Below are 144179 nucleotides of genomic sequence, written 5' to 3' on the forward strand. Positions count from 1 at the left end.
CATCAGAGAATGCATAGTGGACATAATAAAAATTATGAATGTCACCTTAACAAATGACATTTACCATTAGATTCAAAGTAGTATAATTATATGCAATTATTGTTATTATTATATATGACCATATGACACGGGAGTCAGGAAAGCAACTTGTTACTAAGTCCGTTTCTGATAGTCTCAGATACTTCAAATATAGTTCAGAGAATATTCATGTGTGACATTTATCAGTATGAGGCACCTGATGACAGGCTGAGGGAGACGGCTGGCATTAAGAGGTCATTTAAGCTACACAGAAACCTGTAGTAGAAGAGGTGGGAAAATCAGTTCTGAGAATCCAGTGATTTTATCTAGTGAATAGACATACATTAGAGGATTCTAATTTCCTTTTTAAAATTCCTTGCTGTATACAAGAAATGGACAAGAATGTGAATTCATGTTATCATGTGTACTATAGATGTAATTTTGGGGTTTGACTGAGTTTTTGCACTAGCTTAGGTGTCTAAGGAACACAGGTAAAGCGTTGTAATCAGCTACTTGATAATCATCGCTAGCAAGTCTTCATCTTGCTTAGCTGGTAATTCTGCATAATGAATCATATTTGGAGGTTCTTTTAATTTTTTGAAGGAGAGGCTTTTTTCTTTCACATTTTATAAGTAAAGACTATTTTAAGACATGATTTCAAGAACAGCACTGAATAAAGCTGGCACCTATTTTTTTTAACTGTGAAATTTAAATAAGGGTTCTTTTAAAAGAGTATTTAAGAGAGCAACACAGCTGGCTATCCCTATCAATACACTTATCATGCCAATCAAATCTTTTCATGGTCTAGGTCTCCCTCAAGACCAATCAACATAACTAACAGAATGCACATGTTTGTGTAGATAAGGTTCTTATTAATATTAGCATTAAAATCATCTAGGATGAGTTTGATAGATCTTCCTTGTCTTAGTTCCAGCGTCTGCCATGTTTAATAGTGTGTGAGAGGACGGAATTTAAATTTGTGGGGAAATATGAAAGATGGCCAGTGAGAACTTTTTTCCTGAACCTTTCCAGATTCAAAGTAACTAGAATACTGTGCAGGGTGCTATATGAAAATAAGTAAGTACACATGGCTTGATATGGGAGGTGGTACATTTGCACCTCCAAGCAGTCCTGGGCTTGGTCCTAATCAGAGAAGCTTGGAAGGCCACTGACACTGTGTGTCACAGTCACACGCTGTGTGACTCTGGGTGTCAGCCTAGCGCCTAGCGTGCTGTGGACTGCTGCTGCCACTCTCCACACACATGAGCCCCACTGGGCTGCTACTTCTGAGACCCACTGGTACATGTGGAAAATCTTGTGAGGTTTGTCTGGAACATGTGAAATAGAGATGGTTTTGCCTACAGCGGAGCGGGAAGCAAGTATGCTGAATGCTTTTGTACTCTGTGGCCCAGTCGGAAAGCCTGCTGGGAAGGCTCCTGAAAGCACTCTGTTGTGAGTAAACCTATGGACCTACTAGTTAAACTGGAGGACTAACACAAGGCCTCTACATTTTCATGCATTTCATTCAAAATCATTGGCACTCTAAAATCAGATTATTCACCTTCAGCAGCTTTAGAGTCTTATAATGACTGAAAACCGAGCTTACAAATAAATTGAAATTTATCTCTGCCAAAAAAGAGAAAATCAATGTACTCTATGAAAAGAGCATAAACTTTATACAAAAAACTAATTTTGAAATGTATAATTGTACTTTGGGATACTTGAACTTGTGGGGAGAATCTTTTGATGGAACTGCTGCTTCTAATAGGAAAAAACTATATTTGGGGCTAGGGATGAATGCTAGCACACAGGAGGCCACAGCTTCCATCCCTAGTACCACAACAACAATAACAAACTATATTTTGTACACAAATGTGCTAAAATTGAGATGTCAATCTGTGCAGTCTACAAATTTTCTTAAGTTCATCAAAGCAAACAAATTTAAAATATATGTTGAGCTTCCTCTTGTAAAAATATATGTTGACATGTGTAGCTGTAAGTGGATTTTAAAAAGACAATTTCTAGGGAAAGATTTATCTGAACATTTTGTTCTTCTTAGTATAAAGAAACCAGAATGGAGAATATATTAAGCAGAGTTTGCTTTGAACGTAGTAGATACCTTCCTACAAACAGAGAAAATTTTTAATTTAAGATTCTATAGAGAAGCAGTAATTGAAGGTGTCAGTAACTTCAAATTTTTGCAGTTGTGAAGATAATTTCAGGAAATCTTATAAAGAAAAATAAGGAAAGCCATATGAAAAAAAAGGCCTTTTTCAGAAAATGCCAGTACCTACTATTGGAGAAAATGATGGCTAAGAAACTGATTAAACAATGTGAATAGTAGCAGGAGTAAGAACTCTGCTCATGCTATTTGTAGCATGCAGGTAATTAACAAAAAGAAGTATTATGAAATTGTTATTATTAAAGCTTTTCTATTGAGGAAAGCAAAAAGCAATAAAAAATGAAATAAACTATTTGTATGTGAAATAAACTTTATTTATTTATTTTTATTTTTTTTTTAAATATTTACTTTTTAGGTATAGATGGACACAACACAATGCCTTTATTTTTATGTGATGCTGAGGAACAAACCCAGGTTCTGCCCGTGCTAGGCAGCACTCTATTCCTGAGCCACAATCCCAGCCCCTATTTTTTGATATATACATTTTTTTTAGCTGTAGATGGACAGGATACCTTTATTTATTTATTTATTTTTATGTGGTGCTGAGGATTGAACCCAGGGCTTTACACATGAGAGGTGAGTGCTCTACCACTGAGCCACAATCCCAGCCCTGAAATAAAATTTACTTAAAGTAAAAAATTAAAATTCTAGATGGGCTGAAGATTATTAACAGCTTAGATGTAGTTGATGTTACTATAAACTGTATTCCATGCTGGGGGATAGTTATTAGAAAGGCCAACCAAACCAAGTTTCTGGAATTTCCCCATCAGGTAGAAACTATTTTAATTATCACACTAGCAAGTGGCTTAATGGAAATGAAATGTGATATACATGTTTCTCATTTAAAATTTTCAGTAAACATATAAAGTGACAACTGTGAAACTGGAGTCAATCAGTGTTGCATGGCAAACTAAGTCATGATTAAAACTGCTCCATTTATGTATGAGGTGCCAAAATGCATCCTGCTATCATGTATAACTAATTAGAACTAATAATATATTTTTCAAAACTGCCTAAGCAAGCAAAACTACACTGAAATTTTACTTTACTCCAGTTAGAACAACAGCCATTAAGAGTAAAAACAATAATAAATGGTGGACAAGATGTGGAGAAAAAGGAACACTTTTATACTGTTGATGGGATTGTAAATTAGTACAACCAGTATGGAAAATTAGTATGGAGGTTCCTCAAAAGATTTGGCATGGAACCACCATATGACCCAGCTAAACCACTGCAGAGTATTTATCCTTAAGAATTAGTCATACTACAGCTACAGATGCATACCCATTTTATAACTGCTAAATTCACAATTGCCAAACTATGGAACCAGCCAAGGCGTCCATCAGTGAATGAATGAATAAAGAAAATGTGGTATGTATACACAAAGGAGTTATTTTCAACCAGGAAGAAAAATGAAATCATGGCATGTATAAGAAAATGAATAGAACTTGAGAACTTAGGTTAAGTGAAATAAGCCAAACTCAGAAGGTCAAAGGTGGTATGTTTTCTCAGATATGTGAAAGCTAGAGAGGAAAAAGGAAAATAAAGGTGTGTGTGTGTGTGTGGAATCTCATGTAAATCTATAAATCGAGAGAAGGTATCTGTTGAGGGGAGGGAAGGGGGCTAGCGAGCAAGCGATAAAAAGGACAAATACTGGTTAATGCTCCTGGCCAAATTGTTACATTGTGTTCATGTACGAATATGTGACAACAAATCCCCCATTATGTACAACTATAATGTGCCAGTAAAACTATTAAAACAAATAAGCTGTTTAAATCATAATTTATAGTTTCATAAAATCAACTTTCATCTAATTATGGAAAAATTAAACTTGACTTTCATTTTGGTTGTGTTCTGGAAAAAGAACCACCAAATTAAGGGTACATAAGTTAAAGCTAAAAATCAAGCCTCATGCCATGAATAAGCAATATGGGAGAGTAAGCACAAGCAGGTCTATTGGGTTGTGTTTCTACTTATGTATGCTTGTTATACTTTGAAATTCCTAAAACCAGGGAGACTGGCTTGGTATTTTGGGAAATATACTGGAAAATAGGAGAACTTTTCATTTTAGCAAAAACAATAAAAATAATAAATGCACCACGCTTCCCGCTCAGTCGGTTGACACACACCTATTCTCCCAGCAGAAACCCGGGATCTAGACCTCGGGAGGGCGCAGGGCGAGCCAACAACGGGCGCGTCCTGCACGCTGCGAGCTCAGTGGCCAGAGCGGGGCTGCGAGCTCAGTGGCCTCGGAGGAGAGCAGCGAGGGAGGGACTCGGCCCGCAGGACAAAGGCAGGCTCACAGCCGAGGGAGGCCGCGACTACCAAGAGCTCAGGTCGCCAGAACGCACCAACGCTTCCCTTGGAAAGGCGGAGCCCCGACGCCCGCCCCGAAAGGCGTCCCCGCCCAGCGGCAGCGGGTCCCTAGCGGCCACGCATGCGCCTGCACGGGCCGCCAGGGAAGCGGGGAAAGGCCTCACGGGCGGGGCCTGTGCAGCCCAAGGGGACCTGCCCGGGCGAGCGAAGCTAGTAGGGCCACGGGGGCGGGGCGCTCGCCAGCGAGTTAGGAAGGGCCGACGCCGGGGGTGTGGCCTGTCCGGCGGGTGAGGCCGGTCGGACGGCGGAGGCGGGACCTCGAGGGCGGGCGGGGCCTGGGCGGGCGAAGAAAGGGCGGGGCGGGGCCTAGGGGCGGAGCTTCCGCGGCGCAGCGGAGCAGGAGGGTACCGGCTGCCCGAGACAGTCACTGCCCTGGTGGCGGCGGTGGCGGCCGCTGGTAGGTCGCGGTGAGGAGCTGCACGGCCCGGGCTGCTGGGGCAGCGGAGCTGGCCATTGCCGGGAGCCAACAGGCGGATTTGCAGCTGGGAGCGCACCCCAGGCCGGCAGAGGAGGCGGCTGCAGCCGGATCCCGGAAAGCTGCTTGGCGGTGAGTCGCGCAGCCAGTGCCTGAGGCGGAGGCGGCGGGGCCCCAGGTACCCAGGGGCGGCGGTGGCGGCGGGAGCGAGGCCCTCCCTTGGTCGGCAGCGCGGGGCTGCGGCAGGGCTGGCGGTGACCCGCCTCCCTTCAGCGCCACCTCCGCTCTGGCGCACCCTGAGCCGCGGGCCAAGAGGGTTGGGGGCGCCGCGCTGGACGCCGGCCGCGGCCCTCACTGGGGCTGTAAGGACCTTGCACTCTCCGGCGGACACACCCCTGGGGCGGGGCGGGCGGCGGCGGGCGTGCCGGACAGGGGGACCGCGGTGCAGGGCGCGGTCTCTGCCAGGCGGCCAGGCGGCCAGCCGCGGCGGCCCGCGCGTCAGACCCGGACCCTTTGGTCTCCTGGCTGAGCCTGACTTGGGCTGCCCCGCTGGTGCCGCTGCCCCACCCCCGTGCTCGGGAGGAGTTCCCCGCTGCGCAGAGCGGGAGGTGGCGTCCGACCCCGTCCTGCGCTTCGCCCTTGGTGCAGCGTGGGGAAGGAGTCACTCTGTAGTGTGTTTGATTCATCATTCATGAAAGGGATCCTCGTTTTCCCTTTTCTGTTAACCAGTTCCCATCCAGCCGCAACCCTGGTGTTCTTTTCCTATATTTTTTTCCCAACAAAGAAGTGCGGGAGCCCAGTCGACAGCCCCTGACTGCCGTGCAGGGCCGGCTGAGAGCGCTTCCTTGGAGGCGCTGTTCCACGAAGCTAGCCTCAGAGCCTTCTGGCCAAAATGAAGGGTGTCACTCCATCAAGTGCGTCAAGTCTCTTTCTCTCCCTTTCTAGGGTGAAAAGGTTTCAAGAATCGATATTAAATTATTAAAATCTGGCTGCTTAGGAATTACAGCCATAGAAGAAAATAATGCAAAAGGGAAATAGAACGAGTATCTTTGAGGGGTAAGTGTCCCAACTTCTTGAAAGTGCCAGAGATGAGGTGTATGGATTTTTGAGATTGATGGGTGAACTGTAAATAAGCTTTTACTATATGGCATTTTGCACTAAGATATTTTTGTTTGTTTCGTTTTAGTTACTTATGGAAATTGTGGATTACCTGGACATCTTAACACCCAGGAACCCGTTTATTAAGAATCTGCTGTCTTGAAAAATGCATTTTATGAATGCTTTGGATTAAGAAGGTGTAAACAGTGGTTTGTCATGTCTGCCACATAAGAGATAATCTGAATCAGTTCCCTTGCAGTTACCCAGATGCCTAAAACTGGCAAGAACTAGTACTTGGAGTGGTCATCCTTCAACAGGAAATACAGAGCTACCTATGTACTATATAAATGCTATCTCTTTGATGACGTTTAAGATAGTGGACAGCTTTTCTACATCTGATTTTCATACACACAATTAACACTGGAATTTGGAGAAGCATTGGTTATATATTGAAAGACTGAGTTTTCTCTTTTTGAGTTTTCCATATTTATTATTTCATCTGTATGCTTTAAATCTCCACAGTCACATAAACTCCAGACATAACAATGGAACTATATGACCCATCAAGATATACAAAAACTATTGGCAAGCTTTGGAACCAGTTGTTTTTTGCATCTGTTCACAATTAATATATTCTCTGCTAATCAAGAATATGGAAGCAACTACAGTCATGCACATTGTATTGATAAATTGTGACTGTTGAATTTTTCTGTAACTGGTTGCTTTTGTCATTCAAATGCAAGTTATGTCCAAATGGATATAAAGACTATGTTGGTGTACCTAGCTCCTAGCCAGTGTGGAAGATAGAAAACCTATTATGACTAATCCTTGGGAAGAAAAAGTCTGCAAAATGGCCCAAACGAGTTTACTGCTCAGGAAGCAGTTTTACTGTAGGGAGTGGGTTTTCCACAAGCTTCAGCATTGCCTCCAGGAGAAATCCAGCTGCAGTAGTGCTGTCAACACACCTTCGCTTGTGATGAATTCTGGGAATAACCCTGGTGCTGTCTCAGGAAAGGCAGCTGCCTGGGGTGTGTTGTTGGTAGGAGGGCCTGGTAGTGGCAAGACAGCCCTGTGTACTGAACTCTTATGGCCAAGTTCACCTACAAGCTTGCAGAGAGGTTTACATCACCAGGCTTTGGCCTTTCATTTCTGCAAAGCCCAGGACTCTGATACTTTGTGTGTTGGAGGGTTCGTTAGAGGTCTGGTTTCCCAGATATGCTACAGTGGACTACTCCAAGGATATGAGGACAAGCTACGAGATCCAGACATTCAAAGCCGCGTACAGCCTGGGGAATGTGAGAGGAACCCAGCAGAAGCATCCAAAAGGTAACAGCAAAGAATGTCATAGTGTTTTGGTTTCTGTGCAAAATTAGTGATTTTTAGCTAGTTTTTTTTTTTTTTGAGGTACTTTTACTAGTGCTGTGCAGTTGGGCTTAATCTGTGGTTGTGAGTACAACTGTTTATTTTAGTATGGGAAGAAACAGAACTTTGTAATGCACAGTATATAGATTAAAAGTAAGTCTTAACTATTGTAGTTTAATAACAGAATGTTCCGTTTCTAACAGTAACTGTCAGTGGTAAGGGGAGTCTGTTCTTATGATAAAGAAGAACAGTTAGCTGCCTGGAAACCAGGCCTTATTTTCAGGGAGGATGAACTATCTATACTATGAGCTGAAGTAGAAGAACTCTCAGTGTAGAAGCCAGTAACTTTTGTTTATAGTATATTATTTTTTACATGAAAATTTCTCCTTAAAAGGCATTATAGGCATTGAGAATCTGAAGAAAATTTGCTACTGTGTTTTTGGGATTATTTCCATATTAACTTATTGAAAAGTTGAATTATAAGTTTATGTGATATTTATAACGTAGTGAAAATTTTGGGATTATTTTAGTGCTTTTAGTGAGTGGTGCAGAGAACATTTTTCCCCCCTAATTTTAGTTAAGCATTTGTTCATGGTGAGTGGACTGATCTAAGCAATTTGCTTTTTGAAGTGACTGCAGATTCAAAATCTGCTCAAGAAAACATAATTTCTTGAGAATATGATTTTTGCCTGTCACTTCCTTAGTCATTGTGAAAGTGGCAATTGGTTATTGTGTGCTGGCTGTTGATTCCCTTCTACTTGAATGACTCATTTTGCCACACACCTTTTTTTCCCATATTAACTAAGCTTTAGCAGGTCAAAGTTTGTGCCCCAAGGCTTATGGAACACTGTGCACTGGAGGTTTGTATGAGTGTGTCTCCTGGACGATTGGAACAGTTTTAAGTAGCTCTGAAAAGGGGGATGCTTGTTTTTATGGTCTCCTCAAATCTGGTGTCATGAAATCTATAAAGTTTGAAGGCATATTGATAATATTTAGTAATTATAGCAAACAGTATGTTGGTCATTGTTCTAAGAGTTTTATAAATATTAAACCATTTCATCTTCATAATGTTCTGTGAGGTCATTCCCATTTTACGTATGAGGAAACTGAGGGGTAGAAAGTGAAGTAAACTGTCCAAGCTAGTTAAGTGGCATTTGAAGTATCTCTCTCCATATTTGTAATAATAGGTTTCTTTTAAGGACTTGATGAAAAGAGGAGTGATGTAGAAGTTGGTGTGTAGTGAAGTTGGAGAGTGAGGGCTGGTTCACAGTGTGGCTAAGAATGAGGAATGATAGCGTAGAACTGAACGTTGTGAGGGGTTATTAAACTCACAGATTTTAGGGTCTGTAAACAAGTCAGAATGGCGCCTGGCATTTTGCAGAGGGAATGGTTTGTGAAGTAATGCCAGAGAACCATTAAGTGTGGAGATTCCTTATTGGTTGACTGCTGTATCTAGTTTAAGTTAATTAAGATATGCTGTGTGGAATGTATATATACCCCTCCTGTCCTACAATAAATGGCTTCTGCTCCTGCTGTATCAATGTACACAAGTTGTTCATCACCCCCCGGTTATTTTACTGCAGCCGAACTGCGGCACACAGAGTCTTGCTTTTGAGAAGTATAGGACTCTTGGGGCTTTTTAATCTGTCAGTGCAGTCCAGTGGAAGTCAGGGTGCATCTTTTGGTCATCAGAATCAGGCTTAAAACTGTTAGAACATTCACCAGTCTATGAGGATGTCTGAGTTAATGCTTGTGGCACGGACGGGAGATGGCAGGTGTGATGGAGCAGGTCCATTCTGCAGTCACTGTGATTGAGCCAGTGAGGGAGTCTTGAAAATGAAACTTTCCCTTTTAGGAGACAATGATCTCTACACAAAAACATCTTTTATTACTTTTTCTCAAGATAACCATCAATAGTGAAGACCTGAGTTTTAATCACTTTGTCATCAGTAAGTTCATGAACTATTTGGATGACACCTAAAACAATTACTTTCAAAGAATTCAAGAATACCCTAATTAATTAAAATTATATAATTTTGTAATTTATTGGAATGCATATATAAATTTATAACACCTAAATGTTTAAAATCCTGATAACTATATATTTTTGATGTTGTAATACTTAAGCATACCTCTCACTATAGAATCATTGATTTTTCTAAAAGAAATTTTTCTCTTACTCAGTTGTTCCTCATATTTTCTTTTTCTTGTGTAATTTACAGTTATTATCTAATCGAAGGAAGAAAGAAGCATTTAGAGCTATGTGTGAAAACCGCACTAGCACTGCTTTTCTGATTGACAGTAGGTGCTATTTTTGATAGTGGGTGCTAATCATTTTGTCTTTCCATTCTATATTTCCTGTATCTACACTTGCTTGCCCTTTTACTACATTAACCAGTAAGAATTTCCTCACTGGATGCTGCCCCTCCATCCTGGATTTCTCACCCTCCAGAATGGAGAACTGAATAAACCTCTCTTGTTTATAAATTCCACATTCTCTGATATTTTGTTGCAGAAGCAGAAAATTGACTAAGTCAACTGACTTCTTCAATAGGTCCTTCAAGGAATTTTAATAGGAACATATTCTATCAGGGCATGTATAATTGTAATTTAATAGCCAGACAGTGGGACAGAGGACCATTGTTTTCAAGGAGTTGTGGTATTTTGATGGAGATAGAAGTAGCTATGTGATGAGATGAAATATAAGCAAAGATACGCAAAATCTTTTTTTCACTTTAAACAAAAACAAAATCCAAAACCAGCTTTTATATTGTTATTTTCTTAACATTTAAAATCTGATAATGTTGATAGTTCCACATAGTCATGTGAAACAATTTATTAGTAGTGAGAAATTGATAAAGAAAAAACCCTTATTCTCAGATATACTAAGCTGGGGGAACTTTCAAAGAAGTGATTTAGTAATAGATGCTTTTTTGGCCACTTACTTTTTTTTCAGGTTTTCTTTCTATTTTTCCCTGTATTTTACTCTTAATATTAGGTGAAACACATAATATTGTATGCTGACTTCTTACATGCAATGATATGACTGTGTATTAACATTAAGTACCAACTTGCAGAGTTCCATTTTCCTGAACAACAAAGAGAGGTAAAAGGAATTTCATATTAATCTAGTTCCATACTGTCATGTTCCCTTCTGACTTGGCACAGTATGTCATTTCTTAGATTTAGTTGTCATGAATTTTTTTTTAATATCAATTATTATTTTTTAAAATATTTTTTAGTTGTAGATGGACATAATTTTATTTTATTTATTTACCTTTTTGTGGTGCTGTGGATCAAACCCAGTCCCTCATATGTGCTAGGTGAGTGCTCTACCACTGAGCCCCAGCCCAAATATTCTTTTAGTTGTTGATGGACCTTTATTTGTTTATATGCAATGCTGAGAATCGAACCCAGGGCCTCACACATGCTAGGCACGTGCTCTACCACTGAGCCACAACTCTAACCCTAATATCATTAATTCTTAACCGAAAATATTGAGAGCAAATGCTGTGTGTTTTTAAGAACAGTTCATAAAAAAATTCATACAATATTATGTGTTTCACCTAGTATTAAGAGTAAAATATAGGGAAAAATAGAAAGAAAAACTGAAGAAAAAGTAAATGGCTAAAAAAGCATCTTGTACTAAATCAGGTGAGCTGTGTTAGGTTGATTTCTGTGGGAGATCCAGCAGTGAGCAGAGTAGGCAGAGTCCTACCTTCATGGAGCTTGAATTCGTATTTCTGTAGAGCGAAAATAGCTAAGGTAAATAAGACACATTAATTTCTGTTGTTGCTTTTTCATTGTATTTTTAACTAATTTTGGAGTTTGATGATTTTTCCAGTTCTGTTGTTAGTGGAACACGATCACGTTCTTGGACTGGCTTCTTCCATTCCTGCCCCTTCTGCTTCTGTTAGGGCCTTGTGTGTCTTGTTGGACGGCCCTTGTCTAGAATTGGCTTAGAGGGGAGCCCCCTGGTGACCTGGGACTGCAAGACGCCTTCCAGTATCGAGGACCTGGGGAGGGGCTGGAGGGTGCCTGAAGGCTGGGTCTGGTTGGAGCTCCGGGTGAACCTACTCTTGGGCCTTGAACCCTGGGGTCTTCGTGGGAGGTGTCTGGCACAGAGCTGGAACTCCCGACCCTCACTCTGGTCATGTCAGAGCCTGTGTTCATTTCAGGCCAACATCTGCAGGACCAGGAGTGAGTCTTCTGTGTGTGGCATGGCTTCCTGGGTCGCCCTGTGGAGTAGGAAGAAAGAGTGTCTCCAGGGCACACCATATGAAGCATAGACAGAATGAAACTGTGATGACAATTTAAGATCAGTTGTCTAGGTTTTGAGAGTTCAGCAGGAAACTCGAGTCCATGGTGGAAGGCAGCGTGGCTTGGTAGGACAAGATGGCAAACTGGGAGACCACCCTGACACTTGTTGTTGTGTCAAATAAGAGTCCCTCAATGATGGACTGTTCTTTCCCAGCTTTTTGTCTGTTTCTGTAGCATTGATGGTTCTTCACTTTTCTCTCTCTCGACTTCTACCTTGAGTTTTCCTCGCACCCCTTCTGTTAGGCATATGTTGTATCTCGTACCCCTTCTGTTAGGCATATGCTTCTTTATGACATCATTTCTGATGAATTTTTTATATGGACCCTCGTGCTTTGTGCGGCACTTTACATACCATAATGCCAGCTGTCCTCTGAGGGAGAGCAGCACACAATGCTGCTGCCCACCTAGACTGTCGCAGCCTAGCTGAAAGAATGCTCAAACTCTTCATGTGCACAGCTGTCTTACTTCATGAAGCAGTGCTGTGCTGCTGAGAACATTCTCAAGAATCCTTTTAAACCTGTACTAGGAGTAAAGGAGGGAGAGGTGCTGCAGCCCACTTGCTGGGGGCCAGGTTGCTGGATCATGGGGTGTGCATTTTCATCTTCCACTCTGCGACATGCCTCCAACTGCCCTTGGAACGTCTGTCCATTTATGGGCTTGTAGAAGTGCGTATTGAATTTTCATTTTTCCACTAGGCCACCAGCTTTTGCTTTGTTGTCAGGTTCTGTGTGTTGTGAATTTCTGTTCTGTTTGTGTTGTAATCAGGATAGTAGTGAATGCATCCAGAATCCCTAATGCCTAATAATTATGTTCTTTAGTTCTCTTATGGAATTTTCATTGCTGATTTTTGTAGCTTCCATTTGTTGTTGGAATTCTCCATCTTTCACCCTTTTATATACATCTATTTTCTCCAATATTTTAATCACAGTTATTTTAACCTCTGGGTATTTTCTCAGCCTATATTAATTATCTTTTTTCTCTAGATTACTAATCTCCTATTCTTTGCCTTTTCCTATCTAACAATTTTTTAATTGTATGTCAGATGGTGATAGATGATCATGGTGGCAGAGAAGGCTTTCCTCCTCCCTGCTTGACCAGGCTGGTGAGGAACTGGTGCAGGTGAGAGCAAGCTGGACTGGGGTCCTTGCTGACCTTGGAAAGGCCTCTGCTTCCTGTCTGTGCTTGGCGTGGTTTGGCTGGTCAGCTCTGCTCAGCTCTGAGGACTTGCTAATTCACTTCCCTGGGAGATGTTAATGTGTGGTGCTTTTGGCCTTGATTCCTTACACATCCTGGAGTTTTGTGTTTAAAGCAAGCATTCTGGCTTAGCAGAATTCTTCTCTCACATGCCGCCAGTGGAGCCCTCAAGGTGGCTTTAGACACACCTGGCCTGGTCTCTCAGGCTTCTAAGCACAGCCCACAGTTTAGCAAAGTCCCTTAGGGAAAATGAACCTTGTATTCAGGACCCATCACACAAGCACTCTGCTCCTTAAAAGGGACACACTGACTCCTACAAACCTTGCTGTCTTTGCTCCCTTGTTAGAATCCCTTAAGGCAGCCCAGTCACAATTCTTAGTCTGCACCTGTAGAATTACATGTGTCCCCAAATCAACAAATGACCCCTGAGAAGAAACCAGCAGTCACTTTGTTCCTCACTTTGAAAGAGCTCCTGCTCTGGAGTTCCAGTTCATCTCATTTTCTTGCTTTAGCAACCCCCTCATGTTGGTAAAAATACAGTTGTCATTTTTCTCTCTCAGTTGCCAGTTGCTACAGGGAGGTTGGTGCTGGGGCCTACTGTGCTTCACCCTGCAGAAGGCCCTTGACTTTCCTTGTTTTACTGGATTTATGCCTCTGCTCATTAAGTTATTTCCTTTTAAAAAAGTCAATTTTGCCCCTGCCCTTATTTCTCTGAACAATACAATTGCATGTTTTAAGCCCTTAGGAATTTTCTGAGTTACTTTAGCTTAGACGCGAGTACACGCTTCTGGGTTTGCTGCCTTCTCGCTGAGTGCTGAGTTTCATTCCCCCTCTTGGAACTCTGTTATTCTTACTCCAGGGGTTATTGATCACCTTACCATTCTGTCCCCAGGGTGACCGACTATGAGGGCTGCAAATGGGAAGGTCAAGTTCCTCCTGCAAGCTGCTGACTTCTAGATTCAATATTGACTTGAAGTGGTCACTTGCTGTCTCCACTGCGGCTAGCTCTGTGTGCTCCACTGAGCATACTCCCCACATTTTTAATTTCATCTTTTTTTATTGTTGTATTGGCCCAGCCCCTGTCCCAGCTCTGGTTTCAGCCAGTGAGTCCTAGTCTGGAGGCTGGGGACTCCTAGTCCCTTCACTCCCACCAGCAAGCACCCAGGTGCCACCGCAGGCTTTGGGGCAAGCAAGGCTTAAAGAATGTGGTTTTTCTGTTTCTGACTCTTCTTCTCTTTGGTTATATCTTTCTTTATGTTTTCATGTTCCATATCTCTGGGCTATGTTTTAGCAAGGACTACACAGTTCAAAAAATGTGAAAGTTGGGCTGGGGATGTGGCTCAAGTGATAGCACGCTCGCCTGGCATGCGTGCGGCCCGGGTTCGATCCTCAGCACTACATACAAACAAAGACGTTGTGTCCACCGATAACTAAAAAATAAATATTAAAATTCTCTCTCTCTCTCTCTCTCTCTCTCTCTCTCTCTCTTAAAAAATGTGAAAGTATTGTTGTCACTAGGCAGAAATTCAGGGACACATATTATCCCACATTTTGGGCAAACTTTTTCCTGATTTTAATTTTCAAGTACATTTACTAGGTTTTTTTGGTTTTTCTTTTAAACTAATAGGTAATATTCCATCCCAAACTGGTTGAAAGTACTAATGATACTTCTTTTTCTTCTTCTTTTTCCACATGCTTTAGATATTGATTGGGGTAACTTTGTTTCTAAGAAAAGAAGATAGAATCTAAGTTTGTTTTCCAAGAGAATACATGATATATTGACTGAAAATTACTAGTACTTTAATTTTTCTGCTTTACTCTCATCTTCTGTAGGAACTTAATTTTTAAAGTCTGGGTTTTTTAGACAATTTAACAATTTGTTAATGAAGAGATGGTCAATGATTTCAGAAAGTACTCAGTGCTCAGAACTGCTTTTTAGAGCAAGCAGACCTCATGCTCTGGGCAAGTACTCTGCCACTGAGCCCCCTGCACAGCCCCTAGATTTATACTGTTTTGATGCTAAATTTCACCAGATGATAATGGCATTTCAGCTCCAATATTCAAAATAGATAATATGCTAATGCTACTTGGTGTCAGTAAACTTTTACTATAACAAATGTCTGAGCTAATCAACTTTGAAAAGATTTACTTTAGCTCACAGTTTTAGAGGCTCCAGTCCCTGATGAGGTGAACCCATTGCCTTTAGGCCTCGGGTGGCACTGGTGGCAAAGTAGAAGGAATCTTCTCATGGCCTGGTGGTGAAAGAGGACGAGGAAAGGGCAAGGGTCCCACTGTCTCATTCAAAGCCCCCCTTCGTGACCTGAAGACCAAGTAGGTCCCACCTTTTAAGGTTCTGTGACTTCCCAGTAACAACAAGTTGGGGACCTGATGTTTATCACATAGGCCTTTATGGGACATTTATCCAAAACATAGCCTAAGTGTAATCTGATTTTTAAAACTTCTTAAAATCAAGGTAATTGATGATGAATGTAGAAAAAAGTATTGATACTTTAAACAGTGTCTTATCTGAGGGTACTTTGGGTGGGTGCACCTTGGTGACTTTGCAGTAGCTAGCATGCAGCAACAAGATGAAACCTGCAACAGCAATCTTTGTGTATTGAAGGCACATTCTGATAAATCACAGAAGATCATTGCTGACACCTTCTTGCTCTGTCCTCATAAAGTAGCAAAAGGATGAGCCAGCTTCTGAGATCTTCTTTACAGGGGCACTAATATCCCATTCCTGAGGGCTGTGCCCCTCTACCCACTCACTGCCTAGAGACCACCCCTGACACGTTGGAGGCTAGGATTAAATCTGTGAATCTTGGGAGGAATGCAGAAATTTGGACCATAGCTAGATGGTTGTTTATGTTCAAGTTTTAGGTGTGTTTGAAGGAGAAAATGAATTAGCATATACACCAAATATATTTGATTTATGAGACAAATACCTTTCATCCCTGTAACCATCACATCCAAGGAGAAAGCCACTGATTAAAAACAGCTGCCAGTTGTATCACTCCTTAGACATACTTTTCAGGGTTTGAATATGATTCCCTGTGTTTATTACTTGAGAATTTTGGTTCTTTATCCACTTTTGGAAGTAGAGCAGCTTGAAATAATACACTGCTTTCAAGTAGATCAATAATTTTGGTTTGCTGTTATTGTATTCAAAATTTTCTCTTCTGTCCCCATTTTATTTCATCAGATGCACACAGTTTTTCAGATAAAATCTATTTTTCCTTCTTACTGCACTATTTAGGAGACTTAGGAAGGGGTAAACAATCGCATGACAAATCAAAATCTTTGTATATTTAGAGCAGAATGAGAAATCACTCCTAAAAACTGTGTTTCAGTAACATTCCATGATTATTGCATCAATATTGCTTTGCTCATAGGCCAGGGAAATAACTGGAATTTTAGCATTCAGGGAGTTAAAGATTGGAGTATTCTTCTCACTTTTAGAATCACTGGAAGGCACAGTGTGTGTGTGTGCATGCAGGAAACTTGAGGAGTTCTGAGTCCCAAGTGCAGTGCAGTGGGAGAGTTACCTTCCTGTTCAGAGTGTGAGTCCCAGAACCTTTCTCTACTCCTTTCCATCTGGCTTGTTCTCCTGTCTGAGTCCTGTCTGGTTGCTCCTCCTCGCATTCCTACACCGTGTTCTCCCAAGTCCATAACAAAGAAATGCCTTGTGTTGAGTCAGTGCATTTTGGTGCTATTTAATAACAAACATGATTGAAGAGTTTATCTCAGAAAACATGCTGGAGACACACATTTGCTTAGGGTGTGTGGTCTTCAGTGAATTCTTTCTATCTGTATTTCTTTATTGCTTTCACATTCTCTCTCAAAGATCAATGAATTTAATGAAATATAACTTTGCCTCTGATTGAAAATGAGTTCTCTGGTACTATTATTTGAACAAAAATAGTGGACCTAACAGCATTCGAGGATTGGGGAAATGTTGGGAGCCTATGGCAGTTAGTTAGAGTAAACTGTGACCTTCAATTGAAAAAGTGTTTAAAGAAGTAATGCTGTTTATTTCAAATAGCTGCAAATATTTTTAGTTTTTTTGTATTGTCCAACTTTTTTAGAATTTTTAAATCATTTACTTTGTGTTTTTAGAGGACAAACCCAGGGCCTCACATGGTAGGCCAGGGCTGTACTGAGCCACATTTTGTTCAAGTTTTAGTTATCAATATCTATTATTTTTAACTTTTTAGTTGGAAATACATGGTTTGGGGAAATGCTCTTGCTGACATGAAATAGAACTATTATTGATATTAAAAAATCAGACTTTTCTCAGAAGGTGCACTTCCCTCGATATTACAGTGGGCCAGAGCCAGTGACGGTGAGGTGGTGTGTGGAGGGAGCTTTGCCTTTGAGATTTTTATGGTGACATGCTGACGTACTCACCAGGAGCATGACAGCTAAGGAACTGTGTGACCCCTGCACTCGGAATTGGAATACCGGGTCAGTACAGGATTGTTTCTTTAGAGCACCTCTGAAGTCTCAAGAAAATATTGAGTCCCCAGTATTCCTCTGAAGTGACCACACTAGGTTTTTCCATATTTGAAAAGTACCCTTTTCCTAATGATGACACATTTTTTATTTTGTTTGTTTTTGTGTAGGTTTAGCAGATCTCTGGAGAGCAGTTTAGTTTGTTTCTTCCTAGAACCCAAACCAAAAAGTCACACAGTGGGCCATATTCAGTCCTTGGACACAGTGAAGTGGGGGCAGCACTGCAAAGATGGTAGGAAGCAAAATGGATGCGTTGTGGGTACAAGATACAGAGTGTGCCTAAAAAAGTCCAAGTATGTCAGGAATTTAAGAAAGTAACTAATGTAAGGGAAAAATTTTATAGGAGGTCCTATTTTAGAGTTCTCCTGAGAAACCACTAACAAATAGATTTATTATAAGGAATTAGCTGACAGTTATGGAAGGTTAGAAGTTCCAGCTTCTGTCATTAGCAGGCTACAGACCTGGAAAACCAACAGATAGTTCCAATCTGAATTCAGAGGCCTGAGAATCCACAGAGCTGGTAGTTGAAGTGTTAGTCTGAAAGTCAGCATTCTCTAAACCCAAGAAGGACTGAGTTTTTTGAGTCTGAAGACAGGAAAGGCTGGTATCCCATCTCAGGCATCAGGTGGCCACATCAGCTCTCTCTTCTAGGCAGGGCTTCAACTCCCCCCACAAGAGGGGAGCAGTCTGCTCACTGGTCCACTGATTCAGAAACACCCTCATTGACATGCCCAGAGCAATGTTTGACAAGTGCCTGAGCACCCCCCGGCCCAGCCAGATTAACACATGAAATTAACTAAAACAGCTCCCTTGGAGCTGAGTGTGAGCCAGCAATGAACTGTTGAATTTACTTTTAAAAATGTGACACTGGAATGAATGAGCACTGTTCTGGATATCAACACTAAAATAAACCTACTTGTTCATTAATTCAGTCTATAAGCATTTATCGATCCTCACTTTTTGCAGGGTCCTTTCCTAACTGCTAAAAATCTAATGGTCAGTGATATGTAGGTGGCTCCTTCTTCCCCAGTTCCTTGGTTCCTTAGTTAATTACAGTCGTGATGGACCTTGATGCCTGTTCTAGCAGTACAGATGTTGAGATTCTTACCTGGTAGCTTTAGAGCAGTGTGTCGCAAAGACCTGCATGGTAAGTGACACCTGGGCTGAGCTCCAGGGAGTGGAGAAGAGGGGTGAACACTGTAGCAGGGAGCAGACAGCTGGGCAGGTCCTACATGTTAAGGGCTCTGTCCCCAGAGCCAGGAGCTCTCCAAGGAGGTGAGTGTGCTCACCAAGAGCTGATGGCTGGTCCTGTCCTAGAAGACAGAGACACAGGGTTTTGACTCAGTGTGCTACTAGGAGCAGATGGCACCTTCCATGGAAATGAGCTGGTCTAAGAGCATTGGAACCTCCAGATACCAACTGAGAAGAAGACATCCCATTAACAAGTTTCTTTTCTAAATGAATTGCTCAGTGGTATACAAATTAAGGATAACGTCAGCCTCTGAGTTCTGACTCGGCTGACTTCTTGCTGCTCCGCAGGGAGCTGCAGGTTTTGTTTTTTCAGAGACAGATTAACAGTAGTAAATTATCAGTTTTATTTGCATTCAGTGAAATTGACTCTCTGTGGAATACACTTCTGTAAGTTTGACAGATACACAGTCATGAATCCTCCCCAGTGATGATACAGAGCAGCTGTCACCCCCACATTCCCATTTGTTTGTCTTTTGTAGAACCCTGCCCTCATGCCAACCTTTGGAACCACTGACCTATCCTTATAATTTTGTTTGTCTATGTGTCATATACATGTAGTCTTACATGCAGTCTTCTGAATGTGGGTCCTTTCATTTACAGAATGCATTTAAGATTCATCCACGTTGTATGAAGTATTGGGTTTTTTCCTTTAATGACAGAGTGGCCTTCTCTTGTATGGATACTTAGTTTGTTTACCCATTCACCAGCAGAAGAAAATCTGGGTTGTTCCAAGTTTGGAGGATTATAAATAAAGCTACTATTAACACTTATGTACATTTGTATGTGTGAGTGTGTGTGGCTGCAAGTTTCAGTTAGTAATACCAGGAAGGGGCATTGCTGAGCCCTGATAGGTGCATGTTAGGAAGCTCTAACCTCACAAGTGATTGTGCAGGTGCAGGTGGCTGTGTGCACGCTCTATAGTGGCCCAGATCCTTGATGTTTTCAGGATTCATTCAGTTCAGAGAGTCTATGGTATCTCCTGGTAGTTTTGATTTGAATTTCCCTAATTATAAATTTCCCTAATTAATTAATAATGTTGAACATTTTTATGTTTAAAGATGTAACACTGGAATGAATGATCACTGTTCTGGATATCAAGTATAAAGTAAACCTAATCTGCCTCTGAAAAACCAAACCTTCAGCTTACTGTGTAGCAAGGAGTCAGCCTCCTCAGAACTCAGGGGAGTGACACTGTCCTTAATTTGTGTAGCACTGAGCATTCTATGACACCCCTGTATCTTTTCTGAAGTGTCTGTTTCAGTCTTCTTCCTATTTAAAAAAAAGTAGTTTTTTTTTAATTATTGTTTGAGGGTTCTTCATGTATTCTGAATATAAGTCTTCAATCTGAAATATATTCTGTCAGTCTTTTGTTTAACTTTTTATTCTATCAGTGTCGGAAAGTTAATTTTGATACAGATAAAAGTTTTCAATTTATTTTTCTTTTGTGGATCCTACTTTTGGGGTAGGGTCTAAAAACTGTTTACCTAACTCAAAATCACAAAATGATTTTCCTAGATGCTTTAGAGTTCAACACTGAAGGCTTTGATCCATTTTGAGCTGATTTTTGTATGAAGGGTGAGATATGGATCCAGGTTCATCTTTTTTTTTTTTTTTTTTTTTGCATCTGGACATCCAGTTCTTATCATTTGTGGAAAAAACTTCTCCTTATTCAATTGACTACCTTTGCAGCTTTGTATAACATGAGCTTCCTGTGTTAATGCTGACCTATCTCTACAGTCTCTGTGTGTATCTATAGCAAATACCAGGCTGTCTTGATCACACTAGATTTATCATACACCTCAAAAATGGGTAGTATACATTCGTCAACTTTGGTCCTCTTTTGCAATAATTTTTATCATTTTAGATTTTTATGATTGCTTGTTGAAAGCAGAATGTGTTATGGAAACAATTGAGGTAGAAGTAAGTCATTCTTGTACCTGCAGGTGAGCCCCTCGTGTTTTCCGGTGGGGCCTTCAGTGTGGGGAGGAAGGGGGAGGTAGGCAATTTGAGCGTTGGTATGGTTGCCGGCTGCCCCTCAGATGATACCTTGTGCGTGGCGTGGGGTGGATTTCCAGGGGGTTTTACTCCTTCTCTGTCTCCTAGCTGCTCTCAAACACTTCTTTCCTCACACCTCCCCTTAGTGCGGTGGTGGAGGGGGGGCTTCTCTCCCAGCAAGCCAACATTGTACGTTTGCTCTTGGGGGTGGGTGGTCTTGGGGTTCTGCCCACTCCCTTGCTGTGGGCTGCCCCCTATTTGATGGTTCCCTGGGGCAGTAGTGTTTTCTTCCCCCTTCCCCCTAAGGCTTTTCCCTGGGGTGTGGGTGGGGAAGAGTCTGAGGAGGAATCTCCTTCCCAGTGCTTCCCAGCCAGGACTGTTGCTGTTTAACCAATGAAGACACAGATGAAGCCCGCGGGGTCCCTGGAGAAGGTCAGATAGAGGATGCGAACCCTGCGCCTCCCGTTTATCCGAGGCCCCCGGGGCTCCACTCTGCTCTTCCTCCTCCAGTCTGTACCTCCCCTGATTGCTGTGGTTTCTGCCCCAAGGACAAGTGCTGGCTTCTCTGCAGTTGGGTTTTTTTCTGGATTTTGGGCTTCAGGGTGGCCCTGTGACCACAGCGCTCTGATAGATTCAAAAAAGTCTTGAACTTGTGACTTGTCTAGCTTGCTTTGCTGTGAAGCCAGGAGGAACGTCTTTCTAGTTCCCCATACCTGAGGAGGTGACCCAGAGTGTGTGTGGAAACCTGCAGTTCCACAGTGACAGTTTGAACTCCGAGAAGATCATTGTCCTGTCCATCTGAATATGTATCATCTATTTGTATATTCCTTATAATTTATTTCCAGCAGCTTTTGAAAAGCGAATCAGCCGCTTTTTAAAAGGCAGTAAGTAAATTCATCATATCAAGAAAAAAAGAGCAATGAATGTATTTCCTTTCAGAATCTCCTTCTGTGCTTTCGGCTGCCTCGGTCTGGAGAAGCAAGGCACCTATGGGCTGGTCAGCACTCAGACTCAAGGCAGGGAACATCTAACTCAAGCACTTGAAATTGAATGAAAGAAAATATTAAGAATGTAAGGCTGAATATTAATGAAACTAAGAAATGAAAGATACTTAATAAGATATATTCAAAGTAATGAGCTGCTTAATAAGATATTTAATAAGATATATACAAATTTATAAGCACCATTAAAAGATATTGGATGATATATATATATTAAGTCAGACCCATTAACATATTGCTGCTGTTAAATATGTTGATTGATATTTTTGTCTCAGTTTGATAACCTACACTGTTGCATTATTTCAAATGGAATATTATATGTATCACACAAACACATATCAACATGTAAAAATCTGTTCTAGACTTTCTAAATTATTCATTATTCATGAATGTGTACTTTGGAGGAGTTTTCTTTTTATAGATTATAAAATATAATTGAATAGAAATGTGGATCTTGTGTTACTTGGTCTAAGTTTTCCCAAATAGATGGGAATTCTGAGTTTACTAAAGTTTTCATCGAAGGCTTTTTTTTATTTTTGGGTACCTGGGATTGAACTCAGGGGCACTGGACCACCGAGCCACACCCCCTGCCCTATGTTGTATTTTTTTAGAGAGAGGTCTCACCAAGTTGAGAAGCATTTGGCTGTTCCTGAGGCTGGCTCTGAACTCATGATCCTCCTGCCTCAGCCTTCTAAGCCTCTGGAATCATAGGTGTGTGCCCCTGCACCTGGCACTTACCTAATGCTTTAAAATATTAAAGTAGCATCTCCTCTACTCAGTGCCTTTCATACATGATGCAGATCTACGGTGTCAGTGATTTGTGAAGACCGTTTTGAGTGCTGGGAACCTGCCAGTGTACAGCATTGGTTCTCTAGAACCCTCAGGGTCAGGTCCACACTTCATTGAAAAGCTCACAAAGCCCAGCATTTACTCTTTTCCACAGTTCTTTCTTTCACACTTTGATCAAGGGTATTTCTCCAAGCCCATGCAACTGCTGTTGCCTTAACTAGGTTTTCTTCTCCCTTCCTGTGGGCCCTGACCCTTGACCCTTGCTCTTCCTCCTCACCCCCCTCCTGACTTTGACCTCAACAGCCTCAACCTCCACACCCAGTTCCCCTGACCTCGTCCCACACCTATTAGATTTGTAACTTGAAACTTACTTTATGTCATTTTTTTTCTTTAAACTATATGCATCAAAAGAGCACGTCTGCAACTCCAGCTACCTGGGGAGCCAAGGTAGGAAGGTCATGAGATCAGGTTAGAGCTCAGTGGAGAGCACTCTCCTAGCATGTGCAAAGCCCTGGATTCCATCCCCAGTACCACAAAAAATTTACAAGAGCTCATCAGGACTGAGGCAGTTTTGGTCTTCAGCACACACCCAGAGCTTGGCATGGTGCTCACAGTAGGTCCTAAGTCATGTTTTGGCAATTTGGGGTGGGAGACACATAACTTCAATACCCTGTGCTCATTGATATCATAAACAGTGATAGAATTGCTAACATAGAAAATTAGAGTTGATCATTTCTTATTGACACATTAGTAAGTGCAATGGAAGAAGACTCACTAATGCCATGACAGCATTTAATAAAGATTTGACCATAGAAAGAGACTCAACCTTGAAGACCAAGGAGAAGCCAGGTACATGAGAGAAGGGGTGTGCAGACCAGGCACAGGAGGCTGGGGCAGCTGTCTGGTAAGGATTACCAGGGGAAAGCCACGCATGGCTGGAGTCCCTGGGGAAGGGTGAGTGGCACAATAGAAACTCCCTGTAGGGGCCATGGAGGCAGGTGGGCCACCCTGGTAGCTCGGGGCAGAGAGAGTAGGAGTCTGGAATTGAGTGATGCTATCTGAATGGGGTGATATGGAGTTGGCAGCTCAAACTGTTTTCCCTCTGCTAATCATTAGATTCAATCTAATGGGAGCAAAGATGTGCTTTGTGGAAAGGAATATATACATATATTCATTCATCCTGTCTTTCTCTCTGCCTATCTGTCTGTCTATCCATCCATCCATCCATGTATGCATGTCAGCATTGGTGATCCAGGGGTTTTTAGGGGCTCCCCTTGCTTAGGGACAATGGAGATCTGTGATCACTGATAAGTGAAGCACAGGTCCTAGTGACAAGCCTGTGGAGTCATCGGATGCCCCCCATCACAGCTGCAGGCCTTTATTGGCAGCATCCCGCAGTGTGGGCTCTGTTTTGTTTTCTATCAGCAGTGTATCACAAGTATTTTCCTCAGTGGGCTGAACATACCCTGAGTGGGAGGCTGATAAAAGCAGCCCCTTCTTCATGCATCACCCTGAACGATTTCAAAGGTAAGAGGAGCAGCTGTGACAGTGTTCACACGAGCCACTGGGGTGGTCTCTTCTTTGTAGTCTAACAATAATAGTGCACCCTGGCTTGCATTCCTCAGCTGGAGAAGAGCAGAGATGCCTAAGCAAGACATGCTTCCTCCTTGACAAGTCTTAAAACCGCATCTGCCATCAAGGAAATGACATCCTTGCCCTGCTGGGGAAAATCTCTTCAAAGTAAGCACGGAGAAGTCATCTTCATAGATTTATTACATGTCTGAATCAATATTTATCTCATACAGTTACTTGAACTAATGTTTAACAGCTTGGTATTTACTTAAACAATCTAAAGGGTTTTTATTTCCCTCCTATTTGCAGGAATATACAAAGAAGTCTTGTACACATGCAGAAGACCATCGTAGTAAGAATACTCTGCTCCACAAATAGGTCTAAGTATTGTTGTTCCTGTTTTGTGATTTGTGGGTCAAGAGCCATCTTTGTGTATTTCTGAGTGTCCTATGAAAAAGTTATCTTACAAAGGGACTTTGTAATACATGTGACGTGACCAAATATATTAGCAAGATGTATTGAGTTACAGGATATAATCGAGTCTAATACAATGAATATCTGATGAATGTTATATAGATAAGCATGTCAATAGATATTATATCCATATCAATGTATAACATATATAATATATACCATAGTATTATAATAATAGATATAGATGTCAATATATCAATAAGTATATACTATAAAATAGATCATGGACCATGGTACTAAAACTCTAGTAGTTTAATGTTGAGCACTGATGAGTTTAAAAATGTGAAAAATGACATTCCTTGACAGTGTGACTATCTGCTGTTCTATTTTATAATATCACCATAGCTCCTTCAACAGCTCAAATTACCTCTTTTCATACAAAACATATAGCAATTATAAATGCACAAAATAAAAGTGAATGTGCCATATAACATTATGCACAGTACAATATAGAGCAAGTTCTGCATGAATGAAATCAATCACCGTGTGCTTGGATCTAATTAAGTCTGTGTTTCTGAGAACCTTAAACAAAAGGAAGCATTAAGACCATCTCAGGGGTCACAGGAGATCAGTGTCAAATGCCAAATTTGTTTCTAGAGAACAGATGAGTCTGAAAAAGCTATTATAGATGGTAAATATAAGCAGATGTACATTTTCTTGATCCATAAGAAAATTGTCATTTGTTCACTTAAGTTGACACAGATTTCTACAGAGCAAAGAGTCTTATGAAATAAGAGCTGGTACAGATTGGTATCTTAATCCAGACATTACATAGACAGCTTTGACCCTTTAAATAATAATGACAAAATGAAGGGGTAGATGAAATTTTAATAATAATTATTTTACTAGTATGTCCACTAGCATCTATCTAAATGAGATACATGTACCATTTCAGCTGTATTTGCAAACATGAGGCTTTCACACACACACACAAGATGTTATTTTAACTGCTCATTTTACAGATTTTATTCCTTTCACCAAAGAGAAACAAAATATTTCATCTCCTTATTGCAGCAAAGATTAAGTGTAACAAGTGAAGTGTAAGCCAGGCACCCTGCAGCTGGGTTGAATCAGGGGTTTTCACACAGGGCTCAGACTGCCTCCTAGGGGATTCTTGCTTGCCTGCGATGCTCTTGTGCCCTGCCGTGAGTGACACATCCAAGCAGTTCCCCTTGGGCTCCTGAGGTGCCCGTGCCTTCCCCTCCCTGAGGAAGGGCTTGCTGGCTGCTGCAGGGAGCTGCAGGTGGCTTCCTCTGTCCTTTTAATATTAGTGTCTTTGTACTCACTTAACCTCTAAATACTAAATGCAACTGAAATTCATTTAAGTCACTAGCAGGAGGGATAAAGCCTACTATTACGAATGTGTATTTAGGGGAAAAAAAGAAATGAAACTTCAATTGACTAATACTAGCCAATTTTTAAAGAAAATTATGCTTAATTTTAACTGTATTTTTGAACAGTTGAGACTTGTTATTATAGACAAATTGCCTGTTGAACAGTGAGATTGGTGAGTTTGTATTACCATCTATGTTCACATTTTCTGTCCTTGGTGAGGATTGGGTGTGGGGTCATGGGCTTGAGGAGTCATGATTCACAAGAAGAAGGAGGGCAAAGAGAGATGGGTGGAAAGGTCCTGTGCAGTCACTTTCTCCAGAACTTACTTTCCCACACTGCAAACCAAAGAAACATCTTTGGTAATAAAAATTGCTGAAGCACTCTGTCGTGTTTTGTGTGGCAGAAGCAGCTGTGCATCAGTCTTATCATGAGTGCTAATTTGTCCATAGGAAATTTGTGACCAGGGTTAGTAGCCAAATGTTCCACGGATAATAGAAGCAGCAGCACAAGATCCACTTGGCACCTCCTCGGTTCTGCTCTTGGAAGCAGAGGAACATACTTACTGCCCCACACAGTCCTAGAAGCAAACTCTTTATTCTCCCCATTTCTGAATGAGGAAAGTGAGTCACAAGTCAAGATTATTTGCCCAAAGACATTAAGCCCAAGTATGAAAAATCTTCCTCTACTGTTATTTATTAAATAGCGTTGACTCTGTAGACAGTGTTATTTTCCCAGCAAGTGAGTTACCTAGAACAGAAGCCTAAGCTAGCAATGTCGGTTAAAGACCAATTTGGCCCTGCAAAATACCAGGGTCTTGCATCCCTGCTAAATGGAATCTTTTTTTATAGGATCTGCTGCTTATGTATTCAAATGCAAATGATCTACTTCTCTGTTACATTCTGCTACTCCACAGATGGACTGATGGGCAGTGTACGATTTATCAGTCCTAACAATGAAGCTGTTTCTTACAATTCTATTGTTTTCTAATTTTCCTTCTATATGGAAAACAAGAACTTTCATGTTGGTATGAATATGGTTTTTCATAAAAGAAGACCGAGTCTTAAACTAGAACACGGAAACAGGGAAAAGTAACTGTCAGAGGAAAATCAAAGTTGATTAAGATTCACACTGAAACATAACTATGTGACACAAGCCCTCAGGGAATGAATGGGGTGTGTGTGTGTGTGTGTGTGTGTGTGTGTCTGTGTGTGTGTGTCTGTGTGTGTGTTTTGTGCACATGCATGTACACACACATATGAATGCACGCTGCTTCTTGTTGTTTTTATGTTCATGTCTGTTTATCTTTCCTTTGCTCATAGGCCCCAGCATGGATCTCTGAGAAGTAGTTCCAAAGTTCACACTCCTGAAGTCTTCCTCTGCAGATTCTCGTTCTGCCTCTCACACTGGGTTGCACACACTCAAATTCCATAGATGGATTTTCCCTTGGAACTTAGAACCCCAAATTCCTAAAGTCGCCCCTCTCTCCCTCCTGCCAGACCTTTCCTTTGGTTCCTCTCTGTTAACCTGTTCTATTACTCAGGTCTGACCTTCTGAAACCTCTCGCTCCTCCCTGGTCCTCCCTTTGTAGCCTCAGCTCCAGCCCCAGGAATTACCCTGGGCCCCAGGAATCGCTGCCTCCCTCCCTCTTCCCTCAGTGCTTCAAATGTTTGAGTCTCAGCTGGGTTCACGTGGCACGTTCACAGTTACTGACTCTGTGACCTCAGCTGGCCAGTTCACTTCATCTCCCCAATAGGGATGATGATGTCCCACTCACAGGCTCCTAAGAGGAACAGAATTATGTGGTGACTATAAAATTCTGAGCAGGGAACTTGGCACCTAGGCTGTATGTTAGCTATTCTTTATTATGACCACCTCATTGTGACCCCATGGTGAAGTCATTGTTTCTCACATATTTAGAAGATTCATGAACTGCTTCATCAACCTATTACATCCAAGGACCCCAGTGAACAGGTACTGTCCTCATGGAGCCCACGGCCTGGGAGGACAGGTCAGTCTGCCAAGGGAGAGTCCAGGTGCATTTAACTCTAGTTCCTCCCACTGAAGTCACAAACCTCAAAGTGCCTTGCAGGGTGAGGTGTGGGCTGCAGTTTAATGGGTAAATGCCATAGTCTGGCTGCAGCAAAATAACCTGGGGGTGACGAGGAACTTGTATAGATTGATACAGCAGGAGTGGGAGCCGTTTATTGTAGGACAGGAGGGGTATTTATACATTCCACACAGCTTATCTAATTAACATAAACTAGATATAGCAGTCAACCAATAAGGAATCTCCACACTTAATGGCTCACTGGCATTACTTTACAAACCACTCCCTCTGGCAAAATGCAAGGCACCATCCAGACTTGTTTACAGACTCTAACAGGTAAATATACCCATATTCACTGCATACAAATTTTAATTTACTACAGTCGAGAATGTAAACAAGTAATTTTGCAAATCCTGGGACAAATATTTAGGGATGTGAATTCACTCCAGTGTGTTGTTTCAAGCCCTTTTCACTATATTCAGCATCCAGCTGGTAACTGGCTGCATGCTGCTTTTTCCCCACCTGTGGTGAAGTTCAAGTCAATCAGCCACAATGAATATGGCTCAGATCTCCACTCTCAGCACTGTGACAGGTGCTGCAGGGAGTCCAAAGGTGTCTCTGTTCTTTGGGATTTGAGCACATGGAGTGGTCACAAGCATGAAGCAGTGAAAGCAATAAAACACAGGACAGGGGAAGGAAAGGGAGGAGGGCCATCAAAACATGTCAATCTGGGCAGGGTCATCAGAGAAAGGGCCTGGTCAGTCAACAAGGTGGTCAGTCAAGGCCTGTGTGCCCTTGAGAGGCTCTGGAATGTTGGTCTTAGGGATTGATTTCAGGGATGGAGAGCGGGCAGTAATGCTGAGGAGTCACTGGAGAAATACTCAAAACCTGCAGGCTCACGGGGGACAGTGACCAATACTGCACAGTGATAGGAACACTGTCTTGGCCAACAGGACTGGCGAGGACACAGGGAATCTTAAAATCATGATATTTACAAACTGTGGGTTATTAAAAGCCTCAAAGCCACAAGAGAAAAGGTCCTCCCCTGTGTTGGTGGCATGGATTCTGACTCATGGCCCTGTCTGGCGCCCTTGCGAGGCACCTAGGCATGAGTTGGCTTCAGCAGGAAAGTCAGGACTCCTCTGGGGAGGAAGATAGGCCTCAGGCAAAGCGCCCATTTTCTCACCTGCCGTTGATGCTCTGATCCTCTGTTCCTCTGGGGTTCTGTTCACTGATGTGCAATCCCAGGCCCACGAGGATGAGGTGCAGAGACCCCATGGACAGCAGGGTCTGGGGCAGGACTTGGGCTCAGGTCAGGACTCCACCGTTTAGGTAGACTGTCAACCTGTGCATCCTGAGTGTGACTTTCTGTCCCTGCCCTGACTGACCACAGGCAGATCTGGATCAAGCCTTCTCACTGAGGGACCTTCGCAGCTTTCCTTTCACCCCGCAGTGCTGGGCTGTCCTCTCTCACAGGCCCCTTCTGGACACTTTGCTGCTCTCTAGATTCATGACCCTGGCAGGACCACGGAGGTTTCTTCTCACTGTGATTCCATCGCATCCATCAGCTGTCACCATGTTCACTGATCAGCATTCACAGGCACATGGGCACACACACCTGTCATCCCAGGTTCTTGGGAGCCTGAGGCAGGAGGATTTCAAGCTGGAGTCCAGCCTGGGCAACTCAGTGAGACCCTGTGTCAAAGTGAAACTTAAAAAAAGGGAAAGAAATTTGATGAAATAATAAATGGGCACATTATTGTGCCAAGTTTTTGGGGGATTTGGGTGGTTTGATTTTGAGAGGAGAAAAGAACCCTTTTTTACTAAGAGGGATAAAAAGGTCAAGTTTTCCAAAATGTGTAAGTGGAGAAGCCTTTGGCTCAGGAGCTATGCTGGAGACACACAAGCTTACTGTCCAACCTTTATTACCTGATGGAATATGACTTGCCAAGAATCGATTGACCTGCATCACTTCTTCTTTGAATGAAGAGCTTGTCAAGTGAAGGAACTTCCATTAACAGAGTTCTAGGCTCCAGAGGAGGATCCAGCTGTTGGGATCAGGTGAAAAGGAAAATAGTCATTTGTAATGCAAAGAAAAAACAATGTACTTATCTATGTGTGCCCTTGGGTAGATGGGAACAAGTGACTTCAGAGGTGTCAGTGAATGTTTTTTCAGCCATATTCTCAGTTGCAATGGAGCAATACATTAACAAAATTGAGTCCCTCTGTATATTTATGTTATTTCTTAATTTGAGAGAAAGTAGAAGTGTATTCATATTCAGCTGTAAATCTTGTTTTGCAGTGAAACACTGGGAGTGGGATACAAAAACTTCAGTTTTAGAATAAACACATCATTTTACCTAGTTCAATTGTTTTCCTTTTCATTTTTCCACCTGCATAGCAACATAGCTTATTAAAAAGGAAAATGTTTACCTGACATGCTGGCACATGCCTGTGATCCCAGTGGCTCAGGAGGCTGAGGCAGGAGGATCCCAAGTTCAAAGCCAGCCTCAGCATTTAGTAAGATTCTGTCTCAAAATAAAAATAAACAAAAAAGCAAATAAATAAATAAATAAATAAATGTATGTCAGAGAGATGTTGCTCAGGGGTGGAGCCCTCTTGCCACTCTCCAACCTTCAGCCCCCCAGTTCAATTCCCAGGACCAATGGGAAAAAAAAGAAAGAAAAAGCACTGTTTGTTTTTACAATGTAGAGAGCTGGGCTATATTCACTTATATTCACTAGCTATAGTTAGTAAGCAGGAAGGTGTCACATTGGATTTATACATTTCCTGTTGGTAGTTTCCAGAAGACTTTAACCCTTTCTCTTAATTTGATGAATATTCATTTAGGATCTGCTCTGTGTTAGGCTTCTTTCGGGAGATCGGGGATATAATAGTGAGCACAAACCATTGTTATTTCCAGCCTCTCTTAAAACTTGCTTCTTCTTTGGTTACTTTTCTGAATCTTCTTGTTCATTCTCCCCCCACCCCCTACCTTCCCTGTCTTCCCTCCTGGGCTAGATATGATGCAGGATTTCTCAAAGCCCTCTCCCTGAACTCCCTCTGCCTCGCCCTCCCCCTTCCACCACCTCATGGCCCTGCAACATTGCACGTTTACATCAGTCCCTCTTCAGTCCTCTCCTCTCCTAGGCCTTGTGGTCTGCCATGAACTGGAAATTCAACTTGGAAATTTAGCTCTCAAAACAAACACACTGTCTACTGACATATCCAATTAGTAAAAAGCATTTCAATAAATTATGATGAACGTATGATAAGAAAAAGAAAGAGAATACTTTAAGAAAACATGGGATGGAACCTAAACTGGACTGTGTAAAGGAGTCACTATGGAAGGGATGTGAAGTTGTGACATGAAGGTTCACTTAACATTAGTTAGACACAGTTCAGTGGTCTGAAGGCCATGTTCCAAGAAGAAATAAAAGTACATGCAAATGCCCTGGGGTGGGGAATGTGCACTCTGAGTCATAGAAGAAAGAGCAGGAGGAAAAGATTAATATTAAACAGAGACATGAGGTGGGAGGAAAAGGGAGAGAAAAGGGAAATTTCATGGAAATTGAAGGAGACCCTCATTGTTACACAAAATTACATATAAGAGGTTGTGAGGGGAATAGGAAAAGAAAACAAGGAGAGAAATGAATTACAGTAGATGGGGTAGAGAGAGAAGATGGGAGGGGAGGGAGGGGGGATAGTAGAGGATAGGAAAGGTAGCACAATTCAACAGTTACTAATATGGCATTATGTAAAAATGTGGATGTGTAACTGATGTGATTCTGCAATCTGTATTTGGGGTAAAAATGGGAGTTCATAACCCACTTGAATCTAATGTATGAAATATGATATGTCAAGAGCTTTGTAATGTTTTGAACAACCAATAAAATAAAAAAAAATTAAAAATAAAAATTAAAAAAAGAGCAGTGTGTGGGCTCTGGGAGGAGAGAAGTGAGACAAGACCCTGGAGAATCCACTTGGGTGTGAGCAGGGAGCTTCGGAAGTCAGTCAGAAGTGTCGCTTCTTATGCTGAGAAGCCATTTTCAGCAAGCTGTTCACTTCACTGCGTCTGTGTCCTCAGCAGCCTTCTACCTAAACAGAGCCAAGGCCAGGTAGAGGCTGGGGCATCGTGGCCTTGGCAGTTCAGCACTGAGCTATGGTTCTGGGCAGATGGTTGGCAGCGAGGTTGGAGTTGCACGCGTGGCCTTGGGCTGATAGCAGTGGTACTTCTCAGTTGGACAGAGGTGGGGAGGAGGACGGAGGGGACAAAGATGGTGTCCAGGTTTCTGCCTTAATCAGTCAAGTGAGTGGCCAGTCAGGGCATTAGAAGAGTGGCCATTCCAGGAGACAAGGATGGCTTGGGTCTGTTGAGTGCATATTGCTGTGAGGCTCTCAGTGGAAACGCCCAGCAGGCAGATGGTTATGAGCTCTGGAGCCAAGAGAGCAGTCTTGCTTTGTGGCTCTGAGTGTAGTATTCATCAAGTAGCCTTGAGTGTAGACATGTCATTCACAGATTAAACAGGGTCACCGTAAGCTCAGAACCTCGATTCTGTCCTTGGACCCCTCCCTCTTTCTTCCTGTTTTCATGTCAATCAATTATCTAGTCTTGTCAGTTTTCTCTCTGTGTTCTTTCTTTCTTTTATTTATTTTTTTGGGGTACTGGGTTGAACTCAGAGGCCCTCCACCACTGAGCCACACCCTGCACTATTTCATATTTTATTTAGAGACAGGGTCTCACTGAGTTCCTTAGTGCCTCGCCATTGCTGAGACTGGCTTTGAACTCATCATCCTCTAGTCTCAGCCTCCCAAGTTGCGAGGATTAGGATCATAGGCATGTGCCACTGCTCCTGGATCTGTGTTCTTTCTTATTCACGTCACCGTTCCTAGTTCCAGTAGTTTTACTGGGTTCTTGTTACTTTTCACCAGAACTATTTCATACTCGAGGGTGGTGGGACTGGTGCAGGGAGCCAGAAGGGCTATGCCCGTTAGCACTGTCATTTGTCTGAGAGTCTTGGCCTTGGGGAAAGAAGGAAGGGAGACACCCCTGGGATTTTAGACACAGAACAGGGAGGTGGAAAATCAATATTTGATTAAACTGCTCAGGGAGACATCAGGATTGCCCTTGCATACAGGCAGACTAGGACATTTTCCTTTTCCTCTTAGCTGCTATTATTCACCAAATGACATTTTTTTCTACCACTCTGCTCTCCATACCTTCAGCTGGCCATAATAATTCTTTCAAATGAAAATTAAACAACTTAGATAGAACTAGGGATGTGTATTTGACAGACATTTTTCTAAATAGTTCACATGTATAAAACCATTTGATACCTATAAATATTCTGTGAGGTCCCTCTATTATCCCATTTTACAGATGAGTAAATGAGGAACATGGATGGTATGGAGTGTCTTTCCCAACATCACACAATTTATAACCGCTCTGGCTCCACAGTCTGGACCATCCTCCAGGAAAGTGAGGCCCTGGGCATGTTCTGAGCACCTCTTAGTTGTGCTAAGAACAAGGACTCCAGGAGAAATGCATCCAAGCAAATATTTAAACGTGCAGAGTGCCAATGTCTGGCAGGGGACAAGAGCACACTAGGCAACTTGTTTTAAAACCAGGCCACCTACATAGCTAAGAAGTCATTTCTTTCTTCAGAGTGGGTTGAGTTCCAGGAGAGATGGCTGGCATGGAAGGCATTTTCTCGAGGGAAACTCCAGGGTGACCTCTGCCATGGTGAGCCTCGTGCCCCTCTACAGTCCCTAAGCTGCACATGAGGAGTGGCTGCAAAGGCAGTGTCCACAAGTTAGGTTGGGTGGTCATCACCAAGGTCACCATCGTTTCCAATCAGGGGAAACAGCGGGTGCGTGGCAGCCCGCCTGTCTCATGTAGGTAGAGGGGGCCTTGGCGGAGATGGCATTTTCCTACCTGATGGCCTGCAACCCTGAATCTGCCAGTCCAGACTCTCCCCGTTCTGTTTCAGATTTTATGGGACTTTCTAAATAGGCCATTTAGTATTTGTTACTCCTTTGGAAATGAGTTTTCTGGAGCCAGTATGAGGTGCTAAGCTTTATAGACAGACGCTTTGGCCAAGAGCATAGAGGGTCTTGAATTGGCCTTTCACTGTACAGAAGAACTTGAACAGACTCAGGTGCAAATCCAGATTTGTAGGGGTTTGTGCAAGTGAAGTGTATGATGGAGCAAGTCATTTTTTCCAGTATCACTTAGTGAATATTAAGGCTGCTTTTTAATCTGACTCACTCAGAGGGGAGTGCCAAAGCATCAGTAGTAAACAATCAGTGTAGTTAAAATGTGAAAAAGACAAAGAAAAGCAAACTGGAGAGATGTTTGAGTAGAATGGGAATTGAGCCAATAAGCCTGACTGGTAGAGTCTTTGGAGGGAAGCCATGAAGTCTGTGATGTTTCTCTAGTTGGAATGAAAAAAAATTAATATATGTATTTTATATATACATGGTATTGGGTAAAAAAAGATGAACTCTTTCCTTTAGATTTGAGATTTTACTGATTCTGAGACTCCAAATGGAATAATATTAAACAGAGACATGAGGTGGGAGGAAAAGGGTATTTTTAAAAGGTATGATTAAAAATACCACATGCAAACATGGCATTTGGTCAATAAACATTTTAAACTAACCTTGTCTTTTCCATGACTCTGAGTCTTACTTCATGTTTTGCATAAGCACAAAGGTGTTGTTTCTGATTCTGCACCATTTTTTATTTCTATCAGGAGAGTACACTTTTTTAGCCATCGAAAGATTTCTTCAACGTGAAATATTTTTTTAAAATGTATATGATTTTTGTCATACAGTTTTTCCACTAAAAACTTTAGTTCAGAGGCTTCAGCAATAAGAATTAGGTTAAAAAATAGCATCCCATGTGGAAACATCTTTTTAAAAAAATAATAATTTTTTTATTGTTTGTTTCTTTACTTTTGACATTTAGATTTTTTTCCTCCTGCTAGTTTTCTCTTCACCCAGGGTTTATTCTTAGGATTTTCATTACTTGAGATGGTTTTACCAGTTGGCGGTTTACTCCAGCTCTTCTCTGCTGCTCTTTATTTGTGTGTGAATAACAATAAAATGTACTAGTGCAGTGGGCTTTTAAATCCTCCAGGAGGCATACAGCAAGTGCTGACTCTGTGGTAGGCATTACACAAGAAGAAAATCTAAATTTTCCTTGTTTGAAACTTCAAAGAGAATCCTTCTAAGTTTGCTGAAATAGAATTTCTGAAGGTAATTAATGCACAGAGCACTTTAAAAAGTTTTTATTCTGTCACATGAGTTAAAGATTTTCTCAGAAGACATTTTACCTTTTAGATCCTATAAAAGTGGTATTCATTAATTTTTATGGATGAACACGTATATATGCATTTTCACGTAAATGAAATCTGTTATAGTTTGAGATTTAAAAAAGACCAAAAACTCTACAATGAGATTTTAAAGTTTGACATAGCAGTTTAAAAGCATAAGGGAATAGAAGCGATTTATTAGTCATGTTTTAGTTGCTGTGACCAAAACACCTGACATAAACAACTTAAGGGAGGAAGGTTTCTATTCTGGCTCATGGTTTCAGAGCTCTCAGTTCTGGGGACGGGACTTCCCCACCTCTTCATCATTTTCTACTCTTTAGAAAGACACTTAACACAGCCTTTGATTGGTTCTTCTTGGGTCAGATATTCCCACTGGCTGCTAATCTTCGCACTGTGTGGGTCGGGCTCCACGTGCCCTGTTTTGAGTTGGACAGAAAGGAGAGGTGACGTGGGAAGTGGGAAGTGGGAAGGGGAGGTTCAGGGCCAGGGAACTTAACTCACAGGTACACCACCGAGGATGTAGATAAACTGTCCCCCCTTGTTGTGACTTTTACTTTAGAGCAGTAATTCATTATCCAAAACACAAAAATCACATAAGATGTTCAGTTAATGAATGCATCACTGTGGCCTGTGTACATGTTAGCTATTGCCTTGATAATATTGTGTAATAAGGAGCCACAATGTCTCAAAGTCCCTCAAGGGAACACATGCATTGAGGTATCACCATCAGGAAGCTCTAGGCTCAGGTGTAACTGGGAAGCTCTGATTTGGGCTGCCCATCTTTCAGCTGGGATTCCTGAACTAAAAATCCATGGTCCTCTTTCTGGAACTAGTGGGCTAGCAGGGCCATATTGTTTTAATGATCATGACAGAGGTACACAGCAAACACATTTCAGGCCTCTACTTTGTCATATTTCTATATCCAAAGCATGTGTCTTGGGTGAATTCCAAGTCAAGAGACAGGGAGGACCCTCCACCTTTAGTGGGAGGCACCCTGCAGGTGCTCCAAGGGAGGGGGCAGACTACGGCCAATAATCCAATCTATCTCAGCCTGTAGCTCCAGTACAAGTCAAGCAACTCTTCTGTTTTCAGCAGTCTTAATAGATCTTTCTCTATTTCATCATCTCCAGTATCTATTAAGCGAGGAAAAAAAAGTGAAGAAAACGTTGATGAACTGAAACTACATAGTCAATAACCTCTATCCTTTCCCACTGTCCATCTCACAGATTCTAACAGATTGAAAGACTGCTTTCATGGCCTTTTGGATTGGGCTATAGAAAGAACAAAGCAGGAAGTAAAGCAAAGCATGTGGGAAAAAACTCACTTTCAAGTTTTATTTTTAACCCTCCTTTTCTTACTTTTTTCAATTTTATAATTTTAATAGCTTTTTAAATTATTTCCGTTTTATTTTTTTTTGGTAAGTTTCCCAGTATTTAACTAAATTAAATATATTTTAAATTTTCCTCTGATTTTATCAGTGTGGATACTATTACCCCCCTCCCTCCTTTTTTTTTAACTATGGGAAGGCAAATTAATCTCATTTGCAAATTTTCTGTCATGCTGCTCTGATCATATTATTTCCTTGCTCATAGACTTTCATTGGTTCTTTATTGTTTAAAGACTACCTAGCTTGTTAGGAATCTTGTATAAATTAATGGTAATATGAGATATGATCTATTTTGTGGTTCAAGAGGGACCATCAGGTCTAGCAGCAATTATGATTTTATTGAGACTTGAATATAAAATTTTCTTTTATGAGACATAATTATATAATTCTAAGATTTATAATCAGGAGAAATGGTTAATACAGACAACAAATACTTTTTTGGTATTCAGCCAAAAAGTAATTTTGATCAACTTTGAAAAAAATTCAGTAATTTGTCATTGCTAAAAACATGGATCTAACTTTTCAGATCCATGTTATATAAGGATAAGGATCTTTTCTTATAATTAATTGTTCTCTACTATTAATTTTGAAGTTATAAAACACTGGTCATATACTTTTGAATAATGATTTCTCCTGTCTTCTGTGTCAAAGCAAGACATTTGCTGAGTTTTGAAATTTTTCTTCTCTTTTTATATTTGCTTGCTTGGCGTTGGTGCTGTTTATCTCCACAGCTTTTGTTGTTGTTGTTGTTGTAGAGCTGGGTTATTTAAGGTTTTGATTTTGTTTCTGTTTTGATTGGGAATGGAAGGTGATTGTGTTCAATCACTTAAGTGCCTGAGCAACAGGGAAGGGAACCCCCAATTTATTTTGTATTACTCTGCTAGAGAGAACTCCATCAACCTTGGTTGTGAGGGTGTGGGTGGCATTTGTGTTCATAAACTCAGGTCACACTCGAGGTTGATGTCACACTGCTTTCATTTGCTTGTCTCTCAAGGGTTTTTTCTTAGTATAGAGTCAACTGATTATTTCTCTGAGAATATGTATATATGGTACTTAGGGCAAATGGAGTTGGATTAATATTACATGTGTTCAGGTTGCAGTTTTATCTGGATATTTGTATATTGTATGAATGACTTACTATTGCTACCTTTCTGCATAAAATCTGAGAATGTCTTTATTTCATCTTCATTCCTGAAGGACTTTTTTTTCTGGAAACAGGTTTGTGAGTTGTCAGACTTTTCTTTCAGGCCTTGATAAATGCACTGCCACTGTTTTTGAGCCTTAATAGTTTCTAAGGAGAAACCCACCCCATTAGAGTTGTTGTTCTTTCATGTGAAAAATGTTGTTTCTGTTGGGCTGATTTTAAGATCCTTTCTTTGTCATCAGTTTCTGGAAGTTTATGTATGATGTGCCTTATTATAGATTTCTTTGTGCTTACCTTGTTTGGTGTTTCCTCAGCTTCTGGAATCTGTTGATTTTATCAGATTTTTTTTGTGAATTTTTCTTTTGTCAGATTTGGGAAAGGTTGAGCCTTTATTTCTTGAATCCATCACCCTCTCTTCTTTCCTTACTGAACTCATTGACTAGACTATTAGATCTTTTAATGTTGTCCTACAGGATCGAGAGATTTCTTTTTTTCTCTGTTGTTCAGTTTGAATAATTTCTATTGCTCTCTTTTTTATTTTTCTATATTTTCTTGGTGGGGTTAATTTTTTTGTCTTTTGGAATTGGGGGTCAAACTCAGGGCTAAGCAAATGTGATGCAGATGCTTTGCCACTGAGCTACATTCAGCCCTCTATTAATCTCTTTTTTAGTTCATTGTTTCTTCTATTACCTACATTTTCCTCTTGAGCACCTCTAATGAGTTTTTAATTTAGGTTATTGAACTTTTCAACTCTAAACTTCTATTTTTTTAATATTTGTGTTTCTTTGATAAGACATTTTATTTTCTCATTTGTTTCAAGGGTATTTGAAGGATCCTTGAAGACTTTTTATACCTTTTGACTTTGTACTTTGAAAGTCTTGTCATATTTTTCCAAAATCTTTGTCTCTCATATTGTCTCTCTACTTTGTGTTTCTTCTGAGTTGAGATTTTCCTGATTCTTGGTAAACATATTATTTTAAGTTAATTGTGGGATCTTTTCAGTATTAGTTTTATTATCGAGGTCTAGTTTCTATTTAAATCTTGTTACTTGTTACTACCTAGGTGAGACAGTGGTTAGGACTCTGTACCTATTCCTACCCTATTCTGCCAGTATCTGCACAATGTTGGGGAAGGACCACTGTTTTCTTTTATGGTTTTTGGCTCTTGTCACAAAGATTGTGTTCATTGGGTTTGTCCTCTCTTTGCCTTTGTATACAGAGAGCAGCCTCATCTTGTTGTTGTTTTTCTATATTTTTTGTTTTGTTTCAGGAGTGAGTACCACTTCATTTAAATTCTGAACTGTAAGCTGCTTTGCCAGTCTGGGTTATATAGGCAGCAAAGAAAGCAAAGCCAGCTACTCACTGCCAGTTCTTTTCTTGAGTCCTGAGGTCTTCATATAGTCCTACTTCATTTCCACTTTTTAGAGCTTTCTGATGTCCATTTCATCCATTTTCTCTAGAGTTTTTAGATGTAATAAGCAATAATAAGATGAAATGTGCCAACTCCATCTGCTCTTGCCATACAGACTAATTGTAAGGTAGTCAAATTTGTCAGCTCCTTTATGGTTTGTACCTTTTTTGTTTTACTATGTTTTCTTGGAATTCCTAGTTTATACCAAGTTTATGAACTCCTATATTTTTCTTCTGATAGATTTAAAGTTTGTTTTCTACATTTCAATCTTAAATCTTTCCCAAATTTTTTTGTTGAGACCAGGAAGCAAAATTCTGTAAAGTTTTGGGAAACTAGTAGGTAAAACAATAAGGATGGCAAAATAAACATAGAACCCCAACATTTTAATATATTTCAAAATAAAAACTGGGAATTAAAATATTTATCAATTTGATGTTTTATAATTTGTTGTTATAAAGTTAATTTTAATGTTTTTTTAATCAAGTGACCTGTATTTGCATACATAGCAGATTAGAAACCAGCTTGTCCTCCAGTCCAAGTCTCTTTATGTTACATGTTTTGTCACTAAAGTTGCCATATTTCTGTATTGATTATACTTTGCTCTGGAATATATTGCATTGTTTTATAGCTTACTTACATCTTTAACCCCTTTACCTCTTATCCAGTATTCTTTTTTGTTTTGAAGAATAATAAATAAAAGAAATTTAAATTGCTTGTGAAAGTGTGGAATAAAAAAACTAAGACATGAGAAAAGTGATTTGTAGTGTATCTTTCTATCAGTACAGAAAAATACATTTTAACTTATAGATTTTGTGAAAGTCTCAGCCTGTTCCATTATAACGTAAGTTCATCCAGGATAAAACCATTATCTTGCTCAGTATAATATTATATACCTCTTTCATGAATCAGTTATGGATGATGTTTTTTTGAAAGTTTATAGATCACCAAGGTGCTTAAGGGTAAATATAATTGTTAGGGATGAATCTCTTTTTTTTTTGCCATGCTGGGGATTGAACCCAGGTTCTCACACACACTAGGCAAGTGTTCTGCCACTTAACTCCATCCCCAGTCTAGTGGAGATAGAGTTTTTAAAATCCAGTTGAAAAACCCAAAGTCTTAATGATGAAATATCTAAGTATTCTGAGGTATAAGTTTAGTTTAGTAAGTGCCTCATTAACATAATTGTCAGGCATTAGGATTTGTTTTTAATAGTACAAATTTCAGAATCATAATAAAAGATGGTAAGAATATTCTTTTGTATCTCAGTGGTGTGTCTTGACTTTAATTTTTTAAGTAACTGCATAAATATGAATTACTTCTGATATCAGTCATGATTTTCAGTTCTTTATTAATCTAAACATTTTGCATTCTTTACTTTTTTTCTTTTTACATTTCCAATTTTATGTAAGTAAATAAGTAAAAACTAATGTGAAAGTTTTAAACATTATTTTAATTGAGAGTTATCTAAAATTTTGGAATGGAAACTGTGTATAGTTTTATCTCCAAGAAGAATGAATCATTTAGAACAGGTCTACTAGGGATTTGTAAATAATGAGTGAAAATCTACCACTTTTAATATTCCCTGATAAAATGTAGATATTACTTGCAAGAACAACTGTTTCCTGCCTTGAAGACATGCTGTTAAGAAATAGTGAGAGTTCTATTTTTGAAGAATATCTCATTATTTTTATTAATAAATAAGTTGCAAATTATCTGAAACCATCCCCAAATTCTTAGTGTTAGTTATTGACTAATTTTAGTTTTGCAAGATATAATAGCTACTTATATATTAAAATACTTTCAATAAAGAAATAAAGTCCTGTGTATAAATTATTTTTAACCCTTTGTTGTTCTTTGGCTTGGAGGGGGAAGAAAGAACTACTTACTATTTTTTATGTGTAAAAAAGCTGTCAAGTGATCAAATAAAAATCCCAGTGGCTTACCTCATAGAAATAGAAAAAGCAATAATGAAATTTGTTTGGAAAAATAAGAGACCCAGACTAGCTAAAGTAATCCTTACCAGAAAGAATGAAGTAGGTTGCATCACTATACCAGACCTTAAATTATACTACAGAAGAATAGTAACAAAACATAATGGTATTTGAACCAAAACAGACTGGTAGACCAATGGTACAGAATAGAGGCCACAGATACTAACCCACAAAATTACAGTTATCTTATATTAGACAAAGGTGCCAAAAACATGCACTGGAAAAAAGATTGCCTCTTCAACAAATGGTGCTGGGAACACTGAAATCCACGTGCAACAAAATGAAATTAAACCCTTATTTCTCACCATGCACAAAACTCAACTCAAAGTAGATCAGAGACCTAGGAATTAAATCAGGGACCCTGCATCTAATAGAAGAAAAAGTAGGCCCTAATCTTCATCATGTTGCATTAGGCCCCAACATCCTTAATAAAAGATTCCTATAGTGCAAGAATTAAAGTCAGGAATCAATGAATGGGATGAATTCAAACTAAAATGTTTCTTTTCAGCAAAAGAAACAATCAGTGAAGTGAATAGACAGCCTCCATCTTGGGAACAAATTTTTATCCCTCACACATCAGATGGAGTATTAATCTCTACGATATATAAAGAACTCAAAAAGCTAAACACCAAAAGAACAAATAACTTAATAAATGGGCCAAGGACCTGAACAGACACTTGTCAGAAGAGGATATACAATCAATAAACATATATGAAAAAATGTTCATCATCTCTAGCAATTAGAAAAATGTAGATCAAAACTACTTTAAGATTTCATTTCACTCTAGTCAGAATGTCAGCTATTATGAAGATAAAGAACAATAAGTGATGGCAAGGATGTGGGGGAAAAGGTACACTCATACATTGCTGGTGGGAGTGCAAATTGGTGCAGCCGATATGGAAATCAATATGGAGATTTCTTGGAAAATTGGGAATGGAACCACCATTTGACACAGCTATCCCTCTCCTCGGCGTATACCAAAGGACTTAAAAAACAGCATACTACACGGACAAAGCCACATCATGTTTATAGCAGCACAATTCACAATAGCTAAACTGTGGAGCCAACCTAGATGTCCTTCAGTAGATGAATGGATAAAAAAAGTGACATATATATACACAATGGAATATTACTCAGCAATTAAAAAATAAAATCATGGCATTTGCAGGTAAATGGATGGCATTGGAGAAGATAATACTAAGTGAAATTAGCCAATCCTAAAAAAAAAAAAACAACAAAAAACAAATGCTGAATGTTTTCTCTGATTTCAGGAGGCTGATTCATAGTGGGGTAGGGAGAGGGAGCATGGGAGGAATAGATGAACTCTAGATAGAGTAGAGGGGTGGGAGGGGAAGGGAGTGGGCAGGGGGATAGAAAGGATGGTGGAATGTGATGGACATCATTATCCAAAGTACATGTATGAAGACAAGAATTGGTGTGAACATACTTTGTATACATCCAGAGATTGTGCTCTATGTGTGTAATATAAATTGTAATGCATTCTGCTGTCATATGTAAAAAAATAAATTTAAAAAGAAATCAGATCACAAAAATGCTTTTCAGTGAATCCAAATTATGTATTGTGTTAGTCACCAAAGTTGACATGTTTCTTAGAGTATACTTTAAAGTTATTCAAGAATCTTAATTATTTTGATTTCTTTAAAAAATAAAAAGAATTATTGCTTATTCTGTGAGTATACCTTTGTAGGAAAATATTTTACTTCATAATATTGGAGGATTGGTAATAACCTATTAATGGTTTCTTTTTTATTTTGTTTCATTTAACATGAACATTTAGTTTTTTATCATATGATTGTTTCATATTCTTATGAACTTTAAGAAAAAGTAGAAAAGTAATTAGATAATTTATTTTAAACAAGTTCAAGAATATTGCTTACAGTGTTTATGGTGCTAACTTAATAAAAGCTAAGAGCCAACGGAAAGCTTGTTACTTTTTTTCTGAGTAATTATATATCTTTTATGATAGGACTGTTATACAATACACAGAGTTCTTAAGATTTATGCAGTTTTCCTGTAAAAAATGAAGTAAAAATAAAAGTAAATGTCAAATATCTAGTAGTTCCATTTGAAGTCTCCTAGTTATTAAGTTTCAGGAAAACCTTACCACTAGTATATTATAAGACAGAAACTCACTAACCACACATAGTATAGTTTGATTTTGAAAGATTGCTTGTCTGTCTTAGAACTATAACATGTATTCAAAAGTAATAAGTAGGTTATTATCTCTATGGTCTTTTATAATTATAGAATCTGTAAAATATGTAGTTTTTTTGCATCTGTTAAATCCTCACAAATATTTTAAATTTTTGAAAAGCTAATGATTGTTGCTGGGTAGTGTATCTCAGCTTTAAGCATTTCTTTTATCTGTTTTTGGTTGTTTAATGTTATCCTATAGCTTTCAGTGTTGAACCAATAAAAAGAAGTTTGGTATATAAGTAAGTGAATTGGCAGTGAATTACCTAGAATAGATGATGAAGCTAACCAATTTTAATTTTCTCTAGTTCCATTAACAAGTCTAGTTAGAAAACTGGTCCAAGGGTAATTTGTAATGCTTATTTCTTAATGTTTCCTTTGTGATGTATCATTCTGATGCAGTTTTCCTGTAAAAAATGAAGTAAAAATAAAAGTAAATGTCAAATATCTAGTAGTTCCATTTGAAGTCTCCTAGTTATTTATCAAGTTTCAGGAAAACCTTACCACTAGTATATTATAAGACAGAATAACATTTTCCTTCTCTTTACTAACCTCCCAAAGAGAAGGAAAATGTCTACCATGTTTCAGGATAAGAAATGTTTTGGGGATTTATTTTAGTATGAAGAGTGAGGAAGGGATCCAACTGCTATTTTCCCAACTGAGTAGCCCTAGAACAGATTTTTCTTTTTTTAAATTAAGTTGTTTATTAATATACTAATATAATGTGGTGTTTTGATACAGGTATATGTTGTGGAATGGTTAAATCAGGCTAATTAGCATATCTCACTTCAAATACTTATAATTTATTTGTGATTAAAAATAACGTCCTACGTTTTAGCTATGTTGAGAGAATGGATTATTTCTCAGATGGTTTGAGCCTATTTCGTAACCCCCGTGGCTGCTGAAAGCATGGGCCCCTAATGATAGCATCTCATTCTTTTTTGCAGAGGAATTTTTCACAGTTAGGCTAAGGGCAGGTGTAGCACAGTTTCTCTTTGAGTTTTAATCCTATATCAAGGAAGACTGTCAGAAAAGAGTGTGGAAGGAAGATATTGTTCAGAACTGTGGAGAATTGCTCTTCTCAAGTTGCATTGTAGGATTATGCCTTCTATTTCTTCTATAGATGCTACCAAAACAGCCTTAGACAACCAGTCCACTGGGTGCATTACCTGAAGGGCTACTTGTAGGGCATTGTTTAACTCAGTAGTCCTTTTTGTTTTTCTTTTACCCCAATCCTTTTCTTCATTCTCTTTTATGTAATCCAGTGAACTTCTGCCCCCCCCCAACACCACCTTATTGTGTGTTAGCATCCACATATTAAAGAGAACCTTCAGCCTTTATTTTTTGGGGGATTGGCTTTTTTCACTTAGCATGATATCTACATATCCATCCATTTAAAAGCAAATGCCATAATTTTATTCATTTTATCACTGAATGATATTTTATTGTGTATTTATACCACATTTTATTTATCCATTTATTGGTTGTAGGGCACATAGGTTAGTTCTATAACTGAGCTATTGTTAATTGAGCTGCTGTAAACATTGATGTGACTGTGTCAATATAGTATGCTGATTTTAAGTCCTTTGAGTTTGTACTGACAGTGGGATAAGTGGGTGATAGGGTGATTCCATTCCAAGTTTTCTGAGAAATCTCCATACTGCTTTTCAGAATAATTGCACCAATTTGCATTCCCACCAGAAATGTATGAATGTACCTTTTTTTCCCCACATGCTCTCTAATATTTATCATTAGTTATATTCTTGATAATTGCATTCTAACTGGAGTGAGATGCAATCTCAATGTAGTTTTAATTTGCATTTCTGTAATTAGTAGAGATGTTGAAATTTTTTTCACATATTGGTTGGCCATTTATTTTTCTTCTTCTGTGATGTGCCCATTCAATTCTTTTGCCCTTTTACTGATTGGGTTATTTGGTTTCTTTGCTATTAAGTTCTGGAGTTTTTTATATATACTGGAGATTAATGCTTCAGCAGAAGTACAGGTGTCTTTGAGAGTTTCTCCCATTCTGTAGGCTTCCTCTTCACGTTTTTTTATTGCCTCTTTTGCTAAAGAAGCTTTTTAGTTTGATATTTTCCTATTTATTGATTCTCGATTTTGCTTATTATGCTTCTGGAATCTTGTTGAGGAATTTGGTTCCTTAGCCAATACCATGGAGAGTTGGGCTTACAGTTTCTTATAGTAGGCACAGGGTCTCTGGTCGTGTGCCAGTGCTGTGCCATTTTTGTTACTTTGGCTCTGTAAAGTAGTGTAAGGTCCGGTATTGTGATGCCTCCTGCTTCACTCTTCTTGCTAAGAATTGCTTTGGCTATTCTGGGTCTCTTATTCTACCAAGTGAATTTCATGATTTCTTTTTCTGTTTCTATGAAGAATGTCATAGGGAATTTAATAGGAATTGTATTTTGGTCGTATGGCTGTTTTGACAATATTAATTCTGTCTGTACAAGATCATGGGAGATTTTTACATCTTCTAACATTTTCTTTAATTTCTTTCTTTAGTGTTCTGTAGTTTTTATTTTATTTTTTTGAGAGAGAGAAGATTTTAATATTTATTTTTTAGTTTTTGGCGGACACAACATCTTTGTTTGTATGTGGTGCTGAGGATCGAACCCGGGCCGCACGCATGGCAGGCGAGCGCGCTACCGCTTGAGCCACATCCCCAGCCCTGTAGTTTTTATTATAGAGATTTTTCACCTGTTTTGATAGATTGATTCCAAAGGTTTTTTTTTTTATTAACCTGTTGTGAATTAGGACAGTTTTTATAATTTCTCTTTTGGCTGATTCATCATTGGTTTATAGAAATGCAGTTAATTTATGCATGTTAATTTTATATCTTGATACTTCACTGGATTTGTTTAAGAGTTCTAAATGTTTTCTGGTGCAATTTTGGGGTCTTCTAAATGTAGGATTATTCTTTTTGCAAATAGAGATAGTTTGAGCTCTTCTTTTCCTATTCATATCTATTTAAATTCTTTCTTTTCCCTAATACCTCTGGCTATAGTTTTCAGCACTATGTTGAATAGAAGTGATAAAAGAGGACAGCCCATCTTATTTCAGGTTTTAGAAGGAATGTTTTCAATTTTTCATCATTTATAATGATGTTGGCTATGAGTTTAATGTATATAGCTTTTACAGTGTTGAAGTATATTCCTTCTAAGCCTAATTCTTCTTGTGTTTTGAACATGAATACATGCTTTATTTTGTCAAAAGCTTTTTCTGCATCTATTGAGATAATCATGTGTTTCTTGTCTTTTAAGTCTATTGATGTGGTGAATTACATTTATTGGATGAAACAACCTTGCATCCATGGGATTAACCCCACTTGGTCTTGGTGCAATATCTTTTAAGTATATTTTTTGTATATGATTTGCTATTATTTTATTGAAAATTTTACATCTATATTAATCAGGAATATTGATCTGAACTTTTGTTTTCTTGATGTGTCATTGTCTGGTTTTGGTATCAGGATGATACTAGTTTCATAGAATGAGTTTGAACAAATTTTCTGCTTCGTGGAATAATTTGAGGAGTTTGGGTGTGAGTTGTTCTTTGTGGGTCTGGTACAAATTGGGTGAGGATCCATTTCGTTCTGGACTTTCCTTTGTTGGGAGGCTTTGGATGGCATCTTCTAATTCATTGCTTGATATTGAGCTGTTTATATTTTCTGTGTCATTCTGAATCAACTTGGATAGGTCATATGTCTCTAGAAATTTGGTTATGTTTTTACGATTTTCTATTTTATTGGAGCATAAATTTCAAAATAATTTCTGATCATCCTCTGTGATAAAATACTTACATAAGTATTTTTCATGATAATATTTTCTTTTTCACCACGGATTTTAGTATTTATGTTTTTTACCTCTTTCTCATAGTTGGCTTTGCTAAGGTTTTATCAAATTTATTTTTTTAAAGAACCAACTTGTCAGAGAGTATAATGTGTGTATTCCTATTCTCATTTACCTCTAAGTATTTTTTAACTTACAACCTTGAATTTTTATGCTATCCATTGGTCATTCATTAACATGGTATTTAGTCTCCAGGTGTTAGTGCAGCTTCTATTTTTTATTTTATCATTCATTTCTAATTTTATTCCATTATGATCTGATAAAATATAAGTTATTATGTCTGTTTCTTTTTATTTGCTAAGAGTTGCTTTGTGGCCTAAGATATGCTCTGTTTAGAAAATGATTCATGTGCTGCTGAGAAGAAAGTATAGTAAGTCATTGATGGATGAAATATTCTATATATGTTTCATAAGTTTAAATTATTAATTGTGTTTTTCAGTTCTGTAGCTTCTTTGTTTTGTTTCTGTATGGTAGACATATCTAGTGATAAGAGAGTTGTGTTAATGTTGGTCTGGGGTTGTGGCTCAGTGTTAAGAGTGCTTGCCTGGCATGTGTGAGGCTGCCAACCAGAATATTTCACTGTAACAGTGGGAAATTTTAAGCACTGCTTCATTCTCACTACCACATATAAATAAATAATAAAGTTCCATCAACAACTAAAAAATAAGATACAGACTGGCAGATTGGATTAGTAAACAAGATCCAACAATATGCTGTCTTGAAGAGACCTCATAAGCAGGACATCTACAGACTTAAGGTAAAAGGATGAGAAAAAACTTACCATTCACTGGATAAAGCAACTGTGGTATATATACCCAATGGAATATTACTCAGCATTAAAATAGAATAAAATCATGGCATTTGCAAGTAAATGGATGAGTTGAAGAAGATCATGCTAAATGAAGTAAGTCAATCCCCCCAAAAAAACAAAGGTTGAATTTGTCTCTGATAAGTGGATATTGATCCATAATGGGGGTATGGGAGGGAGCATGCAAATAATGGAGGAACTCGAAATAAGGGTGGGAGGAAAAGGAATGGGGCCTAGGTACATGTGTGAAGACACAAGTGGTGTGACTCTGCTTATTGTACAACCAGAGAAATGAAAAATGGTGCTCCATATGTGTACTATGAAATGAATTCTGTTGTCATGTAGAACAAATTAGTTAATTAATTAATTAAAAACTTAGCATTTACATGGATCTTGTAAATAAGCAGGGGTTTCTATCCTCATATCAGATAAAGTGGATTTCAAGCCAACGTTAATCAGAAGGGACAAAGAAGTACACTTCAGACCGCTTAAGGGAATTATACATCTACAAGACATAACAATCATAAATATTTATGCTCCAAACAATGGGGCACCTAAATACATCAAACAAACCCATCTCAATTTCAGGAATCAAATAGACAACAAAATAATACTGGGTGTGTATTTGCTACTCACAAATAAAAAAAAATTTAAAAAGGGAGAAAAAAAGAAAAAAGAAATAAAAAAAGTGTTTGAATTGGGTTATCAATGATGCAAATACAATATAGCTGATATAAAAAAATTTAAAAAGTAAAGAAAGAAAAAAGTGTTTGAATTGGGTAATTGATGATACAAATACAATATAATTCATCTATTCCTCCCAGATGAATTCCAGATAGGTAAGAGGGGAGAGAGGGAAAGGGAGGAAGCAGGGTTATTTGCAAGGATGGTGGAATGTGATGGACATCATTATCCAAAGTACATGTATGAAGACACGAATTGAGTGTCAACATACTTTATATAGAGAGATATGAAAAATTGTGCTGTATATGTGTAATAAGAATTGTAATGCATTCCACTGTCATATATTTAAAAAAATAAAATCAATTAAAAAATACAATATGGTTGGTTCAACATGTAACATTGTTGAGGGCCTGTAATGTGGGGCTTCTATTTTTGGATGTCATGGCCCCTATCCTCAGAGAGCTTTTAGACACAGATAAGGAAATATATTTGCAAGCAACAAACATGCATTATTCTAGAACACAATGGATGCATTAGTGCTTGTGGATGCTGAATAAATGGCAGTCTTTTATAGAAGTCTTCCTGAAAAAAACAAAAGACATTTTGAATCTGATCTGGAATGACATAAAGAGTAAGCCAAGGGCATTCAGGCCAGGTGCAGGAGTGTGGTGGTGAAAAAAGAGAGTTGTAAAGTCATCTTCATTTGTGAGATCTTAGAAAACAAGAAAAGGGCACTTATCTATTATTTCATGAACATCTATTCTGCATGAGACATTGCGTAGAGCTGGTTGTGCAAATAAAAAGACACAGTTCCTGCTTCCATATTGCTTAGTTTTTTTGGAGAGAGGAAGGAGAAAGTAAATATTAATTTTTGGTAAGAAAGCAATTATACAAATTATTCAGATAAAGGGAAAAAACAGTATTCTATGAGACAGTATGGTATAGTGACATAAATTACAGTACATTTGAGCTGGTGGTATGTGAAGCTGCAAAAGAAATTAGGCAAATCATTTTGGTGTAAGGAAGCATGGAAAGGAATTCTCAGGAAAACTTGTGGAGCATGTGCAAAGGCCCTGAGGGTATTGGGGGAATTGGAAAAAGGCCTGTGCTCTGGAGTTGTGAGAGTGAGTTTTGATGTTTATTATAAGAGTGGTGGGCAGCCTCTGATGTATTTTAAGCAGAAATACGTGATTAAATCTTCCTTCTGCAAAGATCTCTTTGGCTGCAATGTGGAGGATGTTTTTGAAGGGAAATAATGGAGGTTTTGCAGCAGCCCCTTAAAAGACTACTGCCTGGTCCAGGCTGGAGATGATGAGATGATGGTGGCCTTGGTGTAGGGTGGTGGCAGTAGAATGGAGGGAAGTAGCTAGTTTCCATAGAGATTTAGGAGACTGAATCTATAGGACTTGGTGACATGTTGGATAATGGAGAAGTAGATGATAGGGATGATTCCTGAATTCCAGATACTCTACTGATGGAGCTGGCCTCTGAGAGGGAAGGTTGCAAGGGCCCCCTTTGGGGGAAGAGGCTGAAATCAGCTTTGGATACCAGGGAGACAGTTGGGTCTATGGTTGGGAGCTCAAATTGAGAACTGAGCTGAAATTCACTGTGTGCTCCTCATGGGTGCATAATTAACAAGGAAGCTCTGGGCATGGAAGAATTTTCCCTTGGCGGGTGGGGAAAGCATTAAACAATTATGGAAGGATCAAGAAGTGAGAATGCACAATGGTCATTTAGAAGAGACCTAACCAGCCCAGGAGTCACTGGAGGGGTAGGAGGGAAAGCAAAGTGTGCTTGAATAATATGTCATTGAGGTAGAGTAATACTATATTTTAAAAGGGGCGGGTGGTCTCTTTCAGTTTATCTTTAGTTCCATTTTCTGATTTCTGATTCTTGTTAATTCAGTTATTTTTTTGACAGACTGCTGTGTGTGTGTGTGTGTGTGTTCTGCCAGGAACAATAATCCCCTTTGCTTTCTCCCACGCCACTGCACTTTTGGCTGCCACTTCAGTATGTGGAGAATCTGAGCTCATTTAATCCCACAGAGTACTAAACAATATCTGGTCTCTGTGACTCTGTGGTTCGACTCCAGGCACCCCACCTTCACGGCCAGCTGGGATCGCTTCATGAGCTCACTGCGCACAGTTCCATGGTGAATCTGTTCCCGCTGGTGAAATGCGTTGGCAGAACTCGCCCTTGGAAGGTTCCCTGTCAGGTCCGCTCCTTTTCTCATGGGTGATTTCTTTTCAGGATGGCGAGAGCTCCTCCAAGTTACTGCTTTGTGGCCTTCCCGCCGCGTGCTAAGGATGGTCTGGTGGTGTTCGGGAAAAATTCAGCCCGGCCCAGGGATGAAGTGCAAGAGGTTGTGTATTTCTCTGCTGCTGATTAGGAGAGCAAGGTTCAGGTAAGTCATGCGCATGTCTCAGTTCCTCCACGCTGAGGATCCTTCTCTGGCTCTGCCTCCAAACACTGACTTCTTTCTTGGAAGCCTGCTCACCCGTGAAATTGTCATGTTATTTCTGCTGATTTCCATTTTCATTCATGTTGGCTCACAATCTTAAAAATGAGGGTATGTGAAGAATTCTCTGTTCCTTATGATCCTTGTTTTATTATTAAGTAAAATTTTACATGATTCTAAGGTCAAATCTTTATAGGCAAGCACTCTACCACTGAGCTACATACAACTCCAGCTCTAAAGTAAAATTTTTTAAAAAAGATATATTCAAAGTACTATGTCTGTCCTTGTCTCTTTTATTCCATTTTCTTTTCTCTACACAGTTAACCATATTTTAGAAGATTTTTTGGTTTATCCTTCTCATTAAAAATGTACATATGTGTAAAAATCATACATACACATATGTACTTTTCCAGGTTCCCTTCCTCCTTTTTTAAATATTTATTTTTTAGTTTTATTTTATTTTATTTTACATTTACATAGTATTGAGGATGGAACCCAGTGCCTCATGCATGCTAGGCGAGTATTCTACCATTGAGCCACAACCTCAGCCCCCACGTTTTCTCCTTTCTAAGGTTAATAGTAACCTCTATCCTTTATTTTTTTTCCAACTAAAATTCTATCTTGGGAATCAGGGCATATGGTATATACAGGAACTCTTCATTCCTTATTTTGAGCTTCAGAGTGTTCCGTTCTACAATGAACCATAGTTTAAGCAGCCCCCAATTGGTCTTCCAATCTTTTGCTATTTTAAAGAGTGCTGAAATGAATAATAGCCAATGCATCTACCACAGTATCTAGTCTTGGTTTATTTACTTTTGTCATGTTACAAATTATCAATTCATATTTTGAGTGCTTTAACAAATATACTTTTTTTGGTCAGTCTTTCTTAGGGATAGATGCCTAGAAGTGGTAATACTGGGTCACAAGGTAAATAAACATGTAATTTTGTTAAATATTGTCAAACTTCCTTCCTTAGGTAGTTTACCACTTTGCATTCCCACCAGTAATGTTATGACAGTGTCTTTGTCTGCATATTCCTAGAGTGTTTTGTCAAGTTTCCATGATGGATATCTTAATTAATTTACTATTTTATCGCATTCTTTTATTGGGTTGTATTCTCTTTTATTATAAATTCTCTTGGGTTTTCCAGGTGTATTGTTAAGAATCACCACCAAATGGGTCTTTGATTCTCTTACATCTCTAATTATTTTCTTGTTTGATTGCTCTGACTCATATCTTATGTGAAGTAACAGTGGAGATAGTAAGTATCTTTGCCTTTGTTTCTGACCTGAGTGGGGTTTCCTCTAGTGCTTCCCTATTGAGTAAGATGATGGCTTTGGGACTAAGATTTATGTTGTTTTATCATGTTAAAAGATCTATATGAATTCTTATTTTTAATGTAAACAGCAACAACTTGGGAATAGGTATTAAGTTTTGTTGAAGGTCTTTTCATGATTACGGAAATAATCTAATAACCTAGTTTTTTTCTTTCTATTCATCTGGTAATTGAGCCATGATTGCATTCATGAAATAAACTTCATGATTATGGTATATTTACTTAGGGTTGTGTATGTGTGCACGCACACAACTAACAAACAAGTATTTGTTGTGTTTTGGAGAAAAATGTTGGAGCTAGTAAATGAACAAAACTCTTTTCTCTCCTCTCCTTTTTAGTGTTTTAAGGCTGTTAAAATAAATGGATTTTTTTTCCTGGTCGTCATGTTTGGTTTTAAATTAGTGCATCAATGTGTACAGTGTTTTCTTTGTTGTTGTTTTTGTTTTTTTCTGAATCTTAAATCACTGGTTCTGTTTCTGTCCTTTGAAAGCACAAGTCAGCACCAAAGAGCAACAGAATTCTATAAAGAACTGCTTATTTTGGGTGAATTTGACAAAGACATTGGAACGAACACGCAAAGTTGAGCGTGACTAGACGTAGGCTGTCTGTGGATGGAGCAGTGGTGGACTGTGTCCTACAGGGCTTTCACCAGAACCACATGCCTCTTGAGTTAAGCTGCTATTTCAGTCCAAGCCCCTAGACTGCAGCGAGTCTTTGATGTGGGAGAAGAGTGCTAGTTTCTTTGATGAGCATATTAGGTTCAATTGGTTTTCATCCGTGCATGAATATCTGTGTCATTTGGGCCTGAGTATTTCTCTTTTCCTGGAACATGGTAGAGTGGGTGAAGTTTGTTGATTCGAGTGGTTACTGACCTTTCCTGTCTATATTCCCTGAATAATTCTATTTTTGCCCCTGAGAGAGCATATAAATAAACTTTGATTTTCACATGGACAGATTTAATTTCCCCAAATTGGCTGCACCAAATCTCACCTTATATGCACTTCTTACATTGTGAGGGGCACTCCTCCCAGGGAGAGGGGCAGATGTGGTCTACATCTCTCACCCCTACCATGTACCTTAGTGATTGCTCTGACCGAACGGAATGCTATGTGCCTTTCAGGGCTGGGTGGTAAAAGGACATAGCTTCTATCTGTCTGGATCTCTAACTGTAGCCCTAAGAAGCCAGTCATTTATCATGCTGGGAGGAACCCAAACTTTTCCACATACAGAGACCACAGGGAGGGGCCCACTTGGAGAAGAGCTGAGGTTCGCTAGTCAACAACCTGTATCAACTGCCAGACATGTGAATGAAAGACCTTCCGGATGGTTCCAGATCCCAGTCTCTGGAGTGGAGACACCATCTCTGCTGTTTGCTGTTCACATTCCTGACCTATTAAACATGTGAGCTTAATAAATGGTTATTTTATACCTCTAAACTGTGGAATGATTTATTAAGTAACCCTAGTATCTACAACATTATACATAAGCCATTTATAATCATGTTTGAAATAAGTGTTTCAGAAAAGTTTACTCTTTTTGAGGGAAAAATAGGCTAAATAACTCCTCTTGTTCTACTCTCATGACTATAGTCATTTTAGGGAATAGACTTACTTTTACCCATTAATTCATGATATATTGTCACTCAGTTGTACCCCAGGTTAAATATTGTTCTCTTATGTGAATAGGTGCAGTTTTATTTTTATGCACTATTAAGGATTGAACCCAGTGCCTCACGTGCTAGATGAGTGCTTTTCTGCTGAGCTATAGCCCTAGCCCTCTGATATATTTTTGTTCATACTCGTTTGTCTTTCTCCTGGATCCTTTTCCCTGCAGAGTTACCAGAATTTTTTTTTCCAGGATACAGCTCTGCCCGTCTCTCATTGAAAAAGATTCTTATTTGTCATTTAGACTTTTTTTTTTTAGGGCACATTTGTGTTTATATATCTATGAAAAGAAAGTGGAGAGTTCCCATATACTCCCTCACTCTGCCTCCCAGTCTCCTCTGTGCCCTGGTGTGGTACACTAGTTATGATTGATGAGCCATTGTTATGCACTGTTATTGACTAAATCCTAACATTGACTCTTTGTGTCATATATCCTATGGGCTTTGACACACATGTAATGACATGTGCCCATCATTACAGTGTCCTGGAGAATGCTTTTATAGTCCTGGACACCCTCCATGCTCCTGACCAGTTCATACTTTCCCCCAACCCTGGCAACCCCTCTCTAATGTCTCCATGGAAACGTGTAGTTGGATGGTATGATACGTAACCTCTTAAGCTTGGCATTGGGAAGAGAGGATTTTTGTTTTGTTTTGTTTGTTAATAATTGACCTGTGCTGAGAGACTCTGTGTCTCCAGGTGTCAGTGCCCAAACTCCTATCTTTAGCACATGCTTCTGAGTCTGCTTTCCAAATTTATTGTTTAACTCCCTTATTGTTACACCTGTCTCCATTGTGTCCTTGTCCCAAGGACAAAATGCTAGATTCCTTCTCATATTTGGGTGTATGAGCCACAGTTATTGTCATACAACTTTCATAAAAATGCCATTAGCACACAGATTTTTTTTAACTCTGAGGAGTAAGAACTTCCCATAAGAACCAATCTATTCCTCATCCATTTCATGATACTCTAAACACATATCCTAAGAATTCCCTTGAAACCTCATACTGGACTGTTGAGATCCCAGGAACTCTCATCCTGAGAATAACCATGTACGAAAAGTCATCCTGATTGCTTATCCACCCACTCATGCTTCCCTCTGGCCCATCCTTCCAGGTGGCTTCCCTTCCACCTTGACTACTCACCTGCCCTTCATCCTCTGATCCATCAGTCCTGTAATATACCTTATGTCAAACTCATTTTGCTTGAGGCTGGGAGAATAAGCAATAAGATCCTTCAGCACAGAGTTGCTCAGTTTCTTAAATTACACCATGTGTTTTTATTCAGCTGCAGAGTTGGCAGATTGGAACTTCTTAATTTGATATTCTTTAGTCTTTCCCATGTGGATTCTGTTTTTTTAACAGCTTGTCTTCGGCTTTCAAGTAGGATGGATAACTATGTATCTAGTTTGAAAGCCTGTCTTCTCTTTCTGAGGGTGCTGTACCACCATGCATCACAGAACTCCCCTCAACTTACTCCAATTACAGCTTTTCCCTCTGGATGTGGGGAGGTTGAGGAAGCAGATGAAAACTTCCTGGGTTATGATGTGCTGTGTGTGTGTGTGTGCATGCATATGTGCATACACACACACAGATAGCATAGTTCTATTCTTACATGGTTGCACTTACCATTTAGAAAAACATTGAACCAATATTAGAATATTATTCCAGAAAAACAATGGATTTCAGCTAAAGTTTACATTTTTTACACTTGATACCCAAGAAGCTAATTATATCAGTTTATGGAGACAGAGAGAACTCTTGGTAACAAGGTTAGTTTGGACACATAATTTTTTTGAAGGAGTCTGTTAATATTTGTTAATAAATCTCATTTCCATTATTTTCCTCCTTCATTTTTTTCATTCCTTGAAAATTAATTCTAATTTATGTCTGTTTTTCCACTACAGAAAGTGCTCTCTGGACTCAGTATTCTCATGATTGGGGTAGGCTTTTTGTAGGTCCTGTCTTTTTACTAGTAAAAATATTTATGAGAAGAAGAGAAAATTTAGAATTTGCAATGGCTTGAGAAAATTGTTAGAAAGATTGTCCAGATGGAGGCTGTGTTTTGTGGTATGTGTGTGAGTGTGTGTGTGTGTGTGTGTGTGTGTGTGTGTGATAGAGATGGGGGGGAGAATGGGGTAGAGTCCTGAATTTTAGCTCTCCCAGCAAGCTAAGCAGAGCTCCATGGGCAACCTATATACTTTCCTTCCTGTGTCTGTTTTCTGTCCTTCCACACATGGACCAGGAGCTGTGTGAAACCAGAAGCCTTGCCCTGGCTTCCAGGAGAACACAGCTTGGCAGCAAGTGTCCTTTCCCAAACCTGCCCCTGACCTTAGGCCTCTGCTTGGCCCATCTTCAGAGATCTCTTAAAGATTCAGGAAAATCCAAAGCAGTTCTAAAGTGTGGTCAGTGGTGTTGCCCTCTGACCTCCCCACTTTCTTTAGTCAACTATTTATTTAGACTCTTATGAATTTTAAGGATGAACAACCAAAGAGTAGGCACACACTGGGATTAAAAATTTAAAGGTAAATGAACAAACCCTCAGTGACCTTGAGCAATGCTGCTTTAGGGTTGCATTCTTCCTAAAATTAAAGCCATTTCTCTGAAGCCTTCAATTTCCCTGCCTGTTCTCTCTCCACCATAAGAAGTTTGGCTGACTCATCAATGTATCCCATAATGTTTTTCACTGGTGGTGCCAGGGTTGTGTTCACCATCTGAGTACAGTAAGAGAGGCACAATGGTTGCATTTCATTAGCTGAACCACCTATTGTGTGAGAGTCTACTCCCCCTTTCACTGGGCAATGTCCACAAATAGTGTGGCTGGGATGTGGGGCAGGGTAGGCGCCAGCAGGAAGCTGATCTTGCTTTTCATTCTTGACACATTCCTGTAGAACAATAAAAGGCTTGCTCTGCAGGATCATTGTTTTTTATCTTTTCTGTAGGGCCTTTTCAAGGCTCATCTTTTCCACCATCCAACATGGTAGGGTGTCCCCTGCAGCCACCGAGAGAGGCAGGCTCAGGACAGGATGGTCCTTTAAAATCCCAGAGTTCACAGGAGGTTGAGTCGACATTTGGAAGCAAGCCTTACCATACTCCCTCGCTGCTCTGAGCATTCTTATATTGTTATGAGGCTCTGACACCCCAAAGTCATACTTGCTGACAGATTTGTTTTATGAGAGTCAGGGAGGGAGTGGCCATGGGGCAGCAAGACAAATCACTCATTCCTTTTCACAGTTCACTTGAATGGCTTAATAACCAAAGCTGAGTTGGCAGCTACCTCTAAGGATCCATCCAAGGGCTGAAACACTTTCCTTTTCTTTTCTAAAAGAAATTTAGCTAGGAATTTTGACTTCAGGCACTCAATTATTTTTTTCTACTCTGAAACAAGATTTCAGGTGCTGGATGGATATTTTCTTCTGTGAAAACCTCCTCTGCCACCTCAAATCCCACTTCTGTGTCAGCCTCATTAATAATGTAGCAGTTGTCAAGGTCAGAGAATTTTATTTAAAAAAAGAACGAAAGAAGAAAGAAAAGACTGCCCGTGGAGTTTACATTCTACATGGCTGGCTTTACAGAGTTTAGCTAATTACCTCTGGTGTAAATTTCATTATTTTGTAAGTTTTGGTCCTAACCTGGGATTTTAAATCACCCATGCTTATGAGGGTAATGTGTTCATCCCTCCCCTCCCCGGCCCCACTCCCCAGAGGTGGCTGTGATTAGCCACATTTAAAACACAATGGAGCGGGCATGAAGAACTGTCACAGAAGGGCCCTTGTTAGTCCCAGGCTTCCTTGGTCTGTGACAAAGAGTCTGCCAGGGGCATGTGTTACAGACTCCCTGAGGTTCCCAGCACATGAGGGGGATGTGGACACGTTGGCTTTCGGTTCTAGTGCTTATGAGGGCCTGATCTGTCCCATCAGGCTATTTGGGGATCCCCTTCCTTCCTCATCATTCTCAATTTGGCCCGGAAATTGTCAGGTTGGCTGCCTACAGTTTGAACTCCCACAAGGGCCATCTGGTCTTTCTGATTCCATGTGCAACATTTTTATCAATCCTTATTGAGCCTTTGCAGTTCTGTGCCTCAGTGTTGTCAGAGTGGCTGCCCTCAGATGCACGGTGGGGACCTCCCTGGACCATGACTACACCACAGAAATCCCATTTCTGTCTTTTCTTAGGCCCTTTGCTCTCTCCAGAATGTATCATTTTTTTTTTTTGTATTGGGCATTGAACCCAGGGTGTTTTACCACTGAGTCACATCCCCAGCCCTTTTTAATTTTTGTTTTAAGACAAGATTTTGCTAAGTTGTTTAGGGCCTTGCTAAGTTGCTTTAGAGCCTTGCTAAGTTGTTGAGACTCATTTGGAACTTGTGATCCTCCTGCCTTGGCTTCCAGAGTTGCTGGAATTATGGGCATGTGCCACCATGCCCAGCCGTCTGGAATATCTTGATGTCTGACATGTTTTTTCCAAATCAACTCAAATGTCATCACTTGATAAAACCTCTGGCCACTTACCTGTGTTCCCTCTTTCCTTTGGACCTTTGTTATGCTCCCTTAGATCTTTACCATCCATCTTTCCATTCATTAAAATAAAGCTTATTGGTGCCCACTGTGGACCAGCCTTGATATGTAAATGGACTGAACAACAAAGACTCCCTCTTTTTTTCCTGCGGCTTATATTCTAGCTTTTGGGGAGATAACATAGATGAACTGTGGATATTTTATCAGGTGGTAAGTGGAATGAATGTAATGGGAAATATAAAAAATAGGGCTGATAAGAAGAAAGGGGCAGGATGCCATGAGTATGACATGGACAGGCCTCAGTGACACTCGAGTCATGTGGCAGTTACACAATTTATGTGGATAGACCTTCTTCTTTTCCAACCAAGGGACAGAAAACAGCCATCCTCATTGATTTTCTGCCAGCAACACTTGGCACAAAATACTTTGAATGTAGTGGGTGCTCTGTAAATAATTGGTAAATGGGTATAAATGTGTAAAAAAATGTATTTGAGGACAAATCAATAAAACCATTTTCTATTTCTACTCTTTTTCTGCCTTTAAAAAAATCATGATAAATTTCTTTTAAGAAGCTGATATTCCTTCCCCATTCTTTCTTTTCAAGACAAAATCTGTCACTTGTGTTCAGTGGGGACTGGGCTTTTGGAAAATCTTGGCCAATGCCTGTCTTTGTCAGCTTTTCATTTCAGTAACAGATACTTGAAACACTTAACTTATACAGAGAAAAGGGTTATTTAAGCTCACGGTTTTGGAGGCTCCAGCCCAGGATTGGTTTGCCCTGTTGCTTTGGGACTGGGATGAGGCAGCTCATCATGGCAGAGGAAAATGGTTTAACTTCAAGAGCCAGGGAGCAGAAGAGAAAGAGTAAGAAGCTGGGAGGTCCCACAATCCTCTTCAGGGCCAGTGACCTAAAGATCACCATTAGCCCCACCTCTTCATGGTCCCATCACCTCCCAGTAGCACCACCCTGAGGATCAAGCCTTGAACACCTGGGCCTTTGGGGTTCCCTCAACATCAAAACCATCACAATGCCTGAAAGGCTTCTTGTTTTTTAACATGGAGGAATGCAATTTTAAGGTAGAACCTTCAGTTCAACTTAGAAAAGCACAGGGAACATAGTTGTGATTCCTATTTTAGCTGGCCTTTTGCTCTAGGTGAATTATTTATTAAAATAAATAAATTTTGGGAATGGAATAGAGAAAAACAGTTCAAGAGTATGTTTTATTGTTTATTTGCCAACAAAATATCAAGGGTTTCTTGGCAACTCCTGGGCTTATTTAGCTTGCAGTTTACAAATATGTAACAAGTGGAATAATACCCCCCCACACTGCAGTGCAACCCGTGACGTGGATTGTGCAGACACAGATATCACCCGACCAAACCACTGTGTGTGCTACATACATTTCAGCTTTTGCTTGAGGATCAGAGATTACAGGAAATCAATGCAGAATAGATTTCTGGGTTGTATTCAGTCGATAGAACTGTCTTGAAAAAAAAAAGCCTAGTCTTCAGTAACCCAGGACTTTCAGCTGCCGATTTAAAATGTAAATGACACTGTGGCTCATAAAATGATTCCCTGGGAGCTCAAGAGCTCTTTGCAATTTAGTGGCCCACACTGCATCCACCACACAGAGAGTGTGTCATAGGAGCCTTGGAGAGCTTTGTGCCCAGCCCAGTCCCCTCATGGGACACAGGGTAGGGAGCTTAAGGGAAAAAAGAAAGCAAGGATATGAGTATGTCCCCACCTGTCCTGGTCCTACACTGCTCATCTTTTTGCCCCAGCTCACTTCGACCAGTTTTATTGTGTTTCCACTTCTGTGTAAGAGTTTTTATGAAGGAAATGTTTTACAGTTAAAAATACTTTTGGAAGAAATAGTGTGATCTAAGTTAGCTCCCTCAGGTAAAGACCAGGCAGCCCAGAGAAGGTTAAGACATGCAAGTCTAAGTGGCTTGTACTGTGTTGCTGACAGCACCTAGAAACACACCTCCATGGATCTGTTTCCTCCTGTGCCTGCCTCACTGCCTTAGAGAATTCTCACTGCCTTAGTGTGAGAATCCAGTGGCCCAGACTGGAAAGCAATGTGTAAGGAGGTGCATGTTGGAATGCCATGGTTACATGCCAATATCATAACCATTTCTTCCTTTTCTGCCATTACTGAAATCAAATAGGTTGTCAAACTGTGTTCTGGGAAACTAGGAATTATTGTTGGGGTCTCAGGGAACCTTCTTTCTTCAGACAAAGCATCTTCCCTTTTAGCTGTGTTCTGTGTCAGGCTTCTGGGTGAGGTTTCTTTTGAAGAAAGAGCTCCATACCTTCAGAAAAGTTCAGAAACCCTGATCCATCAGGATTTTTGCAATTGGAAATTAATAGCTATGTTCATTTGAAATGCCCATGGTCATCTGTGGCTCTGGAGATGGCCAGATACAGAGTGTTTGGGGCAGAGGTTGGCTGAATACCTGGTGCAAGATGATCCCAGATGTGGAAGCACTATGAACAGATTGGCTTGAACCAAACAGACTGAACTTACCATGGAAAGCTTTGAGCTGCATTGCAACTCCAGGTGTCTTTTAAAGCTGAACGTTCACAAGGCCTTTTGTTTTTTGGCTCTGTGACTGATGTGATGGTCCATTGTGAGAGCCTGGGTGGAAACCAAGAGGTACCCGACAGGTGACGGTGCTTTCTTTCTTGTCCTCATTTTTTAGTGCACTTACATTTCAATTGACCAAGTTCCGAGGACACATGCCATAGTGATAAGCAGACCCACCTGGCTTTGGGGTGCAGAAATGGGAGCCAATGAGCATGGCGTGTGCATAGCTGAGGAAACTGTCAATGTCAGAGAACCAGCTACTGAGACGGAAGCCTTACTGGGGATGGATCTGGTCAGGTACTGCATGGTGGTTCTTTGAAACAACTACCCAGACAGAACAGTCTGGAATGGGGATGAGATTTATTTCCTCCTGAACCTCATATTTGGTAACACAATCCTCCAAAAGATGATGTTTGCCTTTTGATGGAAACTATCAGATGATGGGGGAAAAAAGAGAATAGGCTGACATGGAATATTTTTCAGTAATAAAAAAGAATCAAGTACCATCATATGCTACACGATGATGTTGAAAACATTATACTGAGTGAAAGAAGGCAGGCACAATGTCATATACTGTACAATTCCATTTGTATGAAATAATACAGAAGAGGAAAATCCAGAGAGGCAGAAGGTGGATTAGTGGTTGCCTAGGTTCGGGTCAGGGTGAGGAATGGTAAGTGAGTCCTAATGGGTGTGAGGTTTCTATTGGGGACGTTTGAAAATGTTCTATACTTGAATCATGATCATAGTTGTACAACTTTATGAATAGACTAAAACCACTGAGTCTCATAGTTTAAAATGGGTAAATTTTATTGTATTTGAAATATATAACTGCGTCAAAGAAATGATACCTAAAACGCATAAAATTAAAAAAAAACCACCAGAGCGATGACCACCATCCTTCACCCTCTACCTCTCAGTTGTTTCTTCTTTCTTTTCCTCCTCTCCTAGCCAGCATGTACCAGAAGTAACTGGATGTGGAAGCTTGATGGGACAGGGATCTTTGTCTATTTGGCCCTCTACCCCATTTACAACCCCTAGGACCTGTGGACCTGGCAAGTAATGCGTGATCACCAACAGAATTTTGAATGAGTGACTAAACTGCCTTCTTTCCTTTGTTTTGCTCTGTCTTCCACAGATGAGAGAAAACATTCAACCTTTGATTTTCTGAGTCTGGCTTATTTCACTTAGCATGGTTTTCTCCATTTCCATCCATTCACCAACAAATGCCATTATTATGATTTTTTTTAAGAGAGAGAGAGAGAGAGAGAGATAGAGAGAGAGAGAGAGAGAGAGAGAAATTTTAATATTTTATTTTTTAGTTACCGGCAGACACAACATCTTTGTATGTGGTGCTGAGGATCGAACCCGGGCCGCACGCATGCCAGGCGAGTGTGCTACCACTTGAGCCACATCCCCAGCCTGAGAATTTTTTAATATTTTTTTTTTTTTAGTTTTTTCCGGCAGACCCAACATCTTTGTATGTGGTGCTGAGGATCGAACCTGGGCCACACGCATGCCAGGCGAGTGCACTACCACTTGAGCCACATCCCCAGCCCAAATGCCATTATTTTGAGAATGTTTTTTTCCTTGCATGCTTCAGATGGATCTTTTCAAGATTATCAACCCATAAGCAACAGGGGTTTATTGAATATCTACTTTGTGTTTGACCCTGAGTGCATAAAGAAGCTCAAAGCTTCAGAAAGATTTTAATGTGGTTGCAGGGAGGAGACAGAAAGTTGAGCAATGCAAATTGTATGAACAATAAAGAGATGACAGTAGGAGAGAGGTGACTTAAGGAGATTGGACATCACATGTGTGGCACAGAATTCCAGAATATAAGCACTGAAATAAGTTCTAGAGCACTGGTTCACTAAGTGAGGATTATCAGTAAGCTCTGCTCCATATTTAGATATTGTCACAGACTGGACACATTTGAGATTCTTTGAGGAGTTTGAGGAATTTGAGGAATTTGAACTCAAATTCTTTGAGTTTTTGACTTGGAAATATCTTCAAGACTCAGGGATATAGACAGCAAAAATAAATTTGGCACATAATTGGTGTTGTGATAGCTAGCAAGGTCTGGAATAATAACATATGTCAGGAATAGATGACAGGGTAAGGGCTGAACTTACCTTATTTAGTTTTAACTCTTATCCTGGCTAGCCCTGTGTAGTTTCTGCAATAAAAAGGGAGTGAGGAGGAACCTGTGACAGGCAGGCTCTTCAGAGTGGGGCCTCTGTTATCTGCACCTTGCATGGATCTTTGAGTTCAGGGTTTGGTCTCAGCTTTAAACTGGCTAGGATCAGTTCAGCCAAGTCTAGTGAAATTCCAAGGGACCATTTCAGAGCAACCAAACTCCCTCTTATGTGCATTAGTAGGAAGCTCCAGGAGATATTAATGATGAGGATTCACCAATTATAGTTTGAGTGATCAGATTCTAGAACCCTGTTTCTCAAAGTGTGAATAGTGAGCAAACATGGCCTGGGAACCTGTTAGATATTATCAGTCCCCACCAGACCTCTGCTGAATCTGGGGGTGGGGCCAGCAATCTGTTTGAACAATCCCTCCAGAAGGTTCTGAGAGGTGACAAAGACAGAATAGCCCTGCTGCAGGGGGAACTTGCCATGGGTTGGTTCCATCCTTTCGATGTCAGACTCAGTATCACTCTAGGTATTGCTGTGTGCTCTCTTGCTTGTCCTCTGTGCTTGGATGCCAGTACTTTCCTGGTCAGCTCCTGTGAAAGGAGGCTGTTTATATTTTATACTCCAAGTATCTGCTAGACTTTAATGGAATATTTAAAAAAGTACAGCAGTTTTCATAAGTATCCTGGTCCTTTGTGTTTTCCATCCATATGTCAAATATGTCAAATCCAACCTCAGTTCAAAGAGACATAAGTGAATGACAGTAGCATTCTAACAGGCACTGGATTTAAAATAAAGGTACAATTCATACGTGTTTCTAAAAGGCTTGTGTGAATGCAAGCATTAGGGCAAGAGCATCAATACTTCCACTGATGCTGATGCTAAAAGCCAAGCTTTGTTTTTTATGTATTTGTTTAGTTTTTTTATTTTTACTATCCACAGATCTCTGTGGGACTCTGTCAACCAATTCCCCTCATTCCTATTTTCAACCCCCAGAAAACGCACATAGACACAGACATTTCTGCATTTCATGAGGCTGGTTCTAAGTGTCAAGTAGCTTGACAGGAGCTAACAAAAAGGGGGGAATTTATTAACTAAATGTCAAGGTGTCTCTTACAATCCAGGGTCTGGCTGTCATGATAATGCATGTAGGCTTCAGCACCTATGAGGACTACAAACCTTTTAGGATCCATTAGTCTGTTGTATGCTGGGAAATGTTTAATAATCAACTGGAGGAGGGGCAGCCCTGATTTGTGGACTTTTCTACTCTCACAAGGACATATTTCATGGCTACCAGTTGCTTAACAATTGGTCCAAAATCCCTGAAATTTAACCCTCTGCTCTCTGAGCTGATGTTACTAGGCTCAGCTTTGGAGACTGGACCCATTGAAGAATCATGTCTGTGAGTTTAGTACTGGGGAGAAAGAAAGGCTTTATTCATTGACCAAAGAATGGAAGAGAAAGGGTTTTGCTCACAAATCAGCTTCTCAACTCCAGAGTCAAGGGGTTACAGACACAGGAGAGGAATCATGAGGAGAGAGAGAGGCTAAGAAAGGGGAGGAATAGTCCTGTGTTTTCTGGGAATAGGCAGAGATCTACCAGGAACTCTGGTGTCACCTCTTTTCATTCCTTTCATGATCTGGTACTTCTGGTTCTGGAAGCTGGTAGGTGCCTTTATCCTTGAAGTGGGGAGACTGAGAGCCACAAGGCAAGTCTGGTAAAGTCAACCCTATATTATACTTTGCAGAAAACATTTCTCCAGTGTACTCAGCAGGGTTGAGTATAATCAGGCTCAGATGTTGAGGCAACAAAGGAGAGAGACACAGTATGAAGATAAAGATGCCAGCCTTTTTATCCCATCCCATTGCCCATCTGACATCTGTAGGCCCAAGTGAAGAGTCAGTGCTTTCAGCAACAGTGGGCCTCAGGTCCCTGAAGGACCCTAGAGAGCTATTGTCATAACCCACAGGTATCATCTACAGCAAAGCCAGTGGGGGATTAATAATGTTATTGCCTAGCTGTGTGTCCTCCAAAATTACTGTTTTTTTTTATAAGTCAATTAAGAGCAAGTGAAAATAGAGAGTTTATTTAGCATTTTCCTTGATAACACTGGTATGGCTGGCTAGGACAGGTCACACCATTCCTTCATTGTTCCAAGTCTCTTCTTTGCATAACTGCTTTATTCTTTCCTTATTTGCAGATTGACTTTGCTTCTCCTATCTGTGTTTAATGTTGGCACAAAGACCCAGTCACTCTCAGTATTTCAGAACATTTTATAAATCTGGACACATCCTGTTAGCCCCTCAGCATGGCAAGAACATCAATACAAAAGTCACTGGAAAGAAGCCAGTGTGAAAATTTGGAAAGCCCTGTAGTTTATCTTTACGTGGTTCACACATGTGGAAACTCACAGGTGATTTGAAGGGAGGCTGATCTCTGTATGAGGAAAGAACTGCCATTAGTTCTAGCTCACTGATCACTCTAGGAAGACATATGTGCATGTATTTCATTCATCTCTCACAACCAGCCATGACATTGGTGTGTTTGTTTACTTACATTTAGTAGATGAGGAAGCTGGAGTTTAAGGACTTGCCCACAGCACCAAGGCTAGATGGTGGTTGGGCCAGAAATACCAGGATCTGCTAACCTCAGGTGAACCACTCCTCTCTGCATTAGATCACAATCCTACTCTAATGAGACAGGAAGCTCCGGATACTGAGAGGTGGAACTGAGCCCAAAGATCACACACCCTGCCTTCTGTCAAAAGTCAAAATGATGGCAAATTTAGTTTGAGGTCAAGATGGCATTTATTTGTGATGCATGTGAATCAGGGTAGCCTTCATTCTACAAAATAGTGTTCCCCTGAGGCAATAACAGAACAGTGGTTTTATAAAATGGAAACAAGGAAACAGAAGAGCAGGGGGAAAATGGATAGGTTAACATTACGTTATTTTAGGTTACTTTTTTGGAAGTGTGAAACAGAAGGGACTTCTTTGTTATGCTGACTCAGGCAGACTGGAATCTATTGTTTTAATAAAACATTGGAGTTTTTTCTGCTCCCTTAAAGCTTCAGTTCCTCCTACCCACTTGGTACCAGGGATTGAACTCAGGAGCGCTTAACTCTGAGCCATATCCCCAGACCTTTTTTTTAATTTATTTTTTTAAACTCTTTTTTAAAGTATTTTAGTTGTGGATGGACACAATACCTTTATTTTATTTATTTATGTTTATGTGGTGCTGAGGATTGAACCCAGTGCTGCACACATGGGAGTCAAGCGCTCTACCACTGAGCCACAACCCCAGCCCCTCCCCAGCCCTTTTTCTTTTTTTTAAAAATTTTTTTTAGTTGTACACAATACCTTTATTTTGTTTATTTGTTTTTATGTGGTGCTGAGAATCAAACCCAGGGCCTTTCACATGCTAGGTGAGCACTCTACTGCTGAGCCACAACCCCAGCCCCTCCCCAGCACTTTTTGAATTTTATTTAGAGACAGGTTCATGCTAAGTTGTTTAGGGCCTTACTAAATTACCGAGGCTGGCTTTGAATTTGTGAATCTCTTGCCTCAGCCTCTGGAACTGCTGGGATTATAGACATGTGCCACTGCACCTAGCAAAGCTTTTAGTTTGATTGTGGGGCATTTGGCCTGCGCTATTCCCTTTTGGTCTGGTGTGGTCTGGTCTGGTATTTGGAGCTTAGTGCAGAAGTGCAGTCCAAACTATGCGTTTCCATCAGTTTTAAATGCCCAAACCAATGCAGCACTTAACATCCACTTGTGACCTTTCTTAGTTGATTTGGGCTGCTATGATAAAGGTGCCATAGACTGGAGAGTTTAAACAACAGATGTTTATTTCTCTTCTGGAGGTTGGGAAGTTCAAGATCGGGGTGCCAGCAGATCCAGTGTCTGGTGAGCACCCACTTTCTGGTTTGCAGATACTGCCTGTTCTTTGTGCCCTTTAGTGACAGACAGCAAAAAGAGGACAAGATCTGGTGTCTCTTTTATAAAGACCCTAATCTCATCACAAAGGCTCCATTCTCATTACCTAATCACCTTCCAAAGGCAACTCTAAGTACCATCACATTGAGGGTTGTTCAACATACAAAATTTGGGGGCGGGGGGAAGTGTACGATCAGTTCACAGCCTTACCTTCCTACATCCAGGCCTCTGATTGAAGGCTGGGAATTTTTTAGTGTCCAGAAGGCCATTGTTTTAGTCAGATTTTTAGCTGCTGTCACCAAAAGATCGGACAAGAATATTTAGAGACATAAAAGTTTATTTGGCTCATGGTTTCAGAGGTCTTAGTTCATAAGCGGCCAACTCCATTGCCCTGGGCCCAGGTGAAGCAGAGCATCATGGACAAAGGTGTGATGGGGGAAGCAGCTCAGGACCTGGGCACCAGAAGCAGAGAAAAGCTCCATTTTCCAGGGACAGAATATAAACCCCAAAGGCACACCCCTGGTGACCCACCTTCTCCAGCCACACCCTTTTGGCCTATAGTTACCACCCAGTTAATCCATATCAGAGCATTGATGCACTGAAGGCTCATGTAACTCAATCATTTCACCTCTGAACTTTCTTGCATTGTCTCACATGAGCTTTTGGGGGGACACCTCATATCTAAGCCATAACAGCTGTTACCCCAAGGGGACTTACAAACTTGTTGATTATGGGAAGAAGGAAGGTAATTGGCAGAGTCCTCTAAGAACACCAGGCTAAGGGGAGGGGTGTCAACTGTTTTCATTTGTTTCCCAGGGGCAGCAATTACATATCCCACAGTAAATATAGTTATAACTTAGTTTTACCTTATTTGGCATACAAAGGGACAAGGTCCCTCTTATCTCTAGAGCCACAGATATTGAAAAGATATGCAGAGTTCTTACAGGGGCTTTAAGTAAATAAAGTGCAGGTGATTCTCTTCTTCCTTGTGAGATGTATAAATCTTTCAGGATTGGGTGGGGCTAGCTTTACATACCTGTGACAAGCCTGTGAACACCAAATAAATATTTTCCCATAAAATTAGGAATTGCATTTAGGAGCAGTTAACTCTCAGGCCAAGAACAACCTAGACAAAGTATACAGTTTGGAAGGATCTGAGTTACACTGAAAGTAGATCTCAGAATGAGACTATAACTTTAGCTCATTTAATTTTATCCCTTTCCCTATCTTGATCTTACTCAGGTTAACGTGTGGTGGTGGGAGGGAAGTGAGGCATGGGGGCCAGAAAAGTGCTGTTCTTATTTGGAACTGCATGAATCTACTCCATCTAGGAGGCAAGGCAGTTGAAAACAGCATTAAAATAGGCTCTGGATACTGGGTGTGTCCCAGGATTACCACAGGCCTGGTATCAGTGGCATTTCCTTCACACTCAGTGACATGGGATTCTCCTGCATCTCTCAGTCTCAGAGGATAGTACAGAACCCTGATGTTCTTTGTGGCCTTGCACTGAGGAGCTGGTGGTCCTGTCTTCATTCTGTGTTTGGGAGACCAGCTGGAGATGGTCATGTGGGTTCACGGAGCCACCCATGGTCCTGGTCTGAGGAGGAGGAGAGTGAAACCACAATTATGTCTGTAGAAGGGTGCTGAGGTCCTGCTGTGCATGTAGGGCATCCAAGTCAGGGCGGAGACAAGTGCACACATTGTGGGTTTCAGTGGAAGGTAAACAGGCTGAATATCCAGAAAACATTAGAGAGATCCCAGCCTCCAAAGATGGGGCTACTGAGCATGGCTACATGTTCACCTGTCCCTACATAGATTTGCATAGGTCAGTTGGGGCCCTGAAAAGGCTCTGGGAGCAGAATCTGCTTGAGTGCGTATAGGAGGCGTTGTGACCAGGGCCCACCAGGGACCCTAGGAAGGAGGAAGGAGGCCTTCCAGGTGCAGTTCTGGTTGCAGGTCTCATAGCACACTGGTTTGCTCCAGATCCTCAAGATAAGATGAGCTCTCACTCTTGCTGCTCCTTTTTAGAGAAGACAACCTTGAGCAGGGAAAAGTCTACTTAATTCTATCTATCTTGCAATAAGCTTGCTCTTTTTTTTTTCTTTTCATGTCAGGTGGGTAATGTGCCAATGTGGTAACAAGGTTTGAGGGAGGTGTCTCCCAGACAACAGTGGGCAAACCCAATCCCCATGCTTGTGAACCACAAAAGGATCAGGATTGGGCTGGGGTTGTGGCTCAAGCGGTAGCGCGCTCGCCTGGCATGCGTGCGGCCCGGGTTTGATCCTCAGCACCACATACAGACAAAGATGTTGTGTCCGCCAAATACTAAAAAAAAAAAAGGATCAGGATTATTTTTAAAATTTTGTATCACTCTCCTAAGGCGTTAGGGTTCAGCTTTGTAGATCAGAGCTCTGTAACCAAGCCTTCTTAAATGAGCTTAGAATGAGAAATTTCAAATGAATCAGTACATAATAAATCGACTATGAAAATAAGCCTGTTACAGAATAAGTCCATAGCTTGTGGCCACATTATCTTTTCTTCTCCATGACAGCACAGTGGAATGCTCCTTTAGAAAGCACTGAATTGGGTGAATTTTAATAGCTACTGCTTCTTGTGTTGAAAATTCACCAAGAACAGGCTTGTACCACCATCTCAGTATCTTTGCTCTAAGAATTTTTGCCAATAGACTTACAATTTGAATGATCAGATGAATAAATGAACTGAATACGTATGATGTACCATCTTCTTTCATACCAGCCTGAGGAGGGAGATAGAAATGTTTTTACTTTACCAATAAGAAAATAGAGGTTTCAAAAGAAGACATTACTTAAGATCATACTGCCTGTGAGTAGTTAAACCAGAGCGAGAAGTTAGTTCTTTATTTCTGAATTGCAGATTTCTCTGCCACTGTGTTCTGCCCCCTGAAATCTACTCATCATTTATTTGGTCCTAAGCACTATGCCATTCTTTTTTTTTCTTTTGCAGTGTTGGGAATTGGACCCCAGGGCCTCATGCACTCCAGGAAAAAGCTCTACCACTGAGCCACATCCCCAGCTCCAGGCCATCTATTTTCATGTTCATTATCTCATGAAACTCATATCCATTGTAACCCAATGATAGAGGAACTAATTTCATGGATGTCATATAACTGAAGTTCAAATGTATTATGTAAACTGCCTATGGTCACACAGAGGGCAGTATCTGTACTCTCTTTAAAAGGTTTATTAATTGGAAGGGCCAGAATGGATGTCTCACTTCAGAAGGAAGGTGTGTTCTTTTGATAAGTGAAGCTGTAAGCCACACTAATTGCTGTAGGCTAATAGGTAGGAGGGAAATACGTAGAAAAAGGATGGAGCATGTCCTCCTAGAAAACCATTTCTAATGAGATCTCTGAGCAAATTATGTACACAGAGGAGAATGATTGGTAATCAAATACTGTTATTACTAATTGTCTTAGACCATCCAGACTGAGATAACTATAAATAGGATGCTGATAAACAACAGAAACTTATTGCTCATAGTTTGGGAGCTGGGAAGTCCAAGGTCAAGGTGCCAACGTTTGGTGTCTGGTGTGAATGCATATCTGACTCACAGGTGGTGCCTTCTTGCTGTGTCCTCACATGGTAGATGGGGCAAGGCAGCTCTTGAGGCCTCCTTCATACAAACACTAATCCCATCATAACGTTCCTCCATTGTTAGTCATTTCCCAAAGGCCCCCTTGCCTAGTATCATTATATTGGGTGATAGGGTTTCATCATATGAATTTTGAAGGGACACAATATGTAGCAATAACCAAAACACCTGTATAGAATGATGGCGAGCAAAGCTGGGCTGGGCAGAGATTTCCTTTTGTCTAGGTAGGAGTCAGAAGGAAGCACAGGACTTGCTGAGGGCTAGAGCTGAGCCAGACACATTCATGGGAGACGGAGTCAGCACAGAGAAAGAGGGGGCTGACCTTCCTTTCCAGGGAAAAAAGCTGCTGGTTCCTGATTCTGTCTGTGCAGAAGGGGGATGATTTTTGCATTTGTAACTGAATGTGTGATAGAGATATTTTGAGTTGAAAGTATTGTTGATTGGTTTGCATGTTGGTCTGCAAATTGAATATCATACATGCATTGGCGTGCTTCAGGCCTGGGCCTTGTCTTGGTCTTTGGTTGCTATGACAATAATCATGTGGGTTGAAATGACTGAGGAACACTTCTTGTTTCCTGACTTCAGGATTGGTATAGAAAGAGGGACAACAGATAAAGAAGCCTTAGATGTCATCGTGTCCTTGTTGGAAGAACATGGCAGGGTGGGAATTCTTACGAAGATGCAAACTCCTGTCATAGCTTCCAAAGTGCATATCTGCTTGTGGATCGAGACGAGGCCTGGGTGCTTGAGACCGTAGGGAAGTACTGGGCTGCTGAGAAAATCACAGGTGAGTGGTTTTGAGCATGTGAAAGACTGAGATGGATGTTGGATAGACCCACAGCACCAGATCCAGAGAAATCATGCTACCGTGCAGCCCCTGTCTGTGCTGGCTCTTCACGCCTAAACACACCGTTCACTTCTGGGCATCTGTTTTTGGAGATGCGCCTAGGGTTTTCAGAATCTGGAGTGAAGGGATGCTGGCCCTTGGGAAGCATATTCCTAACATTTCCTATTTTCTGTTTGCTTTCCAGGCAGGACCCAATTCTGACTACAGGCTGCTGCATGACTCAAACCGTTACTCTGTTGACCAAGGTGGTCATTGAGAAATCCCTTCAATGGAAACTGTCCTGAGTTTGAAGCAGCTACTGTGCACTTGTAGCTGTTTGTGGTTGGAATGGTCCTCTAAAAGAAGGAGTTTGGGTCTGTGTGAGGATTATTCAGTGCTACTCTAGACCAATCAGGCCATTTCTCTGTGAGGCAATGTTCCTAGAAGGGCATAGAACTTGGTGATCCTCATGGAAGAATTTAGTGCTCATAAAATTGCTGCTCTATGGCCCTGGCTCCTAAGACAGCACAGGGAAGCAAACATTAGAAGTGGGAGGGGTGACCTTGAATCAGTACCTCAGCACTTTCATATTCTAGATGGGATTGGATCCCAGAATGGGTTAAAAGGCTCCCAAGAGTTCTAAGGATTGGCCAGTGACATATTCTTACATTCTTTAGGACAGAATGATAAATGCATAGCACATGCACTGCCACTCTTCCCTCCTATATCCACAAAGACATGGCCAGTAGATTCCTGCATACTTCTTATTGAGCCTATAGTTGGCCTATGTATTTTTTTCAACCTAATTTACCAATGAATCAGAAATGATGTTGGGATGAAACCTGTTTGCAACACAGATCTGACTGGCGCCATATCTGACCTGAGTTAGAAGCAGATCTGGTTCAGTAATTGGAAGTCATACTTGTTTTCTGTGCACAAAGTCCAGTGATCAGGGCTTCTCTGGATGTTGGGCACATTGAACCCCATACACAGTTAGTTGCCTATGGAGGCAGAGAAATCTGGATAGTGGTTTCCTGGTCAAACTGTGTGAAGGCAGTGTCTGCCTGGCTAACAGAGTGGTGTTTTCTCATTCCCATAAGACTATTGAATGGGCTAGAGGGTCCCTCAACCACCACAGGAATTTCTCCACCCCAGCATGGACCCAGCAGGGCCTGTACCCATTTTGCCCAACTCTTTCGGTATTTATAGGACAAAGGCAACCTGTGTGGCCCATCAGATCTCCATCTCTCCCACAGTGCAGAAACCTCATGCTCCTTTCTTTAATTTTTTTAGTTATAGATGGACACAATACCTTTATTTTGTTTATTTAGTATTTTTTTGTATGTGATGTTGGGAATTGAACCCAGTGCCTCACACACACTAAGCAAGCACTCTACCACTGAGCCACAACCCCAGCCCTCGAACTCCTTTCCTAAGAGGAAGTGTTGTGGATAGACACAATACCTTTATTTTATTTGTTTTTATGAGGTGTCGAGGATCAAACCCAGGGCCTTGCACATGCTAGGCGAGGGCTGTACCACTGAGCCACAACCCAGCCCCTGAAGTCTTCCTGTTGAATGGTTCCATTGAAAAGGCTAGTGGGCCATGCTTCAAAGTCATCATATTGCTTTTAATTAGAATCAAAGATGTTTTGATCTATAACTTCATTTCAAAAGCCGAGCCCCTTCAAAATATAGCTTAAAAAATCCATCTCCACAAAATGAATGTTGTCTTTCACTAAACATTCAAATTAAAAAAACACACACAATCATTTCTTGGGCTTATCGATTTCTTGTCCTGTGATTCCAGCAGTAGTGTGATTGATGGTAGTAGGGTTAATGCTCTCAGTACTCCAAATGGTGATTCCTAAAAGCAAATGTTGACCATAAATCAGCCCTCTAGGAAAGTAACATCTATGGAGCTGTTTATGAGAACTTAAAAAAAAAAACTTAGTATAAATGATATCAAAATCACCAGTTTAGGCTCTAAAACAATTTTTAAAAATTTTTAAATTGTTTATAATTTGACTCCTGTGGTACGCTCTGAAAAAAATGAATGGAAAAAGACCAGTGCCCATCATCCAGGAGTGCGTATTTTGGAAGTGTAAATCAGTGAAGCAAAACATCCTGGGTGCACTTAGCCCAGCACTGAGCCTGCCTCTAAGGACTGGGTTTTAGGAAGTAATGGATCTATAGCAGCTTATAGTTTAGGCTGACTTGCTTTCTCCCACTTTATTGTTCAAGAATTTGGAAGCTTAGCATGTTCCTTGGGAGCAACAATTGTGAATGGGCCTTGTGCACTAGCCCTGATAGCTTGATGTTTGCACTCTGAACACCATCTCAAGCTTAAAGGCCAAGTTGCTCTCCATGTGTTTGAAGCTCAGCCTGCAAATACAGAAATGGAGGAAACAGGGCTGGAGTTATAGCTCAGTGGCAGAGAACTTGCCTAGCACGTAGAGGCACTGGGCTCAATTCTCAGCACCACATATAAATAAATAAATAAAAGTAATGTGTCCATATTCAACTGAAAAAAAAAAGAAAGAAAGAAATTGAAGAAACAGAGTAAGTCTGTCAGCTGAGAATATGTCAGCTGAGAGGATTTCTCACCTAATCCTCATTCATTAAGGGAGAGTGTACTCAGAAGGCAGTCCTTTCTGAGTTCATTTAGCTATACATATATTTATAAGGAAATATTTCCATATATTTTTCACACATACATCTAGACACACATATATTTATAAGTACATTCTCCCCACTTTTTTTTGTACCAGGGATTGACCCCAGTCCTTTATTGATTTTTTAAAATTTTGAGGCAGGGTCTCAGTAGATTGCTTATAGTCTCGCTCAATTGCTGAAGCTGGCTTTGAACCTGAGATCTTCCTGCCTCAGCCTCCTGAGCTGCTGGGATTAAAGGGATATGCCACTGTGTCTGGCCATTCCTTGTTCTGAAATGATTCATTATCATTGCCACGTATTTTTCTAAATGTTGAAAAAATGTTGAACAAAGAAGTATCTGATTTGCATTATAGATTTTGTGTGTCTCTGTGTGTGTGTGTGTGTATTTGAGTGAGTCAGGGTGGTATAAAGTGGGCTTCTAGGTGAAAAAGAGTCAGACTGGAGAGGAAGGACCTGTGGTTGCTATAGAGCATTTCTGTGGAGGAATTTCTAAATCTTGTCAGCACTACCTCTTCCAAAGGACGTTTCACTTCTCTTGTAGGTAATGCACATTTGGGGTTATTTAGAATGACGGGCCTGTGTATTTCATTTTGATTGTGAATTTAAGAGCAATAAAGTTATTACACATTTAAAATGTGATGATGCCAGTCAATATTGGTGGAACTAGAAAGGGGACCAAGATTGTGTTTCTTGCTTCAAAATTTGAATTCCTTCCTTCCTATAAAGTCTGTGTTCCAAGGAAGAATTTCCCATGAATTTCCATTTCCTGATTAAGTTTTCCTAAGTGTACTTGCTTTGTACTCTGCAAAGGGAGTAAAGTGCATCTGCAATCAGCTTTCCCTCACTACAAAGATGGATGTGGAGCACCCTGTACTCAGGACTTACGCTCAGAGTCAAGGCTGGTGGACGGGAGAGGATGAGTTCAATTTTTCCCAGATTTTTTCTCCAGCTGATGACCGCTCAGACAACTGTGCAGGCAAAGACAGCTTAGAAAATCAAGAAAGTGAGTTGGACTGTCCTTTAGGATTCTCCTTTTCACACTTTGCTTGTAGCTTTTGCAGAGCACTGGTCTGGATTTGGAAGGATGAAGAGGAGGGGTAGAGAATAGACTTTAGACATAAAGACTCACTTTTACCAAAATTCCCTGGTATCCAGGCAAGGAGACAACTTGTACTTATTTTTACACAATATTTTCTTACCCATGGAGGTCCCTTGTTTTTACTGATGTTATTTTTTCTTTAAACATTGATATTATCATGTGTCCTTTGTGATACTTATTGCAAATAAGTATACTCCTTATAGATCAGTATTTTCTCCTTATAGTTTCCTCTTTTCCACTAGTCTGCTGGGCCTTGAGGGTGGGGGTGTTATCTTTTATTCATCTTAAGATCCTCTTGTGATGCTTGCATAGTCCTTTGTTCCATGAACCTTTGTTGAGTAGAAGTGTCTTGAATTCTCTTCATCAACCCTCTCTCTGCCACCCAGTTACTGACTTAATCAGAATCCATATTTAGGTAAGTGTGTTGATTAGATAGTTTACCATGTTTTGTGCCAGAGAGGAAACTTTTCCAAAACACCCACACTGGTCACATTTTATCTTTGCTAGTTGTATATGTATTTTGTAAGTCGAACTTTTTTTTTAACTCAGGGGCATTCAATCACTGAGCCACATCCCCAGCCCTATTTCCAATTTTGTGTTTTATTTAGAGACAGGGTCTGAGTTGTTTAGCACCTGGCTTCTTTTTTTTTATATTTAATTTTTTAAGTTGTAAGTTGGACACAATATCTTTATTTATTTATTTTTATGTGGTGCTGAGGATTGAACCCAGGGCCTCGCACATGGTAGGCGAGTGCTCTACGGCTGAGCCACAACCCCAGCCCTAATGCCTCGCTTTTTTGCTGAGGTTGGCTTTGAACTCGTAATCCTCTTGCCTCAGCCTCCTGAGCCTCTGGAATTACAAGCATGGTATAAATTAAACTTTTGATCCATTAGAACTGGAGTCAGCAAATTACATCCTGCAGCAGCTGCCCATTTTATAAATAAAATTTAATTGGAACAGACACACTCTGTTGGTCATCTTTTTATCACTGTGACAAAATACCTGAGATAAACAACTTATAAGGAGGAAAGATATATTTTGGCTCCTAGTTTCAATGGTTTCAGTCCATGGTCGGTTGGCTCCATTGCTTTTGGGTGTGTGATATGGTAGCACATCAACAGGAGAGCACATGGCAAAGACATAGCTCACCTCATGGCAGCTAGGAAATGCTTGTTTGGGAGGGGTGATGGGGAGGGCCCAGGGTCTCAATATCCTCTTCAAGGGCACGCCCTCAAGGATCTAACTTCCTTCTACTAAGCCCCAGCTCCTAAAGGTCCACCACCTCCCAGTAGCACTGCAGGGGGGAAAACCAAGCTGTCAACACAAGGGCCTTTCAGGATGTTCAGAATCCAAGCTGTAGCACTCACCTGTTATTTATGTGTTTTTTATGTCTGTCTTCATGCTGCACTGGTGAATTTGAGCCATTGCAACAGGGAAGTTAAAATGAGACCATATGGTCCAGAGGCAATACAGATTGAAGCAGCTTTCATTAAGATTTTGTGTTTTAGGGAAATACTTTAGCAAAAAGACAGCATTGCACAGTGGCTAAGAACATAGCCTCTGGAACAACTGGTCAGGATTTGGAATCCCATTTCTGTCACCTAGTAGCTGGATAAGCTACTTAGCCTCTCTAAGCTCCCGTTCCTATAACTGTGCAGTGGGAATAATACCAGCCCCTACCTTTACACGCTTGTTGGGAGGATCACATGAGATGATCCAGGTAAGTACATGGTAGGCTTAACTATTATGACTAATTAATTAATAATTATTAATTTTTTGTGTGGTGCTGGAGATAGAGCCCTGAGCCTTGAGCATACGAGGCAAGCACCCTATCCACCAAGCTAATTCCCCAGCCCTTAATTATTATTAATGAGGGCTCTCTCTGACCTACCAAGCAGACAGTTACCCCATCTCCTTTAATGTTCAGCTGTGTATACCACAGGTGACATAATCAGTGGCTTAGAGACGACCACTCAATGCCTTCATTCAAAATTACAATAACTACATTCACTATTAAAATAGCTTAGGGGGGAGTTTTTGGGCCAAGATGCCTTGACCCAAACCTTTTATATCAGAATCTTCAGGTGGACCTTGAATCTGTCAGGTACGTCTGATCCTCTGTATGAAAAGCCCTAGAAGACTGCCTACATCAATTGGTTCTCAGGTGTTTTCCAGGTGTTCCACTGACCACAAACCATTATGATTTTTGAATATCAATTGTTAAACCTTTGAATTCACTACCAAAGAATCTGCAGCTGTTAAATTTCATTCCTTTAGATGCTGAAAATATTTATTCTCCTCTTGATTCAGGAATATGAGACAAGGATTGTTTTTATCAAAGGACTCTTTTTTTCCTCCTTCCTTCTGTCTTTCTCTGTCTTAGATGACTCAGGGGGAAAGCCAAGCACTTCTGACCTGATGGCCTCATTTTTAAAACTATTGCCAATATCAGTAGAACTTTCTAACACCATATGAAACTATTGAATTTAGTGTAAACTATTCCTTTTCTTTTAATCTTTATTTTATTTATTTATTTTTATGGGGTGCTGAGGATCAAATCCAGGGCCTCATACATGCTAGGCAAGCACTCTATCACTGAGCCACAACCCCCGCCCAACTGTTTTTAACTTTTCATTCACTCAACAAAAACTTACTGCATACCAAATATTGTGCTTGTTCAGTACTAGGGTTGAGGTGTGTGTACAAGAAAGAGGTGGCACAGATGTTGTGGTACAGGGAAGAACTTTGCAGAGGAGAGGTGAGTGCTGTGGGAGAAGTGAGAGTTTATTAGGTACAAAAAGCAGTAATGGCACTCTAGGTAGAAGAACTGCGTGTACAGAGGCACAGAGGCATGAAGGGGGGCACACAGGTTGATGGGTGAGTTTCCTCTTATAGATGAGGCTGGGGATCAGGTTTCTATCTCTTCCTCCTCCCACCCTCCATAAACAAGCCCAGCCACCCTCACAGGGTCCCTAAAGGCCAGCTTCAACCACTCTGTGGTGTTCTGGGTTCTCCTTCTTTTTGATTCCAGCTGTTTTTTCTTAGGTTGATCTCTCAGTTCTGAACACTTGGTTCCATGGGCCCACATTCCACCTACAACTTGGTCCCATATTTAAGGCTCCTACCACCCTCCCTGCTGATGGACTGTAACTTGTTTTCTCCCCTATCACTGATGTCTTGGAGGTATCTTGTGAGGACTCTGCTGGTCTGTGGGGTACACAGGGCATTTAGGTTCTATTTTGAAGCATCTGGAATGTTCTGCTAAGATATTTGGACATTATTCTTTAGGAAACAGGAGTGGGTTGAACTTAATCAACTCTCTTGTTGAAGTCTCAGATACTTGCTTTAACTCTCCTTAGGATCCAGGGCTTTGTGTTGTCAGGAAACGAATAGAAAGGAATTCTGTTTTCCAGCAAATTCTGTTTCTTAGCATGAAGTTCAGGGCTTAATCTAATTACAGAAATGGGTTGAGAAATAGCCTTCTGATATTTAAAATGGAAAATTTCAAGTAATTCAAAGAGGAAATTATTCATGGTTAAATTAATTGAAAAGACCTTGTAGAAGATTAAGGCCCTTCCGGAAGACATTCATTTTTATCTTCCCTGGTTAAATGGGCTGCGTCTCCTACCGTGATTGTAGAACAGTCATAGGTTATTTTTTTCTTATTCAAAATTTCAATGTTTCACTGTAATTGGGCATGCTCAACATCGTGCATTTTGTCAGCAGGAAGCATAATTACTTACTCTCAGTTTTTTGGGTATTAACACTGAGGAGGTCTTAGCTGACTCCTGCCAGTGCTGAAAATGTTAGACATTTTGGGGAGATAGTGTCAAAGTATCTTTAGTGGGTAGGATACTGGGGATTGATCTCAGGGGTGCTTGACCACTGAACCACATCCCTAGCCCTATTTTGTTTTTATTTATAGACAGGGTCTCATTGAGTTGTTTAGAGCCTGGCCATTGCTGAGGTTGGCTTTGAACTTGCCATACTCCTGCCTCAGCCTCCTGAGCAGAGCTGCTGGGATAACAGGCATGTGACACTGTGCCTGAACTCTCCTTCTTCTTCTCATGTACCAATTACCTTGCAAGTTTGAGAGTTGGAAAGAGATAAAAAAAAAAAACTCAGAGTTTGAATGATTGAGGGAAAGAAAGAGTCATTTAATTAGCTTTGTGGAGAAGGCAAATTCCATCATATTCATATTCCCTTGGGTCAGCTTGTACCTTGATCACTGATGCAGTGATATTGATAGACTTCAGTGTACTGGTTCTGACCTTTGGAAGCCATTTTAATGGAAGCTAGTAGTCATCAAAGCTTTTTGATAGGAAGAACTGATAGAGAAAGAATACTTGGAGAGGTGTCTTGCCATTTTGAGACTGGGTAAGATGTAGAGTCTTAGAGAGTGCTCGAGGTGAGGAGAGCTGATCAGGGGTTTCTCTGCCTAACTCCATGTTCTGTGATGCCACTATTGTCTTGAAAAGGGCCACAGAGGGAGTATTTACACCAAAGAATTCTGCAAATACCATAAATCTGGGCTTATTATTTTTAAAGATGTATTTGTCAGACCAGTATAGCACTGAGAGGTTCTTATATACTAACCATCAAAGATATAGGATTAGTAAAACAAAAGGGTTAGAGAAGGTAATCTAAGAACCCTGGGTCATGGTGACTGTCTCTCCTCCCTCTTTTTCTTTCTGAGCTTTCTTTGTTTCACTGTCTTCTCCCAATGCACTACCATTGAGAGGCTAAATTAGATTGGCTAAGACTGTGTCATTTGGATCTTTCAAATCTCAGCTGCGGGGGTTACCTTGTTGTTATTGGAAACCTGGGCATCCTAGGTCAGCCTTGGCAGCCACATCAGTCCTGCCTGCAGATATACAGAGCTGAAAGCCCAAGGCAAATGGCTCCCTCCCCTCCTTTCATTTTGAACTCTTCCCATACTGCTTCTCTCCACCCTACACTTTGGACTTTCCAAACCTCCCAAGCTTCTGGATCCAAATCTCCATCCCCAAGGTCATCTTATGCTCCAAAATATTCTCTAAAATTCTCTTCACTGACTGGTTTTGCTCTCAGCCAGGTATGACCCTGACAATATGATTCAGGTGACATATTGTCACACTAGAGCTAAAATGGCCCATAGATGAACCACTCAGAAGGACACCTGCCTTTTGAGGGGAACCAGTTATTATAAATGCCTTTCAGATTGGTTCACGGTGTAGCAGATTTATCTGAGCAGGGGCTTGTGTTTTTCTTTCAGGGACTAATGATCTTCAGTGGATTTGCAGGGATTCTGGGTTACAAGACCAGCCTGGTTTCATTGCTGGGAAATGTCCACATCTTCAGCAAGAACAGAGCCAAATTTGTGGCTGGAAATTTGTGGCTGGAATGGTTGACTGGCTTCAGATAATAAAATCCCAAGTCCTAGAAAACAAAAAAGTCTTTATTTTTTGCAATTTCACAATGTATATGAAAAATACCAACAGGTTGGGAAGTAGTGGGGAAAATAGACTTTGGATGTAGAAGGTCTGAGTTTAGTTGTAGGTCCACTGTTGTATAGGAATGTGACTTTGGACAAAGCACTAGGATTCTGTGAGCCTCAGTCATCTCACCTGTAAAATGGGACAGAAGTTTTGCCCTGTGTATTCACTGCTGCCTTCCTAACATCTGTTGGGCACTGAGTCAGACCCAACATGTATTTGCTGAATGAAGGCCAAATGAACATGAGAAGAGCAGAGCCTGGAGATGCAAATACAAACACTAAAATTTGTGCTAGGCTGTAAAACTTTATAGAGATTTTCATGATTATTTTTTTGTTCTTCCAAATGAGAAAACAAATTATGGGAAAACAGATTTCTTTTTTGTTTTTAAAAAATTAGTTTGGTGCATCCACCAGAAGTTTCTGGAAAGAAAAATGAGCAGATAAGGCAAAGTTGCCACCAGTTGAACTGTTTCGTGGCTGTGTTCAAAGTGTCATTCAAGGCTAAACTTCCTGCACGTCTCTGAGTCAGATCTTGGAAGACCAAGCTGTGCCATGTGTCATGAGGCTGTGTGCCTCAGACCTTAGACCTGTCTTGTTTAGAGCTGAAGGTGGCAAGGATATGGCTCCCTGTAGTGTTGTTCATGGTCTTGTTGTCTTCAGTGTCCCTCGGTAGAGTCTCTTTATTTTATTTGTTTATTTTTATGTGGTGCTGAGGGTCAAACCCAGTGCCTCATGCATGCTAGGCAAGTGCTCTACTACTGATCTACAGCCCAGCCCCCTCAGTAGAGTCTCTTAAAGTACTCTTCTGGCCCTGTGATGCCCTTGGCCATTGGAAACACTTCCTCCCTTTGGACCTAACATCTTATATTCATGTCATACTGTGGAGCGGCTGAATGATCACAGAGAGTTCTGTCTAGGTGACCTTTCTGAAGGTCATCCTCAGAATCCAGCCCTGGACTGTCTGGAGCCTCTCTGCTATGTGGCTGTCTGGAGCCTCTCTGCTATCTCCCACTTAGAGCCAACTATAGGACACACTCTGGGTCACTCCACATACATGATGAAGTGAGCCTCTTCCTGGAAAGGTGGTGGAGAGGAGTGTTCACCACCCAGTTTCAGCTTTGACACTAGTTAGATATGTGACCTTGGTCAAGTCATTTAATATTTCTGGGCTATGTGTTGCCATACATTTCTTCAAGTGGTATTGAAGAGGCTGCCATCTGAGGTTCAAATATGGGAACATGTCAGGGGAGCTCCTTATCCATTTGGATTTTTTTTAAAATTATTAATGGTGTCTTTTTTTATATAACTTTATTTTACTTGTTTATTTTTTTTTATTCAATGTTGAGGATCAAACCCAGTGCCTGGGTGCTAGGCATGTGTTCTACCACTGAGCCGCACCCCCAGCCCATGAATTTAGATTTTTAATGTGTTTTCAATAAGGATTGGTAAGAAGTCACAGTATTTGGAGTCACCGAGTTAGCTAGGTTCCCCTTTTTGGGATATAGTACATAGGTAAAAATGATCAAACCTGAATTATAGATAATTTCCAAATTCTCATTTAAATTAATATTAATATTATTGCAGTGTATTATCAACAATTATTATATTCCTTATTCTATAAATAATTTTATTTTAAATTTTTTATTATTTATATAATTTATTAAATCTCAAAAATTCTTCCTTTAAATACCTTGACAAATTTCTGCTTTGTGTTTTTAGCAGTCGAGGATGCTGACTTCCTCACAGAGTATGGAAAGAAGTTTTTGGAACTCTTAGGCTGCTTAAAATATTATGGGCACCTGCTCATATTTTTATTTTTAAGATCAAACCGATAGATGGGAGTTCTGAACATACAGTACCTCTTATTTTAGAAAAGCTGCTAGATGCTGTCATGAGTTAAACTAATCTCCATATTCCAGTGAGATTCGACTGGGTTTGAAGTTATATCAAACAGAGCATTCTTTACTACCAGTGTCCTGTGTATTGGGTGCAGAAGACTGTGACTGTGGGTTGAAGTGGAGTTACAAGTTCACAGGTCTCAGGACAAAGACATAGAATTGGCAAGATAGCTTTAGAAGCTGGAAGGGACCACTTTAATCCAGGTGAGCCCAAGAAAGAGAAAACATCAGCCCCCAGTTGGTCAGAGGCAGAGAGAGTACTCATGCCCCCATTCCCAGTCCCAGTCTGTTCTTTGTCCCACGTGTCACAAGGCAATTCACTCCAGCAGGTGCTGCCAAGATGTCTCTTTCCAGCCCCTCTGGCAGGCAAGGTTCTCCCTTGGGGTCAGTGTATCAGAAGAGACACCTGGTGAGCAAGGCACTTAGGTTCCAGAAATATAAAGGCAGGTTTCCAATGAGGAGGTAACTCCACTCCAGCTTTAAGTGCTAGAGAACAAAGGTGCTGTGTGGGCCTGTAAGAAGTAGCAGGTGAACATCATCGAGGCCTGGGGCTGGGAGACGGGCCTCCTCTCTAAGGGCTCCCCTTGTAGCCAGGGTGCAGTGGGCTCTGCTGGAACCTGCAACTCCCTGGGCTGCTGGTGCTGGGGCCTGCACCAGTCCCACTACAGAGCCTTACACCATGGGGAGCCATGCTGTCACTGCTCTACCCAATGCACAGCCCTGTGACTGAGTGGGTGTGGACTCAGGAGTGGGCTTGGGCCCTCCAGACCCCTGTCAGCAGAGGGTCTCTATGTTAGTCACGGAGCCTGCCAGCCATTGTATGGCAACTCCTGTATGATGTACACTGGCTTTTGGGAAAACTCTTGGCAGGGCTGGGCTCACTGGAAGAGTGTGTGTGTAGTGAGCATGAGGCCCTGGGTTCAGTCCCCAGCACTGGGAAAAAATCAGGAACCCCTCAGAACACCCCTGGTGCTATCTGGTCCTGCAGGATCTGATAGGACTCTTGCTGGTTGGGATGTAGTTGTGTCATTGGAGACCAGAGGGACCCAGAGACAGCTCTGTATGTGGTTCTGTGCTGGGCAAACTCTTTCTCTCCCACTTCCCAGGTAATCAGAATTGGTTTTTACAGTTTGAAGTTTTGTATTAATTCATTTTTCATATCCAACAGTCAGTAGAAGGGAAAAGGAACAATCATTTCCAAGAGGCTGTATGGGGTGGAAGTGTGTCTTCCCTCTGTGTAAGTAGCTTCCCTATGTCTTGGGCAACTTCCTTTGATGGTGGCTAAGGAGGGATATGCCTTGATTCCACCCAGGTTGGCCCACCTTGTGTTCCCCAGCAGTAGGGCAGAGGAGGGGACCAGTCTCCCATATGAATGATATGTATCACCTGCAGAGGACAGCAGAGTCCCCAACGGGCATCCTCAATTAGTACCACTCACTCCATCACCATGGGGTGCAAATTCTCATTGCCTTTGACATGCAGGTTAAATTAGATGCTGTGACCAGTGTCAGTGCTCTCTCAAGCCCTTTCCTGTGATCACCTCAGGAAACTATCAGAGAGGTTATTTCCCACTACTGTTCTCTATGACTGTGCTTCTCAGACCCAGATGTTATGAATCCCCCAGGATCTTGTTAAAATGCAGATTCTGCTTCAGCAGGACAGGACAGGGAAGAGATGCTGATGCTGTAAGTCCAAGGACACAGCTAGGGGAGCAAGGGTGACTGATCACCAGTCCTTTTCAGATCATGGTGCACATGAATGTATTTTCAGGGCACAATGGCAAGGTTACTGTGGCTGCCTCACATCTTAACACCTCTGGACTGAAAAAGTCAGCATCCAAGCTCACTTCTAACCCAATGGAGTCTCCTTGTGGTGGGACAGGGTACACCCATGGAAGGGCAAAGCAAAGTCCAAATCTAATAAATTGAAAACACATGAGATGTGCACGTGGCTGACGCTCTCCTATCTTTACTGCAGGCGCTGCCCCATGGCTTGGCTAACATCAGACCGCAGGTCCAGCAGTGCCCATACCTACTAGGAGTGCCCCTCTGCCCAGCAGTGTTTTCTCTGGGTGCAGAGAGGGGAGAATAAGTATCCTTCCCAGTGTTCATCAGCTGTGACACTGGCCTGGAATGCCAGGCCACAGCTCTTGACATGCATGGCTCTCTTGGGGTGTGTGTGTATGTGTGTGTGTGTGTGTGTGATGATGTGTGCAAGCCATGCACAAGGATATTCACACACGCCTGCCTGCCAGACATCAGTCCCACCAGAAGAGCTGGATCAAAGAATAAAGGGGCGTCAGGTCCCTCACTCTGCCCAGCACCTGCTTTCACACAGCCAGATTTCTGCTTCTCTGCAGGTGTCCCCTCTGGGGTCTCTGGGAATTTATGCTTCATCTGTCTTAATCAGTACCCTCCTTGAGGCTGTGAGAGATCTTACAAAGATTTTCCAATGAGAATCTTAAAACCAAAAGAACCTTCTTTTCTAGGAGAGAAAGAGGTAGACCTTTCATCTCAAAATTGACCATCCATTCCATCCTTTTCCCAGAACACTATGTGTCTTTTTGCCTCACTTTATACAACTTAAAAGAGTTCTCTCGGATCCTCTTTCCAGGACAGAAAAAGTCTGTTTCAGTGTCTCCTCACTGTAAATAGAAGAATTTGCAGCTTGTAAATGGCTGCTGGTTTTATTAAAATAGCTACTAAAACATGCAGTGTGTTTCTCTTGGCACGAACCCACCTGCCACGAGTTGGCTCTGAAAATGATTGATGAATAAAGAGACAGTCTCTGGGTGTCCTCGTGCCCTATGCTCAGTCTGACTGTCCTTTCTTTCCAGGTCCATATTCAAGCCTTTCATCTTTGTTGATGATGTAAAACTCGTTCCCAAAGCACAGTCTCCCTGTTTTGGGGACGATGACCCTGCTAAAAAGGAGCCTCGGTTCCAGGAGAAACCAGAGTGCCAGCATGAGCTGTACAAGGCCCACGAGTGGGCACGTGCTGTCATCGAGAGTGACCAGGTGAGCCTGGGTAAGGGTTCAGAGTGAGTAATGAGGTCTGTGAGGAAGGAGTCAGGGAGTCTGTTAGCCTCCTCTACTCTTGGGCAGTCTCCTCCCGGCAGCCAGGTTCCACAGTCCTTCCTAGAATGCTGGTGCTCATTTTCCTACCCAATCTCCTGAAATCAAGTAAAACAAAGCCTTTACTTCTCATGTTCTGGAACTCAGTGGGCCAAGCTCTCTCTTATTTACTGTTGACTTAGGAAGAATAGAGATGTGCAGTTCTAGAAGGGAGACCTGCTTCTGTGCTTTCTAAAAATTTTTTGCAACCTTTTAGGGCTAAGAAGCTATACTTGATTGGCAGAGCTTTATTTAAAGATGCAATCATATGCCATTTCCAAAAAGTAATTCTCCAAAAATGCTCTGGAGATGGATGGTGGTGGTGGTTGCACAACCACTATGTACCAAATTCTATGTTAAGCATGTTTTCCCATACTACCGATATCATTTAGAAAAAGATTCTCACATTACCAGTTTTTCTTTCTTTCTTTTCTTTTCTTTTCTTTTCTTTTCTTTTAGAAAAAGATTCTCACATTCCCAGTTTTCCTTCTCTTTTCTTTTTTGTACCAGGGAATGAACCCAGGGGCACTTAACCACTGAACCACATTCCCAGTCCCGGGTCCCACTGAGTTGCTTAAGGGTTCACTAAATTGCTGAGGCTGTCTTTGAACCTGTGATCCTCCTGCTGCAGCCTCCCAAGCCGCTGGGATTACAGGCACATGTGTTTCACCGTGCCTGGCTAAGTTCACTTTTTTTTTAAGACTGAGTACTTTTTCAATGTCAAACTGCTTCTATGATCAAAGCTTGGTTAATAAAGTTTCTGACAGGGCTTATTTTCTCGGTGTATGACAGAAAGCCCCAGGTAGACTCAAAATGTCACCTATTAGTGTCTGGTTTTGTGGGTATCAAGCAATGAGAATGTAGGCTAGAAAGAGCCCATGGGATCGGTGGGTTTTGAAATTTAGAAATGACTCTTGGGTTGAATCAGGAAGTAGTGGATGACTAAGGAGAGTGGCTTCTCAGTTCTGGGACTAATTGGGTAAATGAAAGCCTTCAGTGTCATCCACTGTAAATGAGCGAGTTCTTCTTGGAGGAAGAGCTCTTACCATCTCCTAAAAAGAGTGCCCAGGAGATAATTATTCATTGATCATTCAGCAAACATCTTTGCCGTACACCTACTATGTCCCAGTCATTGGGTGGCACCATTGCAGTACATCATTGCAGTACACCTACTATGTCCCAGCCATTGGGTGGCAGTTGGGCACAAGTTGCCTAAGTGTTGATGTGGGGAAGGACCCGCTGGAGGGAAGAGTCACTGTACAATGGGGGAAAGTATCATGAGATGGAGGAGTGCAGGTAATTCAGTCTGGCTGAAGATGAGGAAGAGATGAGGCAAGAGGTCAGGCCCACAGACCTTGCTTCTCATCAGGGCCTTCCCTGAATGCCGCTCAGGAGTCTGGATTGTATCCTGAAGCAGCCACATTCTAGAATGGTCCTCGTGGTAGTTGTTCAGGAACAGATAAGAGTGGGTGGATGGGACTGTGAGCAGGAAGCCAGCGGAACCCCCGAGGCTCAGTGTCTACAGCCACAATCCCACTGTTCTGCTGACTGTGCAAAGGCCATGTCTTTCCTCAGGAGCAGGGTCACGTGCTGAAGAAGACCATGATGGAGCTGGAGAAGCAAGGCCTGGGAGCCATGTAAGAAATCCTGAGCAGCCCTGAGCCCCCAGACCCCGCTGAGGTGGGGGACCTTTTCTATGACTGTGTCGACACGAAGATTAAGTTCTTTAAGTGAAGTGAGCATTCCCTTTCCCCTTCTTATTTAAAACTTCCCACCAGACAAAATGACCAGCAAAACAAACACTCTCCTGTTTGAGTAAAATGAGAAAAGTTATCAGGTGGTCTCCTTTTCTGAAGCCAGATCCAACTGTTACCTTGTGTCTCTAAATGTCCCTTTCTCAGCCGTGTAGGTCCCCTTCCTTTGCTATGTAACACGTATCTCTCTGGCCTCTCGCATTCAGTTGTGTGACAAATTGTGGATCTGAAGCTGCTATTCTTGTATTTCAGTGACAATGGACACATTAGCCTCTGGCAGGACTAGAGTTCACGGAGGCTTGAAAGACAGGCTCCGAGGTGTTGAGTTGGTGGGAAAAGCAAGATCTTTTGAAGTCTTAGTCTTTCAGTACCTGTTTCTTCCAGGTTAACAAAAGGCATTTGTTGGCGCACACAGGCTCCTGTGTGTGTGGAGGGCAGGGGGCACCTCCCCAGTTGCTCTTCACCTGGGCTCATGCCTGTGGATACTGCAGTTTCTACAGGTGTTCCCTGGGGAACGAAGCCAATGGGAGGGAATAAAGGGGCCTCTCAGCTGCCCCAGCTGTGTCCTGGTGTCCATGATCTCCAAGGAACTGATTTCCATGCGCTGTACTCGTGTGGTGGACCCAACCCTGCTTCATATGCAGGAGAGCTGGGCAGCACTGTTAGCCAGAACCTATACACCTTAGAGATTCAGGGAGCCATGCCAGTGACCTCCCAGGATCGCCAAGTGGGTCTCCCATAAGACACGCTGCTATCCCTACAGAGCAGTGCACTGCCACAGTCTCTGGCTAGGCACAAATCACGAGCCACCACACAGCTTGTAGATTCAAACAATAATTCTTTATTCCCGAACTCACACCGGCCGTCTACAAACACGCTCTGGGGGAATCCACATTCTCTGTCCAAATCCACTCTCTCCCAAATCCACTTCTCCTGGGCTTCTGTCTCCCGAAATATACTGTCTGACCCTAAGAACTCAAGAGGAACTCAGCAGCAGGATACGCCCTATTCTAAAGGGGGAACACCCTAATCTCCTATTATGCTAAACCGCCCTATTCTAAAGGGGGAACACCCTAATCTCCTATTATGCTAATCCAGGAACACCCTAAACACGGATCCGCCCTGGTCCTTGAGCAAGGTCACCTTACATGCAATGTCCTGCAAAATGTCCTATTTCCATGAGTCCTTCCACTAAAGAAACATGGGGGTACGCTGGCAAGGAAATTGTCATACCTACTTGGCTGATGGCTCCCAGCAGTGCACCTACCAAGTAGATGGGGCCGTGGGTAGGGATGACTCCTGGTCTAGTTACCAGCATCTAATCTAGGATTCATTCAGTGGCCCTGCAGCGTAGTTCCACCCCATGCAACTGTGACTCTCAGCTAATGAGGGAAAGAAAAGGAAAAAAAATCTTGACTTTTTAGACTGCAGTTGAAGTTGCTGGGATTCAAGCAGTCGCTACTTTATCTCAACACAGAGACTCCAGCTGAGCTGATCTGCTTCCAATATCATATCCACATAAAGGATTTGACCCACTAATAGAGCATAAGAAAGTAGGCAAGGAAGACCAGGTGGGCTCCATACTGGGCATTCAGAGGGCAAGAAGGTGACAGACAGATACAAGAGGACATCTCTGTGGGGTCACAGTCCAACTCCACCCCTCCTACCCAGCCTGTCAGAACCCACACATGGGTGTCTGAAGCAGCAGACCACCTGGATCTTCCCCCTTAGTCCTCATGCCCTACAGCTGCTTCCAGACTGGTAGTGGAAGTGGGCGGGAAGTGGTGTCATAGCCTATGAGGGCTGAAAGTGACACAGCCACTCATTATGTGGGTGGAATACCAAGGATCAGAGATTTTTAAATGTTTTTCTTTTCCTTTTTTTTTTGTTATTCTGGGGATGAAACCCACAGCCTTGAGTATGCGAGGCAAGCACTCTCAAATGCTCTCTTCCACTGAGCCTTGTCCCCAGCCTCAGAAATTTTATGGGAATGAATATTTTCTTTCTACAACTCTCCTTCAAGAGTGTATGTATAGATTTGCCATGAACTTTCTATTCAGCAGTTTTGTAAATTCTGTATGTAAAATCACTAAGTACAGATGGGAAGACTATTTCAGCTGACAAAGTTTATGGCAGCCAGTAGTGGCAGCCTGTAGTGTAGATTTGACCTGAGCTTTCACTGCTGATGAGTTGAGGGTCTCCTCCTAGATGAAGTGGCCATTCTAAAAGTGTCTATAGCTGCTAAGAGAGAAAAGGATGAAGTTTGAGAATGATGTAGGTACTTACCTTTCAAAGTCTACCTGAGGAGTGGTTATTTAAAATTAGGTGTTGCAGAAATTCTGTCTTTCAATGCATGGTCTCACCTGCACAGGTTAGGAAGCATTTTATCACACCTGACCTGTCTGAGATAGTCAGGGTAATACAGGATTTGATCAGAAGTCTAGTGCAAATAAATCACACCAAGGCCTGCTTTTATTACTATGGCCCAAAACACAGATGACTGTTGTATTTACCCAGCCAGTTGTGCAGTGGGAAACACAGTGGCTACTTCTGTTTGTGGACATTGCAGGCAGAAAAGGGCCAAGTGTACATCAATCACAGCTGTAATGTTGATGTCTTACCACTAGAGGGTGTGCCTGTCCTCTGTGTGGGCCTAGTGCCTCCCAGAAGGCAATGAAGGTGGGGGTCTGTGTACAGTCAAACCTGAATAGCAGTGCTCAGGATTCTTTATGCATTTGGGAAGGGTGGGGAAAGACTACAGAGAGCAAGCAGTCTGCTGATGTGGCTGTACTCATGTTTAGTGACAACAGTCAGAAATATGTTGTTGAATTTTGAGTAGGCTGTTGTAGGGGGAATGTTTGCTTTTAAATGCTCCTAACAGATTTTGCTTTGGAAGAATGCTTATACATGGATAATTTCTTTTTCCAGGGATTGCCTTTCTGAAGGCTATATAGGGAAAATTTATATTCAAGATGAAACATGAAACTAATGTTTAAAGGTCACCATGTGTAAATAGCTTCCTAAATGCCATTTGTATATCTATTAAGAAGGTAGGGTGCCAGTGCATGCTTTGTGCAGAAAGAAGTCATGGCCATAAAGGACAGAATCTCTCCCCCACCTCCCCTGTAACCTATCATAAGCTAGTTAGTCTTGTCTATTAGGTGGGATTTACCATAAGTGAAAATGGTCCTCAGATCAAGGGCAGACACTCCAGTTAAAGTAAGTTAGCAAAGCAGATATAATAGTGCTTTCATTTTTGGAAGTGGCTTGAACCTTAGGTAGAATAAGGACATAATCAAAATTATGGAGATTCATTAGTGCCCTGTAATGTAAGACCTGATGTTATTATTAGGAGCTACCCTACAAGCTAACAGAGCAGGTATATGCCTCTTAGATCTTAGCAACGAAGTTCCTTTACTATTGGATGAATCATTATGTCTAAAAAGTAATTGTTGACTAAGCAAATGACTATGCATCCTAACAGATGTCATCTCACCTCCATACAGGTGACACATAGCTCTGGCTGATAGCAGGGAAGACAGGTGGGACCCTGTGTCTGTCATGAGGTCTCTAATTGCATTCCTGATTGGAGAACCACCCATCCTTTATTGGAGAGGTCTTCAACTGAGCTCTTAGCTTTAGGAAGCACAGGGAGAAGAAAGCAAGGGGACCCACCTTACTGGGCATGCTCTCTGGGAGGGGGAGGAGTGGCAGGTTACACGCCTGGCTGTCCCAGTTCTACTGTATGCTTCCTGTAGCTGTGGCATTTCATTCCACACAGTCTTAAGTCCCCGTTGCCCTCCTTAGGTTTTTGTCAAAATGTGCTTTATCTGATTGACACCATAAATCTTGAAATGTCACATGCAGAATTCTTGTGGGAACCAATATATATATGTTTGCAATCATGTTGTGAGAGTTTAAATGTATTAGCTGGAAAATGCTACTGGCAGCAAATTATAAAAAAGAAAGTCTTCTTTTCCTGCAGTGGGAACTGACCATGTAGTCTTAACAGTCTTTTGTACAACTATCTACAAACCAGGTGATTTCCCTTTATCCAGTTCTTGTCCTTGGGATTGTCTCTAAATGCATCAAACATACAATAAAAAATACTGAAGTTAATGTCCAGTGGCCTCTTCTGTCTTGTGTTTCATGAAAAAATGCTCGCATCAGTCAGCACACAGGAAATGTGTGGAAGGGGATGTGTTTTCTGCTGGAAATCTTCAAAAAAAACCAATCAACTCAGAAATTTTCTGCATTAGGTACTATTCTTTGGGTAAATTCATTCTTTAAAAGTAAACACAAAACTACAATGAGAAATCTAGTCACATCCATCAGGATTGCAACTTAAAACAAAAAGTAGCCACTGGAATCCTTGTAGACTACTGATGGGAATGTAGATGACACATCCATTGTGCAAAATAGTATGGAGGTTGCTAAAAAATGTTTTAAAAAAGGGCTACCATGTGACCCAGTGATTCCACTTCTAAGTATCTTTAAAAAAGAGTGGAAAGTAGGGCCCCAAAGATATATTTGTACTTACAGGTTCATAGTAGCATTATTTACAACAGCCAAAATGTGTAGACAAGTATCCATAGATGTATGGATGGATAAACAAAATGTAGTATAAGCATACTGTCAGGGAGCTGCTCTGGAAAGGAGCTAGGTACACACCTTTAAGTCCTGAGCGAGGAGGTACTGAACAGGTATTGCACTGCAATGCGTTTGGACCCTACCTCCACTGATAAGAGAGGTGCAGCTCCAGGAGTGTGTGTCACCCGATGGGGTTGGATCACACCCTTGCCTCATTTGAGTGGCTTCTCCCCAATAAAACTCAAGTTCCAGGAGTGCTCCTCCTCTTTTTTGCCTACCTTGCCCCTCCTGTAGGAGCTGTGGCTGAGGAGCGGTCATTGAACCCAAAAAAGTACTTTCTGTGTCTGTGTCTTTATTTAGTCAGACAAAATTCACTTGGAGTGATGTTGACTGGTTTAGCCATGTTCCATGACACCATACAATAGAATTGTCTTCAGCTTTTAAAAATAGAAGAAAATTCTGACTCATGCCACCACATGTATGAACATTCAGGGCGTTATGCTGAGTAAAATAAACAAGTTCCAGGAGGAAGTGTACAATTCTATTTATGTGAAGTACCCAGAGTTGTCAAATCAAGGAGAAGGAAGAGGAAGAGTGGTTGCCACGGGTTGGGAGGAGGGAGAAATAGAGGATTGTAGTTTTATGGGTACAAAGCTGAAGTTCTACAAGATGAAGAGTTCTGAAGTTGGGTGGTAGTGGTGGCTGCTTAACAGTGAAGATGCCCTCCAGTTACACTGGACACTAAAAACAATCAAGATGGCAAATTTTATGTTGTGTATTTAACCACAATTTTTTAAAAGAAAAAAAGAACTAGAATTGGAAGTCTAGAGTCTAGATCATCAGAATTGCTGATGCTATCTATGCTGAGTCTCCTCCTTCTAAAGGTTTAGCAGCTCCATGACACAAGGATGTCTCTTAAGAAAAAAAGTTCTCTCTGCTCTTATGGCATGCAAAATTGATTGTCTGGTTCAGGAAATAGAACTAAGCCACCTGCAACAAGTGACCTGAGTCAAGATTAGATTAGACAATTGCTCCATTGACATAAGGAATTGCTACTTTAAATTTTATTCCCACCTATTTCTTTTTCATTAAAATAACACACTCCTGAAAAGCTCCAAGAGTAGGTATGAGTTTGTATGGTTGCTATAACAAAATACCACAGACTAGATGGTCTAAGCAGGAGAAATTTATTGTTCCATGGCTTTGGAGCCTAGATGTCATGTGTAAGATCATAGTGTCTGTGGGGTTGGTTCCATCTGAGGCTGTGAGAGGCAATCTGTTACATGTCTCCTGACTAGCTTCTGGTGCTTTGCTGGAAATCTTTAGCATCATCCCAACCTCTGCTTTCCTCTTATACCACATTATCCCCGTGTGTATGGCAATACCCAATTTTCCCTTTATATAAGAAACCTAGCCCTATTGAATGTAGGGCCCACTTCAGTATGACTTCATTTAAAATAATTATATCTTCAGTGATCCTCTTTCCAAATAAGGTACCATCCTGAGATATACTGGAGCTAAGGACTTCTATATATGAATTTTGTGGGGACATAATTCAACCCATGACAGAATGGGTTCATGAAGGATGCCAAAGCTTTTGGGGCATAGTCTGAGATTCTGGAACTCCTAGAAATTCTGGAAGAAACTCTGGAACTCCTGGAAGAGCTTCTGGAATCTACAGCTCTTCTCATGAAGTTGTTCCTCTCACCTCTCCCATTCTTAATTTCCTAATGGGTGCCTCAGTGTAAAGGTCCTTCAATGTATAGCTCAGCTCCTTTACCACCTGCCTGGACTTTAGAATTCATCACCTACTTTGTAGATTATCCTGGGCCCTTGCTCTTCTTCCCCACTCAGACTGGCCTTTTTTGGTCACTAAAGAGCTTATTGGTACCTCCATCAATATGGCAGCAAGAAAAAAAAATTCAGCTCCTTAACTCATTAGGATGCAAAGCATGTAGTAGCTAGCTTTCAAATTAGTTTCTAGATGAGATTTATTTTTGGAACATCTATGAATTTTAATTACCCCTCCTGCTTTGTTATCCCACAGCACTGCTAGCAAAGCGTGGTCCCAGCAGCTCAGCCAGCGACTAAAGGGAGCAACTGGGATGCAGCCAGCAGAGCCCTGTTTGTGACTGAGCATGAAATAGGCAAACTGGTGGCTCCTCAGAGGGAGGGGTGTGCCCTTGCCTGACTGAAGTGACCAAAGCGTCAGGGCCTGCTCATGTGACTTCATCTCTATATGCCCAGGTACACATCCATGTAATGCAACTAAAGCACAGGCCAAGTAATTTACTTTCCAACACTCATACGAGATGATAGATACTCAAATCTGTGTGTGTTTTCTAAGCTCTCATCCTGAGCCAGCTCACCTAGCAGATAAGCCAAATCTCCCCCAGAACAGGCTTCAGAGTCTACCTAAAACAGTCTTAATGGAGTCGGAGATGGTTTTGCTTCACACAGGAGGCTCTTTGGAGTGGTTTGCTGAATTAAGGAAGTGGGGGTCCAAGTGCATTTTAGGCTGAAAGTTTTTTCCATTTTAATACAATTTAGCAGAATTTATGAACAATACACTCTGCCTATTCTATATAAATAAAACTAAATAAATATAGTTACCTACTTTATTATTATTATTAGGTACTGGGGATTTAACCCAGGAGCACTTGACCACTGAGCTACATCCCCAGCCTTTTTATTTTTTTAAATTTTGAGACAGGGTCTTGCTGAGTTGCTTAAGCCTCACTAAGTTGCTGAGGCTGGCCTTGAACTTGGGATCCTTCTGCCTCAACCACCCCAGTTGCTGAGATTACAGATATGTATCACCACACTTGGCTAATTTTAGCTACTTTTAAAAACACACCTGAAAAGTACCCCCCAACCCCTAGGCTTGGTTGAACCAAACACTCAGTAAATTAGCTCAAAGAAGAAAGGCTCTGTTTCCATCACTGTATGTTATAGCAAGCACGAGGTCCATGTAAACATCCATTTTGTTGTGGCCTTCTCAGAAGCCCTTCCGATCCTTAAACTTCTAATCCTTGGCTTTCCCGGGCACAGTGGTGCATGCCTATAATCCCAGCGACTTGGGAGGTTGGGGTAGGAGGTTTGCAAGTTCAAAGCCAGCCTCAGCAAAAGCTAAGCAACTCAGTGAGGCCCTGTCTCTAAATAAAATATAAAATAGGACTGGGGATGTGGCTCAGTGGTTGACTGCTCCTGAGTTCAATCCCTGGTGCCCCCTCCCTAAAATGTTTGGCCTTGGTACTCAAATTTCATCATTATACATCGTACATATCAAAATATCACACAGTATCTCATAAATATGATACCATTAAAAAATTGGCTTAGATCAGTAGTGGTGACCATAGATGGGTTTTCAACAGGAAATGACCTCAGAAGCATTTCCACTTATTAAAGTTAGTTTATTAGGTACAAGGAAATGAATCTGCAGAGTAAGGCATCAATAAATATAAAATAAAGGTGAAACAGGGGGAGAGTTACAGACAACAGGGTCAGTGAGGATGTGGGAGGTGGCAGGGATGCCTCTCTGATGAGTCCATGGTCAAGGGGCTCAGCCTGTACACTGCCCAAGCTTGGAGGGTGCGCATTCAGTGACAGGTCTCGAGGACACACATGATGCCGGATTCCTGAGGTTGCTCCCTATTTGCCATTTTTTGGTTTCTGCTCCTTCCTTCCCTCTGTTCTTGAATGGTTTTATTATAAATTTTCTATCCCAGCAGAACTTCTGAACGCCTCACCAGGACCGGGAGTCCACTCCAAAGTGGAACTTCCAGTGTCTAGGGCCTTCCCCATTATTCAAATTAAAGCTCTTGTAAATATTTTATGCAACCAGAAGGAAGGCAGAGTGGATACTGTCCCCCACATGAAATCCTGGACTTCTTGGAAAACTTCCAAAACCAATACAATAAATCAATAATGCAAAAGGCCTGTGAAAGCTTCTTTCCCACTGATTTTAGCTGTTATGATTTGGCCTGAGTCGTGCCCCAGAGATGCATACTTGATGCTGACTCAGTTTCTCCCATCTGGAATGAGAAAGCACACACTGATGCAGGACACCAGCTTGATGGGCTCCAGACCACAGAGAGGGGTCTGCAGTCACATTGGCCAAACCTGGCTCACTGTGGCTCACTGTCCCGCATCCTCAAGGTTTGAAGAGATGAGTGGGTTGTTCCAAAGCAAACTTTTCTGCTATCCTGCTCTTCTCCCTCTCCGATTTCCTCAGGGATCTCAAATCTGTTTCCTCCTAGTCTCTCTCCTTTATCCATGTCAGCGTTCCCTGTCCACTTCCATGCCCTTGCTGGCTCAAGGAAAAGGTAAGGGACAGCTCCAGCCCAGCTGGACTCTGCATAATCAGGGAGCTGAATGTGCACCTGCCCCCAGGTACCCATTACAGGGAAAGGGGAAGCTGTGGGCCTGTGACATCTTCCCTCAGCTGGGAAGGGGGCTGAGTGTGGCCTATGGTTGGTTTTCAGATTCTCAGGGTGGGCTGTGGCCAGATAGTTGAGACATATATTTCTTCAACATTTTGTTTTACACGTTTCTCATATTTTCCATGGAAATCTTTGCAACCTCTTTGGGAGATTGGGAGACTTCTGGGATAGAATTATCAGTTCATGATAATCAGAACCAGCATATGTGAAGAGAGAGCACTCCCCGGGCACTGTGTGCTGGCTAGAGCCCACTGGTTTCTCTGGGCACTGCTTTGTGTCTCACTGCAGTGAAAATGATTGAAGATGATCTCCAGAGATCTCAGTGGGATGTCCAATGAGACTTTTAATCCATCCTTGACTGGACTGTCATGGGCAGAGACAAAAGGCATCAGTCTGGGGTGATTTAGGTTTGTGCCTGTCATGAGACTGGAGACTAGATACTGCATAGTGTCCCACCTAGCCTTGCCCTGTTGATGGTGAGGAAGGCTCTTCTCAGTGATATATAGTGTTAGGAGCACCAGAGGAAGGTCAGAAGGTCTGGGCATGTGACCTTTGACAAACCCATTAGCCTCTGGAGCCTAGTTTTCTCTTTTGTGTAAATGACATTGGGGCTGGGATTGTAGCTCTGTGGTCAGGCACTTGCTTAGCCAAGTGAGTCCCTGGGTTTAATCCCCATCACTGAAAAATAAAATGCATTAGAAGTTTCTCTCCAGTTTGATCACAGGGTGATTAAAAGGATCAAATGAGATACCATGTACAAACCAACTAAAAGCTGTGAACAGCCATATAAATATATGAGACTATAATTATGATGATGATTCTATTTTGCTGATCACAAGAGCAATACCTTCCTTGTAGAAATTATAGAAGTATACTAGGAAGAAAGTAAAAAGCAGTGATCATCTTCTATGGGCAATGTCTACACTGAACCATTTTGCAGGGCTGCATGGAATGTGCAGGAAGGTGATCCAAGAGGCATGAGATTCCTGAAAGCCAGAGACACGGGGCAGGCGAGGGAGAACAGACTCCCTCAGCTTTTGTTATATGTGAATGTCTTAATTTATTCCTTACTTCTAAAGGACAGTTTTGCCAAATATAGGATTCTAGGTTGACAGTTTTTTTTTCTTTTTAATACTTTCAATATATTAGCTTACTTGTCCTCTCCAAAGTTCTGATGAGAAATCTGCCAATAACCTTCCTGAGGATACCTGGTATGTGACAAATCAATTCTCTTGTTGCTTTTGAGATCCTCTGTTCTTCAGAAGTTTTGTTACAGAGTGCCTTGATGTTAATCTCTTTATGTTCATCTTCTTAGAGTTTAGTAAGCTTTTTGAATGCTTTTATTCATGCCTCTAATCAAATTTGTGAAGTTTCTTCAAACATTCTTTCTGTGCCCCCTCTCGTCTCCCTGAAAACACCTGATGCTGTCCCATAGCTCTGACAGGCTCTGTTCACTTTTAATGTTTTTTCCTTCTGGTCTTCAGACTTAATAATTTTGACTGTCCTTTCTTCTAGTTCACTGATTTTGTTTTTCTGCTGGCTCAAGTCTGCCTTTCATTTTCTCTAGTGAATTTTTCATTTCAGTTGTATTTTTTCAGCTTCAGAATTTCTATGTTTTCTTTCTCTTTACTGATATTTCCATTTTGTTCATACATCATTTGCTTGAATTTATCCACATCTTCCTTTACTTTTTTGAGCAACTTTAAGTCAGTTGCCTTTTGGGCTGGGGCTGGAGCTCAGGGTAGAGCACTTGCCTAGTATGTGTGAGGCCCTGGGTTCGATCCTCAGCACCACATAAAAATAAAATAAAGGTATTGTGTCCATCTACTATTTAAAATAAGCCAGTTGACATTTATTTATTTATTTACTTACTTTCTGTAGGGGGGATTGAATCTAGGGGCATTTTATCACTGTGCTACATCCCTAACCCTTTTTTAATTTTTTTTTGTTTTGTTTTTTGAGACAGGTTCTCACTAAGCTGCTTAGAGCATCACTAAGTTGCTGAGGCTGGCTTCGAACTTGCTATCCTTCCATCTTAGCCTCCCAAATTGTTGGGATTACAGGGACATGGCACCATGCCCAGCATGAACATTTTTAAGACTGCTGTTTTAAACTGTTTGTCTAATAGATCTGCCATCAACCTTTTTTCAAAGATACTTTTGTTGTTGTTGTTGTTGTTGAATGGTCTTCACTTTTCTACTTCTTTATGTAATTTGTGATTCTTTTTTTTGTTGTTGGGAATGATATCTGAATCAAACAATGCCATAACACTAAAAAGCAGATCCTCTTCCTTCCTCAGAATTTGCTAGAAGTATTTGTTATCATTTTAATTTTTATTCCATTCTATTTTTCTTATTTTAAGTATGTTATCTCTAGGCCAAGAATCAGCTTGAGGTGTAAATTTAAGGTCTTCTCAGGTCTTTCTGGAGCCTATGCCTTTTCTCTTGAACATACGTGGTTACTTCCTAATTTCCCCTACATGTGAAGTTGTTTTCAAACAGCTTGGTCTTTAACGTTTGGCTTCCAAAAGTAGAAACAGTAAAATGAAGGGAAGAAAAAAAATTCTCCTGGAGGTTGCTTCAGCCAGAAGGAGAGAGATCTGCAGTGGTGAAAAGAGGTGTAGGGGGGGATGCCACCTCTTTACCTGTACCCATGTTTTCAGAAGCAACAGTGGGCAATTAAAGCCCAGATCCCCAACGTGTGGAGGATGGGGATATTTTTTTCCCCTTTGCCCTTCTTGGCTCCCCCAAACTGTGTGCAAGTTACTCCAAGAACACATGCATAGCTGCCTGCCATGGGGCTGGTGGGGGGGATGCTCAGCAGCTACTGGTACAAGCTGAAATCACCTAAAATCAATTCTGATTTATTCTTCAAGCATCCCCTGGGTCTTGAAGCCTTCAATGGACCCCAGAGTTCTACACAGTTCCATACAAAATCCAATAGATGGGTTTTGCCAGTGCAATTGTTGTTCAGGTGGGGAGACAGATTCCTGGTGTGTCTTATCCTATCATCCTCTCAGAATCCCCTCCACCTAGTAACAATTCTGTGCATATTCTTCCTCTCTTCTTTCTTTTTTATGTGCATATGCTTCTTTAACTACAGTTGTATTCCTGTTTTGAACCTATGATCATCTGAGAATGAATATTGCTATTCCTGGGTTAGCTGAGGTTAGAGAAGGGAAATGCTTGTTTGCCAGAGGAAGTACCTACCACCTGTCCCAGGGACTATCCTGGCTTTTGGGAATCGAGGTCCTTCCTTCTTAGGTCACTGTGGGATGGCCCAGTGTACCAGCATGCCAGCCTGTTGTCTGTCACACAGAACCCTGAAACAGGACGAGGCCAGAGTAGGACTGTACATGTTTTCTAAGAAACAAAGGACTTTTAAACCTGAGACTTCATTTTGTACAGTGGGAGATGTCACCTCTGCCCAGGTTACAAGACACTTCTAAGTTGCATGGGGTGCGAGCAAGGGCATTTCTTCCAAGACTGTCTTAGTGCAGAAGCACCCGTGTGGTCTCCCTCTTGGCCTTGTCAATTTCCTGTAGCCAAAGGACTTGGCTTGTGAGTCAATCTGGCCAAAATCAATTATAATATTGATGGAGGAAAAAGCTCTAAGGGCACCAAAAGGAGCCATGTATTCTACAGGTGAGAGAGAACACTGAATTAGATTTTATAAATGCTACAGGGTTTTTCTCACAGGTTTCTCAAACTATGCTACTCAGGGAAGAATGGGCAGGGACTGGGGTGATGACAGCAGAATGAGTCCAAAGGGGGTTCTGAGTGGCTCAACTTGTTTCTGCATGTGGTAGTGATTCTGGGGGCCCCTTCCATGCTTCAGATCTTGAATTCTAAGTGTTCCATTCTGGCTTGAAACAAAGCCACACCAAAATGGCTTTCCACAAAGAAAACGAGTGTGAGGAAGGCTGCCAAGCTGTTGAGCCTTTCCGTGCTCCCCAGGAGAATCTCTTTGAGGGCTATTTCTGAGCATTTCTGCCTTTGATGTCATCCGGGCTCTGTCCAGCTGCCTCTGTCTGGAGCCAGGGACCAGGTGTGCGGCCTGAGAGAAACAAGGAAGATCTCATCATTGATTGGACCGGGGAAGGTTGGGCCCACTCCACCAAGAAACCCGCTCAGCCAGCACTTCCACACCAGAAAGAAACCCAGGGCAAGGTGAGCCTGGAAGCCTGAGACCACTAGGCTCCTGGCCCTGGACTGTGCTTCGGCCCCATGCTTAAAACCACAGACCACAGACACAGGGTCGTCATGTCCATGATGCAAGGACAGCACCTTGTGAGGCCCATCATCTTTAAGCTTGTTAGCGCTTCCTGACTCATGACTCACCACAACCTTCAGCTACACCCTTCTACAGTGTACCAGGCACCATGCCAGGGTCAGTTAGATCCATGTCCCAAAGTCCCCAGGACAGTCCAGGTTGCTGTGCTACCTAAAAAACAGCATGAAATAAAGAAACAATGATCATGAATTATTTATAATATTAAAAAACTGATAATAACCTGTGTTCAACCAAAGGTTCTAGGTAATCTAGAGTTCAGTATCATATAATGGTGTATGAAGCAGATGTCTTTTTAAAAAGTCTTGATTTGGAGGAACTAAATCGTATAAAATAGAACAGTGTTGATTATTTTTAAAATTCACTAAAAACACAGTTAATAATTGGAAATGTTTCCTCTTGAGTAGAATTATTATTTTTTAAAATTCCTGTGAATAAATACTTCTGAAGTTTTCTACCATGAGCATATATAAACCATTGGGACAACTTTGTATGGTACAGTTTTAAAAATGAACTATCACTCAGAAGGGTCTCTGATACTTAACAAAACATTAATAAATGGGCACTGTAACTTTCATTAAAACATTTTTTTAAATTAATGAGTGCACTGAGTTTAGAATAAAGATATTTTGGAGCAAATGATGCAGGGAATCTAGGATTTTTTAGACAGTTTGAGTAAAAGTAAAAAGGTACTGACAGCCCCTGATCTGATTCCATGTGAGAAGACAGCCTTGGGAATGACTATTTTTAAATTTCAGAAACTCCTGTCCACTACAGAAAAATCTTCTAGGTCTGGGTTTCACAATTCAGGCTTTATTAACATTTTGGGCTCTACGATTCCTTGTGGTGAGGCCATCCTCTGTGCTGTAGGACATTTAACAGCAGAACTGGTCTCTCTGTTACTAGGTGCCAGTCACACTCCTGTCCCAGGCCCATGCCCAATTGTTAACTCAAACCCGGACTCTAGACATGGTTGACTGGTCCCTGGGGGCCAACATCTCCCCATTTAAAGACCATTAGGTAATAAAACAGGCTTCCCCAGGTAAACAGCTTTCCCTAGTTTTGTTACAGATGCCTGGAAACAAGAGCAGAGAGGTTAAAGGATAATCAGTGAGTTCTCCATAAAATAGAAAGGACAACTCTGGCCTTAGTGCAAAGAGAAATTTCACTGGTGCCAGAAGTGAGTGGTGGGGACATCGACAGGGTTAGAGAGAGTGCTTTGGATTTAAAAATGGCTTTGAAGGGATTTCCCCTTATAAAATGTCACTAGAACCTTCTGGAATTCATCAAATGGGGCCGTTCTGCAGAAACCGTCTATCACACCAGCTATTCCCCTTGGAAAGGTATTTCATATTCATCCAAACTACAGTTTTCAAACTTTTGGTACAGGAGCTCAGAGTAAGAAATCTTTTTACACCTCTTCCCCATCTCCATCCAGCCCCTACTGCACTGGCAGAGCCCACAGAGTGAACGCTGCTGCCTTTGCTGCGATCTCCTGCAAACCGAGGGCTCTGCTTCCCTGCTAATGCAGCTGTGGCCCTGAGGAACACTTGAACAGCAGTCCTGGTGCACACTCCTCTGCATTATGAGATTGAAAAAGGAATGTCTATGCTGGGGCTGACAGAGCAGGACCCAGGGCCAAGCTGGCTTTCAGCCTTGTTTTTCTTCATGAGCAAACCAAGCTCACCTTGTATCTTTCTCCAGCCATAGCCACATTTTCATATTAGGAAAAAGAAAATCCATTCTGTAGCTAAGTGACATGAGGATAGATATGTAGGACTTGGAGAGTGTTTAGAAAGGATTTAGAAATTTGGCTGGCCATTAAGGCAGGGCCTCCTGGGGATTCTTCTACCAGCCTTAGAGTGTAATTCATGGGAGTTGGAAGGTGGGCTTGGGAAAGGCAGACTCGTGTGAAGAGCAGACCTAACCATCAGTGCAGGGCCAACAGTCTGCCCAACTTCAGTCCACCATGGCAGGAAAGTGAGGAGGCAGTGGGCCGAGATGCAAAGATTACTCTGGATGTGGAGCAGAGACCTGAACTAGCCCTGACCAGGGCAGAAGAGGCAGGCCACTGTACTCTGCCTTGGTTTTTCCAGCTGTACATGAAGCCAGATGACCGACAAAGGGCCTTCTCGTAATCTCTAAGTAAAGGGAATGACAGGTTCCATTGGATCTAAACCTTCCATCTGTTTTTTTCTCTCCTTCCACTGTCACTGCCATCATAGAACTGGTGGGCACAGGAGACTCATCATCCCTTTGAGCACATCTCCTCTGGACTAAGCCCAAGCTAAGAGAGGTCACCCTACATGCCATATGCCTCCCTTCCGTCACAGGTACATGAACCTATGGGTGGGATAATCTTCTTCTCTCTCCCCAAAATTTGCAATCTAAAAGTTTCAATGATTACTTAAAGCAGTATTCCTTTACCAAAAGAATTTAGACAACACAGACAAGCACTGAGTGACAATCACTTCATATTTTGGTGTATTTATAATCTCTTCCTCTAATTGATGAAATTCTCTTTTTCTCCCTCAACACACAAGTTAATTTAATTTAATTTATTTTTAATTTAAATCATAAACAGGACTCAGAGCCACACAATGGTAATCCCAGTAGTTCAGGAGGCTGAGGCAGGAGGATCCCAAGTTCAAAGCCACAGCAATTTAGTGAGGCCCTAAGCAACTCAGAGAGACCCTGTCTCAAAATTTAAAAAAAAAGGCTGGGGACGTGGCAGCTCAGTGGTTAAGCATCCCTGGGTTTAATCCCAGAACAACAACAACAGCAACAACAAAATAAATCGTATTTATTTTTTGTGTACTTTTTTGGTATTATTTTATTCATTCAAGAGGGTGTTGAGGGTTGGGGATGTGGCTCAAGCGGTAGCGCGCTCGCCTGGCGTGCGTGCGGCCCGGGTTCGATCCTCAGCACCACATACAAACAAAGATGTTGTGCCTGCTGATAACTAAAAAATAAATATTAAAATTCTCTCTTTCTCTCTCTACCTCTCTCTCTAAAAAAAAAAAAAAAAAGAGGGTGTTGAATTTTCTCAATGTGCTAAATAATTGGTAACATTGTTTTAATGTTTTCATGGTGTTCCATCTTGTGACTCTGCTTTAATTTTTAAACTCCATTGAAGGAGATTTGTGATATATCCAATTTTTTTTTTATTCTGTAAATGGTTGAGCAATGTATACATGAGTGAGCCTTTTTATTCAACAAGTATTTACTGAGTGCATGCCTGACTCCATTCTGAGAGCTGGAGATGGGCTAGTGCATAAAATTGGTGCCTTCTCTGCCATTCAAGTCTTACCAAGTATGGGGGAAGACAGACAAGGGGCAGGTAAACACATCACATGTCAGCAGGTGATAAATACCTTGAAGACTATTAAAAAACAGTGTGAAAAGAATAAAAATTGATGGGCCAGAGAGACCTACTATTTTACATCAGTCAAGGATTGTCTGATAAGGTACTGCTGTGGACTGAACTGTGTCCCCCCTTCTCAAATTCACATGTGGAAATCTCAATACTAGTGTGATGGTATTGGCAGATGTGCTTTTGGGAGGTTATCAGGGTTATATGAGGTCATGTGGGTGGGTCCCCTGATGGGGATTAGTGTCCTCATACTAGAAAGTGGTTCTTCCTCTTTGCCATGTCAGTACAGTGAGAAGGTGGCTCTCAAACTCTTTGACAGAGTTTCCTCTGTCAAAGCAGGAAACTGAATCAGACACCACCTAATCTTTTCAGCTTCTAGACTGTGAGAAAATACACGTCTGTTAAGCCAGCCAGTCTATGGTATTTTGTTTTGGCAGCCTGAGCTGATAGTCAGGTACCATTTGATCCACAGGAAGTAGAGAATGAGTCTGTGGCTATCTGTGGAAAATGTCTCATACCTAAGGAAAAGCAGATGCAAAGAACCCAGAGGCAGAATTGTGCTTTGAATGTTCTAGAAATTGAGGTGGTGTTAGAGCAAGTGAGGTGGCAGGAGAGTGGTTCAAGAGGAGAGGGACAGTTTATGTAGGTCTTATAAACCATGATAAAAAGTTCTCATTGATTTGGAGCAAGATGAGAATTTACTGGAGGCTCTGGGGCAGAGGGCAGCTTGGTTGGGCTTGGGCTTTACCCACATCACTTGTGCTACATTGGGAAGCAGGGAAGCCTATTAACAGGTTCCTGAGGTAATTTGGGAAAGAAATGCTTAGGTCAGGGTTGGGGTGGAAGAAGAGGTGAGAGAGATCAGATTCTAGATGCATTTCACTGGAAGATGCCCTAGAGTTTACTGCTAAGTTGAATGTGGGAGAAGAGAAAGAAGCTGAAGATGATTCTGAGGTTTTTGGTATTAAAAAAATAATGGAGGAGCCTCAGAGTTCAGGGGAAGTAGAAAGGAGAAGGAGAGCTGTTGAAAAATCTTAAGTGGGAGAAGAGCTTTGGAAGACGGGGTTGTACACTACCCTGATGCCTCTGATTTGGCAAGGGGGAGGTCCACTGGTGGCCTTGATAGCAGCTCTTGCCATGGTAGGGAGGGGAGAAGGACTGAGAGGACTCAGCAGGAGACAGAACAGGAGGAGAGGAAGTGAGACAGGGAGACATGCTGGCTCTAAGAAGAGCAGAGAAGGCTCAGGGAAAGAGTAGATTAAGGGACAGATTTTACAGACATCAAAGCACCTTTGCAGATTTAGAGAAATAAAGAAATGCCCAGGAAAGGCAGAAGTTGTGGTGAAGGAGAAGGAGGCTGGAAGACAGTTTATGAAGGGCTGTGGTTGACAGTAACTAAAAAAGCTCACTGGGGCAGAGGGTCCTGCCCAACCTCCCACCACAAAGGCAGAAATAATTACTCTCCCCCTGAGGTGTGCTTTTTCTATGAATTCTCTCAGCTTTGGAACATCTCATCCTTTAATTTCTGTGACATGATCCACCCTATACTGTTAAAGTCATTGCAGTGCCTAGCGGAGAAGTTGCACAGCTCCTGGAAATAATGGTGGCCAAGTTTTACTTTAAACATAAAATAATTCTTTTCAAAGAGGAGTTGGACTTCAATGAGATACCACTTTGCACTCACCAGACTGTCTACTATGAAATGAAATTAAAATTTAAAACTGAAAAATCAGGGTTGATAAGGACAGAGAAAAACTGGAACCCTTATGTGCTTTTGGTGAAAATGTAAACTAGTGGAGCTGCTATGGGAACTGGTATGGAGGTTCGTGAACCAATTAAAAATAGAAATTACCATACAACCCAGCCATTCTACTTTAAGATATGTAGCCTCAGAGAATTTGAAATCAGGTGTTGGGAGCTGCCACATAGGAGCTGAGCGCCCCCTAGCTTTGATTGATAGGAATGTAGAGAGATGTGGCAAGTGGCCATGGGCTGTGTGTATGAGCTGTGAGCATTTTCAACACACAAGCAGACTGGACTGACGATGCAGCTCTGTCTGGGCTGTGCACAGATGTGTCCCTTTCACTTGTTCTGCCTTTGATCATCACACAGCACATGAGATAGGTGTGGTCTTTCAAGATGTCAGTCAACCTGCTGACCTGGGAGACGTCGCAAAGCTAGATTAAGCCCCCTGAAACCTGACCCCTTGCTTCATTTGAATGGATTCTTCCCAATAAAACTGGGTTCAAGGTGTGCTCTTTCTCTTTCTTGCCAGCCTTGCCTCCTTTGTAGGAACTAGGTCAGAAGAGTCATCATAAAACCCAAAGAAAAAGGTATTTCTGTGTCATTATTTTATGCCAGCCCAATTCACGTGGAGTGACACTGACTGGTTTAGTTGTATGCCATGACAATCAGAGTCTTAAGGAGACATTTGTATACCTCTGTTCATAGCAGTAAATATTTTCAATAGCTAAAATGTGTCAGAACCCAATCATCCAGTGAATAGATAAATAAAATGTGGTATTTGTGTTTGTATGTGTGTGTATGTACACATACATACATCATGGAACATTATTCTGCCTTAAAAAGGAAGGACATTCTGACATAAATTACATAGATGAAATTTGAGGACATCATGCTAAGTGAAATCAGTCTGTAACAAAAAGCAAATTGTGTATGGTTCTGCTTATAGGAAGTACTTAGAGTATTCAAAATCATAGAGACAGAAAGTAGAATGGTGCTTGCCAGGAGCCAGGGGGAGAGGGAAACATGGAGTTATTAATCCATGGGTGTAGAGTTTTGGTTTTACAAGATGAAAAGTATCCTGGAGTTTGAAACATCTTCACCACCTCAAAAGGAAACTCCACACCCATTAGCCATCATTCCCCATTTTCCAACACTCAGTCCCTGCAATGCCTAATCTAACTTTATGACTCTATGGATTTGCCTATTTTGGACATTTCATATAAATGGTATCCTACAACTTTGATTGTCCTATTTGGTTTCTTTAACTTAGCATGATGTTTTCAAGCATCATTCATGCCCCAGCAGGTCTCTGTACTTCATTCCTTTATATTGCTAAATCATATCTCATTACAGGATGATCATGCATTGTCCATGAATTCATCAGTAATTTCCACTTTTTGGTGATTGTGAATTATGCCACTATGAATGTTTCTGCACAGCATTCATAGTGTAGTGTTTTGTTTGAAGACTAGCTTAAAATTCTTTTGGGTCTATATCCAGGAGAGGAATTGATGGGTCATGCTATAGGTTGGATCTGGAAAGTCCCCCAAAGGCCCATGTCTTCAAGGCTTGGTCCTCAGTCTGTGGTGCTCTTATGGTTTGGTGGAGACCTTTAAGGGGTAGAATCTAGTGGGAAGTCTTAGGTCATGGGGGTGTACCCTTAAAGGGGACTATGGACCCTAGTCTTGTTCTCTCTTTTCATCCCTGGCTGCCCCAAGATTTGCTCCACCATCTGCACAACATACTGCCTTACCACGAACCCAAAAGCACTGGGCCAGTCAACAACCATGGGCTGAAACCTCTGAAAATGTAAGCCAAAAAATCTTTTCTCTCTTTAATCGATTATTTTGGTTATTGTATTACAGTAAAGGAAGAGTGACTAACACAGGTCATATGTTTTATATTTAAATCATTGAAGAACCTAATGCATCACTAAAATATTTAAATAACTAGACAAAATCATCTTAACAATGGGAAAAAATAATCATTAATTGCAGAACAGAGACAGCAAATACAGCCATTGGAAAAGCTAAATATTAGGGCAGTTGTGTACTCTGGTATGTGTGTACTTTAGCATGCATGTGTTCTAGAAGAAAGGGGAGAGAAAACAAGCAGGATGAGACAGAGTGAGCACTGCCACGCCTGAGCATGAGAATCCATGTGTCTCATAGAAACAACACTGACTCCTGGACCATGAAGACTCCCATATCTTGGGGAACCAGTTCAATAGTGAGGAGAGGAAAACTGTATGGAGAAATGTGATCACACTAACATCATTAACAAGGCTCTACCCTGTGATTCACAAGAATGGCAAGAATATGCTCATTTAATTTTGAGAGAATCTCCTGAAGTATTTCATGTCTACTGATGCCACGTCAATCGAAAATAGTTACCTTATTTTTGAAATTGCAATTTCACTTTCTTGTCTGTAAGATGTCAGTTCATTTAGCAGACATTTTTTTTTCTGTTCCTTTCTGAGCAGCAGGGGATTACTTTTGAGGTGGGCACTTATGCAAACATTTCTCTTGCAATGGGGCATAGAGCACAGACTGTCAGCTGTGCCCTGCTGGGCAGGGTGAGTGGGGCCCAGGACTGTAGCTCTCCAATTCTCAGGCACCATGGGCAGTATGAAGTCTACCATTGCCAACTTCCTAAGTCATGCCCAACAAGAAAGGGAATCCCTAAGTCTTCATCTGATACCTTTTTTTCCCCACCAGATTACTATGCTTATTTTACAAATGAGCAAAGGGATATTACTGAGTGACACTTCCCAACTTGTCACCTATGGCAGCCTGTGTAGCCTTACTCAATCAGGCACCTTATGCCTAAAGTACCATGGGGGACTTATGGTTCCTAAATGCACCATGCTATCATGCTCTCTCCTGGGCATATGTAAACAGTGTCCTCTCTCTAGGCCACTATGACCACACCTTCTACTCCTTCCCCTTAATGCCCCTAACACTCCAGTCATTAAGACATTGTCATGTACAGCGGCTAACTTCTCACTCATCTTTCAGGAGTGTGCATGGCGGAGGGTGGTGTGGGGACCTTGCTTCTTACTCTGCAGCCTTTGGTGTCTGCAGGGTGCCTGCGGTGCAAGGGCAGTGTGGACATTTTCTGAACTTAGCAGGAACGTGAGACCACTGCAGCACCTGCCTCCTCCAACTGCTGGCTCTTCAGTCTTTTTTTTTTTTTTAAGAGAGAGAGAGAATTTCAATTTTTATTTTTTAGTTTTTTCGGCAGACACAACATCTTTGTTTGTATGTGGTGCTGAGGATCGAACCCGGGCCACACGCATGCCAGGTGAGCCCCTCTTCAGTCTTTTTAAAACCTAAAGGGATGTGATTTCTCCCCCATCTGCCTTTATAACAATCCACTCCCTTTCTCTCAAGTCAGAAAAATGATATTTACCTGTGATTAAAAGAGGACACAAGGCCCCTCTCTCTGACAGGCAGTCCCACAGAAAAGTCCTTTTTCACAGAAAAGGGAACTCTGTCCTGGCTGGAGCTGAGAGCCCTCTGCCCTGACTAGAGCAGGCTGAGCACCTCTGCTCCTCTGCAGAAGGGACCTCACCAAGGCCCCTCTGAGAGGACAGGGCCACTGAACCTGGTCCCCGATTCCTGGTCTCAAGCTAGCCTTGGACTCTGATGACTTTTCATTAGGGTGCTCAGGTGAGTGGGACAGGGTCCTTACTTAGGCAACAGGGTAGGCACACATCCAACTCTCACCCCATACTGTTGAATCTGCTGCCTCCTGCCACCCCTCGTCCAGTCCAGCTGGCTCAGCACCACACAAGAATTGGCTCAGTTTAACCAGCAAGCAGCGACAGTGTGGTAGTACCCCACCCTTGCTTTTCTCTCACTTTCCTGCTGTTTCAGCCTCAGTCTCCTCCTCTCTTCTCACGGCTGAACAGGTGAGCTGAGTTAAAGCCTCTCTTGGAGCCTGACCACACTGTTCAGTCAGCAGGAGGCCTTCTCCTGGCTGAGTCTCAACCTAGACTGTACACCAGAATCACCTGGCAGCTTTCAAAAATAGTGACATCTGGGTCCCACCCTGGCTATTTTGATGAAAGGCAGCGTGGAGTTCAGGACTTTTAAAAACTCCTAGGTCATTCCAGTAGGTAGCCAGCCATGGTTGAGAACCACTGGCCTAAGGATATTTTCCATTGCATGATTTGTCAGAATTCTGAATTGGGGGGAATTCTATTTCTTTCCCAGTTCAGTCCCTGTATCCCATTTTAGTGTTCTTTCCGGGCGTTCAGCTCCCTAGCCAAAAGTCCCAGGAGGAAAGGGATATGTGGTAAATTTAGGCATCCAAATCTGATGCCAGTTAACCCTGGGGTTGTGCAAAAAATAAAAATAAAAACAAAATCTCCAAATGAACTCTTATGTGCAAGGACAAATACATGTTCTGATTAAGTATAAACACACTGTATCCTTGCAGCAGGACAGTAAAATCGTGATGTCATCCTTCAGGCAGTTTCTGGTCAATCAATGCACACTGAGCACCTACTTTAGGAGTGTCAGGAAAAGCCAGAAGTCTTGTCAAGGTAGTACTTACTTCGGGGGACCTTGCTTGGGTAAATCTTCTGGCATGGTTTGTATTCATTCAGAGGGGGAAAATCTTCCACAGAATGGAACATGAATTTAGACTTGAAGTCATCTGCACATGTGGGAAATGGTAAAGTTTAGTTGGGTTACGGCAGGTCCCACGTTGGATCGCTCCAGGAGAACACATGTCACTCAAAGCAAATGCACTGTGTTCTGCTTGCCTGCTCTGTGCAAAGGTGTTGATGGAAGGGCTATTCCCCCCAAGACATCCATCCACCTTTCAAGTTTTACTGCTTGGCTGGGAGGAGGGGAAGTAGAGTGAGATCAGCAGTGATTTCCCATCACCCACCAAACTACTCCAACCAACATCTTAAGGAAGCTCCTAAGGGAGCAGAAGTGAGCTCCTGGGGAGAAAAGAGGAGTGGTCCTGTCTTCCTTTCCTGGGCTGACTCCTGTCTTTTGAGCTGGGTCTTATGTCTGACCATAGCCTAGCACACAGAAGGGGGGCAGAGGTGTTGCAGTCACATCCAACTTCAGGTGCCTTTAACTTCCTACCTCCATAGTCCATAGTTTTGCTCCAATTGTCCCCCTACCTCGTGGGCCTTCCACCCACTCCTTGCCCTTATCCAAATCACTCTGGTCTCTCTGGCACTCTGGTCTCCATGGAGAGAGACAGACATACACACAAAGAGAGAATTTAAATACTGGTTTTCTTTTGGTTCTCTAGTCTGAGTCAGAAGTCTAAGAGTAGGCCCTGGAACTATCCAGAAAGTGGTGAAAGAAACCCTATTTCACAGGCTCTGTAGGCTGTCCTGTATTTGTGTGAGCCAACAGTTCACTGGGAAGCATGTAAGCTCTCTCCAGGAGCCAGGAGGAATCACCTCCTCACTGGCACAGTCCCCCATGTGTGCACCTGCTTACCAGTGATGTGCATGCTTCCATTCCGCAGCTGACCTCCGGGCTGCTGGGTGGGGGTCCAGGCAGGGTTCTGCTGGCTCTTGCTTGAAATCTCTGTGGTGGGTGATCTTGCAGGAGGTGCTGGAAGGTGGATTTAGTTTTCCCCCACTGGTCCCTTATGGGGAAGATGACAGGGCATTCAGAGTTAGGAATGGGGACAGTGACGTTATAACTCTATGTGAGAGATTAGACGTTTAGATTTCTGGATATAATATGATATAGTGATTAAAAGGGCAACTGCTTCAGCCAAACTGAGAATGAATCACATTTCTTTCATTGGGACAAATAACAGGTTCTTTGTGCCTTAGTTTTCTTACCCCAAAATGGGAATAATAGGACACATACCTCCTAGGGTTGAGAGGACTAAATGAGTTGATTTCAGTAAAGTGGAATACAGTAAGTGCTTGACAGTTGTGATAATATTAATGATGACCCTCATTATAAGATGGTATAGCTCTCTGGGCATGGTAGGGCATGCCTGTAATCCCAGTGGATTGAGAGACTGAGTCAGGAGGATTGTGTGTTCAAAGCCAGCCTCAGGAAAAGCAATATGTTAAGCAACTCAGCAAGACCCTGTTTCTAAATAAAATACAAAATAGGACTGGAGATGTGGCTCAGTGGTTGAGTGCCTCTGAGTTCAATCCCAAGTAACTCCCCTCAAGAAAGATGGTACAGCTCAAGGAATAGCCCCACTGCAGAGTGATAGGAACAGCAAAGGTAGTTGCTAGGTGAGGGCCCAGAGGGAGGCCAGAGGAATGGGTCGTAGGAGCATGTTCCTACCCTCAAATTCTGCTCCCACTGAGTTCTGCTCCCACCAGCTCTTCTGCATTGCAATCTGATTATTCTCCTTCAGTTCCAACTTAGATCCTTCCTGACCACCAAGGCCCAACTCAAATCCAACCTACACCCTCAAGCCTTCCCTGGTCAATGGCCAGAGGCTCCTCCCTCCTCTCCCTGTGCTATTCTGTGTGACCCTTGGCAGTCGACAGCCCAGTGTCCTGGCTCCTCACTACAGGTACCCCACTGCTGCTTATTCCTCAATGACATTGCCTCCATCACTCTGCCAGTACAACTTCTTTCCCTTCTCCCAAGTTGAGCTGAAGTAGAAGTCACCCCTATTTTATATGTGAAATCAAGTTTCACATCCAAAGACACCAAGGGAGAGGCCAGGTAAGCCTTCTGGAGCAGGTGGGGGTTCCAGCAGCAGCAGCAGCAGAGTGGTGCCCTCTGAGCTCCTGCTTTCCCTGCAGGGTCTGCCCAAAGAGACTGTCCCAGGCTTCTTTCTCTCACTCTTCTCTTCCTCGGCACCTAGGAGTTATTTGATCACACAAGGAGACTAAAGGGCTAAAGAGACTGCTGATCCTCCTCTTGATGGGAACTTGCCCCTCCTTGTGGGAAAGGAGAAGGAAGGAAGGAAAATACAGGCTCCTGCCCCAGCCACGCACAGGCCCTCACCGCATAGTCACAGCAATGCCTGTGAAAGGTGCTGTCGTTATTCCTATTTGTCAGAGTAAATTAAAAAAAAAAATAAAAACAAGATAAAACAAAACAAAACAAAACAAAACAAAAAACCAAACAAGCAACTGGCATCAGATTACACAGGAGTATGCAGGGAACACAGGATCTGAACTCAAATCTCTCAAAATCCAAAATGTGCTTTTCTTTCCACTCCATCATGGACATTTAATATCACAGATACCAGAGGTGCTCACCACTCACAATGTCGGGCCTCCTGGTGACCAGTCAGTTGAAAGAAGAATGATTAAAACCTTATCTCTTCTGATCAACAGTCTTAAAAATACCCTTGCCCTTTGTGCTAGGAATTCTCTCTTAGGAACCTATCATTTAAAAAATATCCAAAGTAGGGCTGGGGTTGTGGCTTAGTGGTAGAGTGCTTGCCTTGCTTGTGTGAACCACTGGCTTTAATCGTCAGCACCACATAAGAAAAAAAATAAATTAATTAAAAAAATAAAAAATATCCAAAGTATGGACTAAAATCTCTATAAAAGTATTTCCTACACTGTTATTCATAATAACAAAAACAGGGAATCAAATATATGTACATATTATCATTTTAATTTACTTATACATTTTAATAATTTGACAAAACTGCTTTTAGTATAGTATTAAATAAAAATACAAAACTGTAAATACAAAATGGTATTAAGCATGTAAATGTACATGTATTCAGAAAAAAAAATGAAAATGACATCCAAATGACAGTTTTCATCTCTAGGCGATATTATTTCTATTTGCTCCACAATAAGCTGGCATTGTTTTTAATTTAAGGAAATACATTTAAGAAACTTTCTGCATCAAAAGATTTACTGACAGAACAAAAAATATGTGCATGGATATGTGTGTGGGGGAGTTGTATATGTGTTAAGTGTGTATGTATACGGGTGTGTGTATGGAGTAGCATTTATTAGGGTGTTTGTGTGTAAGGCTGAGAGAGAGCTTGTAATTGTGTTTGAGCTATGTGTGTAAATGCAGGTGTGTGTGTGTGTGTGTATGTGTGGTGGTACCTTTTGTGTAAAGGTGTCAACAGTGCATGAAGTCTACCACTACAGGGACCAGTGAAGTAAGTCATGACCCATCAACACTCAATTCACAATCCTCTCTGCTCTGTAAGTGAAGAATTATTTTTGCTTTTTGGCTAAAGATACAGGCCCTGTTTTCTCCAGTCAGCTGAGAACCTGCCAAAAGGCAGCATGTTAATCCAATCTGCTGAGGGCCAGTGAAGATTCAGGCTGGGAGCCAGACTGGAATAATTCAGGAGAAGACTAAACCAGAGACCTGGGCTGGGAAACAAGCCCCACCCGAGGAGTAGATCTGGAGACAGAAAGTCCATAGTAAAAACAAAACTCTTCTCTAGAGCTCACTTGCTATTCCCTGTTCTAAGCACATCCACGTACATCTTTACAACAACTCCAGGAGGTAGAAAGATTGCTGTCCTCATCTTACAGAGAAGGACGCACAGACAGTTAAGTGGCTGTCCAGGGTCCCAGCCAGTGATGGCAAGAGGATCATGGCCAGAATCCGTCCCTTACCTTCTGCAGGATCTGGGACAAGTCTCCCAGTTCCCCCTGGCCCTTGGTTTGTGTCTCTAAAATGAAAACTTCCATCAATAAAGTCCCATAGAGGGACAAGGTTCTACCCAGAGGCACTGAGTAGCTCTGGACTAAAACCACATTCTGAGACTGGAGCCATCCCACGGTTTGCACGGGGTTCCATGGTCTGGGCTGCTTTACCTTGGCCTCTGCAGATTCTCCTCTTCTGCAGGAGCGGCTGAGATCCCAGAGGGCCAGGTGGTGCGGGCAAGCCCTGCACGCTGGCCTTCTGCTGTTGGGCCTGGAAGTTGGGGGGAAGCGGGGGAGGGGTTTCGCTGCAGTTGTTAGCGCCTGGCAAGGGAGGCGCTGGCACCGAAGCCCTGGGCGAACAGGAAGCATACAGGGGGAGTGGGGGCGGCGGAGGTGGCTGTGGCGGTGGGGCGGGGGGCTCTGGCACCTCTTGCGCGGGGCTGGCAGGCTCCTCATTGAGTCCTGGATACCCACAGGGTGGGAGGAGAGGGAGAGGGGGCGGATGGGCGAGAGGTGCAAGGGGGCCAGCTGAGGCCTCACTGCCTTGTCACTGAGTAGGGAGGCCAGGGGCAGAGGGGGTGGGGTCGGAGGAAGCGGCGGAGGTGGAGGCGGAGGAGGGCAGGGAACAGTGGGTGCAATGGCAGGAGAGCTCCCTTTGGTCGGTAGGCCCGGTGGGGACACCAGTGAGGCCTTGGTGGGGGAAGAAGATGGTAGAGATGGAGGTAGGGGGTGAGGAGGTGGAGGTGGGGCGGGCACATTGGGGCGAAGAGGGACTATCCTGGCAGCGCCTTGGGCCTCAGAGGCATTGCCTAGCCTGGAAGATGCAGGGGGGTTAAGCGGGCCACTAATGGTTTTGGTGGGAAGACGGGGAGAAGGTGCTCTTGAACCAGAGGCCTGCCCTGTCTTGCCACCTAGAAATGAAACAAATTCTGGGTTAGCTCAACAACAGAGAAAGGAAGAAGCTAAAGCGCATGGGTGGCACTTGGGACCAGCTGGATGAGCGCCAAGGTCCTTCTGAGCATCAAGGAGCTGTCCTTCCAGACAAGCCCAGGTAAGACCATAATCTTACTATTCTGTTCTCACCTGCCAAGAGCCTTCTCACGTCCAGCCCAGGATGCAGGACTGCTCTAACCTGTGCCCTTCCTCATCTCAAGACCCCTCACATTCATCCACCTTTACCTGCCAGGTGCAGTTGCCCTTATGCTCTGGTTTGGATCCTTAGGTATACCAAGCCCAAACACCTGGCTAGGGAGGTTTTCCTCACTGCTAGCCTTTTATGAACAAGGACATCCTTTGTTTCTATATTGCAAACATAAAATTCATGATTCCCTGAATACATAAGGGAAATCAGCAGGGAAACACTTGTCCTCCACATTCCAGGTCCAATGACCTTGAACCTCCTAGTTACATGGCCTCTAGAAGTTCAAAGCCCTCTTTCACAAAAACTTACTCTAATTTTCAAAGGGCTGGCTTTTTCCTGATCTCTGAATTTCTCATCCTCTATGTGTCTCCTTCACCACATCATTAAAAAAAAAAAAAAAAATATATATATATATATATATATATATATATATATATATATATATATATATATTTTAGTTATAGTTGGACACAGTACTTTTATTTTATTTATTTATTTTCATGTGGTGCCTAGGATCAAACCCAGGACCTCATACATGCTATGCAAACGCTCTACCACTGAGCCACAACCCCAGCCCAACCACATCACTGAAATCCAATAACTCTTAAACTCAGGGGTAACAACAAATTGCTCGTTTGTGTTTGCTGGACTTTATGGAGGACTGGGGTGAATATGGGGTCCTTGGAGGGAGCTCTGACTCTTGATACAACCTTGCACCACAGTGCTGATTCTCTTCTTCCCCCTCTCTTGCCTCTTGCTAAGGAGAAAAAAGTTTCTCTTCCTGCTTAATGCACTGAAGTTCTGCAATCATTGTTTAAATACGATTTTAAGAGTGGTCACTGTCAGAGGGACTGTCACTGTCTTTTCAGTTCTCCCTTAAAGGAGTTCTGGGGAACACACTTTCCCCTATTTCACTACCCCTATATGTTATATGGCAATATGTGGAAAACACTTGGAAAAATGCTTGCTTCTCACATATACAACTTCCTGGGTGCTGCAGCATAGGGGCAGCTTTTGTTTCAGATTATAAACCCCAGTGTCTATTGAGGGGTTCTGGAGTTTTTCATCCCATATGAATCTCCAGTGTTTCTCCAAACTGGGTACAAATCATTCCTGAAGGACTTGATGTCAAAAGGCAGGCCAAAGGCATAGAAGAAGTGCCTCTGGGGGAAGAAGATAAGTGGGCAGGAGTATGGTGTCTGGGTTTTCGCACTGGTGGCACTCTGGCTATGATGTGACAGTCACCTGGGCAAGAGTACTACAGCTTGGTTGTATCCCTCTATTGAAGATTTTCTTTGAGGAGATTCTGGAAGACATATCTTTGTCGTGAGGAATTAACATAATTTCAGGGGCCAGAACAGCTGGCTGCCTATGCCCAGGAGTAGAAAGCCCTACCTGGTCTTTCCAGGGACAAGATCTATATTTTATATGATGTCTAGGGCAGGGATCATCACAGAGAATCCAGCCTAAAAGTTCTGAAACCTGTTCCCATAGTACACAGAGATGATGACAGAAAACCCAGGCAGCTCCCTAAATAAGTCAGTGTCTACCTAGATGCCCAGTTGCCAAGTGAAATTTAAAAGAATCATAAACTTCAAAAGCAGAACAGAGCCTACTCTTGAATAACCAATCCAAACTTTTTAAATGATTGAAAATATCATGAATCCAAGATTCAAAAACCCTGAAAGTGAGTCTGTTAAGAGTACAAAATCCTCTGCTTCCTGCTCATGTGGTGGAAGATCAGGTACCAGGAATATTTGGAGCTTGACAGTCCCTGGGTCAGTGATATACCTGGAGTTTATTCATCTTGTTGGCTAAAGAGCACAATAGTAGGAAAACACTTTTTTTTCTTATGAGATATATATATATATATACCCAATTTGAATGCAAAAGTTTTAAAACATCCATTGCCCGCTAAAGCACACATAACTGCAATGAACTGATTGTAGTAATGGCCTCAATTACCCTCTCATGCCTAATTCTGTAATCTTTGAATATGATTGACTATTCACATAACCTTTTAATATGATTGAATATGATATCAAGAGATGAAGTCTATTTCCACATCTTTGTCACTTGCTTTGGATGTGATAGGAATCAAAACTTCCTAGCCTGTCAAGTTACTTCTCAGTAGCTTCCAAGACTAAGCCTCAAGGGACTTTATACACATCTTCCATTTATTTTGGAGCCTTGCCACCACCATGATAACAAGCCCTTGAGCAGCCTGCTGGAGACTGAGAGACACGTGGACCTGAGGTAGGTCAAGCCAGTGGTTACAGCCGAGGCCTCAGAGACAGGAAAAACAGGATAAATCTAAGATAAAGGAAAGCCACCTACCTAACCTCCAGGTTTGCAGATGCTGAGGGAGTAGAGCTGAGATCATTCCACATTGCTAACCCACAGAATCATAGGCTAAATAATAAATGATCATTTAAAACTCTTAAGTTTCTGTGTTCTGTTACATAGCAATGCCTAATTGATACAATGAGTGAAAACCATTACAACTCATGCATCTCTAGTGAGTCCATAGTGATGTCATTATGATGATCTATTATGATTTGCACCTTCTGTTTGGGCAATGCTAAATAATACAAATTGCTCTTCAATTATTAATTGAATAATTTAGTTAGGATGATGATTTGAAAGATTCCTCATGAACAATTCTGTGCTTTAGAAAGTTCCAGTGTTTAACTTTCCAAATACATGATCTCTAATATGACTGTTTATAAAACACATGTCCCTGGGCACATGTGGAACCTACTAGTCACATGTGGATTTCCCAGTTGGTTCCATGAGTTAAGGAGATTTAGACTATGATGTAGCTAGTCCAAATTTTTCCTTACCTGCTACACCCTCTGGCCTGCTGGTCGCAACACAGGAAAGCCACCAGCGAAGAGATCTCCCAGGACTGGGGGTGTGTTTCCTCCTCGGGAGTTGGCAGAGCCTCCTCCTTCTTTGTTGCTTGCTTTTGAACCTTCAAAGAGAAGAGCAAGTGGTGAAGATGTGTGAGCAGAGCTGAGCAGTTCCTTCTCACTCTGGGGTTTGACACCATCTCATCAGTGTCCCATTGTCCTCTTTCCAGTGTCGCCCTTGCACTCAGCATCTTCCCCAGGTGCCCTCTGCCTTGATACTCCGCAGACTCATGTGCCTCTTCTGCCCTCTACAGCCCTGTCAAAGAGCTAACCATTTGTGGCCAACCACCCTGAAAGGCGACCAAACAAAGGAACCTGAATTCTACCCATTTGCTGGATGCTGATGGGGAATCAGAAGTACACTGCAAATTAGAAAACCTGAACACGGCAGCTGTAGAGTTGGTTGTATTCGCAGCTTGGCATTGGGAAGACTAAACAAAGAAAACCTATGGATTTGATTCAGTCCACCATCTTAACTTGCTGTCCACAGGGGGTTGACCAGGACTACAAGCAGGAAGTAATGGTCTGCAATGATTTCTGCTTCAGAATTTTCCTTCCCCTGGGTTCTTAGACACTGGGCCCACCCAATGATTCCCTATACTCCTTTCTTCAAAACAGGAAGCCTGAAAGCTTGGACATCACTAACTCTAGCCTTTGAGATGTGTGTGATTACCAATTGCAGAACCTGAAAAGATATTCAGCGGAGGCAAAAATCACTGACAGAATGCATTTATAGCCTGAAGCTTTTATGCAGGGAGAAGTTAGGACACAGTGCCCACTGATGGCTGAAAGTAGACAGATTATTCTGAGTATTAATGTACATTAATTACTGGAGTCATTATGAAGTGAGTGTTCCAAAAAAAATGGATTAATTTGTTAATTAAGCATAGCCAAGTAGACAGTGGGTCTAAATGGAAACTAATTTATATTATAATCAATTTTGAAAACCCTTTTTTAAAAACATGTCTTTGGCTGGGCGTGGTGCCCCATGCCTGTAATCCCAGCTTCTCAGGAGGCTAAGGCAGGAGGATCGTGTGTTCTAAGCCAGCCACAGCAAAAGTGAGGTACTACACAACTCATAGAGTCCCTGTCTCTAAATAATTAAATACACAATAGGGCTGGAGATGTGGCTCAGTGGTTGAGTGACCCTGAGTTCAGTCCCCAGTACTGCCCCCCTCAAAAAAAGTGTCTTTGTGTGTTATCATATGAGATACAATTATGTTTTTAGGACTAGCTTTAGGACTATCATGCACATCATTGCAAAATATATAAAGACCCAATAATTTACATTATTAAATAATTCAATCTTCCATAATCTGAACACTACCCCACCATAGAAAAAAGAGCAGGTATTATTATCTCCTTCATTTTGCAGATGAGCTAACTGAGCCTCAAAGAAGTTCCCTGGGGCTTGGGGTGTATAGGAGCGTAGTCCAGTGGCAGAGCCTGTGTTTCATTCCTAGTACCAAAACAACAAACAAACAACAACAACAAAAAAAAAACAAGAGGCTCCTTGATTTGCCTGGTGGCAGAAGCAGAATTCAACATGAGTTATCTGACCTGCACACAGGCTCCTATTATGTTCTGGAAGACAGAAGGCTGCAGTCATATGATCCTGTGAGATAAAATTTTGAATACATCTTCTTCCTTGTGAAAAACAAAAACTCTTTTTTTTTTTTTAATTTGAGAGCTTTATTGTCTATAGTTAAGTTTGAGGACTATGTTGGCACAGGGTAAGGGATCTTTATTTACCCCATGATGGACACACAAAATATGGTACATCCATAAGATGAAACTGTGTGAGAGGGCTGAAGTACTGACACATACTGTATTATGGATGGAGCTTGAAAATGCTGGCCTGAGAGAATCCAGTCACCAAATGCCACAGAGGACATGATTCCATTCCTATGAAATAACTGGAATAAGCACATCCATAGAGACAGAAAGTAGGTTAGTGGCTGCCAGGGGCTGGGCTGGGAGGAATGGAGTGACTGTTAATGAGTGTGGGATTTTCTTTTTGGGGTAATAAAAATGTTCTGGAACTAGATAGAGGGAATGGTTCCAACAACATTGTGGATATAGTAAATGCCGCTGAAGGTTTTAAAATGGTAAAAATGGTAAATTGTGTTATATGTGTTTTATACAATGAATAAAAACGTCAACCTACCATGGAGTTGTTTTTGTTTTGTTTTGTTTTTTAACTTTTAGCCTTCGAAAAGTGATGGAAGATACACTCTAAACCATCTCTGACTCTCTTGCCCAGATATCTGCCTGTCCACTGAGCAGGTCTGAGATGGCCTGGTGTGTCTTGCGTCACAAATGCAACCCAGCCAGGGGACTGTGGCTGTGCCCTGCCCTTGCCCCTGCCCTGAGCTTGCGGTAGGCCTGATTGGACTGCTTGGTTACTCTCAATCTGTGGGGCACTGCGGTCATTGATCTGTGTGACTTTTCGCAGGCGAATTCCTTGCTGGATATTGGCCAATAGGCCACTCCAACCTTTCGGATCTGGCTTCCTCAAGCCTGAAGTGTCAGTGCTGATCTGTAAAAGAAGAAGAGGTTTGACTATAATTGCATTTAACATTCACAGAGGAGCAGAACAGCCTGACTCTGGGAGCTCTCCTACTTACATACTCCCTCCCCAAAGCTGACCTCGTCCAGGTAGTTACCTGCAGCTATCACTGGAGACTGCCTCAGTCCCGACCACACCTCTCTTCCTGAAGCCTAGAATGGACTCTTTCTTTTAGAGGCCTCAAGCCAAGTGCCCATCTTGTGCATAAAGTCCTGGAGGCCTCAAGGAGCCCTCAATCATAGCCCCTTTCCCCCCTTACTGGTAAGCTGCACCCACACACTTAGGCTTCCACCTGTGCATCCCTACTTCCTGCTTCCAGGTTCTGAATGATCGCTCTGCCTGGTGTCCCTAGGTTACCCCTGGACCAAATCCTAGACTGCCCCTACCTTGTGGATGGGAGATACTCCTGCTCCAATTGACTCTAGACTACTCTGAGCAGTACTGAGGTGTTGCTCAGTCCTTTGGTGGTCACATCCTTCCAAGGTTAGGGCCCAGGTGGCCCATCTTGGGCCTGTTACGTCTCTTAACTGAAGCCAATTTGGACTCTGGGAGCCGGTTTTGAGGGAAGTGATAGCAATCTTCATGTGATTTTTGGAGCAGAGAGAAGAACCATGGGGTTCCACAGAAATTGGGGCCCAGAAGGTTCAGAGAAAGGTGGGGCAGGGCTATAGTGGCTGAGTGACTGCTAGCTCTGTGCCTGGATGTGTCACATCAGTCTTCATGAATCCTTGTGAGTTTCAAGAGACCTTGTCCTCCCCTTCACAGAGGAAGAAACTGAGTCTATGAAATCATCTCTTGGAGGTCATGGGATTGGGATTCAACTCTAAATGGGCTGAATCCTGAAGGCCACATACTTTTTACTTTGCAGCACTAGTGATCAAGGTCACATGAAATCTTGAGTTTACGGGTCCTAGAGACTGCTGAAATGCTTCATAAGTATCTTAGCAAGAACAACTTTGACCTAATTCTGCAAGTAGTCCTGAGATCCAACTGCTTTCCTTCCAGATAAAAGGTGTGGGAGGTTGGCAAAAGGGGAGGGAGAGGCTGCACTGGGAGACACAGCCATGGAGATTTGCTGCACTTAGGATGTTAATGCCATGCGACTTTAGAGACCATTAAACACTTTTCAAGGCAAGAAATAATTCCTAGTCCCTACTGAAGAAAAGACTATGTTTCTTTGGGTTTCAGTTTAAATATTATCATTTTGGAGTCTTTTCTGCTCCCAAATTTAAATAAGATCATGAACTCTTCTGTCTTAGAGTGTTATATTTCATTTTCCTCTGTCATATTTATCAGGGCATACAAGTTTATAGTTATCTTTCTATGGTTCTGGCTATGAGTTTTATGTTCATTAACCCCAAGGACTCTCTATTAGTATACACTCAAAGAGTAGAACAGGACCTGGCCTCAGATAGGTTCAAAAACTATTTTCTGTGCAGATGAATGAATAGAGGCGTGAACTACACTTAGGAGGTGTAAGACATTGTCCTTGCTCTAAAGGGCATGCACATGTGCCAGGGTCATGGACACACAGGGAGTTTAGCCAACCTATTACACGATAGAGCACCCATTGAGTCCCATAGAGAGGAAGACCACAGAGGGTTCAGATATGGCCACATGTATGAGCCCAGCACTCTTCAGAGAAGATGTGAGATCTAGGAGGGCCCCTGACATGTACCTGGAATTTATAAATCCTTGCTGTCACTATTTTCTCTTCAACAAAGGGCAAAGTAGGCTTGCTGACTAGAAACTCAGGGGCCCTGTAGTGTCTCAGACTAGAAGTGAAGGCCACTGTGGTTTGGGCTTAAATATACTGAGTTCGTATTTTCACTGGCTGACTAAGCTCAGGTTATGAATCTTATGCTGGCTTTGACAGGTATGAGCTTCACTGTCTGGATCTTATTTCCTACAAACATGATTTTTGAGATGGGCTTATAAATGATAGTCATTAAGGCACCTGTGAGCAAGTGGCCCAACCCTAATTGGTTGGCTAGATTTAGATATACACATAGATATGTATACTATGAATATCTAACTGCACACAGACAGCAGGATATTTCCCATACAACATGTTCTAAAAATATCCTCTAAAACCATTGATTTCAGAAGTCATTTTGCACTGCAAAGTTTAAGATTTTTAAACTCTTCTTTCATTTTATTTATAAGTAAGGGATCAAGTAAGGGATCAACAGAAATACTAAAACCCTTGCCAAGAGGGTATTATTATTATTATTATTATTATTATTATTGGTATAAATTTGGTATTACAATCTTATGTGTATTATGGTCAGGGACACAGGAGAGGAAGTGCTTCATCAATTTCTTCCTGGGCACAAGATAAACAGCAGTGAGTTATAATGATATTCATGGCCTAACTCAGGTCAGGGTTTATAAGGCACATTTTTCCATTTAAAGAAGCACCTGGAATGCAGAGAAAACCCTACTTGTCACTACTGCTGGGAGAGGGGTCCCCTCATCCAACTCACCCTCAATTTCCTATTTATTACCACAATGCACCCCACTTCCTGACCTTGCCTATCCCAGGTGTTGCAGGTCAGGGCTGTGAATTACGATGAGTGGAAAGAATGATTTTTATTTTATTACCTACTTAGCACATGCATCAATAAATCCCTGATGATGCTATATGACCGATTTGTTAATAAATATGTTCTACATTGTGGCAGGAAATGAGGGTCAGGACACCAAGAACTGGCAGCAACACTTTATTAGTTGCACCAGAGCCCAGAGGGATAATTCCCAAAGTCTGAGCTCTGAGTGCAGCATGGTTTTACTCTGGTATATAAGCAAGTTTGGTTTACTTTTTTTTTAATGTGGTGCTGGGGATTAAACCCAGGGCCTCACACATTCGAGACAATGAGCTACAACCTCAGCCCCTTATAAGCAAGTTTGGGGTACATCAAGGCAAGGGAGTTAGTGCAATTCTATTGGAGGGTGCAGTCTACATTTTGAATATGGGTGCAAGCTTGTCAACAGCCTAGGGACTCTTAGCTCATACACTTAGGGACTTTTACTGTACTAAGGGGATTGTTCTGTCCCTGTTGCTTTGTTTTCTGCTTCTGCTGCTGTGGTTTTCTGTGACAGGTACCCGCTATCCGCTGCAAGCTTCTACGGTTAAATGTCACTATGTAGAGCTGCTGTGGGTCAGCGTGCAAACCACAGCCTGGCAGCTCTTAAACTGCTAAAGTCACCATTTTGCTCCACCACAACATCAGCAGAAGCACATGGCAAGTCACATTACATTTACACCATCAGTTCAGATCTGCCCTAAATTTAACATTCCTTCTCCTTTGCTTCTAGTTTTTTTCTGCTCCAGTGTCTGCTTTAGTGATTGTCTTCTAGGGGGCTCCCCCTCACCTGGTATCCTTCCACCCTCTCCTCTCCAGTGAGGCACAGAAGAATTATGAACTGTATAAGTAAGGTGTCCATATATATCTGGACTTAATAGGTTTTCTACAAGAGGATGACTTCATTCTCACATTGAAGATCATAGTACCCAATGAGATATGTTCTTACTCCATCCTTAATATTTATACATAATTTCTTTTTCAAAAAAATCTTCTACAACTCTAAGAATTCTTGTTACTGTGGTTACGGGATGCAGTAACAGGAGGGAAGATTCCTGGCTGTTTTATTCTCTGCAAATCCTGATCACTGGTAACTATACTAAAAATATCATAAAGAGAAAGAAAGCCACGCCTGGACACTTTTCCCACTGCAACTATTTACACCAAAAAACGAAATCAAGCCATCATTTCAAAGATAACTAATGTTAACAACATTATTGAGTATGAAGATTGACTGGTTCCACAGGAAGCTTTGGTTCACTCAGTTTCCCTACAACAAGTTTCAAAAGAAATAGCCCAGGATCTGAAAAGATGCAAAATATGCACATTAGCTCATCCCCTTCGGTGTAAAGATGGAAAACCTGAAGTGAGCCAGTAAGAAGATTAGAAGCACCGAACTCGAATGACAGCACTAACAGAGCCAAGGGTCGGATGAAATTGGAGAGGGGCCTTTCTTCTTATCTTGATAAGTTATAAGGTCTTTGCATTTATAAGGGCTTGTCATTCCAACAAATGAGTCAGCCATGATACTGTTTGAAATGCACATCCCCTGTTATTTGCCACCTTGTCACCATATGCCATTCCTGCATCTGTCTGATCCTGGTTTTTGTGACAAATGCTAATAAAAACCTAGCCAGCTGATCCAAATCAAGCAGGTTATTGCTCTCAAAGATTATCTAAACCCAGTCAGCCTAACACGGTTTCAGTCTCGCAGTCTCCGTGGTGGCTGTTAAACTAATAGCAGTGCCCAGTTTCCTGGCACGTGGCCTGCTCATCAACCAGCCCTCAGCCTACCCCTTCTCACACTTGACACAGACCCATGTCAGCAGCCAGGCCACTTGCAATTCATTCCCAAGTCTAAATCACAAGAACATGCCAGAATGGTGGAGTCTCCTGCCTGCTGCTACCGTCTTTATGTAGAACACAGGGAACCCAGGATCCAGAATAGAGATTGAAATATTTTCAGAAAAAAAAAATGAACTCTCTTGTGTGGGACCTGACAGAATGTTCCCTATGTCCCAAATGCGCAGAAATCAAGCTGTTCAAGAATGAGGCATTTTGGGATCTGACAGTTCACTGTCTCATTTTTAGAACTTCAAATTGCAATTCAAATCCATGAACAAAAAGAATGAACCTTTTAACCTCCTTTTCTAAATCCTGATGTCTTAAACCAAAGTGTCTACAGGCCCGTGAGTAGAGCTACCTCATGCTGTGTTGCTACTCTTATCTGTAGGTAAAGCAGAATTAGGAACTTTTCACTGGGGCTGCAGGCTGTAGGTGAGTCTGATCCTGTTCTTTACACCCATAAAAAAAAGCCCACCCATTAAGTTTATCTCAACCTCTGGCACAACTTGGATTGTTACGTGTGGCACAACCTCCTTGCTATCTCGTTCTCAGCAGGCAGCCCATTCCAACCTCCAGTTCTTTTTTCATGAGTGATTTCTCTGGAATCTGGCCCCTCTTCTCCATCCCCGTGATGCTGCCTTAAGGAAGCCCACCAATCCCTCTGCAGTCCACCACTTGCTCTTCCTGCCTCTTGTCTTGCCCTCCTCCACAGCAGCCAGAGTGATCTTTTTAAGGGACATATCATTTAATGTGTCACTCTTTGCTGGCTCCCCACTGCTCTGAGAAACTAATTCAAATCCCCTCTGCTGCATAGGCCTTTTGTCCCACACTTTCCATTTTACACTGGAGTTCACCTACAGAACTTGACTTGAACAAGCTGTGATCTTTGCTCTGTTCACACTTATCTTTTGACAGTCTTCCAAGGAATTGGTGGATCCAAGAAGGCCAGGTAAGAGCCCTGTCTATGCTCTGGGAGGAACTCTTGCCCCCAGCAGAGCATCTGCTCTCTGGGTCATGTCACTCCACTCATGCCCTGCAATGGCTTTCCAACTCACTCAGAATAGCACAAGCAAAGTCCTCCTTAACATCACTGGCTGGACTTGACTCCCATTTCCTCTTGCTACCCTGCGTGTACCTATGAATGATAGCATTTTTTCAACTAGTGTTATAAAGTAGTGTTATAAAGAATTTGCCGATCCTTTTCTAGATACAAACTACACTTATGGTGATAAATTTAATCACTAATTTTTAGCAATTAAAATTCCAATATGAGTTCAAGGTCCCTTCAATAGGGAATAATTAGAAAAGTAGGAGAATAAATGTCAGGGATGAGAAAAGTAGAAATGAAGGAGTGTGGAAAGAGAGGGATTTGAGAAGTATATACAAGGCCAGCAAGGTCAGGTTTAGAGGCAGGGATTAGAGATTCAACTATCGCAGAGCTATAGATTCAGTAAGGCAATAAACATATAGGTGGTGGGTTGGATACCAGACAAAAACACTTCTTAAATTCATGTGGTGGTTGTTAGTTTTAAATGATAAAATGAATTTATAAATAGTTCATGGAGACTTCTGGAGAGAGGGGACTTGAATGATGGTTAATAGAAATCAAGAGAAAACTGCTTAGTTATTGATGTAACCCAATAATATTTAAGATATGAGTGTTGACTGGGCCAGGGGCCGTAGGGGTTAGACTGCCAGGATCTTGTTTTCAGAGAGTATATGTACATATGTGTGTACAAATGTGTATGTGTGCTATTCCATATGTGTGTGTTTATATGGTATATAGACATATACACATTTATATATATTTGTGGGTATATATAGGTTTGTGTGTGTGTGTGTTTTATAATTTATTTTCTAGATCCAAGCTTCTTAGCTGGCCTCCAAAACTAGAATCTCGATCCACCTTTGAGATTACCTTCAGAGGGTCATCTTTAAAGCACTAATCACCTGATTTCCCTTCACAAAATGTCCTTGTGGCTCTCCACTCTTAACTGAAAGGAGGAATCCAGTCATACTGCCCCAGGTAGCCTTCCCAGGCTGTGATAGGCCTCCATTCTAGATTGTTCCAGTGTTTCTTGTTTCCTGCTTTGCAGCCTGTGCTCAGGCTCCTGTCTCTTCTGGGAATGCCCTCACCATAGCCCTACAATATTTCACAAACTTTTTACCTCCCTTGTAGGCTACACAGCAAGAACAGTTTACAAAGACTTTTTTTTTAACTTCCTCAATTAGACTTTTCCTACTGCCAAACCACATGATTTGTAACTTTCTATGACACTATTTATATCTTGTCCAATATTACAGCCTTTACATATATTTGTCTCTTGTTTTTGAGAGTAGGATCTAAGCCACTTTCTATTACAAAGGCAGACAGATTTTCTTTTCTTTTCTTTTAACTACATACATAAGCAATCTATCTGTATTTGTTAACTTGAATTCCATGTAGGCCTTAACCCTGGATCTTTGGCTCTGACAACCAACGGCTCCCACACAACATGCAGGTGTGGGAGGAGAATCTACTGTCCTGGGAGGGCATCTCACAGCCCAGGTTCTTCCAGAGGGTCCTCTCACTTTCTATTCCTTGGCCACTCTATCCCTGCAAGTGAGAATTCAATTTGTCATCACTCTCGTTTTCAATGGTGGCAATGTTCCCAGGTTTTTAAGTCTAAATTTTAAATTATGAGTAAAGTTTGGTTTAAAAAAAAACCCATTCTGGTCCTGCAAAGAACAACCCCATTAATTCAAAAATTAAAAAAAAAATTTAAAAAAAAAGCCTGAGGCTAGGAGTCAAGGTACAATATGAGGAAGAGATAATAAATAATTCATAGTTTGAACAGTATCTCAATAACTGGGGAGGTTTCTTTTATATTTTCTTTTTACTTTAGACAAAAAGTGCTACCCACCTCCAAAAAAAAGAGAAAGAAAAAAGAAAAAGAAAGAAAGAAACGTGCCCAACTCCCAGCTGATTAATTTGCAAATTAATGAAATAACACCACTGTCCTTAATTCCAGCTGATGGCACCAGCATTCCCATTTTTGCTAAATGCCGGCCTCATTCATCCAAGTTTGAACCCTCAAAGATACCTATGGCTCTGTCCCCTCTTTCATTTGAAGTAAAAAAGCTTTTGGGAGGACCCATCTCCTCCTCTACTTTAGTATGCATACAGAGGTAGTTTTGGAGTCTGAGGAAGGGAATTAACAAGGGTCTGTGTTATGGATTGGGTGTGAGGAGTACCCCAAAAGCTCATGTGTGAGAAAGTGCAAGAGGTTTAGAGGAGAAATGCTTGGGTTACGAGAGCCTTAAATTAATAAATTAATGCCATGATGAGATTGACTGAGTGGAAACTGAAAGAGGGTAGGGTGTGGAGAGAGGAGGTAGATCACTGGGGACCTGGCTTTGGGGTATATATTTTGTATCTGGCAAGTGGAGTGTCTCTCTGCTTTCTAATAATCACATGAGGCACTTCCCTTCACCACACTCTTCCACCATGATGTCCCTGCCTCACCTGGAGCCCTGAGGAATGGAATCTGTTGTCTATAGACTGAGACCTCTGAAACTGTGAGCCCCCAAATAAACTTTCTCTCCTCTATAGTTCTCTGGTGGGGTCCTTTAGTCACAGCAACGAGAAAGCTGACTAAACAGGCAGCAACATGCAATGAGGTGACAATAACAACATCACAATAACAAAAAGTAATGGGAAGGCATTTATATGTGCCAGGCCTTGTCCCAAGTAACCTGAGAGAATTAACTCATTACAAGGGCCCTTGAGCAACCCTTGGATGTAGGTCCTGGTTATGAGGATTCTGTCCACTTGACAGATGAGGCACAGAGGTGAAGCAGACCACCTACTGCCAGAAAGTGTAGAGCTGAGAGGTAATCCCAGGTCAGTCTGGCACTCATAACCACTAAGCTGCAAGCCTCTTCCATAATGTCATCACCCAGGAAATGCAGGGCAGGCCTGCAGCTGGGGGTGGGGGTGGGGCGGGGGAAAACTGCCCTCTGGCCTAGAACCAGGATAGATGCTGCTTCACAAGGAACCAGAGCAGGAAGGAGCAGGCAGGGAAAGGGCATCAGAGAAGGAAAAGGAAGGGCTGTGGGGTGTGCGTGCACGTGTGTGTGTGTGTGTGTGTGTGTGTGTAAGACAAAAGCTTTCAGAAAAGGCTAGTACTATAGAAGCTAAGTGCTAGGCCTCTGCCAGGACCAGAAAGGATGGCCAAGGTGGAAGAAGAAGAACCGGTTAGTGCATTAAATGTGAGCCAGCACCTGCCTTGGCAAGGGAGGACCAGGGGCATTTCAAGTGGAAACTGCACAGAGTAAACCTATGCTGTGCGGCTGATATCTCAACTGTAAACTACTTGTTCCTGAAACTCCCTTGTCAGGTAACACAGATCCTCTTATGCACCAATCTTACTGCTCCACCTCTTTCTTTCCAGAGTTGAGTCCCAGTTCTCCTTTCATGCCTCTCTACTGATTGAAGGTAAAATGCAGGGTTTTCAGCAAATGGCTTCCTCATGTTGATTCTTAAATAATAGGGATTATGAACACAGCCCACATATAAAAGGAGACAAAAGCAACAAAAATAGCTAAGGGAGAAATTTCAAAATTCATGGCAAGTGTGAGATGTTTTCAGAGTATTGCCAGTTACGATGATAATGTAAGTGGATTTAGACTTCTTTTTCTCACTGTCATTTTTCTAGGCCTTTTGCATGGAGAACTCAATAGCAGTCTCTGAGTCTGGGCTTGGATTGGATCCTAGAAAAACAATGATCTCCAGCTTTGCCTAAGAAGAGCACCCATGGGATTCTCATCCATTTCAAAGTCTGCTTCCAGACCTCTCTGGGCTGGTCCCCTGGAGCAGCAGATCTGGGATGCCTGACATACGTGCTTCAAAATTCTGTCATCACCCTTGGCTCTCACTCCAGTTCTGGGCACGGCTGATTAAGAATGGAGGGTTTTCCCACCTAGAAACTCAATACAATCTCCTTCAAAATACCAATGACATTCTTCACAAAACTAGAAAAAAAAAGTCCTAAAATTCATTTGAAAGAATAAAGGACCCAGAATAGCCAAAGCAATTCTCAGTCCAAAAAGCAATGCTGGACGCATGACAAAACCTGACTTCAAATTATACTACAGAACTATAGCAACAAAAAACTGCATGGTACCAGCATAAAACAGACACATGGACCAGTGGTTCAGAATAGAAGACATAGAGACAAACCCACACACATCTACAGTCCTCTGATCATTGACAAAGTTGCCAAAAACACACACTGGAAAAAAGACAGCCTATTGAACAACTGTTGGTGCTGGGAAAACTAGTTATCTATATGTGTAAAAATGAAACTAGACCCTTATCTCTTACCCTGCACAAATATCAACTCAAAATTGATCAAAGACTGAGGAATTAGACCAGAAACTATGCAACTCCTAGGAAAAAACATAGGGTCAACACTCCAGCATATAGGCACAGGCAGTGACTTTCTTAGTAGGATACCTAAAGCTCAGAAAATAATGACAAGAGTTAATAAATAGAATGGCATATAATTAAAAAAAAACTTCTGTTCAGCAAAGGAAACAATTAGGAATGTGAAGAGATAAACCATAAGATGGAGAAAATATTTGCTAGCTATTTTTTTTCTGACAGAGGATTAATATCCAGAGTATATAAAGAACTAAAAAAACACCCCAAAAAACCCTTCAATTAATAACTGGGTTAATGAATTAAACAGACACATCTCAAAAGAAGAAATACAGATGGTCAACAAATATGTGAAAAAATGTTCAGCATCATTAGCTTTTAGGGAAATGTAAAATTGAAACTACAGTGACATTTCATCTTACATCAATCAGAATGGCCATCATTGAGAATACAAATAATAATAAATACTGGAGAAAAAGGAACTTTTATATCGTTGGTGGATTTGCAAGTTAGTACAACCACTATGGAAATCAGTGTGGAGGTTCCTCAAAAGACTAGGCACAGAACTACCACATGACCCAGCTATTTTCCTTGGTATTTATTCTAAAAATTTAAAGTCATTGTAATATAGTAATACATGCAAACCATGTTTATAGTGGCGTAATTCACAATAGCCAAAATGTGGGATGTGACGAGGTGTCCACTAATGAATAAATGGATAAAGAAAATGTGGTATACAGACACAATAGAATTTTATTCAGGCATAAAGAAGAATAAAATTGTGTTATTGTTATTTATAGGAAAATGGATGGAACTTGAGAACATTATATTAAAGGTCAAGGTTGTATGTTTTCTCTCATATGTGGAAGGCAGAGTGGAAAAAAGAAAAGAAAGGTGACGGGGGATTCAGTTGAAGAAAGAGACCAGGGATGGGAAAACCGGAGACAGGGATAAGTGCTGGGAAGTGATATTGGCCAAATTATATTGTTATATTGTGTGCATGTACGAATATGTAACAACAAATTCCACCATCATGTACAACTATAATGCACCAGTAAAAATATGTGGAAAGACAAGGAAAAAAAAAGAATGGAGGCTTGCTTCCTTTCCTATCTGGCCCCAAACCATCCTTTTGTTTTCAGGAGATCCTCCACACCCCTTCAGGTGTCTCTGTGATCCACGCCCTTGCCCTTGACTTCCTCAGTTCTTCCTGAGCCACTGCTTTTGTTGCTTTCTGGCCTGCCAACAACATATTTGCTGGCCTGTAGTTAAGCAGGCAGTGTTGTTGTATAGGGGAAGAGCAGAGCCCAGGTCCCTTATTACTATTCTAGCTGAGTTTTCACTTAAGGAAGCAACTGTTTGCCAGTGGCCAAGTGTTCTTGGTAGATTAAGAACTCTTTCTATGGCTGGTGCCATGGTGCATGCCCGTAATTCCAGAAACTCAGGAGGCTGTGGCAACTGGTTCACAAGTTCAAAGCCAGCCTCAGCCATTCAATGAGACCCAAGGCAATTTAGTGAGACCCTATCTCAAAATAAAAAATAAAAAGGGCTGGGGATATGGCTCAGTAGTTAAGTGCCCCTGATTTTAATCACCAGTACCAAAAGGAACTAACAAACAAAAACAACTTTTCCATCAGTTTTCCATGAGTAAACACAGTCCTTCTTTGCATTGAAAATGTGGGCTCTGGAGTCCCACCATCTTGAATGGGATCCTGGATCTACTATTTATTAGTAGCATAATTTAAGGTAAGTTACCTGACCTCTGGAGGCCTCCATTTTTCTCATCTGTAAAATTGGAAAGAGAATAACAATAGCCACATAAACTGTGGTAAGAAATAAATGAGATAATCTATATATTGAGTTTAAAACAGTGCTTGGCACCTAGTAATTAATAAATGTGAGCTATTAATACCAGCTCTCTCTAATAGTTTCTGATGCACTCCCACCTTTTTCTGTTTTAAAGCTCATATTCCCTGGAATAAAGACAGGGATTTAAAAAAAGAAAAAAGAAATCACTGGATGACAGTTGTGTCACAGGCCTAGGAAACAGCCAGTTCAGATTGGGAAAGAATTGAATAGATTCTAAGCAAGAGACTGTGGATAAAAGATGGATGATATTAGGTATCAAAGGAAAAAAGACTGTCTCCTCTCCTTTCCTCTTCACCCCTATTGAAAACAAAGAGAATCTGTGATTCCATTGAAAAGAGGAGACTGTCCAGGAAAAGTTTCATATGAATAATATTTTTACTTCGTAATTCTGAAAATATTGTTTTTCAGGAATGTTCAACTTTTATTGACAAAGCAAGAAATACTAAACTATGATAGAAGACACATGTTATTATCCTTAACTATAAAGAAGTTGATGGATCTGGGAATATTTAGAAAAAACAGTAGACTACAACTAAGTGGGGTTTATTCTGGGAATGCATATAGGAATATCTGGTTCCACAAAGGACAATCAAAAATCTCATTGATTGCATTAACCAATGCAAAAAAAGCAGCTGACGAAATCCAACATCCGTTCATAATTAAAAACTCTTACTGAACAAGAAATGGAGGGGAACTTGATCATCCTGATAGAGGGCATTGTCAAAAACACTATAACATCATACTTGAAGGAAGAATATTTTCCTCTTAAAACTAGGAACAAAGCAAGAATGTTCCCTCTCATTAATCTTATTTGACATCATATTGTAAATCCTAGTAAGTGAAATAAGATAATACAAAGAAATAAACAGCATGCAGATTGAAAAGGAAGATGTCAACACTGCATTTGTGGGCTGGGGTTTTGGCTCAGTGGTAGAGCACTTGCCTCACATGTGCAAGGCCCTGGATTCGATCCCCAGCATTGCATAAATAAAATAAACAAAATTGAGGTATATGTCCATTTACAGCATATATATATATATATATATATATATATATATATATATATATATATATATATTTAAATAAAAAGCTGCATCAGGGAGCATGGTTTTCTATTTAGGAAACTTCTAGCGAGTTAGTAAGGTCAGAATAGATATAAAGTCAATCAAAAAAATCCATCATATTTCTATATACTAGCAATAAATAACTGGAAATCAAAAAAAATTTTTAAAAGCCTAGACATGGATTTTTAAAACCACAGAATGTGGTTTTAAATATGGTAAAGATGCTAATTCTCCCCAGGTTGATCTATAAATTCAATGCAATTCAATTCAAAATCCCAGATTTTAAAATAGACATAGGTGTAGTGATTTTAAAATGTATACGGAAAAGCAAAAAAAAAAAAAAAAAACAGCTTGCAAAAGAAGAGTGAAACTGGAGGACATGGATACCTTATTTTAGGATTAACTATAAACTACAGTAATCAAGATGGTCTGATGCTGTCCAGGGGACACACACATATCAATGGGATGGGTGGATGGATTAGAGAGTTCAGAAATAGGGCCACCTGAGTGTGGTTAATGGATTTTTGAGAAAAATGTGAAGTAGTTTCATGAAAAAAGGGTAGACTTTAGAACAAATGTTGGAACAACTGGACACTTGTATGCAAAAAGTTATGAGCCTAAGCCTCATACCTTGTAGAAATTACCCTAAAATGGATCACGATTGATCCACAAGAGGATCATAAAATGTAAAATTGTAGTATTTTTAAGAAGAAAACAAAGGAGAATTCTTTGTGATTTGGAGTTAAACAAAGAGTTCTTAGATAAGACACAAAAACCACAACCAAACAAAAGAAAAATTACAAAGTTAGACTCCATAAAACACTTAAATTGTTGTTTTGGGAAAAATTGTTAACAGGATGAAAAGTAAGTTACAGACTAGAAGAAAAAAATTGTGTGCAATAAAGGACTTATATTTAGAATATATAAAGAACTCTCAAAACTCAACAATAAGAAAACAAAAACCCCAGTTAACATAAAGGACAAAAGACTTAAACAGATATTTCACCAAAAAGAATATACAGAAGGTAGAAAAGAACAGGAATAGATGTTTGCTATCATTAGTCATTAGAGAAATGCAAATTAAATCATGATGGGAGACTACTACACACCTGTACAATGGCTAACCTGCAAAAACCAAACCAACAAGCCAAAACAACAAAGAAACAGAAAAGTACCTACAATATCACATACTGAAAACAACAGAGCACAACTGGAACCCTCACACATCGTTTGTGGGACTGTGAAGCACCACAGTTTGACATTTTGTTATAAAGTCAGACATACACTTAACATATGACCCAGTAATCTCACAGCTAGGTATTTACCCTGGAAAAACAAAGTCTTAGGTTCATTCAAAATCCTATACACGAATATTTATAGCAGCTTTATTCATAATCACCAAAACCTGGAAGTTACCTGAATAAATTGAGCCAGTGAATGGATTAACAAACTGTGGACAATGCCCAGCATTGGAATACTCATGAGAAAATAAAAAGAAAGACAAGTGGCCACCAGGAATTACAGATGGAAGAAGGGTGTGACTTCAAAGGGGTGGCACCAGAGAGCTTTGAGGGTGATGGATCTATACTGTATTCTTACAGTGCACAAATCCATGCATACATTATAATTCACAGACCCATCACCCTCCCTGAGAATAAAAGTCAATCTTACAATATGCAAATTTGAAAAATGAAAACAAAATTTAAAATACTAAGAAAATTTGGCAAATGAAAGACAGAAAAGAGATGGAGCAAAGAGTAGGGGCACTGGTGACCCCATTTCATATAAGAGAGGGTCAGAGCACACTGTCAAATGCTGACCACAACCAATGGAGGCTCAAGTGTATTATTTAAAGATCAAAGGCAACCACAAAAGGAAGTCAAAATAGCACAGTAAGAACCAAAAGTAAGGAGGAAGACAGGGAGAAGGTGAGAGGTGATATAAGGGAGTTCAATCCCCATCTCTCATAGCAGCAAGTCAATAAATGATGACTCAGTGTGATAAAGAAAGAAATAACAGTGTTGTCATATTATTTAGAGATTAAAATTTAAACTCACCCCTCGCCCTCTTCAAGTTTATCATCTCTTCTATTCCGAAAGCCAAAAAGAGCAAGCACCTAACTCACTCAACCAGGGCTCACCTACAGACTGTTTTCTCCTTCATTACCACTTTGTGCACTACTTCGTTTTTTAAACCATGGCATTTATTTGCCATTTCCACTGGGCCACTCACTAAGTTCCAATCTCCATTCATTTGCAGAACAGTAAAAATATATCTCAGGCCAACAAATGGTCAGGTTCTTCCCATCCCAAGTGATCACGCTTATTGTGTCCCAGGGTCAGGGAGATCCATTATCCAAACATTTCAACATCCAAAACAACAATGCCTCTTATTTTCTTAAGGACAAGGACAGTCTCTCCTGAGGTTTCATCTTGAATTCAAACTCAGTTGTCTAAAGGCCTAGTCTGTGTGCACATGGGGCTTTCATGGAATAGGTTAATGGGCCAGGAGTTACCACTGGCCAAGAAGCTAATATGAACAGGCTCTGGGAAGAATAAGTCTCCTGGGATTATGTCCCTCAGGGCTGCTGTAGGGTGCCAGGATGACATCTTGTTCCCATCCTGCAACTACCAGACCCTTCAATCACTACATGGCACAATTATTGCAAAACACCTAGATAAATCTTCCATGAATGTCATCAGTCCCTCCTCTGGTTAAGAATGTACAATATCTCTGTCTGGCTCAAATATACCATCTCCACGAAGTGCTTTCTGAAAACTCACCTGCTGATTCTCCCCAAACAACAGCGACATAGTCCTATAATTGCAAACATTTGCAGCTTACAAGTCTTTCTGTATATTTATGATATATGGGTTTCACAGCAGCGTGGAGGGGCAAATGTCAGTTCCTTTGTTTTCCACTCCAGAAGCTCAGAGACTTCTGCACACCAGGAATTCAGTATATATTTATTTGACTTTCTGGATTTATTAAGAACAACATTTTGTCCTAATGTTCTCTATAAAAACAGCCTCAAGTTGTTGTTTTTAGGATGGAAATATCTATAAAAATACACAACAAATGAACAATATCTAAAATTAGCAAATATATGACAAATAGCAGGTAGCACAAACTTATGCTTATAAGTCAAAACAAAAAAAGAAAGGACAACCTGCAGAAAAGCAGGTTTAAGGTTTAAATACCCCCCATCCTTTTTCCTTATGTATGTTTTTCAAACCTATTTTGCAAAGTTGTATTTATTTTCTTAGAAAAATAGTCGGTACATCCATATGCATAAGGACGAAAGGTCAAATGCAAGTAAATACAGTAAATTAGATAGCTCCATGCATAATTTGCAAGAAAAGTACAAACTCTCCTGTTCCTCTTAGCATTGCCAAACTGAGGTTACTGCTCTTTGAGCATCTTCTTTGGGCAGAGACAAGAGAAAGGGCAGCCAGACACTTCTGCACACTACTTTCTGGTTAAGGATTGGAAATACATCAGCAGAATAGAAACAACTGAAGTCTACATCCACCATCTTTGGGCCTCAATGGCATTTATGTAACACAGACAGATCATTTCAGAAGGAGCTGAATTTGCAGCTTCTGGGTTTATGTTTCCAACTGGCTGCTGAACATCTCCAAGAAAATGTCCTTAAACTCAACACTTCCAAAATAAACACATTATCTCCACCACACGACCCACCAAACACACATGTTTGTGTGCGTGCACACACACGCATGCACACACACACACATGCACACATTCTTGCCACCTGTTATTTCTCTTGTAATATGGATCTAAGCAATATCCCTCAAGTCAACCACACTCAAAACCAAAAACTCCTTCTATCAATAATTCATCAGTTTTACCTGCTATCAACCCTCTCCAAAACACATCTCCAATTCCTACCACCCTTTCCAGTCCCACTACAGCTTCTTGTGTTCACACTCTCTCCACTTCTCACCCACACTCCTTAAACCACAGCTCTGATCTCAGTAGGCCACCCTCCAGGGGTGTAGGTAGAAGTGAGAAGGCTGGGAGTCCTAGATCAGTCATCCACAGAATTGGGTAAAACTCACTTGGCATAGTGTTTAAGGGCTTCCAGGATCTGATCAGGGCCTAACTGCCCCAACATGCTACATCCCAGCCACACACTCATTCCCTGTGCTGCTCACACACATGGTGCCTCACAGTCAATCCCCTGCACTTCCTCAGTCTGATACAGCCTCCTCTTCCAACTCTGTCTCTTGAAATCACCTGCATCTTCCCAGGCCCGGCTACAGAGGCTCTTTCAGAGACCACAACAGTAATTCAAGAGTTAGAATTATTTCCTTCTTGGCATCTCCACTCTTATTCTTTTATATTCCTACTTATTTTACGAGTTTAATCCAGTAGAGCAGATGGAGCTGGAATTCCCTGATCCTGAGATGTAGAGAAGACTTGTTCAGAGGCCCTACTGGAATCTCTCAGGAAGCCCAAATTCTCCAGAGATTTCTGCAAGGTCAGGGAACTTACGTTCCGGGGTTATGTTTGGTTCCAGGTTTCTACTTTCAAACAGCTGTCTTTGTTCTACTCCTTGTGGTCTCACAAACATGGCCTGAGCTGTCAGTGATACCCCCTCACCATATCAAACCCAATGAAACACCTCCCCCCACAAAAAAAATCCACATGAAACATAGCAGATTTACTGCTATATGGGTGGAGAAGAGAAAAGCTTTCTATCTCAGGCATCAAAAACAATTTCCCACTGAGTGAGGGGCATCCCTGACCCTCAAATGACCTTTGACCACCATCCCAACACAGGAAAATTTCATCTGGCCCAGCATCCTCTCAGTCACCATCTTCAAACCAGTGTTAGGACTCCTCTCTCTTATTCCCTTCTCCACTATTGTCACCTCTCACGTACATAGAACCAATTCTTGCCCTTGACTTAGGAGGTGCAGATAAGCTGTCATTATTGTTGCCTGCTCTAGCCAGGTTACAACTGTTACCTCCTGCAGATTTTATTAATATATTTCTCCAAAGGCAGCCCCCCCAAGCGATTCTGTGCAGCTGCAGAGAACATCTATTTCCCAACTTGACATGCATCTGGCTCCCCCAAGTAGGCTCCATGAAGTAGAAATGATGTCTCAATCCATCCTTCCAGTACTCAGCACAATGTCTTGTACATATTAAGCCCTTAAAAACTGAGTAAAATGAAACTCATTCTTCAATATGAAAAGTAGAGTGCAAATTAAAAGTAAAAACAAATTTTTTCCCCCTGAGAATGGCAGGAGTGTGACTTATACAACACACTCTCATAATGGCACCCCTGGTATATTTTTAATAAAATAAGGCTGGTGCAAACCCTCCCTGGAAAACACAGAAGCAGCTGTTCAATTGGATCCAGCAATTCTGGAGGAGAGTAGAAGAAAACTGAAGGTCGAGACATCTGCAGTGACTCAGGATGGGGCTTTCACTGTTCTCCATAACCATGGAATGTCTGCATGCCCACTATAGCAGGGAGAGAACTTAGCTTCCTGGGAACATGCCAAACCTCTGAGGAAGTGGATGGTAACAGGGAAAGGGGGCCTATTTTTAGTTCACTCCTCTCCACTGTATTTTTGTCTTGCACCTCCTAAAATTAGACTTGCTGACTGAGGCTGTATGTAACCAGGGTGGCATGCTGATGAAACCATCACTTCCCCAAAGGAGACCTGTCTTCTCTGGCAGTCCTTCCAAAGGCTCTCTGCCTCCTTGATGTCTTGGCGAGCTTAACCCTACCCTGGAAGGAAGAAGGTATAGCCCCGCGTGGGCAGAGCATCACTAAAGCCTCTAATGTCTCAAGACTCTTTATGTATTAGAACATCAGACTCAACATCAACTGCCTTTGATGTGCCAGCTATTATTCTGATCACTAGTATATTTAATTTCAATAATCAAAAATATTTCTACTGGCAGGAAATATGACAGTGCTTTAGAAATGTAAGGCAGTGATTATAGAAAAAGTAACACACACACACACATTTAAAAAAACACATTTTAAAGATCCTAATAATCTTTGATACTTTTGCTGTTCATATGAGTAATAACACCATCAAAAGAATGGTTTTAAAGTTGATGAATCTTAAACAAAACACAGAATTTACATTTCAATAACAATTCTGATGTTCATAGTGGGGGAGGCTCTGCATGGGTACGGGAGTACATGGAAATTCTGCACTTTATGTTCAATTTTGCTGTCAACTAAAACTGTTCTAAAAATAAAGTATACCAAAATGAAATCACATGCACACAGGTACATTCTAATGTGTGTATGGAAATACTTTAAAGAAAAGTATAACATGAAAGCATCCTGTTACTGAAGTCACTGGGTGGGGGGAATGGTGGAAACCCCAGGTAATACCAATGGCCAAAAGCTGGTCCATGAGAATTGGAAATCTGGAAAGTGTACTTGTCCCTGAACTGATGGATACCTGATTAATGTTATTAAAAAGCAACACAGCTGGCTATCCCTATCAATACATTTATCATGCCAATCAAATCTTTTGCATGGTCTAGGTCTCCCTCAAGACCAATCAACATAACTAACAGAATGCACATGTTTGTGTAGATAAGACTCTTATTAATATTAGCATTAAAATCATCTGGGATGAGTTTGATAGACCTTCCTTGTCTTAGTTCCAGTGTCTGCCATGTTTAATAGTGTGTGAGAGGACCGAATTTAAATTTGTGGGGAAATATGAAAGATGGCCAGTGAGAACTTTTTTCCTGAACCTTTCCAGATTCAAAGTAACTAGAATACTGTGCAGGGTGCTATCTGAAAGTAAGTAAGTACATATGGCTTGATATGGGAGGTGGTACATTTGCACCTCCAAGCAGTCCTGGGCTTGGTCCTAATCAGAGAAGCTTGGAAGGCCACTGACGCTTTGTGTCACAGTCACATGCTGTGTGACTCTGTGTGTCAGCCTAGCGCCTAGCGTGCTGTGGATTGCTGCTGCCACTCTCCACACACATGAGCCCCACCGGGCTGCTACTTCTGAGACCCACTGGTACATGTGGAAAATCTTGTGAGGTTTCTCTGCAACATGTGAAATAGAGATGGTTTTGCCTATAGCGGAGCGGGGGAAGCAAGTATGCTGAATGCTTTTGTACACTATGGCCCAGTTGGAAAGCCTGCTGGGAAGGCTCCTAAAAGCACTCTGTTGTGAGTAAACCTATGGACCTACTAGTTAAACAGGAGGACTAACACAAAGCCTGTACATTTTCATGCATTTCATTCAAAATCATTGGCACTCTAAAGTCAGATTATTCACCTTCAGAAGCTTTAAAGTCTTATAATGACTGAAAACTGAGCCTACAAATAAATTGAAATTTATCTCTGCCAAAAACAAAAAGAAAATAAATGTACTCTATGAAAAGAGCATAAACTTTATTTAAAAAAACTAATTTTGAAATGTATAATTGTACTTTGGGATACTTGAACTTGTGGGGAGAATCTTTTGATCGAACTGCTGCTTCTAATTGGAAAAAAACTATATTTGGGGCTGGGGATGTGGCTTAGTGGTAGGATGAATGCTAGCACACAGGAGGCCACAGGTTCCATCCCTAGTACTGCAACAACAAAAACAAACTATATTTTGTACATAAATGTACTAAAATTGAGATGTCAATCTGTGCAGTCTACAAATTTGCTTAAGATCATCAAAGCAAACAAATTTAAAATATATGTTGAGCTTCCTCCTTTAAAAATATATGTTGACGCCTGTAGCTCTAAGTGGATTTTAAAAAGACAATTTCTAGGGAAAGATTTAAGCTGAACATTTTGTTCTTCTTAGTATAAAGAAACCAGAATGGAGAATATATTAAGCAGAGTTTGCTTTGAACGTAGTAGATACCTTCCTACAAACGGAGAAAATTTTTGATTTAAGATTCTATAGAGAAGCAGTAATTGAAGGTGTCAGTAACTTCAAATTTATGCAGTTGTGAAGATAATTTCAGGAAATCTTATAAAGAAAAAATAAGAAAACCATATGAAAAAAAAAGGCATTTTTCAGAAAATGCCAGTACCTACTATTGGAGAAAATGATGGCTAAGAAACTGATTAAACAATGTGAATAGTAGCAGGAGTAAAAACTCTGCTCATGCTATTTTTGGCATGCAGGTAATTAACAAAAAGAAGTATTATAAAATTGTTATTATTAAAGCTTTTCTATTGAGGAAAGCAAAAAGCAATAAAAAATGAAATAAACTATTTGTATATGTAATAAACTTTATTTATTTATTTATTTTAAAAAAAATATTTACTTTTTAGGTGTAGATGGACACAACACAATGCCTTTATTTTTATGTGATGCTGAGGATCGAACCCAGGTCCCGCCCGTGCTAGGCAGCACTCTACCGCTGAGCCACGATCCCAGCCCCTGTTTTTTGATATATACATTTTTTTTTTTAGCTGTAGATGGACAGGATACCTTTATTTATTTATTTATTTTTATGTGGTGCTGAGGATTGAACCCAGGGCTTTACACATGGGAGGTGAGTGCACTACCACTGAGCCACAATCTCAGCCCTGAAATAAAATTTATTTAAAGTAAAAAATTAAAATTCTAGATGGCCTGAAGATTATTAACAGCTTAGATGTAGCTGATGTTAGTATAAACTGTATTCCATGCTGGGGGATAGTTATTATAAAGGCCCACCAAAACAAGTTTCTGGAATTTCCCCGTCAGGTAGAAATTATTTTAATTATTGCACTAGCAAGTAGCTTAATGGAAATGAAATGTGATATACATGTTTCTCATTTAAAATTTTCAGTAAACATATAAATTGATAACTGTAAAACTGGAGTCAATCAGTGTTGCATGGCAAACTAAGTCATGATTAAAACTGTTCCATTTACGTATGAGGTGCCAAAATGCATCCTGCTATCATGTACAACTAATTAGAACAAATAATATATTTTTAAAAACTGCTTAAGCAAGCAAAACTACACTGAAATTTCGCTTTACTCCAGTTAGAACATCAGCCATTAAGAGTAAAAACAATGTGTGAGTCGAGGAGACTATTGTTCCTCGATTTCCCGAGTCCTCTGGGGCATCCCCCAGGGACGTGGCCTGTGGCTCTGTGACACGTCTTTCAGCCACCATCAAAGAGAACTTACGCTCTTCACCGACAGCCACTTTGCCAGCCCTAACCTGAATCCTGAAACCTGAAACCTGAAACCAGAAATCTGAAACCTGAAACCAGAAATCTGAAACCTGAAACCAGAGACCAGAAAACAAAAACCAGAAAGCAGAAACCAGAAAGAGGGGCCTTACTGACCCCGAGAGGAGCCCGTTGGGGTCTTTCGTCCGCCACTGCCAGATCTCACTGGGGCCTCCAGATGTAGAGCTCAGGCAAGCATCGGAGGAAGAGACCACCATGAGACTGTCTCATGCAACAGCAAAGAGTTTATTGGGGGTCCAGCATGCTGGGGCTCAGAGCTCACCTGAATAGAGCAAAGAGCCCTGAGACAGCTTAAGCAGAGCTTATATACTTTCCTTGGAGAGGGCAGGGAGGGAAGTTACATTCTGCAGTTTGGCAGTTGGGGACAGCACATTCTGGGAACAAGATTAGCAAACAGTTTGCATTGGGGACAGCACATTTTGGGGACAAGATTAGCAAACAGTTCTTAAGATTTCAATAGTGTTTTGTTAAGCAAGTACCTATTTTATTAACCTTTCAAGTTAATTGGTTCCCTTGCTCTGGGTCCTCACAGCAGCTTATTATGGGAGGAAATGTATCAACAGATGGGGGTCAGAAAACTGAGACAGGAAAGGGCCACAGGAAGAACACCTCCAGGATCGACTCCCATTGACTCAC

General features: G+C 41.4%; 1 protein-coding gene, 1 non-coding gene and 1 pseudogene across 2 annotated transcripts; 1 reads left to right on the forward strand and 2 right to left on the reverse strand.

Annotated features, from left to right (window-relative positions):
- The first annotated feature begins 6906 nt into the window (after positions 1–6906).
- LOC143410693 (ankyrin repeat domain-containing protein 50-like) lies at positions 6907–87788 on the forward strand. Its single transcript, XM_077110652.1, has 3 exons — positions 6907–7415; positions 85871–86051; positions 87723–87788. The coding sequence occupies exons 1-3, from the start codon at positions 6907–6909 to the stop codon at positions 87786–87788; spliced, it is 756 nt and encodes a 251-aa protein (XP_076966767.1).
- On the reverse strand, positions 69535–69638 carry LOC143411108 (small nucleolar RNA U13). Its single transcript, XR_013092822.1, has one exon. It is a non-coding gene; the product is annotated as a small nucleolar RNA U13 (small nucleolar RNA).
- A 10602-nt stretch (positions 87789–98390) lies between the features above and the next one.
- LOC143410694 (WAS/WASL-interacting protein family member 3-like) overlaps positions 98391–144179 on the reverse strand; it is a 144200-nt pseudogene continuing 98411 nt past the window's right edge.

The sequence above is a fragment of the Callospermophilus lateralis genome, chromosome 11 (assembly GCF_048772815.1).
Source record: "Callospermophilus lateralis isolate mCalLat2 chromosome 11, mCalLat2.hap1, whole genome shotgun sequence".
Classification (NCBI taxonomy): domain Eukaryota; kingdom Metazoa; phylum Chordata; class Mammalia; order Rodentia; family Sciuridae; genus Callospermophilus; species Callospermophilus lateralis.

What these genes read in the sequence shown, in the direction of transcription:
- LOC143410693 (XM_077110652.1), top strand. Translation starts at nt 6,907, where the DNA reads ATGACTAATCCTTGGGAAGAAAAAGTCTGCAAAATGGCCCAAACGAGT. An exon ending in CCAGCAGAAGCATCCAAAAG is followed by an intron (nt 7,416 to 85,870) that starts GTAACAGCAAAG and finishes CTTTCTTTCCAG; the next exon opens with GTCCATATTCAAGCCTTTCA. An exon ending in CTGTCATCGAGAGTGACCAG is followed by an intron (nt 86,052 to 87,722) that starts GTGAGCCTGGGT and finishes GTCTTTCCTCAG; the next exon opens with GAGCAGGGTCACGTGCTGAA.